Source organism: Vipera berus (genome assembly GCF_964194415.1).
Source record: "Vipera berus genome assembly, chromosome: 16".
Taxonomy (NCBI): domain Eukaryota; kingdom Metazoa; phylum Chordata; class Lepidosauria; order Squamata; family Viperidae; genus Vipera; species Vipera berus.
In genome coordinates, this window is record NC_138219.1 from 9,463,130 (window position 1) to 9,589,703 (window position 126,574).

The window sequence follows — 126,574 nt, forward strand, 5'->3', positions numbered from 1 at the left end:
CTTCTCCTTCAGCCTGGTCTCCACGTCTTGCCAGCTGTCAGCAAAATGGTAGTATTCCTTGAGTTGGGTCTCCAGCCCCAAGATCCTACGACGAAGGTCATCGTTCTCTTCCTGAGTTTCCTTCAAGGTGGACTCCACCAGTTTCTGCGTCTGCTCACTGGCCTCCTTCTCACCTTCCAAGGCTGTCTTAGCCTACAAGAGGAAGGGATGGCGAAGACAACCAGGTTCTCCCATCACGGTTCACCAACAAGCTGGACGCTGAACCAGTTTGGAAAAGCCAGATTGGCTTTCCAAGATCCTCCTTACCTTAAATGCTTCCTCGTAGTCTTTCTGGAGCTGCTGCATCTTCTCTTGGAACCTCAAGTTTAGTCCCTCAAGGACCTGGGTACGGGAAGCAACCTCATCTTTGAGCTTTTCCTTCAGGTCAACAATCTCACTCTCCCGCAGGCGTAGGACCTTGTGTTGGTCCTCCTTCTCCTCCACCATGTCCTGCAGCTCTTCCCGAGCCTCACGGAGCTCCTAGCACGAGGAGAAAATGAGTCAGAACCACCCCAGAAAGTTGAAGGACCTCAACCTCAGCAACTGTGAATTTCAACTCCCACGCAAACTGGGGAATTCTGGGAGTTGAAGCCCACACGTCTTGAAATGGTGGAGGCTGAGCAACGCTAGCCTAGTTCCTTGTCTTTGCAGCTGAGCACACCTTTCTTAGCTCATGGAGCCCCTCGGCATCTGTAGAACGGTTCCGGATCTGGTCCATCTCTTTCCGCACGGCTGCCAAGCGCTCGCGGCTCTCCTTCAGGTCCTCCTCAAACTCCTCGCGCTCCACCTTGACCTGCATCAGCCTGGAAGAGGTGAAGGCCATCAACACATCAACGACAAGGGAGGCAGAAACCCAACAGCGGCCAAATTAAAGGCAGCGATGGGGTGTCAAAGGCAACGCCACACCATAATTGAAACCGTCTCGTGAACAAGGGCTGAAGAACCAGCCAAGATGCATGAAGCCCCTGAAGATGATTAAAGATGGTTGAAAGGGAAAGCCGCCCAAGAGGGGTGGGGTCTACAGAGGGGCCAGAAAGGTGACTTAACTTACTCTTGTTTGACACTACGGAGGTCCTCCTTATTTCGTTGGGACATCTCCTTCCAGTGAGTGGCCTCCTCCTGGCTTTCTCGGAGCTCCGCCTGGAGGGTCCTCACCAGAGTGTTGACCTTCTGTCTCTCGGCCTCCAGGCTGGCTTGATCCTACCCAGAAGAAACCCAACACACAGATACAAAGAAGGGGTAGAACCCAAATCCAGATCTTCTTCAAACACCAGGTGGACCTCATGTTTGGAGAATAATCACAGGGTCCATCAACATTTCACTCCTAGACATCCTGGGAACTAGATGGGAGACTTTTGAGCTCCCATGCTCAGGGAGTGACGTCCCTTTCTTGGCCTAGATCTTGGTCTAGTGGTCACCACTCTTGAAGGCTAGAAGATACCGTGCTCTTCCCCGCCAGAAGATCTCTGCAGGAAAAGATCTAGCGTGTCAACCAGAGGTCGGCTGAGACTCCTTCATCGTGCGGTGTGGGGGTCTTCCACCTGCAGATGAGGCAGAGCAGGCCACTCACCTGCGACACGTCCTCCATGTTGCGTCGCAACTGCTCCATGTCCTGCTGGCACTCCTGCCGGACGCGATCCAGCTCCTGGTCGTGGCTGGCCACCTCCTCCTTCAGGGCCCCCTTCAGAGCGGTCAACTCGCGCTCCCTCTGGCGCAGCTGGTCTTCCTGCTTCTGCTTGGCCACCAAGATCTCCTCCAGGTCTTCACGGGTCTCCAGCAGCTCCTGAGGAGAGACGGAGAAAGGTCACTCTCTGGGCCTGGCCTGGCCGGAGGTTTTTGGCTGCATCCACTCGGGGCTCTCCGCTGACCTTCAGCAAGGCGTCCTGATCTGGGCTGCCCGCGCGGAGCTCTTGGAACCGGTCCAGGGCCTTCTGCATCTCCGTCAGCTGGTCCTCGAGGTCGGTCAGCTTGGCTTCCAGCTGTTCCTTGACCGTTCGGACGTCCCTCAACCTTCCGGAGAGGGAAGAAGAGCCGGCGTTGATCGAAAGCAAAAGAACCCTGGAGACATGTCGGTTCTCGCACGACGGAAGCCTGATTCCAGTTACAGGTGGTCCTCAACTTAACAACCACAGTCAAGCACGGCGGTCGTTAAGCTGAGCCCAATTTTATAGCCTTTTTGCCACGGACGTTAAGTGAATTGTGCGGCTGTTGAAACTAAACCGGCTTCTCTCCCCAATTCTGCTCATGGGAAGCCGGCTGGGAAAGCCGCAAATGGAGATCACGTGACCACACGGGGACCACGGGGACGCTGCGCTGGTCGTAAGGGCAAGGACCGTCCCGAGTCCTAGTTTTCGGTGGCGCTGTAACTTTGGTCACTAAACAAAGAGTTTTAAGGCAAGGACTAGCCGTATTGAGAGCGCTCCTGATTTTCCGGGCAGGGTGTTGAGACCAGGGGGAAGCCCGGAAGGGGGACAGGGACAGCATTGGACGCCCCCACCCCGCCAGCCCCCCACTCACTCCTTCGCCGTGCTCTGGAGCTCCCGGCTCTTCTTCTCAAAAGCTTCCCGGAGTCGCTGGCATTCTTCCTCCAGTTCCCGCAGCCGGATTTCGAGGTGCCGGGACGGAAGGCCGTGCCGAGGACTCTCCTGGGATGGCTCCACCCTCTGGGGTGCCTGCGTGGAACCCCCATGTATTTATCCTTCTTCCCGCCCTTTTTAATTTATTCGCTTAAATTAGGATTTAAATTATTTAAATGTATTCATTCAGATTATTTTATATATAAAGATATATAGATCGAGATAGAAATAGATGATATAGATAATATATAAATGACATAGATAGATGATAGAGACAGATAGAAATAGATGATATAGATAATAGATATATAAACGAGATACAGACGATACAGATAGAGATAGACGATATAGATAATATAGAGATAGACGAGATAGAGATGATAGATATAGATAGGATAGATAAATAGAGACACAGATAGCCAGAAATAAAGAATATTTTGTCCACCTTGGTCCGGCTGTCCGGTTCTTCCACACTCGGCTTCGCTTCGGTCACCTCCACCCTGGACCCGCTCAGCTCCGACGAAGGGATGGCCTTCCTCCCCAGCCAGGAAAACAAAAACGCTTGAAGTCAAATTTTCTTCCATACTGAAAAGAAGGCAAACTCCCATTTCTCGGGGTTGGCCGTTTTCTTAAGAGAAACCCTCGTGTCAAGTGGCTAGTCCTCATGGTTTCCAAAGAGGACGACCCTGTGCCGGCAGCAACACAGCGTGTATCTGGGGAGTGGGGGGAAGACTTACCGCAAGCGCCTGGATTTTCTCAAAGATGAGGTTGGTTTTTCGCTTCGCCGAGGCGTCACTTTCGCTGCTCCTGAAATTGACACACCGACAAATTCAGCAACATTGGCCAAAGCGCCCAAGGAAGGTTTGCGCAACCTTATCCTGAATAAAGCGGCTGGTTTGGGGGGGGGGATTAGTCCTGGGGTGGGGAAGAGTTTAAGATGGGAATTGGGAAGCCGGCTGGGCAGAAGCTCAACCAGGTTTAGTCTCAGCTCCAGCCTTCTCCGGGTTTACCTGTCCTTCAGGATGCTGTAGATGAGTTCCTTGGTGTATTCGCTGCTTCCTGGCTGGTCCCTCAGGAGGTCTGGGGTGGACTTCAGCTGGAAGAATTAAACCCAACCGGGGTGAGTCAAAGGGGGTCTGGGGGGGGCTATCAACGGCCGAAGAGAGCCATCAGAAGGTCGCAAAAGGGGATCAGGTGACCCCTGGGGACACGGCAACCATCGTAAGTCTGGGTCAGTTGCCAAGCGCCTGAAGTTTGATCACGAGACCGCGGGGAGGCTGCACCGGTTGTCCTAAGTTACTTTTCCCAGTGCCATGGCAACTTTGAACGGTCACTAAGTGAATTGTTGCAAGTGGAGGACTCCCTGTGTTTTAGAGACCGCCGTATGGGCAGGGAGGGAAGGCTTCTCCCCGTAGAAACCTTGCTGGCGTCCAGCAGTTCGTAACCCACCTCCCAGAATGAAGGGACGACAAAGATGCTACTGGACTACAAGTCCCATCATCGAAAGCACCGTGGTTTTCCCACCGTGGTTGGACAGCACGAGACTCGGGACTGATTGGGAAGCTGAGGCTCTAGCAAAGATGTCCACAAAATTACCTGCACATCAGACTGGACTGACTTTCTGGCCTGTTTCTCCGTCCCGGGCTCCTCCAGGCTCTTGCTGACCCAATCCTGGGTCTTCTTGGTCTTCTCCACTTCCTTCTCCTTCATCACTTGACCAGCGGCTCCCCGACTGCCCGGGGCATTCCCCGAAACGAGCGGCTTAGTGATAGAGGATCGTGCTATCTCTTTGAGCCCGTCGCTCTCTCGTTCTCGTCCGTCAGCCGTATCGTGGTAAGCGCCCCTTGCGTCGAGGCTCCGTGAGCGCTGATGGCTCTCGGGGGAGACCCGTGTCCTGCGGGAGGCTCGGCCCCTCGGTGGGGGCTTTCCATCAAATTTGTGGATCAAGGAGTCCACGGAGGACAGAGGCTTTGTGTCGATGTCACCGTTGTTGGTCCGGACCAGTTGGGTCGGCTCTGGTGACTCCGTGTCTGAGGACACGGGCTTGGGGACCGGCCTCAAACCAGAAAAGCTGGTGGCGGTGGATTCTCTAAGGTTGGAGATCCTGGAGGGAGAGGGATTCCGTGCAGCGCTACCCCTTTCTCGGATCCCTGAAGAGGAGGACCGGGAAACATAACCCGAGTTATTCGCTCGAGAGGGGCTCAGCTCCGGAGGATCACTCGGTTCAGGAACGAGCAAAGAGCTGTGGGACTGAGTCCGCCGCAGCTGCTGCCCCATGGATTTTTTGTGGGGCAGTGTCCGATAGCCGCTGTGGGGAGCCGAGGAAGGCTTGCTACGGGACGTGCGAATCCCATCCAAGCTATCTGCTTGGGGCACTCGTTGTAGGCCTAGCTCCTCATCCGAGGTGCTACACTGAGAACCATATCGAGACGGTTTTGCCCCGTACGGGTTTTCGGGAAGATCCGAGTCGGAGCTGATGGATCCCGAAAGATCCTTGGATGAAGAGGTAGCCCTGGGAGAGCCTGGAAGAGTCTCCTCAAAAGTCCGATTCTGAGCTGGCCTTTCATATTTGTTTCCCCCTTTGATCTGTACCCCGAAGGAATCGCCCCCTTTCTCGCCACTGTTGAGGACCACAAAAGGTTGACCGTCAATTCCCTGGACTCGCACCGCTACGCCGTAGGAACCCGGCTTGGCTGCTTTGGGGCGGACTTTTTGGGACTTCCTGGGTTCCTTCAGGTCATTGATGAACCGGATCTGGACTCCATAATCTATGGGGCTGTGCTTCTCAGCTAGCGTGCCATTCATAGAATGCTCCATTCTCCACCAGTCGGAGATCTCCAAGGATCCTGAACAAGGGAGAAGAAGGCAGAGAGAGAATGAAGCTGTTTCGATCTGCATCACACAGCGGCAAGGGAAGCTAGTAAAGACATTCGTGGGGTGGAAAGGCCGATGATTATTTAACACACACAACATTACACACACACACAAGTGCATTTAGCCACAAATCCTGGAGAGGAATTCTGCTCCTTCTCCAAACCTCACAAGGTGGAAGTGGAAAGTCTGAAATAGAAATCACGGCTTCTACATCTCAAACTCACAGTCTGACCAGGCAGATCAGAACGTGACAAACGTTGGTGCAATCGCCATGATTTTAATTTTCTTTAAGATACTTCTGGCCTGGGTGATCGGGCTTTCGTTGACATATGACCAGATAAGCTAATTCCACTTTATTATAAAGCTCCATTTAACAGAGTCCTGCAAGGTTTAAAGTACAATTCTCCCTCTCCTATACAGCCCGAGAGGGAGGCTCCCTTCTGAGTATCATTCTCTGCCCATTGTGTAGTTGTGGGCTCCGCTGTCTCTTATCTGACTGCTCCCTACGTGTCTCTCTGCTCCATCTCCCAAGGCCTTCCTCACGCACCCACCCACACAAACATTAGGAAGAGGAAGCGGAGTAACGGAAGGAGAGGCAACAACATTTCGCTCGGGTTGACAATCAGCTTTTCACAAGCTTGAAAAGCTGCAAGGCGGCTTGGAAGCCCCACGCCCAGCGTGGAAGGAAGGAGGCGTGCGGAGCGAAGGCACGGCAAACACAATTTCTTCTCTCGCTTGGGAGGCGCTGCCAATTTCTTTTATGGCCAAGAGACCAAGCCCCGTCTAGTGGGAAAACTGGCTCTCAAACCCCTGGCAGCGAGAGCAACGCTCTTTTTTGGCTTATTTCTCTCGCATCATTACCGCTCATTATATTTGCACCCCCCTTGCCAGTTTTATGGGACGTTTAGGCTCCCTAACGGCGATGATGCTGAAGAGGAGGGCGAGGAAGGGGCTGGAGACCTCAACGTGCCAGGAAGGAAGGAAGGAAGGAAGGAAGGAAGGAAGGAAGGAAGGAAGGAAGGAAGGAAGGAAGGAAGGAAGGAAGGAAGGCTGAGGATAGGGACTACACAAGCCTGCAGAAATCATCGGCACCTTGCAATCCGGAGGGAGAGAGGAAGGTTGCTTTAAAAGAAGGCTAGCTCAGCAAAAGACGAGGGATGCTGCAATGCTGTTGCAACTGTCACAGCGAGCCCCTCTCCCCACAGCCTCAGGACCCCCTGGCTTCCCGCAGGAAACCCACTCTGATCAGCACACACACACACAAACACACACACAGCCCAACGCCTGCCTCTAGCAAGGAAAGGCTTCTTACTCACTGCGGCTGGTGCAGCAAAGGGAAAGTGTCCAGGGAAGAGTTGTGCTTCGGGGTGGGAGGGGGAAAACCTCGTGAGGGACACCCCCTCCGTCAAAGGAGGGACGGGCTCAGCACTTGGGGGCTAGAAGTTTGCAGGGCCAACCCTACCCCCTACCCCCACTCCAAACTCCGCGTCTCGGTCCTGACTTTTTTGCAATAGGAAATCAACCGCCGGAGAACATGGGAGGGGGGACATCAAGGTGGCCGGCTGCCCTTGGCGTGGCTGAGTAGGCTTCTCCCTGCCCCTCCCGCCTCCCTCCCCCTCCGGTCTCCCCTTGACCACAGCCTGCCACCCCCACCCCTGAAACACAGAAGCTTTCGCTGAGAAAAAGCATAAAATGGGAATCTCCCCAGGAGGAGAGAGAGGTGAGAGTGAGGAAGGAGGGAGGGAGGAGGAGGAGGCAGAGATGCCACCTCCCCCACCACCACCCTGTGGCCAGACGGTCAGCTGAAGCAAAAGGGGAGGGGGGAATCACAGAGCATCTCTGGAGCTCAGGGTGGACCGCAGCTAGGTTCGGAGCGGAGGAAGGAAGGATTTCGGAGAGAAAGGACAGTGAGAGGCTTCAAATTTCTGGGTTGGGTTTTTTTTTCTGGATCAGTGAATGAGGGAGGGAGGAGATGTGAATGGGAAGGAAGGAAGGAAGGAAGGAAGGAAGGAAGGAAGGAAGGAAGGAAGGAAGGAAGGTGTGAATGAGAAGGGAGGGAGGGAGGGAAGGAGAAAGAGAGAAAAGGAAAGGTAGCAAGGAAGGGAGGGAGGCTACTCTAAGACGGCTTTTTCAACCACTGCCTTCCAGCTTGGTTGGACTACAACTCCCATCACCCAAGGGACGGGGAGCCTAATAGCCAGAGAGCAGCAGGTTAAGAGAGGCAGGATGGGGAGAGACAGAGCAGAGTGGAGAGCTGCACGGAGCCTCCGTGGGGAAGAGCAGCCTACGCCTCCACTCCCATCGCAGAGGGCCGGGCAACCAGATCTTGCGGGGATGCCATGTTTCCTTCTGGAAACATTCATCTGAATGCAACCGTGAGGAGAGTTGGACTCGAACTCGGCACTCCCCTTTGCTCTCCCAGCGTTCCTGGCTCAGGACGTGGCTGGTGGTCAGCCAAGCGCAGGGACGAGGCCAGCTGCCTATGGGGGGGGGTGGAAGGGGGGGATAAGTGGGGGAGGCGGGAGATGGGGGGGCAGAGGCCTCCAGAGTCCATTTTTCCCTGGCTGAAGGGAGGACAATCTGTCTTTCCTCCCATCGGCTGAGCCAGGACAGCTGGGAAAGCCAGATAAGGGAGAGAAAAAAGACTCCATTGCAGATTAGGCGCTGTGCCCAGGGGACCCTGCTGGCCTCTCTGGCCACCACCAACCCCATCATCCCCTGCCGGCCTGACTGGGGTCCCCGGGAAGGGGATGGATGGATGGATGGATGGATGGATGGATAGATAGATAGATATAGATAGATAGATAGATAGATAGATAGATAGATAGAAAGAAAGAAAGAAAGAAAGAAAGAAAGAAAGAAAGAAAGAAAGAAAGAAAGAAAGAAAGAAAAATGTATATCACTGCCCAGTCTGGTTTGTAGCCACCAACATACACATTGCATTTGGTGAGGCCCAACACAAAGCTTCCCTTTGTGGTTTAGAAACCTGGCCAACATTAAACCAGGATTCATTTTGGCTTACTTAGCCAGCCTCTCTCCAGCCATCAAGCAGGATTTCTAAATCGCAAAGAGGGGGGGTTGCTTTGCGTTTTGCAGAGAATGTGTGCTTGCAGTCGTGTGGGGCTGTGGAAGGTGCGATAAAATGCCGGTGCATGTCGGATGTAAGGTCAAAAGTTGCCTCCCAAATCTCTGGAGCACAAAAACCTAGGAAACCAATCCTCTCCTGGGGAGAGAAGAAAGCCCCAGGTGTCCAACCAAGCCCATAAGCCACAGCCTGTTATTATACTCCTCTACAGGGCAACACAAACCGCTCGCGCAAAGAAACAAATTGCCACAACAGAACATTTCAATTTTTTCAGGCAGAGATTTGGGTTCCGGCTTATGGGCCCCTGGCTGGGTGGGTCTTCTCACCCCCCACAGCCCCCAGCCTCAATTAATTGTACATATCTAAATTATGCAGAGATCAAACAAAACAAAACACCGGCATCTTAATAGCCAGAATAAAGCTTTTGGGGATCCCACAAGCAGACATTAACAGCAGTCCTTCAAGGAAATCACCTTCTAGCCAGAGATACCCTGCTGCTGTACATGGAGGATCCGTTCGTCCAATTAAAGTTAACAATTAACCTTAAAATAAAAAGGAACAAAGCCTCCACAAAAATTGCCTAAGGGGGCTTGTGGCAGATTATCTTGTGTATAAGGCTCACAAGTCCCCAATTCCTGAACATATCCGAGTACATATTCAGACAACAAAGTATGTGCCTGTGTGTGTGTGTGTGTGTGTGATGTTTTTGTGGGACCCTCTCAGCCTTTCGCCAGAGATTTGGCAAAATCGCCGCTGGAAGACAGCAGGCCAAAACCTGGCACTCCTTGTTTCCCGTTTTGAAACAAAACCTCATTTCACAATTGGCTTTTCAAGGCTGCTGGCTGGGCTGCCCTTCCCTAAAAAAGGAATTCTGCCCACCGGGCACGGCGAGAACTTTTGGGGAGACCCTCTGGCAAGCTGGCATTCTTGCAAAGGCCTGAAATGGTGGGCAGCGTGCCGGAAGGCCAAGCCACTTCGACGCGGTGGAGAAACTCGATACCAACACCACACCTGAGCTGAGCTGAGCTCACTGACCCAGCCGGTGCAGCAGGCAGAACGGAACTGGCGATGCGGGATGACCTTTCCTCTCTTGCGCAAGGCCCAGCGTCCCGGGTGAACAGCAGCCGCGCCCCCGCAGTTGGCACCTCCAAGGGCCAGGGACACCTGTGACTCTCCCTGCCCCCGGTGCGCGAAGAACGCCAAATTCCTGATTGTTAGAATCAGGACTTGGACCCTTTCCATGAGAGCTAGAAACTTCATTTGCAAAACCAAACCAGCAGGGCTAAAGAGTGTGGAGGTGTGGTCCTGGTTATCAAAGACGGCTTGTGGGAGGAGATTAGTGGCTGGTAATCAACAAGGGTGGAATAATACAAAAATACAACAACAACCAGGTCCTGGATTTGGGGAGGAAAGGAAAACGTATTGGAGTTGCAAGAAAAGGTTATGGCTGGCTGGCTGGCATGCCACTTTCCACTCTCAATTCAGGTCTCTCTCCCAAACTATCCACTGATTTGGATGCCCAATCTGAATAAAGCATCCTTATCCAGAGTTTGGGAGCCAGGCTGGATGCAGAGTTGGGGAACCTAAACCACAAATTGTTGCAACCTCATGCTAGGTTCACACATAAGCCCCAAAAAGTGGCTTGCAAATGGCTCTACAGCTGGGTTCACACGCTGGGGGAAGCAAACTCCCTTGGCGCTTAGCAGGACATGTCTCGAAACCAATCCACTTTTTGATCCAGGCCAGATCCAAAAAAAAAAAACAATTGCAGCACGAGTCACTGCTGGGGTGTGTGTTGGTGTGTGCAAGATTTTCCAACCTGGGCTCGTGCTAACCCCGATGGGTACAAGGTCTGAATCACCAACTCATTTCCACTTGGCTGTTCCCCAGACAAGGCTCTTGTTAATCATCAGCTCGGCTCCTGGAATGCAAACACCCAAAGTGCTCCAGGAAGACTTGGGCGGAAGAAGCCGCCGTCACTGCCTCGCAGCGCCCTGAAATAAATGAAATAATCCTAAAAAGATTTCCCAAGGCTCTGCCTGGAGACCAGGGCTTCACTCTCCGGCCTTCGAATTTCCATTTCGCCCCAAAACATCCCAGAAGCGCTTCTGGCCCCCCAAAATAAGGAAATCGGGATGAGAATCTGTTGGAAAACATGGGTTGGGCGGTAACCGGGCTGTAATCAAGTCACTTCAGCTTAATCAACTAAGTTGTACTAGTAGGAACTTGGCTTCGGAGTTGCACAAGACAACGTGACATCTGGAGACAGGTTTTCTCAAGAACTGGCCCTCCCCAAAATATCAAGAGGATCTGGCGGTTCTCGAGGTTTGAGGAGGCGAAAAAAGAAATAATCCTGCTGGTTTTTTTTCCCCCTTCAACATTTCTCTTGTGTGCGCATGGGGTTATTGTGAGGCCACAGCACAGCACTCCAATTAAAACATTTTTCTGTGCTTTATTGCGGTCACACGCTGTTCCAACCTGAAAACCAGGAATCAAAAGTCAACAGGAATTTTTCAGTGGTGGGCTGGATAGGTTTTAAATTTGTGTTTTCCAACAGAAACTTAAAACTTTCTTCGAAGGGAAAAACAAACCAGCCAAACAGGTCCGGGCGGGCGGGGGGGGGGGGAATAAGGAAAGGGGGAAAAAGAATCAATAGAAATCAGTCTGTATTCACAAGAACGGGCCATGCAAGCAAACACAGTTGGGTTTAGTTTCATCTCGCCATGATTATGCCGGCAAAACGGAATTAATTCTCGATTTTTTTTGTTTTTATAACAACAGATACCACGATGAAGCCTGCTCTAATCCTGTCCCGGCTTCATTACAGTGGGAATTATCCCAGAGATATCAAAAGTGGTTTTTTTATTTTTGGAAAAGGTAACTTGGCTGGTTTGTTGAGGAAAAAGATTGAAAAATCTGTCCGGTTGCAAAAAATAGGAACAAGCTACTCAAATAGGATCTCTACTGCTAGTAAAAACTCAGCCGAGGGATGTCTGAATCGGACCTTTAACCCAGAACTGGGGTTGAGCTAGATGACCTCTCTGGACCCCGAGAGTCCACAGCCCAGAGCACCAGGAATGTAGCACATACATACACACACAAACCCCAGCCCAAATGTTTCCAGAAAAGCCTGGGAAAGTCTTTTCCAGGTTATCTTGCATTCCAGTTCTGGCATCTCTCACCCCCCCCCCCGCCCCCTTGCTGGTTGGGATCAGAGGTCACCAGCCTCTGGAAAAGCCCATTCCCCCACCAGATTTAATCTCTAGAAATCCCACCTAGATAAATTGGGGGTCTGGGAGGGGGGAGAGAAGCCTAACTGGCACCAGGCAGGGAACGGCACCAACCGAGGCAAAGATCGGCTGAAGGCAAGGGACAGCAAATCATTTTTGGATTATTCGAAGAAAAAATAATAATCCCCAAACAAAATCCAGAGGGAGATTTGCAGCTGCTTGTCCCTTTCCTTAAACGGGGAGGTAAAAGTTTTAAAACTTTTCTTCAAATCTTTTTGGAGAGCTGGGCCGAGGAATAAACCAACGTTAAGAGAAAGGACGCCGGGTTGTTTAAGCAGAGGGTTGCAAATAAGAGCCTTCACACCATGTAGCAGGTGTCGCCCAGAACGAAGCGCAGCATCTGCACCCGTAACTGGCAGGGCCAGCCCGGTGACCAAAGCCCTCGCTGGGCCACAATCCATCCTTCCGACGACAGGCGGACAGGCGCTGGTACCCTGCCTTAGCAGGCAGACACTTGTTAAAGACGCAACAGGAAGTCAAAGGCGGCAACAGTGCAGGTAAAGCAAACAAGAGGATTCCAGAGCAAGCGCAGAGTGCAGCTCACTTCCCTCTCCATAAGGCCAGAAGCTCAGAAATGCAGGGCTGTGAGAGAGCAACGAACGTTTAGCTTCCAGGGGGCTCAAAAACTGGGACCTGGGGAACCCCCTCCCCCCCAAAGCCCCCCTCCCCACAGGATGGAGCCAAATCAATACAGGTGGTCCTCAACTTACGTCCATTTGATTAGTGATGTGGGGGGGGAGCTATGTATTTCTGAGAGTTGCAGCGTCGCGGGAAAACCCTTTGGGACTTCTCCAATAAGGAAAGTCAAACTCACTCAACAACTGCCTTGCTTAACAACAGAATTCCGGTCCTAAAACTTTGGCCATAAGTAGAGGACTTTCTCTATTGCTTGCCCTGCCTGAATTGTGGTAGTCGCCCAGATTCTTATCTGGCCACTCCAGCAAATGATTAAGTTCTGCTGTCTCCCTTGTCTGCAAACAGGATTTGACAACCACCAAGGGAGAGTCAATCAAGTCTCTATCGCAGTGAGAGACAAAGACACATACACAACCCGCAAAGGGGGAGGAAAATTGCTCTTCAGCCTGGAGTTTTCCCCTTTACTCCAGTTTCACTCCGGCTGACCTTGCAGGTGTAAAAAGAAACCAGAAGCTGAGTGTAAAGGTTGGGGGAGGGGGAGGGAAGCCCAGGAAGGTATTTAAAAACCTGCGAATTCCTACAATCAGCTATAAAAGAGCGCATCCGCCGCCGCCGGGTCAGGCTGGGGTGCGGAGGGGTGGGCTTAAGGGAGAGAGAGGAGAAGGGCCCCTCCCTGCAGATGGAACTTCGGAGGAAGGTTAGCTGGGGATGGTGGGGATTGCAGTCCACGTTATCTGCAAGGGTCGGGGGAACGTCTTTGAGACTACGGATCTTTCCTGCCCTGCATTTTCCTTCTTCCCTCCGCCCCCCCCAAAGCCCCCCCACTGCATTCAGAGGGCTTCCCTCCCCCTGAGCAAAGGGGGGGCCGTTTCCCGGGCAGAGGGGAGGAGGGTAAGTCACAGACCTGCAAGCCCCCACGTGCCTTTCCGGGACACACACACACACACACACAGACACACACCCCGGGGCTGGCTCGGACCCCCTGCCCAGCCAGTCCAAGGGCTGGGAGTTTGTGTGTGTGTGGGGGGGGGGGGGGAGAGAGATGCCAAGCTGGCTTTTTTGCCCTGCTTGCAGAGCGAAGGCGACCACGGGAGCTGCAGTCCAGCTCGGCAGGAGAGGACGGGGCTGAGGGGGACGATGGGCGGTGTAGTCCTGGAGGGAAGAAGATGCCAAAGGGGGGGCCAAAGGGAGGCGAGACCCTCTTTGCACAGACACACACACACACGCGCGCCCCGCAGGGCACTCGGGGGCGCCGCTGGCTATCCGGACGGCGGGGAAGCCCCGGAAGGCAGCGGAGCCCCGGGGAGGGGAACCCACCGCCCCACTCACCGCCTTCTCGCCTCTGCCTGCGCGCCGCTTCTGGCCGCCGCCCCGGGCGGGCGCAACCTGTTACCTGAGCCCGCGCCGCGGCCACGCCCCCTCCGCTCCTCATTGGCGCGGCCCGCGGCGCCGGGGCACGCCCCTCTCCCGCCCCGCAGCCTTCCCTTCCGGACGGGCGGGGCCGGGAGCCCTAGCGACCGGGAGCGGAGGCCGCCTCCTCCCTAGCAACGGGGATGCTGGGAAACCCTTAATTGCATTAATTGGAAGCAGAGAAGCCCCCACCCCCCCACCCCCAGGCTCCGCTGCCATCCTGGGTGGATCCTGTATGGGATCCCAAGTCCCATTCTCCCCGGTTGCCTTTAGTTGGGACTCTGGCTTCCATCCTACCAGGTCTCCAGAGATGGGAGCTGCCAACAGTATGAGGCACGGCAACTCTGGTGCCCAACTGGCCCATGGTCCCCATCTAATCCATGGTCCAGCATGGTCCATGGTGCCCAATTGATCCTTGGTCCAGCATGGACAATGATGCCTAACTGGTCCATGGTGCCCAACTGGCACTTCGCCCATTATGATCCATGTGCCCAAGTGGTGCGTGGTCCAGTATGGTCAATGGTTCCCATCTGGTCCATAATCCGGAGTAACCAACAGGGGGAAGAGTCTACCCAGCACTACCCAAAATTTAGAACAGCTTTCTTCATCTTGACAACTCCCCAAGCTTCCTCTGAAGCCCTCTGCTTTACAGCCTCTCTTTCCTCCCAGAATACAACACCCACAGCTTGACTTGTGTGTGGTGACAGCTGACACCTGGAGGCAGAACCAATCCCACCCATTTTGGCATCCCTCAAGGAGAGCCCTGTGTCCCACTTCTCACCATAAGCAGCTTTCTTTGCCAAAGACAAGAAATTAAGCACCTGTTAGCTTGCTGCTGCCAGCAGTCAAGACGGTGAGAATGGGTGACAAATAAATTTAATAAATATAAATAAATAAAAGGTTTTGGGTCATATATCCCTCTTAAAGACAGTTTCTCCCACTGTTTTAGTAGATTTGATTTATCTGCTGTATTTTATAAATATGATTTTTCTGCACCTCTTGTCCTAAACGTCTTTTTTCAAGTCAAGTAAGAATGATATCTGTATGTCACTACTGACAGTGACTTGATGGCATATAATGGATCAATATAGAGGCACCTCCAGTTGGATTCATTCAAGGTTGGAGAAAAAAAAAATCTTCCCACCTTCTGTTTGTTTTGGTAAGTGAAGTGAAACAAAGGCGGCATAGATCCTGAATCCATTGTGCTTTCAGCAGCTTTGCAGAACAATGCCAGGTCTAAGAGGAAACTCCAGTTTCTTTCTGATCACTCAGCCATCCATAACAAAGGCTCGTATTGAAGTCTTGAACTTCTGCAGAGGACAGAAGCAACTGGAGAAGATTAACTCTCCCCCGCCTGGCTGGCTTGATACATCCTGATTACAAATTGGGGGTATCTTGATTTAAGTTTCATGCACAGCATTTCTGTTGCAAACTCCTTGCAAATATGTTTATTTACTGCATGTTTGCAAATGCATGTTCTGCGTATTGCAAGATGTTTATTTACTGCATGCTTGCAAAATGTGATCTATTTTGTCATTTAATGTTTCCCTGCTGCCTCTAAATTTTTTTTTAAAATCTCCACTTTGTACGTGGAGCTTTTAAAGGTCAAAGCAGCTCTGTGGAATTGCTGCAAGGGGCACCCAAATTTTTTCCCCTCTAGTGGAACAGCACCCCATCGTCTCTCCAGCCATTTGTACCTTGAATCAAGCAGCCCAAATAAAATCCTGCTTCCCTTCTTCCACATCCACCAAGGAATTCAGGGTGGCACATCACTCTCCCAAATGGGTCACCTCAATTATGTTCTCTGCTGGGTGACCGGGAGCTTGTTAGATTGAATCAGATCAGCAAGCTGTCACTTTCTTTTCTGCTGGTGAAAAGCGGTGGAAAAAAACATGCATAAAGAATGGACTTTGGAGGGCTGAAGGGCTGCTTTTTCAATGAAAGATGAAGGAGCTCAACAGCCTGGAGAGGGAGCAGGAATGTGAACAAGCAACAAGCAAGCCAAGGTCATATTTTGGTTTCCGGCTGCTGCTCTGAAGTGGAAGCATCTGGAAAGAGATTGGCAGTGTTGCAAAAGGCTGCTTTTTTCCCAAGCAAAGCAGAAAAAACAACACAATTGGCTTAGTGGGTCAGTAAAAGTGATGCCACTTTCCTATCTCCTTCTGCCCACATCATCCATTGCTCACTCACCAATATTTCCATGCTGCTTATTCTCACCTTTCTCATGATCTTGAAAACAGGTGGAGGAAACCACAGCCTGCTTCATTCCCTATTGTCTACAGCCCTCCAAGAGGGTTAGGTGACCTCCCACAAAACAGCTGCCCACAAATGTTGAAGTTGTGGGTGCTCCAACAGTCGAAGTTTTAAGAAGAGATTGGACAACCATTTGTCTGAAATAGGATAGAGTTTCCTGCCTGAGCAGAGGGTTGGACTAGATGAGAAAAACCTCCAACATCCCTTCCATTCTGCTGCCAATAACACAAAATAGGTTTTAAAACTAGTTTGTTACTGAATTTATTCGTCTCTCCCTTGCCCACCCAATCTGACCAAGCAACTCAATGTTCCTGCCACTTTGGACGGTTTGCATCAAAGGGTAATTCAGTTCCCCTTTGGCACGAGAGCCTCATTTCTCAATGTTCTTTGCATTTTTGCAAATACAGTTAATAATAATGTATCAATCCTAGCTTGGGGCTGGCCTGAAGTCCCCCCACCCGGCTGAGCCTGGGCTTTCCCAGCAAGTAGATAACCGAGACAAACTTTATAGCTGCTTTGCACCGCATAAAGCGAATTGGGGGCGTTCACACGTGCTCCATGCCCCCATTATTGCTGCTGCTCACTTGCAACGCTATGCAGTTGCCCAGGCGAGGCTTCCTTCCTCCCGTTTGACGTTCCACAAACACATTTAATTGTTGCATTCATTCTCGGGCACAAACATTCGCAAAACAATTTGCAAAAACAATTCGCCTTCCTGGAAATGGGCAGCTGCCCTCTGCGGGAAGCCCCGCGCCCCCTGACCCGGAAGTGCTTTTTTCCCCAGAGGCAGAGCCACGCTCAAGATGGCGTCCTCTGACGGATAAGTTTCTCCTTCCCCCCCCCCGAACAAATTCGTAACGGGGCTTCTCGAAACCTGACTTGGCTTCCCCGTTTCTTACCCCCATCCGCGAAACTTCCCCGCAAGTAAAAAAAAAAAGTTGCTTTACCTCATATCCGCCACATCCAACATGGCGGCGTCGACTACGGAACGCCGCTGGGACAATTTAGAGGCGTCCCGCGCCGCGTCCTGGAGCTGCTGCGCATGCTCCGTCCGCCGCCTCTTCCTGCGCCGTGACTAAGCTGCCGCCGTTCAGGGAAGGAAGATGGAGGGTCCCGCGATGCCGCCGCTGCCTTCGCTGCTCTGGGCCGGGGGTCCCGCCCCGGGGAAGCTCTTCCCACTGGGCAGCCCGACCCAGCTCTCCGGGGCCCAAAGCCAGGACTCCAAGCGGACTCTGTGAGGCTGGGGGAGGGGAGGAGCGGCAGGGGAAGCCCCTTCCCACGGGGATACCGCCGGTGAATGACGTCACGAGGGGGAGGGGGGTAAATGAGGGTCTGCCTCTGCGCTGGACTACAGTTTCCTCCATAGATGGGATGGGAGTTGTAGTCCAACACCCCACCTCGTGGCTCAGGGGTGGGTGGGTGAGGTGGAAGGGGGGCTTTCCCTCGTTTTATCGGTAACGGCCCCCCCAGCTTTTAATTAAGCCCCCCCACACACACACACCCCATATCCTGGAGCGTGAGTCCAAAGGTAGACTGCCCCTACCTAGGGAAGCTCGACCGCAGGCATTGCAAAGGAGCAGCCCCGATGGGACTGGAGGAAGCTTTGGTGGGATTCAAAGGGGGTGTGAGGGTGGGGGGGTGGGGGGTTCCTATGTCTTCTGGATCAGCAATTGGGGGGGCATGATCCTCTCCCAGCATGCAGGGAAGGGTCATCCAGATCTCCAGCCCCCCCTTGTAGGAATTGACAAGACACCCACCTCTCCCTCCCTCCCTCCCTCCTCCCTGGAGGTTTTGAAGAAGAGATTGGACAAGCATTTGTCTGAATTGGGGCAGGGTCTTCTGTTCAAGCAGGGGGTTGGACTAGAAGACCTCTAAGATCCCTCCCAACTTTGTTATTCCTTCCTCACTCCCTTCCCTTCCTTCTTTCCATCTGTTTTCTATTTATCTATTCCTCTACCTATCATCTCCCTCCCTCCCTGTCCCCATCTTATCTACCCATCCTACCTACCGTCCCATCTTCCTTCTTACCTCTCTTCCTCCCCCCATCCAGGAGCCCGATGGTGACAGGCACCTCCGTCCTGGGCCTGAAGTTCGAGGGCGGGGTGATGATCGCGGCCGACACGCTGGGCTCCTACGGCTCCCTGGCCCGATTCCGCAACCTCTCCCGGATCATGAAGGTCAACGACAGCACCGTGCTGGGCGCCTCGGGGGACTACGCCGACTTCCAGTACCTCAAGCAGGTCCTGGAGCAGATGGTGTAAGTGGCTGGGCGACCCGTGGCCGGCATTCGGGGGTCCCAGACGGCTCCTTCGCCCCCTGGATTTGCCTTGTAAACGAGGAGAGGAGGAGCTGAAAAGCTCGCTCTTGACCCTCTTCGTGGGGCTGCCTTCTCCCCCTTGGGCGATGCCTTCGCCAGGGGCCTGGATGGTGAGAGGGGCCGATTTTCCAGCTGGTCAGTTGGTGGCCTTGGAGAGCCGCGTCTCAGCTGGACCGCCGTGTCTTGCAGGATTGACGAGGATCTTCTGGGCGACGGGCACAGTTACAGCCCGAAGGCCATTCACTCCTGGCTGACCCGGGTCATGTACAACCACCGATCCAAGTTGAACCCCCTCTGGAACACCGTGGTCATCGGCGGCTATTCCCATGGGGAAGGGTAAGGCCGGGAGCGGAGGGTTGGGGAGAAAGCCGGGGGACGGTGCCCCGGCTGGTTCATGGAGAATATTTCTCAAAAGTCCCATTTGCAGAATGCTGGCTAAGGCAGTCCTCCATTTAACAACGGCTTATTTAGTGACCGTTCAAGGTTACAACAGCACAGGGGGGAAAAAAGGCTTGTGACTGTCACACCCTTGTAGCATCCCCATGGTCACGGGATCAAAATTCGGACGCTTGGCAACTGATTTATGACGGTCGAAGCGTCCCGGGGTTACGTGATCCCTTGCGAGCTTCCAACAAGCAAAGCCAGTGCTACTGACTTAGCTGCAGTGATTTACCTAACAACTGTGGCAAGAAAGGTGGTAAAACTCACAAACGTCTTGGGCTGTTGCAGTCGTAACCCGAGGACCTCTTTTTGTGTCCCATGTTGCGTTCAGCGTCACCCGACAGTGAGACGAGCAGCACATAAATTGGATTTTCATCAGCCAACTGCTTTTAACTCAGGCCTTCCCTTCCCACCCTCCCCGCCGTGGCCTTCTCCCGGTGGCAGAGGGCCTTCAGCTACGGCGGGCCGTTGCAGCCCCCTCAATCTCCTCTCTCAGCTTCTTAGGCTACGTCGACATGCTGGGTGTGGCGTACGAGGCTCCTTCGTTGGCGACCGGATACGGGTCCTACGTGGCACAGGTGCGGCAGGAGGTGGTGGAGGCTCGCTGGCATTTTTGACCCAGGGAGGTTGGGGTCCCGGGTGCCAACTGGGCTCTCCCGACTGGGCTAAGCCATCATGGCTTCTCTTGGGATTAGTGCCCCGTCTTGCAGATTTTTCAAGCGTTGGGGTGCCGACTTGTGGCTTATTCAGCCGGCCAGAGATGGGTTCGAGTCACGGGGCTGAGTTTTTAATCTGGCTGGGTGTGGCTGTGCAGTTGAGCCCCCTCCGTTTCTTCTGCCCTGTCGCAGCCGTTAATGAGGGAGGCGCTGGAGAAGACCCCCAGCCTCTCCCACCAGGCGGCCCGAGCGCTCATCGAACGGTGCATGAAGATCCTCTACTACAGGGACGCCCGCTCGTTCAACCGGGTAAGGGGGGGGGTGGCCTTCCGCAGGCATATGGTTGACCCCCAGTGCAGCCCGGTCGGGGCTGGCATCTCCCTTTGAAGGTGGAAATCTTGAGACCGCCAAGGCGGACCCTTACCCTCTGTCCTCCCTCCTCAGTACGAGATCACCACCGTCACCGAGAAAGGCGTGGAGGTGGAAGGACCCCTGTCCTTGGAGACCAACTGGGAGATCGCTCACCTTGTCAGGTGAGGTTGGCCTTCTGGGGGTCTTCCTGCTCGCCCAGCCCTGTGAGGGCCTTCCCTTCCTCCCTCCCCTGGATTCTAGAAACAACCATTTGTCCAGACTTTTGTGCCCTTTGCCTGCTGCTAACCCGACTGGTCTTTTTTCTTCCTTGCAGTGGTTTCGAATGAAGCGGAAAAAAATCCAGTTTTTTCTACTTGTTGACGACAGAACCCCAATTCCTTTGTTATATACTGTTTTGACGCTCCTGGGGGAGCCGCTCTTTAATAAAGATGCTTGACTATTTACAACTCTTCTCTGTGAAAGATTTTCTACAGGCTTCAGTTTCAGGAGGGTTTTTTTTTTCCCCCAGGACTTTTGGGGGGGCTCCTCATCTGTAAAATCTTATCATCTTTCAACCTTCCAAAACAGCTAGCACAGCTAGAGTTCCAAACCAGCCTAGAGGTTAAAACAATTTTGGTAGGTCCTACCGGAACATGGGGGGAGGGGGGGGAAAAGCATTTTCTACTTTTTTGAGATGGAAAATTTTCTACGTAGGTAGTTTGAGATCGTAGTTTGAGATCCGTTTTCTACATGGAAGGATTCAGACATGCCCTCTGCGGACAAACTAGCAGCTGTGCTCCTTTTATCAAAAAGCAAAATCTATGGGAGCTGCAGTGACCATGCTATGCCACTAGAGGGCAACAGGTTGGAAGAGTATCCAGTGACCATGCTGAAACACTAGAGGGCGGTATTTTCAAATCTTATAAAATATGAGTCCCTTCCTCATCTGAAGAGGAAATGGGGGTGGGGGGGAAGGAGGGGGGGGGGGTTATAACGCCCAGAGTACTTACCAGCAGGTGATCAGGTGCTTTCCTGCTTACCATCTGCCTGGGTTTCACAGCTCCTGAGCGGGAGCAGAGTTCCAGGAGGGCAGCTCTCCTGGTTTCTCTGCAGCTTCAGGTGCTCTTCAAAATGTCCGCTGCGGATGGACGAATTCACAACCACAGTGGGAACTAAGCTTAGGAAACAAGCATGAGAAGCAACAAGAAACTAGCAGGCGTGCCTGGTCTTAAGCCAACCTTTGCTCAATAAATGGATTCTCAAAACCGCACCAAGTCCAATTTGGTGAACCTAGCTGCGTTTGAAACCCAGGTTTTTCCCCCTCTCTGGCTGCCAAACTAGATTCTCTGGAATGAAAACACGTGTTTATAAATCCATTTCCCTGGCTTTATTAAATGTTCCACATATGTACATTTTAAAGATGAACCATTTACAGGTCAGCCCACCCTATTTATTTCCTGCTTCCCTTGAGTTTGGCCTCGGGGAATTGGGGAAGGGAGGGGAAAGATTAGGGTTAGGGTGGTTTTGCTTTGTTTTCAACCTCAAAGGAAAAACAGAAAAGATGTACAGGATGAGAGGGTGGGGGGGGGGTGGCGGCTTGTTTTTGCTTTGTGTCAAAATGTTTTTTTCATTGTTTAGACCATAATACGTTACAATTTTTTTTAAAAAAAAAGCCTCTCAAACATGCAAACAGTAGAAAAAACATCCTCTTTTTGTGTCTGTTTTTTTTATGCTGGCAGTGTAAAATAAAACAGGTGGTTTCCCTTATTTTTGTGCATGTCAGAGTCGGGTCCAGTTGCAGCACTTGAGTCAGGGAACGTGTAGTGTCTTGACGTCTTGGGCGAAAGCAGGCTTCAGGAGCAGAATCTTTAAAAGGCAATGTCGGGGTGTGTGTGTGTGTGGTCTATTAAGAGAATCTGTTTACGATCGGCTGCCAGAGAAAGGGGGGGGGGTCACACTGGGGTATGACCTGCCGCTGCGGTCTCTTGGTAGCAACTCAGATAAAAGTGATGGGTTTTCGCCACTGGAAACAGAAAAGCTTTTGCATCGACTGCAATGAAATCTGGAGGGGTTTTTCTACAAGTGAATTTTTTGCTTTGCTTTTACAGAACACGTCCAAGTTTGTACAAAAAACGTAAGGGAGGTTTTGCCTCTCCTAAACAATAATGCCTGCATTAAATTGCTGTTCTCTTCTCCTTTCCATAAATCAATCTTCCAATTTTTGTGGGCAGCGCTAGAACGTTTCTCAAAAGTTGAAAGTAAATTATTCATAGCTAAAAAAAAACAACACCCAGAAATCTACGTTTCTGGGTCCAAAGGTTACAGGGGATAAAAAAAAAAGAGCGCGGCTGCGCGGCGAGATTGAGAAAACGTCCATCGGCTACATACATCTCTTCCTTGTCTTCCAAAAAAAAAAAAGTCACATTGACCATGTGGTAGAATCAAAAACTTGTTTTGCACAGTATAAAAACAAAAAAAACCCAGAAACTATAATACAGCGAGGTAAAGAAAATGCAAAACAAAAACCAAATAATAATAAGTCCACCCACAATATATCTTCAGGAAATGCCACAACAGTGATTTAAAGGGGGGGGGAGGAGGAAGAGAAAAAAAACACACTTTTTTTTAAAAAAAAGGACTCGAACGGCCGTTTGTTAAGTTTGTGTGTTCCCCTAGGCGTCTCCTATAGCCACAAATCCACAGGGAAGCAGAAAGAAATGGCCTCGTCCAAGAGTGAGTTTTTAAAAAGAGAGTGGAATTCATCTCGCTTCCCACCCCCCCACCCCACCCCGGCCGCTTCCCTCCCCCTCCGCCGGCCTTCAGACTTCCGTCAGCTCCAGATCGGCGTCCTCGAAGCCGTAGAACGACTCTGTCTCGCTTTCGCCCTCGAAGAGCTGGTGCAGGGTGTCGGGGCTGGTGCCCTCCTCCGCCGGCCCCCCCTCGTTCAGCTCGCCCTCCTCCTCCTCCTGCAGCTCGCCCTTGAGTTTCAGCTGCTCCTCCAGCGAAGCGATCAGCTCCTCCTGCATGTCGGCGTTGCGGGTGGGCGTGTTGGCCGTGCCGTCCGGGCCGGGCAGGACGCTGGCCACCAGGAACGACTGCTGCACCAGTTCGGGGCAGTCGCTGATGACCTCCAGGGCCTCGGCCAGCCAACACAGGACGAGCTGCAGGAGAATGTCCGAGTCGCAGGAGGAGTCCGCCATCTCCTTGGCCTGCTCTTTCCACTTTTTGTGCACAAAGTTCCTCACCGTTCTTTTGATGCAAACGTCCAAAGGCTGGATTTTGGAGCTGCAGGCGGCCGGCACCACCGCCGGCAAGGTGCTGGACGAGCTCAGCATGGCCAGGACCTCTTCGGAAAGGTGCGTCCGGTGGCAGTCCAGAACCAGCATGCCTTTGCTGCTTTGGCGCTCGATGTGCTTCTGCCACACTTTGGAGGCCCAGACCTCCATGACCTCGTCGTCGCTGTAGCCGTTCTCCTTGGCCTCCAGCAGGATCATCTCCGGCACGTTGGCGGCCTGCTCCAGGCGGCCTCGGTAGAAGACCACGGTGGGCAGGACGCTCCCGTCGGCCAAAATGGCCAGGACCACGTCGCACCAGGGCTCCCCGGTGCCCACCATCTGCAAGGCGTTCTCCTTCTGGTCGTCGCTGCAGAGGACCTCCGCGTCCAGGAAGAGCGAGAGCTCGTCGATGGCCGCGATCATGGAGAGGGGCAGGTCCTGGGTGTGGATCTGGCCCTGCACGAACTCGATGAAGCAGCCGGCGTTCCCCTCCACGTCTTTGGGCAGCGGGTGAGCCACCGCCCGGCGGTTGTGCGTGCTGAGGTTGTGCCGCAGCATGAACCGGACGGCCCACTCGTAGGAGATCTTGAAGCCGCCCTCCAGAGACCGGCCGATCTTGGTGGCCTTCTGGAAGAGGGTCTCCTCGTTGACCGGCAACTGCTGCTCACGCTGCGCCAGGACCCACTCCGCCAGCTTCTCCTCCGCCTCCAAGCTCAGGTACTTGCCCTCCGACAGAGAAGCCACGTTCTCCTCCTGGAAAGCCTGGAAGCGCCTCAGCCAACGACGGATCCGCCGGGGCGGGTTCTTGAAGTGTACCGCCGCCTGCTCGGTGTTGCAGCACAGAGCGAAGAGAACCACCCGGAGCTTCTTCACGGAGAGCTGCTCCTTCCTGGTCACGAGCTCAGGTGTCTCCTTGGGCTCGGCTCCCTCTTCGCGGCTCTCCACGTTCAAGACCGCCGAGCCCTCGTTCTCCTGGGCCGCCGCCACCGGCGCGGGAGACTGACTGGCCTCGAGCATCGGCTCGGCCCCCGCGCCCGGCGCTTCCTGGGGCTTCTCCTCGGGCAGAGGAGACGGCGTGTTCACAGTGACGGCCTTGCTGGGCGGGGAGGCGGCAGGTTTGGCGCCCCGTTCGAAAGGTTGGGCAGGCCTGAAGAGAGAGGGGGAGGTGAGGCATCGCCCAGAGGGAGGAGGGGAGGAGGACAAAACCTACCTGGACAGGTGACGGCTTACCTTGAATGGGAAGTCCAAGCAGGGCCTGTCGGAAGCAGAAAGGAGAGCTTCAGCTTACGACAAGAATCGTGTTCACCCTCCTAAACTGGCCGGATGGATCGACCCAAAGTTTTCCCCCCCCACCCCGTCTGCCCCTCTCTTCAGTTAGGGGGGCACCAAGGCGGGCAGCTTCCCCTTGCGGCTTGACCTCCCAAGTCTCATTATAGGTAGTCCTCAACTTACAACCGCAATCGTCACTAAGTGATGTGATTAAGCAAAGCGCTGTCTGACCAGGCCCAATTTTACCACTTTTTTTTTTTGGCCTTAGTTCTTAAACGAATCACACAGTCGTTAAGCAAAGCTGGCTTGCAGACTGATTTTGCTTCCTGAAAAGTCGCTGTTGGTTTTCAGCACCACTGTAACTTTGAACGGTCATTAAAGGAATGCCCGTAAGGTAAGGACTGCCTGTGCCACTGGGCTCCCTCCCTGCCGGTGACTGACTGAAGCCGGAAAAGGCCCACCCCATCCCACCCCCCCTCCCCGGGCAGAAGAAAGACGGCCAGGCCATTTCTTGCCTCGCAGAATGACGTTGCTGAATTCGTGAGAGGGGTTGAAGACCAGGTGCTTGGCCATGGCGTCGCCTTCTGACGTGGCGAAGAGGCAGGCGGAGCAGGCCAACTGAACCCCACTGGCAAGAGGAGTGAAAAGAAGCATCGCGCTGGCGTCGGGTTTGCTGCCTCGGAGGCCTCACCTTCCCCCCAAACACCGGGATGGGGTTGCCACCCTGGGGAAGGCAGCTGGCCCCCCCACGGCTGCCCGGCCCCCCTCCCTGCTCAGGGCTAGTGGGATCCAGTGGAGAAGACCAGGCTAGCGAAAGGACTGGAGACACACACCCACCCCCAGGTCTGGAGGGATGCAGCCTTACCAAGCTGTGTAGTTTTTGAACAAGGCCAAGTATTTCGGACTTTTGCGAGGGACGTGGTTGCTGGAAAAGAGAGCAAGCAAAGACAGCAGTTGTTACACAACGGACGACGCTTCCACCGCAATGAGTTACCTGGAGAGAAGACCCAAACCCAGGGCCTCGCCCGCTGCTACTCACTTGATCATGTGGTTGGCGTACGCGCGAGAGCAGCAGGTACTGTAACGGCAGAGCGAGCAGTGGACGTAGGTGGGGAAGTGGTTGGGGAAGTCCGGGATTTCGAAGCTGCATTCTAGGCAGGTCTGCCTGCCAAGGACGCTCCTGCCGAGAGGAAGGGAGGGAGAGACAAATGAGGGCCAGAGTTGGGAGGGGGGGGGAAGAGGCAGTCAAGTGTGGGGGGGGGGGAAATGAAATATTATCCAACGCAGAGAGGGGAAAAAAAATCTTCCGTTATGTTTCCAGAGCAAAACGTTAAACTGAAGAGACGGGGAAGAGTCACTGGGGACCCCCAAGAAGGAAGTGGCACGGCAGCCGGTATTCGGGAGCTTCCTCTCGGCCCCGCCCAAAGGTGCAGGGCGTGTACAATTAGTCCTCGGCTTACGGCCACAACGGAGCCGTAAAACTTACACGAGACATTTGTTACAAGTGAGTTTTGCCCCGTTTCACAACTTCCCTGGCCACGTTAGTTAACTGAGTCCCTGCAGTTGTGAAGTTGGTCGCCTGGTGACGCGAGTCAGGTGTCCCCACTGACTTTGCTGGTCACAAGAAAAGGGGGATCGCGTGACTCCAGGACGCTGCCACCATCACAAATGTTCAGTCAGTTGTCAAGCATCCGGGTATCGATCACCTGGCCCTGGGGATGCTGCAAGGGTCGTGTGAAAAAGGGTCAGGAGTCCCTTCCTTTGGTGCCGTTGTAACTTTGAACGGTCGCTAAATGAATTGCTGTTAAGCCGAGGACTAGCTGTGCTCCCCCCGCCCCATCCTCTGGCTGAATGTTCACCCCCCGCCCGCTGCGGACACACTCTGATCCCGACCCCCAGCCCGGAGGGAGCAGCAGCCAATGGCCAGCAACTTTCTAAAGGGTCTTAAGATGACTTGGAGACTCGGAGTAAGAAGATCTGACATTTTCCGGACCGCCTTCTTCTGGATGCTCCTCTGGAAGGGCGGGTACGGGAAGTTCGGCTGGGGATCCGAAGAGGCGGAGAGCAAGGCCGCATCCTGGAGGAGGCCCGGGGGCATGTCGTTCACGCAGAGGGGCAACGTCCGCGGCTGACCTCGGGAGGCCCTGATGGTCACCTGTGGCCCACGGGAAGAGAGGGAAAACCGTTCACATTCTGGGGGGGGGGAGGCAGGGGGGAGAGGGAGACAGTCCCGGAAGAAGATGGGCTCCTGCACCACTCCGAAAGCTCGGAAAACTAAGCCTCTAGTCCTGGTGACCCACGACCCGGATTGGATCCTGCGACGTTGTCCTGAGACACGCAGGTTCGCCTTCATTGCCGAGTAAAAATAATCCCCCCGCTTACCCCAGACCAGAACTCTGCTCTTGCTCCCAGGGAGGAAAAAGTGGGGGCGATGGCAGCCCGGCGTTTGCCCCACCTCGCTGGTTTTCCCCACGTGATCCACTCCCCAGCCTGGAAGGGCAGAACCCCAGGCGGGGGGGAGGGGCTCTCCCTCGGAGGGCAGAAAGCCTCCTGGCCCCACGCAAACCAGCCCAGCTGCAGGCTTCTCCACCAGACCACCCCCCCCCCACGGTGGCGGCTGTGTACCTTGGTGCCCGGCTTCAGCCCTTCCAGCTGCTTGGGTTTGCGGAAGGTTTTGTGGTGCTGTAGCTTATGCTCGATCTTGTCCTTGGCAAAGAGGAACTGCAGGCGGCACTTGTTGCAGTGGTAGACGCTCTTTTTCTGCACGGAGAGGAGGGGAGACCCAGCGGTGATCTTTCCGGAAGACGGGCCCTTCTCTTCCCCCCCCCCACCCACAACCTGCAATTAGTGCAGGTTAGCATCCCACCAGGCTCAAGGTTGACTCAGCCTTCCATCCTTCCCAGGTAGGTAAGATGAGGACCCAGATTGTTGGGGGCAATTAAGCTGACTTTGCAATAATGCTGCTTGGGGTGTGTGTGAAAGCCCCAATAAGCAGGCATATACATAGAATGAAGGCTATTGCTAAGCACATTGATTTGTGCTTCTTAGATTGTAAGCCGCCCTGAGTCTTCGGAGAAGGGCGGGATATAAATAGGAAAAAAAGAAAGAAAGAAAGAAAGAAAGAAAGAAAGAAAGAAAGAAAGAAAGAAAGAAAGAAAGAAAGAAAGAAAGAAAGAAAGAAAGAAAGAAAGAAAGATCCTGGCGGAGAAGGCCCACCTGGTGCCTCATGAAATGCTGCTGGAACGCCGTGCCGTTTTTGAAGACCTTGAGGCAATATGGACAGAGGAGGTGGCGGGTGTCCTCGTGCACCATCCGGAAATGGGTGTCCACTTCGGAGTAGAGCGACGAACGGTACTGGCAAACCTGGGGAGGGGCGAGGGGGGGGAAGAATCATTCTTGTTAAAAGGGTCCAGTGTGGGTCAGAGGCTGCGTTTCCGAGAAGGGAGCCACCTGTCCTTCTGGGGGTGGTCAGGCAAGGAGGTTTTTTGACACTCTCGGGCTTTTGAATATTATTTTCCTTTAGCCTCTTTTTTTTTGGGGGGGGGGGATAACTTCCTCCAGAAACGTAGAAGTGCCAGAACCGCCAGCCCTCCCGAAGCGTTTGCAAGTACCTGGCAGACGTAAGGCATCTCCCCGGGCTTATGGGTGTCCTTCATGTGCTGCAAGAACATGGGCTCGCTCTCAAAAGCCCATTCGCAGATCTTGCACTTGGCTGCAACGGAGGAAGCCGGTCAAAATCCACCCGTTCAGGCATGGCGGATGAAAAGCCTTGCGAGCCGTCGCAGGCCACCTGCCTCAGCGGAGCCCGACATTTTAATCTCTCCCACTTACCTTTCCTCTCTAAAGCGTGCAAAGTTAGAGGCAGCCCTTTCAGATAATACAGGAAAAGCGGCAAGGGGCAAAATCTCTCTCTCTCTCTCTGGTTTTTTTAAAGCCCCCCCCCCCCGCCTTTCCTTCCGCTAAGGCCGCACCGGGAATCCTGCTTTTCCAGGGCCCACTTACTGGTGGATTCGTACGGACTGTGGACGTTTTCCAAGTGACACTGGAGCTGGAACGGCGTGGTGAACTGTCGGTAGCAGTGCTGGCAGATGGTGTGGACGTCCACCTCTCCGTTCTGCTGGTCCAGCTCGACGTGGTGCTTCATGTGATTCATGAACCTGCAGACCAGGAGACGGTCGTGCCCGTGTGGCTGGGAAGCGGCCTCCTGGATCCCACCGGCCAGAGGGGGTTTCAAGAGCCTCCCCCCAAAAGACAGGCCCCTGTTCTGAGTCTTTGCCTAGGCCGTGGAAGCATGCCCCCCCAAAGGAAAAGCTGGGCGCCATCGCATTTGGATGTTTTTAGAGAGATAAGACAGGGTCTTTCCTCGCTTTAACGGTCCAGACCCTTGAATTTCCATCCCGTCCTCTGCAGAAGTGGCTTCCTTATTGATTTATTAAATTTATTAAACTGTGAAGAGGCTGTGGGCGGCTTACCTCGCGAAAGCAAAAGCGCCAGGCATTAAAAACGCTGAAAATGTTAAATATAAGGAAGCTTTTAAGCAGTAAACTGGAGCGGTTTCTTTTCCACTAGCCCCAAACGAGGGCGTAGAGCGCCCCTGATCCGAATTAACTCGCCACCTTTTGAGAACAGGTTCAGTCTTAATTCCAGAGGAGGGGTCAGGAGAGGGGGGGGCATCTTTCTCACCCCTACCCCCGTTATTCTTACCGTATGTTATTCTTGAGCCTCTTTGTACAGTGCGGGCACCGGAAGGAGGTTGGCACCTTGGGGAAGTTCAGCAGCTGGCTCACTTTGCCGCCATCCCTGCCGTAGTAGAAGTCGTCGACCAGCATGATCAGCTTGCTCTGCACCACCTCGCTGGCACCGTCACTTGGCTCGGAGAGTTTGGCTGGCGGCGACAGGGCAGGGATGGGGGTGGAGGAGGGGGGCGAAGCCATGGCGGCCGTTTTATCCGGGGAAGGGGGCTTGGGGGCTTGGATATTTGGTTCGGGCTCCAGGGGCTTCCCTTTCTTTAGGAATTCCACCATTTCAGGGCAGCAGTACTGCCGGGAGGGGAAAACAAGAGAGAGAGAGAGAGTCTTGCGTGAGCTTTAGCACTCTGGAAAGACAAGCTGTCTGAATGGGGGCTTCCCTTCCCTTCTCTGGGTCTGGTCTTCTGATTCCCCCACCCCACGGCAGCCTGGCCTCATCCTGGAGGGCCGGAGCGCCAGGCTGCTGTGCAAAGACGTCTTCAGGTGAAAAGGACTGCGGTCTCTGGGCGCAGGGATAAAAATCTCCAAATTCAGTAGGTATTCATCTCTGCATCTCGCTTGCCAACCTCCCTCTGAGAAATGTTGGCGTGCCTGTTGACCCTGTGGCGCACGATCAAAGAGACCGGAGGAAATGATGGGCTTTCTAAGACAGGAATTCTGGGAGTTGAAGTCCACGGGCCGTAAAGGGGCCACAGCTACCCACCCCTGATGTAAGATATAGGCCGGGTCAGCGTCACAGGTTTCGCTTAGCCATGAATTGGGGACTCTCTTTTTTCCAGCGCCGGGGCAAGCAAAACCCACGAAGCCGCTGTGCTCTAGTGAGGTTTCTCTCTGTCGCCCCTCCTCCCCCCTCCCACCAGAGCTCTTCCTGGTCCTCCCCTGGGGCAGGAGTGGCTACTTACACACATGTGGCCTCTTAAAGCTTCAGTGACTCTAAACTGGGCATTGCAGCGAGGACAGGATTTCCGCCCACCGTCCTGCAGGTCAAACGCTGGGATCGGTGAGGAGCTGACTGCTAACGGCAACGGGAAAGAGAATCAGGGGAGAGAAACAGAGGCCCAGCTGGAAGGGAGAAACTCTCCAGGGCTCTCATGGCTTGCCAAACAAGGCTCGTCCTCCTCCTTTTCCTGAGATCCCCCTGGGGAGGGTAAGGGGAGGCCAGCACACCCCTTTCCGCACGAAGACCCTCTCCAAGTTCCTTAATTAGCGAGGCGGTTAGGAGACGCACCTTTCTGTGAGGAGGGCTCAGAGATCCCCGTCCGGTGGGAACCGTGGGCCTGGCTGTTGTTGGGTACCATGAGGGGTCCCGAGCTCTGAGCGAGCGAAGGGACGGTGTTCAGGGTATTCACCAACTTGGCCACCTCGTTGCTGTTCTCCCCTCCCGCCATGCCGGGTTTCTTCACCGTGACAAAACTCGCAATGCTCACTGCCAGCAAGACGAGGAGAGAAGCCGGTCATTTTCGTTCGAAAGCAGAAGAGGAGGAGGAGAAGGAGGAGTCAAAGGATGGAAGTGGATTATGGATGAACTGTCCCAGTGGGAGGGATGGTGGTGGAGGAAGGGGGGGAGGAGGAGGAGGAGGCGCTGAAGGAAGGAGGACTTACTTTGCGGTTGCGCCTGGGACTGTGGGACCGTGTTCCGGATAGTCAGGGTGGCTGGAATGACCGTCGTGAAGGTGTTGGAGGCCGGTCGGACTGGCATGGTTGGAGCGGGTCTCACCTGGGCCATTTGGGAGAAAACCTGAGGGACGCCGACGGTGGGCTTCACAAACTGGGTGCCTGGGGCTGGAAGGAGGGAAGGGAGGGGAGAAGAGGCATGGGTGGGGGCTGACACCCTTTGCAAAAGGCAGACCCCAGCCGTGTTTCAAACCCAGCAAAGCTGGAATGCAGGTGAGGCTGTTTTTATTTTTTTAAAAAAATGCATACGTTGCCTCTCTCGCCAGCCAAAGCAGGTGGGCCATTTGCATATCCTGTTCATTTGCATAGCCACACCCCCAGGACCTAGGCTCTGTGCCCCAAGAGGGGATCGTTTTTTGCACATCACCCTGCCCTCCTGGCTCATCCCCCCCCAACTCTGGCCACCTTTGCTCCTCCGCCGCCTTACCTGGGACGAGCGTGATTGGCCGGACGGTCTGGCCCTGCTGCACGTTCAGGACGATCCCAACTTGGTTCATCGTGTTCTGCACAGGGCGGACGTTCCGCACTGGGAAACCCTTTCTCGGACAAGCAAAAGGAGCAGCTTTAGGGGCCTTTGCTGAGCCCGGCCGAGAACAAGGCCGGCCCGGCTGGCTGGCACGCTCCGGTCTCGCCAGAGGCAACCACTCAGCGCCACGAAAGGGATCAGGGTAGCATTTAACCGCAGCCCACCTTCTGGGCGCAGAGAGGCACCTGAATGACATGGGACAGGCTGCGTGCTTTAAGACCGCTCGCTGCCTGGGGCCAAGTTAAGCTCCAGAAAAGTCATCCTACTCGCTCTGTACTATCTACATTGTACCCCTTTCAAAGTTAAATATAAATAAAAAGTATCAGGCTGGGGTTTCAGATTTCTTAAAAAACAAAAAATAATAAACATTCATAACCGTCTATCAGTCGAAGGTTATCCAAGTGACTTAAGCTTTTGCAGCAGGAAACTGCATCGGGCAGCCAAACTTGCCCAAGAGGCAGAATCGGTTTAGTCCCAGCATCGACGCCTTGAGAGGCGTTTGGGTGGGTGGGCGACTACTGGAAAACCAAACCCACCCACCCCCCGCTGCCTCCAATCGATGGCTGGTCTGTGCAGCGTTAGCTGGCAGCGTCATGCTCAGTCTCTTTTAAATGAACGACAGGCTAGCTGGGGAATTCTGGGAGCTGAAGTCCACCTGTCTCTGCTGAGAAACAGCAGACTACAAAGGGAACCAGGAAACCCCACCGGTTGGGACCAACCCCCCCCCTCACCTGAGTCGTGATGAAGATGGGCTGGCTGGTGACTGGAGAGTTGGTCACGTGGTTTGCATTCTGCATGACCTGGACAGGCCGGAGAACGGGCTGGGTCACCACCGTGCTCAGCCCGGAGGTGGGGTTCTGAGCGAGGATGAGGGGCTGGCCCCCTTGCTGAACCAGAGGCGTGCCGGCTGGGAGGAGAAGAGAGGGTTGTTACGGGCAGGGGGCCAATGACGAGGCTGCCCTCCCACCGCTAAGGGGTCTCCAGTTCTGCCAGGCCCCTCTAGAAGGGCAGCGCGACTTCACTCAGTCCCGTCCTTTCCACACACGGAGGAGGCGACGCAGGGGGCGTTAGGCTGCTTACTGCGTTTGTAAGAGGCAGGGGCGGACCGTGGGGTTGATTTAAATGCAGGCAGTCCTCAATTTACAACAGGTCATCTAGCGACAGTTCAAAGTTACAAGAAAGGGACTTAGGACCGTTTTCCCCAGTTACCGCCTTTCCAGCATCTCAAAAATCAGAAACTTGGCAACTGATTCATTTTATGACGGTTGCAACGTCCCGGGGTCACACGATCCCCTTTTGCGACCTTCTGACAAGCAGAATCAACGGGGGAAGCCGGATTCACTTAACGGCCGGGTGACTAACTTAACAACTGCAACGATTCACTCAAGAACCGAGGCAAGAAAGTGGGGCAAAACCCACTTAACAAATGTCTCGCTTAACAACGGAAATTTTGGGCTTGGTTGTGGCCATAAGTCGAGGACCGTCTGCATTCCAAGCCCTGGCGTTCACACGGATTCAAACATGCCGGGTGAGTAAGCGCAGGAGAGCCCACCTTTCTCCTCTCTCAAGAAACTGCACCAAAGCCCTCTGGGCTGGTGCCCATCCCAAGTTAGTGACAGGGCACAGACAGAGCAGGAAAAAGAGGTGAAAGTAGGCAAATTTCCCACCACCCCCCTTAAATCGTTGGGGCGCTTCTAAGGTCGGGGCCCAGAAACCTGCCAGCTCCTCTCTCGGCTGCCCTGGGCATCCCCCAAAGACCCGTCAGGATCCTTACTGCTATTGTTTGCAAAGAGAGTCACCAGCGTCTTCTTCGTGCTGTCACTGCTGGAGGTGCCGCTGCTGCTAACGGGCGTGGCGGGCAGGCCACTGCCGAGGGACGCGTGGGCAACGATCGGCACTGGGCTGGCCACTGGCTGCACGCTGAGTGACACTGTCGAGGAGGAAACTCAAGAATGGTTAGCGGGACTCCTGCAAGCACAACCAGGTTTTCGCGGCCCCTCTGGAAAACTGCCAGGTCTAAAATATGGTGGCGGGGGGGGGGGGGGAATGTCTTTATGAAAAGGGGGCCGTCTTTTGGAGCCCACCAAGGAGGGGCATTATGGACTAGCAACTCTTGTTGACTCATTTTGCAAGGTTTCCTTAAGTCTTCTGCCGTGGGCTGGTCAGGCTGGCCCCGGACTGTGAGATCTCAAACCTAGTGGCTCCCAGGTGACCCCAGCCCAACGGCCGGCTCTCTGCTGGCTCTCCCGGTTAGCCCGGTTTCGGCAGCCCTGCTCTAGAAAGAACTCTTCTGCGTTAAACAGTAGCCGAGGCTGTTCCTGATCTCTGCCAGAAGGCAGGGAAGGAGCAAATGTGAACAGCCCGCCAAGAAGAGGAAGGCAAATTATTAAATATGTCAATCTGTTACACCCACAAGGATATGAATAGCTGGGGAAGGAATTATGTGGAGATTGTTTTACTTTTTTTCCCCCTTCTTTGCACGCGACGGAAGACTACTGAGATGATTCACAGCAGCGAAGACCAGCCCTCCGTGACCCGGGGGTCTCCTAAGGTGGGTGCCGCTTGGGGCCCGAGGCAGGTGCGGTGCCTCCCGTCAGGAGAAAGGAAAGAAAGACCGAAGAAGGCCGAGTCTGAGAAAGGAAGCGGAGTCTGTGCCCCGTCGAACGTGATGGGTCTTAAAGCAGAGCAGCTCTGGCTAGGAACAGACTGACCGCTTAACAGGTCTGCTTCCTGTCTCTTTGGGGGCTCTGTCTGTGCCCTCTGAAAAGGCCAAGGTGCAGCAAGGGAAGAAAGGCAGGGAAAAAGAAAAAAAAAACCCAAACCACGCAGCAGTCTCTCTCTCTCTCGCCCCTCGGGGGCTGGCCCCTACTAGCATCACCTGCCGAGACGCGTTCAGCAACGTAACGCGGAGATGGGGCTTGGGAAGAGGAGGAGCATCACCTGTAGCCGTTTTGTCAACCGAGTTGTAATCTTCCACCACGGAATCCTCAATCACATCGCTGATCTTCTGCCAGGGTTCCAGTTCCTCCTCTTCACATTCCATAAACAGGTCCGTGTCTGCCATCTTGGGGGGCGGGAGGGAAAGAAAAAAGAGGTGGTCAGCTTCTGGACAAGGGAGGAGAGGGAACTCAGCAGAGGGAGGGGGACGTCCACCTAATTTGGGGGAGGGGGCACTACAATGTGTGCAGCCATTCTGATCTCTTCAGTCCCTCCTGGTTTAGGCCTCTCGCTCCAAAAAGCTGCTCAACGAACCGGGTCACGGCATCCACGGTTGAGTTACGCTTTGATTTTAGTTTTGGGTTGTAGCGTGTCCGGAAAAGGTAAAAAGGACCCATCTCATTTGGACATAACGTTGAAAAACCCACACTGAAAATCCCTGTATCTTTAAGTCTTTCCTGCTCATCTTAAAACGGAATTTTTTTAAAAAAGGAAATATAGCCTTGCAAAATTTTCCACGTTACATTCATCTTAATTAAACAACACTAAAAAGCTTTACTGTGTGATTAGCTGTGTCCGTTTATGCATCAGGATAAATGAATTACAACTTGGTAAAAAGAAATGTTAAAGGGAACCAGCATTTTTTTTTAATCTTTTGCCATTTTAGTAATGCATCTTACTTTAAAACACATACAAATAGATGGTAAATTACTGCTGTCAGTGGTATAGAAACACAAAACTCTAACCAGTTCATTCAACTAAGAATTCTTCTATAATTCCCTCCCATTCTTTCTTCCAAAACTCCCACTGTGGATATTTGGGAGGCTACCAAGACTTTTCTGCTCAATAAAATGATTTAATCCTTGTGATAAATATGCTAACATTTACTTTTCCGCTACATAGATGACAGATGCTCTCTCACTCACAAAAGCAGACCGAGAGAATGCGCTAAATATATGAGAGCTTATTTAAAACACGTAAAGAAAATGGAACATGTCGGAGGGTAGTACTGTTAAAACAGACTTCTTTAAGGCTGTTTAATTAATTCACCATCTTACAAATGTGTTGGTTGTCATCAAAAGCCAGCATACCCCAAAATGTGAAATGTAAGCAAGGTTTTGCAGGGATCCAGGATACAATCTACAGCTACTAAAGAAAAGAGACAAGCCTCAGTAAGAGGGAAGGAGGGGGCATTTTAAGAAATGGTTAGCAAAACAAGGATCTTTGGAATACAAGGTGCTTTTTCAAAGTTCACTCTGCACAGATTAAACTGCGAGCCTCGGCTATGAAAAGTTTAGGAACTCTCGGAAAAGCTAATCAGTCTCCAATAATACACATTTTCATTTGTTAGGAAGCAACAGCTGTGTGCAGAAGGCCTACGGTAACTCAACAGATGCAGGCAACAAGTGAAGGCAGGCAGGCAAATAAATAGCATTTTGTGCTGGCCAAGCAAACGGATTTTCTAAACCAGCTACTTGCAAGAATCACGAATGCTAAAGACCCACAGCCTGAATCTTCAATTTCCCCCTGCCCTTCTCCTTCCATGGTCTGCTTTTCACACTGCAGACCTGCCTTGGCTTCCACTGCAATGAACATTCTGTGGGAACCTTTCAGTAACATTAGAATTTACCGACAGGGATTGCTCCAGAAAGTAACACCAGTGGGAAATGCAACAGATTATGCCCAGCAGTGGACTTGCGCCATTTTGCCCCGAGAACATTGCTGTGTTGTTTTTCTCCAAGGAGCTCAGAAAGATACCTGGAATATTCTGCACTTCCACAGAAAAAGACTCCTATTCCTCCACATCTCCCTTCTCCTAACTAACCATCAGGCTGAAAAAAAAATCACTCAGGGCTTGTTCAAATCCATCAGCAAAATAGGAGAGGCAATGCCTGTTTAATTCCCAGGATCTACCAAGAGAGTAGTGCTAGCCTTTGCTCAAGTTGCAGACTAATGTTGACATTTGGGATTTAGCTAGAATAAAGTTTATCTGGAAATGGTTTTCTTCATCCACGTCCAAGAGTTTGTCTGCTTAAAACTGCAATTACGGGATCAAAATTGTAACTGAAATCAACATATAGTATTTCCTTGTTTACTTTTGCTTTTATATTGTACTTCTAGGATTACAAAGGTGCAAAAATCTGAATTCTTGTCCAGAGGCATATCTTTTTGTCTCTATTTGTTTTCTTTCCTTAATTTTAAAGCCCATTACAGCTACCTCAATTTCTTTTATACATGGACTTTGTATAATAAATTGCACTGCAAACGAGTGGGGAATTGATGTTCCTATGATGTCAGCTCTCGAAAAGAAGGCACTTAATGAACTCCACTTGACTTAGGCAGTCACAGCAGTTAAATGAGGTTGGCAAAGAAGATCCATATCTCAACCACAGGAATTTAGGCAAAAAAGAAAGGCCTTTGCTTCAACAGCAGCTCAGAGCAACAGCCAATCTGTCTAGGAACAAGACTTCAATTTTCCTTCCAAAGACAGCCAACCATTCAAGTATTCAATCCTTAATCAAAAATGCAAAGAGCTTAACCCACCCTTAGCCACAGAAACAACTGCTTTTGATTATTTGTTTGTAAATCAATTCAGGAGAGAAATAAAAATATTTAACTTTGCACACCAACCAAATGTGGCCAGGAATCCATTACAAAATCGCAACATGCAGCCAATTTTTTTTTGTTTGTCTCTTTCCCCATGAAAGAGAGAAACAAAAATTAGACCATCTTTTCATCTTCTCTTAAGAAACACAAGATAAAATAAGAAATCTGTTGGTGATGCCCTACAATGTAGCGACCTAGTTGTGTAACTGATTACTCATCAGATAAAACTAAGTTACAATGTAGGCAACCTTACTGTAACAACTAGAACAGACAAAAAGGCTGTGAGATCTTAAATGTCCATATTAACAGAAAATGTATTTTGTGAAATAGAGATCGCTCTGCCTCATATGTGATGGAGGGAGGTGTTTTTTTAGATAGAGCTTCAAGGTAAGGAGGTCTCGTAACACCTGTCAGAAGACTTGCGAATGAGGGTAGAAGAAACTGGCACATAAAAAATAATTGAAATTACACACACCTAGAAATACTTGTAGCTACAAATTGATAAGAGGCTATGCTATGTAAACAAAATAATACAGTTATCACATTGTTGTGCATGGTTATTTACTAAACACTGGCTACATGGTTATTTACTACAAATTCCCACTAGATTCAGGATAGGTTGGGCTGGTTCAGGGCCTGGTGCTATTCTAAACCTATTCTACGTTTTTAAAAAAAATACTCAGCAGAACAAAAATCCAGAAGCATAGGAGAAAAGACAACCATTTTCTGAAGCAGTACTTCAAATTCAAAATGATCTGGGTCTAAGATGCTATTAAATGACCCAGGTAGAAACATCACATCAAAAAAACATGCACATTAACTATGACGCAGGGAATTACTGGTGAACAGTACTTCAAAATATACAGTTTAGGAGTTATCCAGGATAAACCCAAAAGGGAAACACAACAGGTTATGATAGAATCCAGTCCTGTTTGGACAGCTGATCAGATTCAGAACCCAGGAAGCAACACAATTGTTCCAATCCAATACTGTAAGCATCTCAGAAAAGGCAGGAATAGAATCATACATAATAAACATTTTAGATGTCTATTCAGGAAGAAAGTGAGGCTATTTAAAGCATGATCTAGAAGCGTGTGTGTTTTTAATTCACTAAAATCTTGAGGAAAAAAATCTGTGTCCGCCAGAGTGTTTCTCACTTTACTCTACAGTAGGCCAGCATTAAACATGCTTATACCAATGCAACCAAAGTAAATGCGAAGAGATTTGTAAAGGTGAACTACTCCATCCCTGCACGATATGGTTTTGCCTCCCTATCTGAGGCCACCCGCAGTCACATCAACTGTTGCATGTCAGGACAACCCTGGCTTGTTCCAAGAGTTTCGAGCGAAGTCCGGTTGCCAACCGTAATGACATGTGGGAGTTTTCCCTGGACGGCGCTTCCTAGACTTGGGAAAAGTAGGACAGGGGTTTACAGCATGGATGTGTTTTGCAAAGCGTGGCCAAGCGAACCAGGCCGACACTTCCCCTGTCAAAAGCACAGCTATGCCACAAAGATGGCAGCTCTCCTAACTCAGCTGCGCCCTCTCTCCCTTCTGCGGTCTGCGTACCGCCACCAGCTCCACAGGTGTGGGATGGGGATGATGGGAGTTGGGCAGAGCGTGGCCGCGGCTGCCTTTGGGCGGTCGCCTTGCAAAGTGACACAGGGCAAAGGATGAGGGGCTCCTGAAACGGGGAGCCGAGGGGCTTTTTCTTGCCTAGGGACGCTTCTGCCCCACGGATGCCTTCGAGAGGGGCTGGAGGGCAACGCTCAGCCTCAGCACAGGGAGGAGGAAGGTGGGCCGCAGGGCAACGGGTCTCTGGAGCGCCCTGCAGGGGTGGGCATCGGGGGCATCGCCGTGCAAAGCACCTGGAGCATGCCAGGATGATGGGAACTGTAGTCTGAGCTGCCACCGCTGAAGGGCTGTCCTGGGGGGGCCACCGTTGTGGGCCCCAGCAGAGACCCCTCCCCACTCCTCCTTCCTAGTATTCGTCTGAACCTGGCAGAAGGATGGAAGCCAGCAAGCAATCCCCCTCCTCGTAAGGGCCACCACCCCACAGCTCCCCCCACCCCAAAACAGCCCCTCCCCCCAACCACGAGGGTTACGAATCAGCACCGGGTCTCCCCCAAAGGGGGGGGGCGAGAGAAAGTAATCCCTTCCAGCCAACATGGCCGCCTGCCCAGAAGTGAGGACAATGTTGGTTGGGGGGGGGGTTAAGAAACACCACCCACCACCCACGCGAGGACGTCTTCCTATTTCCACGCGACTTTTTCTTCCTCCTCAACGCCCCCCAGGAGGGCCCAGAAAAAGGGGGAGGGGGAGGAAGCGGCCTGCGGAGGGATCCGACGCTTCACTCCCTTTTTCTCCTCCTCGCGCCCCGCTCGCCCCGCCCCTCACGGCCAGAAGGAGAGAAAAGAATCCCGGCAGATCGCTCCGCGCTCGCCTCCCCACGAAGCGCGGGGATGGCCGCCGCCTAGCGGAGGGCTAGGAAAAGGGGAAGGCCACGCCTCTTTTCTCCACCCCCAGCCAATCGCCGTCCTCCCTGAGCCGCTCCCTCCCTCCCTCCCTCCCCGGCTGAGGGAACCGTCTCGCGCTGGCTTTTGTGTACCGCGCGCGCCCCCCTCTCCTCCCGCGCGCGCCGTTCCCTCAGCCCGCCGCTTCGCCCTCACGGAGGGTGGGGGGGCAGGAAGGAAAAAAAAAAAGACCGCGAGAGAGGAGCCCCCCCCTCCGCCCACCGGGGCGGTTCGAACCGGTTTCCAACGGTTTCCCCCCCCCTCCGTAGGGCCCCGCGCACGCGCGCTGCTCCCCTGCCTGCCTGCCTGCCGCGCGCGGGGCTCTTCCCCGCACCTCCCTCCTCTCCCGCTTTGCCCCCCGTCCCGCCGCCGCCCCCCGCGCCACGGGAAGGCGCCGACTCACCTTCCCCAGAACGGCCGCCGGTGGCCGCCTCGCCTCCCTGGCTGGGCTCCGAGGCTGGGCTCGTCCCCACGCTGAGAGGGACCCGCGCCCCCCGCCGGCTCCGGGGAGAAGGGCGACGCGACGGCGGCGCGGCTCGCATGAGCCTCCCCGCCCCCTCCCACGCGACTCCTCTTTTTTTTTTTTAAAGGGGTTGCGGGTTGATACACAGAAGCAGCAACAACACACACACACACACACACACAAAAAAAGGGGTCCTGGCCGGCGGAGGGATACGGCGCCGTCGTCATTTCCTTCGGACCGCCGAGCGGCGCGCGGATTGGTCGGCGCGCCGTGACGTCACCGGCGGAGGGGCTCGCCCCCGAGCGAGGCTGCCTGGTGGAAGTTCTGGGATTTGGAGGGAAAAGCTTGCCTCGTCCACCTTCTCCTCCCTCTTCCAGATGTGGAGCATCTCTCAGTAACGAATGAGCATGATTAGCCACTGAGACGCAGCCATTAGTCTCTCGGTGTAGCCCAGGGGTAGGCAACCTTGGCTCCTGGACTTCAACTCCCAGAATTCCTGAGACAGCCATGGCTGGCTCAGGGATTCTGGGAGTTGAAGTCCACGAGTCATAAGAGAGCCGAGGTTGCCTACCCCTGGTGTAGCCAATGTGCACTTAACAGACAAACGGTACTGAGAAATGGGCGGCCTGTCGCCAAAAATGGCAAACGGCCTTATTTGTCCCTGGAGCTGAACCACTGGAGCCCCACGATGTTTTTATGAACCGCTGAAGCTGCAGGTTTTTGATCTACTGCAGTTGATCGGCTGGAGGAAGGAGAAGGCTGTCCACCATTTTTAGTAATACGCAGTCAGCTAATAAGTACCAGTTCCAACTTACATATAAATTAGAGTTAAAGATAAGAGTTAGGAAGAGAACTCATTCTTAAAGGCAGGAACTGTGTAACTCCTTATGAAAAGGACACAATATTGCAAACTGCTTTTGAGAAAATAAATAGTACTAAAAAGTTACATAATGTACTGTTAAAAGTACACGAGCTTACTTTAGTCTGTTTAAAATTTAGTTTCAAAAGATCTATCGCATTTTAGTCTGTGGTCATCAGATTCCAGGAACGAAATACAGAGTCAGGACTGTACAAAGTGAAATAATTTTCAGTTTTAATGGATGTCACTGTGCAAACTCCACCCCCACCCCCCATGCATTTGGATCAATTTTATTTTAAAGTATTTTAACTAGTAAACAGAGTAGCATATTCAAATTAAATGTACTGGGATTCCATAAACTGCCAACCATGCCCTGCTAAGGAGCATGTATCTCACACAGAATCATATGACTAATATTTTCTTTCTTCAAAACCTGCCCATTATGGAAAGTTAGCATACAGTGAATAACATATAGTAAAATGTGTTTTGTTTCAATTAAGTTATCAAGAATTGGAGAAATGAAGAGCTGCCTATCCATCCACCAACAAATTGAGCTAACTACTGCCATCTACTCATCAGCATAAATAAATCACTCAGACCCATTTAAATGCACCCCTGTAGTTCTTTAAATTCTTATGGCGTTGTGTAACTGGTCTTTCTCCTTTTCTCTTTAATCTTTTCCTCCAGTCCAATCTCCTCTTGTTTCTTTTCCTTTAACTTGTAGCTTGAAGGAAGGGCCTTCTTTTCAGCTGATGTCAATTTCTTTGTAGAACAGTCAATATCTGAAAAGCGGGACAAACATATAGTAAATACATTCTATCTGGCTGCCAAGCCAGTTTGAACTTTACCATTTCTGTTTGATTGTAGAGATTAGCATGAAAGGGTTCACAGATCCTGTTAAGTGGAGGAGAATCAATATAATATACTTTAAGGGTTGTTAGCATACGCAATGAAAATTACACAGATTTCATAATCTTCACATAACGGTGTGAAACAGGTTTGCTTCGGTTATACAATTTGTCCTTATTTTAGCAGAAAAGAGGAAGAAACTCAAGAGGATGCTGAAATCGGCTAATGGCATTTTAAAAAATGTAATCTGTAACCTCAGCGTTCACCATAAAAAGTACGTGGTCAGTGCAAGATTTTACAAATCAAACAGAAAAAGAATACACTCAGAACAGAGCAAACCTGACCGATTACTCACCAAATCTTATTAAACATTTGCTTATTTGGGCTTTAATTAACAGTAACAAGGGAAGAAAGGCATTCCTAAGGGTACTTTCAGCTAAAGAGAGACAAAAATCATCCCCGAAATGCACTGACAGTTGCTTGACAGGAAAGCAAATGAGTTGCCAGTTCTCCGCTGCCTGCCAGCTTCAAAGCTATACTTGTGTCAAGGCTGTGCTGGGCGCCGACATACTTTTTGAAACACCACCTCCAGCTAAGAGTTTTCTTTGCACCTTCGGCCCCAAACAGAGGAGGATTTTCTGCCTGACGAAGCTAAAAGATGAGGCAACCAACTATTGACAGGACAAAGAACCCAGATCTTTCAAGAAAGAGACAAGAACGAGCAGCTAACAGAATCAGGGGGAAAGCATGGGATTTTTGTACTGAAAATACAGCCCTCCCCATCTGGAATTGCTCAGCAGTTTGCAACAGTCCTCCTCCCAACACGCCTCTTCTCCACCCACTGAAATACACAGATATATGTTCCTCCGGAAAAAGCCCTGCCTCTGGTCTGGAGGATCCCCTTCGTTTGTCAGAACTCTTTGGAGGGAAGAGAGCAGGGATAACCCACGTCCACCACCATGGGTAAGCCAAAACAAGACAGAGGCCACTTTCTTTTACTCAGCTGCAGAAACGGCCATGCTTTGTCCAGGATTTTCTGCGTAGTTCAGACTTTCCCAATTTGGGAGCTCAGGAAGAGATGAGGATAATTACCGTATCACTTCTGCAAGTTGGGGAAAGCCAGGGATGCAGTGTTTAGTTGCAAACGGCTTGATAGGAGACCGCATATCGACTTTTTAAAGTACAAGTATTACACCTCAGGGAGTTCAGCTTTTGAGAGGCAAGGCGCCAGTGAGATTTCAGAACTTATGCTCTTTAACAGAATTTCTTTCTTAGAGGTTATGGTCTGAGGCAAAGTCCCTAAAAATCCCCATCGCTAAGAAAATCCGTCCTTAGTGCGATAGGATACCAATAACTCACACACGTTTACTTCCAAAGTTGTATACTTGGGAGTCTACTATTTGCAACAGCTTTTATACATAGAATCATGCTTTTTCACAGTCTGACCATCTGCACTTATGCTTGGAAGGAAGCCCCTTGTTTTCTTTGACAAGCACTTCGGCTTAGCACACGTAGTTCCAATTTCATCTGAAACTGGTTTATCTGCATTTTGGCATTTTTTTTTAAATTTCGAAACTTAATTCCTTAATTCCTTTACTTCTGATGTCTTGTGTCCTCTAGAATCTCCCGGCCACTATTGTACCAAAAAAAAAATTCCCCAAAAGGACAGCTTCTTCAGCAATGGCTAAGCAAGGATAGGAGGACCCTGTCATTAGCAGGAAAACGTGTACAACGTCTCTCCAAAAATTTCACATTTTATCTCTCTTAGTTGGGGGTCAAACAGCTCTGCAGGATATGAGAATGGGAGAAGCTGGTCTAAAGAACAGCTCTGAATACTATTATTGTATGCAATTCTGTCTTTCTCTCTTAAGAGACTGCTGTTTTGTATTAGGAAATGATCCAGAAGGGGTGGGGTGGGGTGGGAAGCAGGAAACCACTTTCAAAAATTGGAGAGAACATCAGGTGCTCTTCCCAGTTTCCCCCCCCCCACGAAAACTGTGAATAAGGAAAAGCAACTGCTCCGTAAAAGGTCTTACATGGAAACACCCAGTGAGATTGGTTTTTGAATAAATACGTATAAGATTATGCTGTTTATATAAGCCTTTAGTAAAGAGAAATGAGCATTCAAGCAGAGAGTTGTACAAAGGTGGAAAAAAATGACTTGTTTAAAGTACCAGTCTACAGAGGGAGCGAGCAAGCGCTGAACGCCGTGCCATCTCTACTCAACCATGCAATTAACTAGGTGATTTTAGGTCTGTCCATCGCTATCAGCCTGGGCAACCTCACAGGGTTGTTATGAGGAGAAAAGAAATGGTCAAAGGATTGGAAACCCTCCCTGGAGTTGATTCATAAATGTGCCCCCAGATGTTCCAGAACAATTCAAATTAAATGTGCTCCTTTGAGTCTGCTTTGACATCTGGCAATCACCTGGACAAGTCCCTGCAGTTCTCTTGGCGGTATTTTCCCAAACGGCTTGCCATTTTCTTCTTCCTATGGCTGAGAGGGAGCGACTGGCCCCCAGTCACCCAGCTGGCTTCATGCCTGAGTCAGGACTCGAACTCAGGGTCTCCCAGTTTCCAGCCAGGTTCCTTAAACCCCTTCACCCATCTGGCTCTTGACCCTGAGTTAATTTAAATTCGTGCTTCTAACTTTCTGAACCTTGGTTTCCTTCTAATTTTGTTAGCTGGCTTGAGAACTTGCTTAGTAGAAAATGGGCGTATGTAAATTCAATAAATAAAATCTGATAACCCTGACATGGGCTTATGCAACAAGAAAGCTTTGTTAATGAATTTAAACAGGAAGAAGTTGGAGAGAAATTCCCTCTATACTGCTGGTGTTCCTGATCTGCTCAAGATGGGTAGAACTTGAGTTTCTAAAAAATGAAATGTATTAGCCTATTACAGCAAAACCAACTGAACTATAAGAGGAGCTAATAATTCAATTTATGGACTGGAATCCTTTCGATCAAGGTATAAGTACTATACAGAGTTCTGGCAGTCAGCAGATTAACAAACTACATAATGGATATATATTCATATAACAGAAATATATCCTTTGAACCTTTTAAATTCCACCCCATGCTTACAACAAGCTCCATTCTCTACAGCTAAACCCGCACATACATTTATCTGACTCTCCTAGACAAGAGTCGTAGCTGAAGGTTTTAAGATGGCATTTTCCCTACTCCGGTATCCACTCAATCAAGTCAAATAAGCCAATTAATATGGCTACTTTCACTGCAAGATAGACTCAGGAGACCTGCTCTAACTCAGTTTCCAGAAAAATTGATCACCCACATCTACTTATCTTGCATAAGCTTCGATTAGGAAGTCCATCCAATTTAAAACCCATAATTTATTAGCAGCGCCAGATTAAATTACAAAAATAGAGAGACAGAATGCAAAGTCTGCAGCCAACTGTCTTCTGGTTACTTTAAAAGTACAGTGGCTGGGTTTATGCAATGCATTAAGCTATGGGTTGTTTAATTCGTAGTTTGTACAATGAACCTTTATCGACTAGTTTGCAGATGCTAAGCCAAAGCCCAATAAAATAAGGCAATCATAGCACAATGAACTGTAACTCCAGCTGTTGTTATGAGGAATTTTTTCTTTTGTCTGCGGTTTAATTTGTTACCTATTAAATCAAATAGGCCAGTATGGCAAATCACGGCTGTATTGCTCTGTTGCAACAGAATCAACAAAAAAAATTTGTGTAAAAGACCCAAGAGTTTACTTGAAGGCTGCGTGCTGGGTTTTGCAAGAAGGGAAGGCTTTACCCCTGACCTCCAGGTATGGAAAGATAAAGCAGACAATGCAACATGAAGAAACCAGTGAGGTAACTAGGTGAGGCAAAATCTGGGACTAAATCTCCAGCCTCAAGAGTGGGATATTGGGCAGTTTCTCCCTTGGGTCATAAAAATGACCAGCTTCCCAGGATCGTTGGGAGTAGAGACTTGTCGGGAATTTAGAGAGTTAAGTCCCAAACTTACCGAAGGCATCACAAACGGACATCCTCAATTGTTTTGCAATCACCCACCAAATGGTTTGTGGGCCTGCCCCACCACTTGCGTGACAGCAGCAGCAACTGGGCAGTTGCTCAAGTAGGCTTATGAAACATTCTTCCACTCTTCATGCCTGAAAATAAAATTTTATGACAAGGGAGTGTTCAGCAGCGCACAACTTTGCTGCAAAATTCTTGACTAAGCCCAGGGCCAGAATCTTTCTCTGAGGAGGCCAAGTGAGTCCCCTCAGAAGGTCCCGCTGGAATTGCTCCGCCGTGCCGTTTCCCCTCTCTCCCTCCGTGCACAACCAGCGTTAAACATGGGAAAGGCACGTTAAACATGGGAAAGGCACGCAGCTACAGCTCCTGAGCCAAACCGACCCACATTTCCCCATCCTAATTTGCCTTCCATCCAAAAAGTCAAACTGAGTCAGGAAGTCCTGAAGAAGACAAAGTTCATCCTGCTTCGAAGCCAGGAAACCAGGGCATGCGATCCTGTTCATTTTACTTAAATAATTTGTTTAAGATGCACCACGCAGTTTGTGCCAAAAAGGTCTCAGCAGCAACGGGGAAGTATATCCTTGAGGTCATGAGTGCTAGCAACCTGAAATCTTAAAAGACTCACAAGAAGCTGAATTCAGCCCTAGAATTCCCCTATCTGAAGCTACCGAGAAATTTATCAGAAAAGCCACAATCAAAGCGACACCTTATTTCCAAAGCATATCCTGAGTTGAATGTCCTCTGTGCGTGTTTAACTTTCTTCCTGTCCATTCTGAATTGCAGCAAAGTGCGGAGAGTGCGGGCCGGGATACAAAACCCCCCTGGATGCAATGAAAGGTAAGGGGATACTGCACGGATTCACTTAACAACTGTGGCAAGGAAGGTCGTAAAACGGGGCAAAATTCTCTTAACAACCTCTCGCTTATCAACAGAACTGTGAGGCTCAGTTGTGGTTGTAAGTCAAGGACTACTTGCAATCAAGTTAGAGAGCAAAGTTGGTCAAAGGTTTCGCTCATAAACAAATATGCTTTATTAAGAACTAAGTAGCTCATCGCTATCCCGTTTCTGGCTGTAGCACCTAGAGGCATTAATTAATAAATTGGCCAACATAACCTCCTTAGGGACGCGGTGGCTCAGTGGGTTAGGACGCTGAGCTTGTTGATCAGAAGGTTGGCAGTTTGGCGGGTCGAATCCCGAGTGCCGCGTAGCAGAGTGAGCGCCTGTTACTCGTCCCAGCTTCTGCCAACCTAGCAGTTCGAAAGCACGTAAAAATGCAAGTAGAAAAATAGGGACCACTCCGGTGGGAAGGTAACAGCGTTCCGTGCGCCTTTGGCGTCTAGTCATGCCGGCCACATGACCACGGAGACGTCCTCGGACAAGCGCTGGCTCTTCGGCTTTGAAACGGAGATGAGCACCGGCCCCTAGAATTGGAAACGACTAGCACGCACGTGCGGGGGAACCTTTACCTTTTTTTAACCTCCTTATTTAATTTCTCCTTCCTTTTCCTTTCTGTAACTTACTCACCTTTGTTCTTCCAAAAGGGCCACGAGAAGAGATCGTCTACCTGCCTTGCATCTACCGAAACACCGGAACAAGAAAACCAGATTATTTGGCCACTGTGGATGTGGACCCCAAATCCCGGACTTACTGCCAAGTGGGTTTAATTCAGTATCTGGGCTCAAATCTCAGCTTCAGAGCTGGTTTATCTTAACGATAGCTCAGTATCCTAATAACTGCAAACGGGACTGCTTTCCTTCGAGCAGAGTGATTCCCAGGAGAGGGAAGCTATTTTGGGATAACTTGATATCTCTAAACGCAGCACAGATAGGATTCCTCGTTTTTAAATGCTTAATGGTGGACCTTTTGATTCACAGGGAGGAGCTGCTGCTTTTCTCTCACCTTTTCAGCAAAACTATTTTAAATCTCAGAATCTGAGCCCACCTGGGCCTCCAGATGACTCTTTTCCCATCAAGCCTTAGGGCGGGGGGGGGGGGACAGGATTCCCAAGATGTAATGCCACATGATCAGGAAGAAATTGCTGCCCAATACAGATACTTCGTGGTTCCTTCGGAAGCTGAGAGTAAAACGGTTCTCTTCCCTGCGGTCTGTTGGGAAGTCTCAACCCTGCAGCTGCCTTTCCTTGCTGCCTAAAATTCCAGTTGCAGAACATCTCCTTTTGGAACAGATGCCATCTCTTCCTTCCTGCTTTCCTTGGTCTCTGGATCAGTCTGAGGTTGCAGCCCCTCAGGATTTATCCAGGCCCACCAGTTGATCTTGAGCAGCTGCTCAAACTCCACGGACTTTCCCTGTGGACCACACTTTCCACGGTTATTTCGGCAACACTGCCAATATCTGAAATCCTGTCTTTCCTGATCGACAAACCCATTTCCTAATCCACACCTTTGCCTTTACAAGGGGGGGGGAGAAGAAAACCCAAAGGTCTGCATTCCAAAAAATGTTGTCCAATAATTGTGGCCCAAACCCCCTTTCAAACAATTTGGAAATTGGAAACCGGCTAGGGTTCCTGCAGGCTTTGGGACTGAATAATGCAGGATTGTAAAAGAAAAATGTCCACAAGACACTCACCCATCCCCACCCCAGTCTCCATTGCCCAGCAGTGCGTCCTTCCAGTAAATCATGTGGTTAAATCGCTTGTTTGCTTCTCGGGGCGAGCTGATTCAGTTCAAGTCCAGTTTCTCAGTCTAAGGCAGTCTCTCTAACCTTGCCAACTTTAAGACTTGAGGACTTCAACTCCCAGAATTCTTCAGCCAGCATTTCAAGTCCACAAGTCTGAAAGTTGCCAAGGCTGGAGACCTAAGGGGTTGATTAAAAATAATTTGGGGGATGGGGAGAGAAGAGTAAAGGGGCAGAGCATTACAAGACCTTAAATTAAGAGCAGAAATAATAAATAATAAATTTTCGGCTAATCCCCGTTCAGAATGATAAGGGAGACCAAGATCCAGCTGGGGGCTCCATTCCCTTCTCCAGACAGGGGAAGGAAGGACCGTGAGTCCTTGGAGGACCTGTCCGTAAGGACCCAAACGGGCTCTGTCACCCCGCAGGTCATCCACCGCCTGCCGATGCCGAATGTTAACGATGAGCTGCACCATTCCGGATGGAACGCCTGCAGCAGCTGCTTCGGAGACACCACCAAGAAGCGAAACCGTCTCATTCTTCCCAGCCTGATCTCGTCCCGGATATACATAATCGACACCGGCACCAACCTGCGGGCCCCCAGGATCCATAAGGTACACACTGGGCCTGGCTAGTGCTGAGGGGACCTTCGGGGACCCCTCCATAGGGGGCTTCACAAAACCATCTTCCTTCTCTTCCCTTTGCAAGCTTCTTTCGCCCTCGGGACCGACACGTTTCTCACACCGCCCACCACTGGGCAAAGCTAGGATGGTGAAGGGCTGGGTGTGTCTGCCCGCGGTCCGTCTCTCCATCTCACCGGCATCACCTTGTATTGCAGGTTATTGAGCCCATTGACGTCTACTGGAAGTGCAACTTGGCAAATCCTCACACCACACATTGCCTGGGCAGTGGTGAAATCATGATTAGCACCATGGCTGACCCTTCTGGTAACGGAAAAGGTATGCCTTTTTTATGTTTGTTTTTTTTAAAAATTCTGCCTTTATTATTGCTATAAATCACTCAAGGTGGCCGACATATCTAATACTCATGTGTCCAATCACACTTGGCCAATAAAATATTCTATTCTGTTCTGTTCTGTTCTATTCTGTATTCTGTTCTGTTTTGTATTCTGTTCTGTTTTGTTCTGTATTCTGTTCTATTCTATTCTGTATTCTGTTCTGTTTTGTTCTGTATTCTGTTCTATTCTGCATTCTGTTCCATTCCAATTCCAATTCTACCTGAGAATATTTGAGTGGGAGAAATCAGATGGGAGATATTCTCTAAGCTTGTCTCGGCTTTGTGCAATCTCTGTGCAGTCTCTCAATGGCTCGGGGGGGGGGGGAACGGTGCCGTTTGCCCTCTGTTCCAAGAACACTGGGAGAATTTCTGTTCATTGAATGCGCTGTCGAATGCTGTCTTCCTTCTAAGCCGCTGGAAATCATCTCAAGCTAACACATTGACCTGATAAAGAGTCGCCTTGTGGTAAGGTGGGTGGCAAATAAATTTAATAAATAAATAAATGTTTTGTTTTCACTGGCAGGGGGTTTCGTGCTGCTGGATGGAGAGACCTTTGAGGTGAAGGGAAACTGGGAAAAAGGCACCAAAGTCCCACCGTTTGGCTACGACTTCTGGTACCAGCCCAGGCACAATGTCTTGATGAGCACCGAGTGGGGAGCGCCCAAGTGCTTCGCCTCTGGGTTTAACCCAGCAGATTTGGAGAAAGGTGAGAGAACGGCCGCCTGCTGTCCTTGCTTCCAAGAGGCAGTTCCACAGGCACTGCGTAGCCTCAGATCAAAGAAGCCAGCCAGGCCGTTGGGTCAAAGAGAAGCTGGTTGGAAGTATCTTCCATGGTCCAGAATATGGAGTTGAGTTTCAGAATAAGGACTGGAGAAGAAATAGGCGAAGCTCGGCAGGGATTGAGGTCTGAGGGCCAATGTCATGGAGGCTCCTTGCTGCTCTCTGAGCTTGGTCGTTTTTTGCAGACATTTCATTACCCAAACCAAGTAACATGATCAGTGCTTGTGAGGTTTGCTGCACCTGCTCCTTCTAGCACTGGTGATGTTACCTGTTGGGTCATGAAACATCTGCAAGGAAACAACACAGCTCAGAGAGCCCCAAGGAGCCCTCACAGCGAGCCTATTGCTAACCAAACCCTGCTTTCCTTCTTTTCTCAAAATAATCCTCTCTTCCTCTCTCACACCCACCTCCGAAGGCTGCTACGGCGGGAACATCAACGTGTGGGACTGGACCACTCACAAATTCATCCAGACGATCGACGTGGGCACGAACTCCATTCCGCTGGAGATCCGATTTCTCCACAACCCGGATGCAGCCGAGGGATACATTGGCTGTGCTCTCAGCAGCGCCGTCCACCGTTTCTACAAGACCCCGGTAAAAAAAACCAAACCAAACGAATAATTACAGCAGAACAGAGTGAAGAACAGTCTCTGGGAAAAGCCCACAGGCACACAGCCACCATTCCAGAGCCTTGGTGGGTGTGGTAGGCCCCACTCCCTAGAATTGTTAGGGTCCTGAGAAGTACTTGTTGCTAAGAGAGCAAGGCACTTTTTTCCCCATTTTTTTAATCCCATTTATATCCCGCCCTTCTCCGAAGACTCAGGGCGGCTTACAATCTAAGAGGCACAAATCAACGTGCTTAGCAATAGCCTTCATTCTATGTATATGCCTGCTTATTAGGGCTTTCGGGGGGCCCCAAGCGCCATTTTTTACAAAGTCAGCTTATTGCCCCCAACAATCTGGGTCCTCATTTTACCTACCTGGGAAGGATGGAAGGCTGAGTCAACCCTGAGCCTGGTGGGACGCGAACCTGCACTAATTGCAGGCAGCTGGTGTTACTTAGGGAGGCATTAGCCCACTGCTCCACCATGTTTTGGGCGAGCTTTCCTTTGCACTTTGGAATGCAGAAAAGCAACCCCAAAATGCTATCCAGCTAACATTTCCTTCGAGTTAAACTTGACTTCCAAAGATGTGCATGGAGCTTCTTAGCAGCATGGATTTTTTCTGGGATTTATTTATTTATTTATTTGGTCAATTCTCCATTTTAGTCTCTACCCCTTAGGAATTTTGGATGGTACCTCATCCAAAGCACACAACAGGTCTGAGCTTCCTGAAGTCAGCCAAGGTCACCTGGGTGTGCCACAGCTGGGCCACCCAAATTCCATCGTATCGCAAGTAGGAGTTCCTGACTCAAGGCTTGCCAAGGCGTGCCTCTCGGCCACCAATTCACCCCTTCCGGGCCTCCTGGCGTCACCAAACGCTGATTTGTAAGTGCAGGTAGTCCTCGGCTTACAATAGTTCATTTCGTGACCGTTCGAAGTTGCACTGAAAAAAGTGACTTCTGACCATTTTTCATACTTACGACCGCTTGCAGTGACCTGGGGTTACGTGATCCCCTTTTGTGACCTTCTAATCAGCAAATTCAACGGGGAAACAAGATCCACTTAATAACCGTGTTACTAACTTCACAACTGCAGTGATTCACAGAGCCAGGGTGGCCAGAAAGGTCATAAAATGGGACAAAACTCATTTTGGGCTCACTTGTGGTCGAGGACAATCTGTAATGAAAAAGAAATCCAATAAATATGCCTCTTACCCTGTTTTTTTTTACTCAGGCATGCACTGCCCGGAGTTGTAAGACAGTGGTAATTAATAAACATAATGAGCTAATAATTGCGTTATCTCTAACCTGCCTCTTTGCAGGTGGTTCTTAGGCACGAATTGCTAAGCTGACCTAAAGGCACAGGTGAAAGGTTGCCGCCTCTGTAGGTGGGGCTATGCCAAGGGTAACTCCTCCCCTTCCGGCTGTTTTTTTTTCCTTCAGGAAGGAACCTGGGCAGCAGAAAAGGTGATTCAAATTCCGAACAAGAAGGTCGAAGGATGGCTTCTGCCGGAAATGCCAGGCTAGTCCAGCAAACTTTATATTGATTGTTTTTGTGATTGATCCGAGTTGCCTTGCACCACCACCAAGAACTTGAAAACACCGCCATCTTGCTTTGGAACTAAATTCAAACTCAGTATAAACTTTCAGCATCTCATCTCCTGCTTTTTAATTTACTCCTTTAATCGTTTATTAGAGGATTCAGGGAAAGCCGTGATCTTCGCAAGATCCCGTATTCCGTTTCATGAACATGGATTTTGTAGTGGCAGCTGCAGAAGAAATATGGAGTCGTTGCGTAAAGAGTGCAAGGTCGTGGCTGAGATGTTGCTGTCAACATCTCAGCCGTGACTTTCAACACAACTTTACTCAACCAACCATGTAGCCTTTACGCAACAAGTCAATACTTCTGTGGGATACTTGCAAATCTGCTACTGGCCCAGCTGGGAATTTGGGGAGAAAGTTGGTGCCTCCTGTAACTTGCTGCCTCCTGTTAACGCAAAACTCTCCTGTAGGTCTCATCACCGATATCCTGATCTCCCTCGATGACCGCTTCCTGTATTTCAGTAACTGGCTTCACGGAGATATCCGCCAATACGACATTTCCAACCGTCGGAAGCCCAAGCTGGTGGGACAGGTAGACACAGGGGCAGGGAAGGGGTGTGTGTGCATCGCTGCTGGGGGTCACTGACTCTGCGGGTGACATGGGACATCCTCACCCAGCTGTGTCTTTGCCCATGCAGGTGTTTCTGGGAGGCAGCATTGTCAAAGGGGGTCCCGTCAAAGTGATTGAAGATCCAGAACTGGATTGCCAGCCGGATCCATTCGTCATCAAGGTGGGTCAAGACACTGGGGCCCTCCCCACTCCTGGATTATTTTTACTTTTTTCTTCTTCTTCTTCTAAACTGTCTTCCAAAGAACGTCTCTGTCTCTCCCTCCATTTCATTTTCACATTTGTGCAAGGGATGTTCAGCTCCACAGGAAATTTCACGGCCAAACCATCTTCGCAGAAGAGGGTTGGAAGGGACCCTGGAGGTCTTCAGGGGTGTCCAAACTTGGCAACTTTAAGACTTTAAGCCTTGTCCGCCTCTTGGGCAAGTCATCCCAAGTTCAGTCATGTCCGTTTTCTCATCCTTTGCAGGGCAAGAGAGTTCAAGGTGCCCCCCAGATGATCCAGCTGAGCCTGGATGGAAAACGGCTGTACGTCAGCACCTCTCTCTACAGCGGATGGGATAAGCAGTTCTACCCAGACATGGTCAAGTAAGACGGCCCCTCCTTCGCCTTCTTCCTTTGCTTATCAGAAGCAGCAACAAAGCTGGGTCTTGAGACAATTTCCTGGGAAGATCCGCAGGCAGAAATACATCTGGAAGTTATGTGGTGTGGTTTTTGAAGGGACGCGGTGGCTCAGTGGGTTAGGACGCTGAGCCTGTCGATCAGCAGTTTGGCAGGTCGAATCCCGAGTGCCGTGTAACAGTGAGCGCCTGTTACTCGTCCCAGCTTCTGCTAACCTAGCAGTTGGAAAGCACGTAAAAATGCAAGTAGAAAAATAGGGACCACTACGGTGGGAAGGTAACGGCGTTCCGTGCGCCTTTGGCGTCTAGTCATGCCGGCCACATGATCACAGAGACGTCCTCGGACAAGCGCTGGCTCTTCGGCTTGGAAACGGAGATGAGCACTGGCCCCTAGAGTCGGAAACGACTAGCACGCACGTGCGGGGGAACCTTTGCCTTTTTAGAATCGTTAGGCCTTCACTCACCATTAGCGTGGAATTTAAAGTGACGCCCTAAATAAATGTAAAAGGCATTCCTTCTTTCAGCCTAGGGAGTTAGTTACGTTTGTACGTCTGCAGCGTCAACTTCCAGAGTAGGGAGAATCTGTCCAGGTTTTGTAGCTGTAGTTGTTCTCAAAAACGCAGTGTGAAATTCTGTTTTATCTTTCTTTTTTTCCCCCAGGGAAGGCTCGGTCATGTTGCAAATCGATGTGGACAGCCAGAAAGGAGGCTTAAAAGTGAATGAAAAGTTCTTAGTAGATTTTGGGAAAGAGCCAGACGGGCCAGCGCTGGCCCATGAGATCCGCTATCCGGGTGGCGACACCACCTCCGATATCTGGGTCTAACGTCTGGCTAACCAGTTTTTCCTTCAGCTGCAGCTTCTTCCTCGCCTGCTTCTGCGTGCAGTTCCCTCCGGATGGGGTATGCCTTGGTTCTGCCACAAGGGGGCGCTCACACATTGCACCCACTTTGCTGTGACTCGATCTCAACCCCCGGGACTTTTGACATGGGATTTTTAAGTATCTCTGCCTTCCCGCTTTCGCCCCGCTTTCCCTACTGCATAGCCAGGGAATTGCACACTTTTACTAAGAAGGAAATATTTTAGGCAATAAATTGTGCCCACAATTTTCTCAGGGAAGGCCTGGGAGCATGAAACCCACGTTTTTCGGTCTTAATTCCTCCCGTAGTAGCAGAGGAATTAACAAAGCAAATGATCTTATCACTTGTGTGCAGGTAATCCTCGACTTACAGCCATAGCGGGGACCAGAATTGTCATTGCTAAGCAAGGCAACTGTAAAGTGAGTCGCACCTTTTTTGTCATGTTGCTAAGTGAATCACTGCAGTTCAATCCTTAATTGAGTTTGGCTTCCCCCACTGACTCTGCCTGTTGGAAGTTGGTTGGGAAGGTCGCAAATGTTGATCACGTGATCCCAGATGCTGCAACCGTCGTGAATTCATGCTGGTCGCCAAACACCCAAATTTTGATCACATGACCAAAACCACCAAGTGCAAGGATTAGTCATAAGTCTCTTTTCAATGCTGTTGTAACTTTGAATGGTTGTTAAACAAACGGTCGTAAGTCGAGGACTATCTATATTTGGAGCGATACAAACTCATCCCTTCTTTCTTTGGCATGTGTGAAATCCTTTGATTCAGAAGTTTGTGATTTAATAAGCAACATTCTTGGAACCTCCTAGCGTTACCTCTAGCAAAAGGCTTCAGAAATAAAATAATGTATTTCTTATCTTTGCTACTCACTGTTCCTTTTTAAAAAAAAATAAATTGATTTTCAAGAGCAGTGTTTTTCGCCTACCCAAATTTTCTTCTCTTCGTCTCCACCCAAGTAGACAATTGTGCAGTAACAATGAATAGCCACCAGCCATCACAAGCCATCAGCACTCACCCCTGTGGCCATAGCATTAAAGGCAGGTGGCAAAGGACGGGAATACTCCGTTTCTCACGAAAAGTGTGAAGCTGAAACCCGAATGTCTGTAGCCCAGGGCTCCCGGCCTCCCAGCGGTGTTCACACTTTCGTTTTCAACTTTGAAGTCTCTAGACCTTTAATCTACGGAGAAAAAAACAAAGCCAAATAAGTAGTAATTGCCCTCCGAACCCTTAATAGGAAGCCAGTTTGGTTCCACCTTCAGTAGCTTAACAAACCTTTATCTGATATGCTGACAGTCTTCTCCAGCACCAGAGTTCAAAGGCCTCCATTCTTTGGCGCTCAGCCTTTCTTATGGTCCAGCTTTCACTGCCATACATTGCAACTGGGAAGACCACGGCCTTGACTATACGCACTTTTGCTGACAGGGTGATGTCTCTGCTTTTTAGTGTGCTGTCTAGATTTGCCATGGCTTTCCTCCTTTGGACTACAGGTCCCATTAGCTGGCCTTGGGGGGGTGATGGGGATTACCTCTCTTGCAACAGATTGTCCTTCTGGTTGGTGGGTCCTCTCCTCCACCTAAAATTCAAAGCTCTTTTTCTGTTTTTTATTTGCATTTTCTCCACCTTCACAATTTTGCCAAGCAGCCCTTGGTTTTATTTTGAATTTGTTATTTTTTTTCCAGTCTTTTTTTTCCTCTAAGAAAAAAACAACAACAACCCAGGACTGATTTGCTTTGCTTTGCTTTTCTAGGGATTCTGCTAAAATGCTATAATAAGAGTTTCTGATACATAGTGTCTTGCCCAGTGAAAGAAATGGACTCAAATTTGAAACTATTTCTTCCTTTTTCTATTACTGGAAAAAGGTGTCCGATACATTTATATCCCCATCACAAGGATTTTAATAACTTTTAATGAGACCCCTTCTCAATATTTTCCGCCATGTTGCGTCTTCCAGATAGGGGCCTGCACCATTTCAGACAAACGTCTAGGGAGATTCTCAAGTCATCCTTGGTCACGGTTGTCCCAAAGGTGCTTTTTCAAGAGGCAACTGGACTTCATTTTTCTTTGAAAATAAGTTTCGCTTCTTCAGCTCTGACTGGATGATGGGCAATGGAGGCCTATATATTCCTTGCAGCCAGACGGTCATTTGCATTCTTTTAGAGCAGGGGGTCTTCAAACCTGGCACTTTTATGACTTGTGGACTTCAACTCCCAGAATTCTGGCTTTTGCTGTCTGTGCTCCAATTAACGGTGCTTATTCCGATCCAAGACGCCGGCCATCAAAACCAGGCACTGCTCATTTCGACACAGTTTCCTTCCCGTCAAAGCGTATTTTTAAGTTAGAAAGGGTCATCTCTTCACCTGGCTGAATGTCCACATCTGGGGATGGAAGAGCCCCCCCAAAAAGCTAATTGAGTCCCATGGTTAAGGTACTGGGTTACACTCTAAGTGGGTTTTAATGACGGTGAGTTCCTTTGCTAATGTGTGAACTGAATAAAAGATAATCCCAACACGCCGAAGAATGGCTGTCAAGCAAATGGTTGCATCCACTCTCCTGTTTAGATTTTGACATTGCAGGATAGTCTTCATTTTAGTTGTAGCAGAGATGCTTAATCAGGTAAAATCAATCGTTAATCATCCCGAGCAGCAGAGAGTGGAGGCAGGGGCAAAGCCTAGCCAGAATGGAGGTAATAATCTACAACTGGGGGGAATGAGGATACCGAATGAAGACGCTGAGCTCTTGAAAAGAAGCCGAGCCACAAGAGAGATCTCCAATTTTCTCAGTTTCATGCCCTCACGGTGCTTTTCTGACTTGACTTTCTGGAACAGCAAGTCTCTCGCTTGAGTTTCCTTTCCCCTCTTCTAATCAACGCAAAAAGTGCTATTATTTCAAAATGCAGCTATAAGATGGAAGGTAAGTAAATATCTGGGCTGAGGCTTGATCCACCAGGTTTGCTGGACCCAAATTCTGAGCTTTCCTGGGGACTTGGAGAAGAAACCGCCAATTCTAGCTCCTCAAAAACCTTTCCTTTACTCCAAGGGGCCGATAACGTGCAGGCAAGGCCTCCGTTCCTTTCGGGAAACCCTCCAAATCTCCCCATTCGATTGAACTTTTCAAACCTCGGTGGTCGTCACCTGAACCTCACATGAAAAACTCTAAACACACCTTCACACCTGCCTGGATAGTTGTTTCACAGAATAGTGGTCTCCGCTGTTGGGATGCTAGGCAAAGGGAAGATGGAGTGGGGAAATCAATTTTCTGTCTCTGATTGAGAGTGCATGGACGGCAGAGACCACATCCGCTTGCAGACTTAATACGTGTGTGAACATCTGGATTCAAGGGCGTGGTGGGATCTCAGAACTTGCATGCACAACCCAGCATGTTTCAGCAGGGGTCTCTTGTGTGGCGGTTTAACAGGTGGCCAATAGGCTATTCTCAATGTGCCCCGAATGGCATTCACCTTTAGAATCTGGACTTCCACAACGAAGTTGGAGAAGCCAGAAAACCAGAAGGGGTTATAGGGCTTCAGATAAGAATCAGATCAGGTGTAATTAAAAGGCTGCGAGAAGAAGTCGAAAGCAGATGTCGTGGGACCTCGTGCTCTGAAGAGCCCCACGGGGTGTGGAATCAGCTGGCAGAGATGGGAGATGGAGGGAGGGTGGCTTGGCCCGCTGGGTTTTCAGGGATCAGCTCTTTCGAAAGAGCTGATCCCTGAAAACCCAGCGGGCCACGCCACCCTCCCTCCATCTCTGCCAGCCGATTCCACACCCCGTGGGGCTCTGCACAAGCTCCTTCCGGAGACCACGCCTTCTGCCTACACCCTCTGTGCCAAGACTCACCGTGGCTTTCCCGGGTTATATAAACCGCCTGCAAACAACCCGGGGAACGTCAGGTGTGCGAGTCCAGGCAGAGCAGAAGAGAGAGAGAGGGGAAAATGTTCAAGCATCAGACGAAGGATGCTCAAGGGGATCTTCCACAGATGCCAAGCAAAGGTAAGAAGTCATCCCTTCTCTTGCCTCCTGAATTCTCCCCCAATGACGCCTGTCCCCAGCCTTCCTTAAAGGACCCATGTCGCCCTTGCAAAGGTGGGGTTACACCCCACAATCTTCAGAACAAACAGGAGTTGGAAGGGACCTTGGAGGTCTTCCAGTCCAGCCCCCTGCTTCAGCAGGAGACCCTCTACCGTTCCAGACGGATGGTTGTCCAATCTCTTCTTAAAAACCTCCCGTCATGGAGCCCCAAAATTTCTGGAGGCAAACTGTTCCTCTGATTAGTTGATCTGGGGATAATAAAATAACATAATACCAGAGTTAAAAGGGACCTCAGTGGTCTTCTAGTCCAACCCCCCCCCCCGCCCCTTGCTCAAATGGCTGTGCAATCTCTTCTTAAAAAAACTCCGGTGTTGGAGTACCCACAACTTCTGTATATATGCATTCTGCCTAAACTCAGGACAGCAACCTTTTCAACAGGGACGAAGCCCTAATTCTTCAATCTCCAATTATTGCCATTCCTCAATCACTTTGACTTTGGGAGACGATGCTCCCTCCTCCGATTTCCCATTCTTGCCACCCTCCGCTTCCTGCCTTCTTAACCTGCAATGCAACCAAACTTCTCTTTTCCTATTTCACATATTTTTATCGGGCTCCTTAGCCAAAGAAGCTTCCAGCAATCAATATTTGCGCAGGCCAAAGGCTTACAATCTACCAAAGGAGAGATGAGCTTAAGTCTAGCATGGCACGCAAGGAAAAGCCACCGGGAGGGAGAAGGAAAAACACAGGGTTTGTTATTTCTTAGTTACAGATCTGTTTAAAATGTTCTTTCTCGTAAGTAGGAGGGAAGCAAATTCCCAACAATGAATTTGTTTCAAGCTAACGAGGAGGGCCAGGCTGGTTTATGAGAGGAGAACAAGGGGAGCTTGCCATGGGTCCCCCTTTCTGAAACGTATTTTTGTCAATAGTCGTGAGGCAAATTATTTGGCTGCTTCCTGATTGGTGTGTCTTATATCCTGTCCTAGAAACGTCATTGATGAAGAGTAGTATGGAAATTGGTGGCTTATTTTCCTCCTATTAATTAGCACCTGAAAGGAAGGGGGTGTGGAAAGAAGGAAGACATGCATTATTGGAGCTGATGAATGGTACTGACAGCCCTGTCAAAAATATAGCCGCCTTACGTAAGACTTGACCGCCAACGCAGTCCGGCTTCTTCCTTTCAGCATTCGAGCAGAGTGTGTTTGCCACAACAGCAGCAGCAGCCGAGAAGGAGTATCATGCACGCAATCAGAGACATGAGTTTCCACAGCAGAACAATTAATTCACAGGCAGGGATGAGCAATGAATTAGATAATGGGCTTATCAAAATAAATGGGGGAAACGAAGCAGCCAAATCATGAGATAATGAGCTGCCGTTTTGTTTCTGCCAAGCCTTTAATTTAATGTTGTGATGAGTTGCTACCTTTGCCTTCCTTAAGGTGCTTGACTCACAGGAAGTCCTCCCCTGGCTGGGCCTGTGCAGCCTTACCAGGAAGATCCAATGGGAAATTCAGACAGATAAGGCGATTCCACCGTATGGTGAAGCTCCATTAACAGAATCTTGCAGGTCTGAAAGTACCAATCTTCATAGCCTGAGAATTTGGGGAGGGTCCCTTTTGAGACTCTTGCTTCATCCATTATGCAGCCGGAGGCTATGCCATCTCTTATCTGGCTGTTCCCCAGGCACCATCTCTTCCCCACATACCAGCGGACGGTCAACTGCAGGGAAGTTCAGCCACGCCAGGGGGCAGTAGGAAGATCCTTTGGCTCAAGAATATGTCCAGTTTCTTCTGATTGGTCCCCTCAGGGGTGTCCTTCTCTCTCCTGATGCTAAGTTGCTCAACTATTCTTCTTTCTTCCTAAAGAAGGCGGAGGAGGAGGAGGAGGTGAAGGATGTGGCTGTCAGGGTCCCGGATATCCAACACCCTTGGATGCCATGAACGGTAAGTATGAGGGAGCCTCTTTACTTCTGGATGCCCGGGAAGGGCAGTGCAGCTGAGGTTGGGACTAGACAGAGCCCCAGAGATGAAGGATGGGTTCACACTGCATATTAAACTGCTCATTTGGACCATGGAATGTGGAACAAGCTCAACATGGGCGATGAGCCATTTGGTGAGGGACAACGGATCTGGTATTGGGACTCTTGACCAACCATCCATGCGCTCCAATCCCACAGATCCAGGAAGTGACTCAGAGTACCACGGATTGGCCACTACCGCTCAATGCGCTCAGCCTGGCCTGATGCAAATAAAATGTGGGGTTTTCTTCCCCTTAGGCCCTCGGGAGAAGCTGATCTACGTGCCTTGCATCTTAACTGGGACTGGGGTCCAGAAGCCCGATTATCTCGCCACGGTGGACGTGGATCCTGAATCTTCCAATTACTGCCAAGTACGAGATTGCTTAGTTCTTTGGGATGATGTTGCGAACGCTTGTTCAGCGTCCTTTTCCTTGGGCTTCTCTTTAACACAACTCTTGATTGGTGGCTGGGCTAGAAGTGGAGTAAGGCTGCATCAAATTCATCAGGCTAAACTGTGGTTGGTTTTAACCAGTTTATTGAATAAGCCAATGGGTCCTGGGTTCCACGGCACACTAATCCAGAACAAACCAATTGTGGTGCAGCACAGCGTTCCTAGTGAACTTCGGCAGCTTCTTAAAGAGAAGCTAAGGGTGGCGAACATCCTTTAAAGCTGGCTCAGGAATTCTGGGAGTTGAAGTCCACAAGTTGTAAAAGGGCCATTATCCCCCACTTTAAAGGTGGAAGCAAGAAGGTTTATGCCCTCCTTGGTAGGCACAGATGTGAGGAGAACGGAAGGCTAGTCATTTCAGGCCGAGGCCTCGAATCCTCTTCCCTGAACTTCTCGACTTTGGTTGGAAGAGAAGCTGTTGCTTTAGAATGCGTAACCATCACTGCAACCATGATACGCAAGGTTGCAGAGCTACAACAGGCCTCTGTTTATGAAAGTGCAAAAAGACAGACTAACATTTACCCAACATGTTCAGACACATTGTCAGTTTCTAAAACACTTTTTGCTAATTACTAGAATCCTGACATCGAGACCTGGGAATAATTAAGTTAAATAAATTAAGGGAAGTCCTTCGTTCTAAGCCCAGCAGAGCTCAGCAGCTTTCGGCTTCTGGACTGGCTCACGACGTTCTGTTCGTCTGTCTCCTGATTCTCCCGAGGCAGATCTGCTTTTTTCAGAGTTTTGTGTCAGCAGAGTCATAGCCTAGATCCACGCAGCACTCTAACTGGATGCAGCTGAGGCTGGAACCCTCATGTCAGACCTTTAGAAAGCCTGAAGGCCAGAGAGGACCACTAGCTAGTATCGCAGACGCCCATGCTGCAATGCTGCAATAGAAGCAGCGATGCTCGGATGCTGGGTCTGGCCTCCAGACATGCAGGGAGGGCCCTTCCTTGTCCCAAAGGGTGTCAGCAGCTCCCGATGCCCAGGCTGGGAATGGTGGAGCGCTGCTGCGCAGAGGGTGCGTGAGAGATTGGGAAGGGAAGGACCAGGCTGCGTGTTTTAAGGGAAGGAGGGAGAAAGCTGCTTTCTGCCAGCTACAGCCCGCACCCAAAGCCAAAGGGATCTTCCACCCAGCAGAAACAGACCTTTCTGCTAACAAAATTCTATTCTGCAAGCAGCGTCCGGCGTCCAAAGACGCACACAAATCACGAACCCTTTGGAATCCGACAGAGACGCACAACTCCAGGCCAAGAGGTAAATAGTGTGTTTAATTTTTGCCACCAGGTTATTCACCGGCTGCAAATGCCGTATATTGACGATGAGCTTCACCACTTTGGCTGGAACGCTTGCAGCAGCTGCTTCGGAGACACCAGCAAGAAACGCAACCGGCTGATCTTTCCCTGCCTGAACACTTCGCGGATTTATATTGTGGATACCGGGACTGACCCCCAGGCTCCCTCCCTGTTTAAAGTAGGGCCCCCCAAACGCACACCCCAAGAGGGCGCAGTCCAGGGAAATGGGTTGCAAAGGGCTCTCAAAGGACCTAGGAGTGGGTTAAAGCCCAAGGGATTTTATCCTGGTCACTCATCCCTTGACCTGGCCTCTGTAAGAGATTTAACCCAAAATCCCTTCCCACAGTCCTTGACCAATCTCTCCTCTTCTCTTCCCCGACTCTGGCAGGTGATTGAGCCCAGAGAAGTCTTCTGTAAAACCAACCTGGCTACATTACACACCTCACACTGTCTGGGCAGCGGAGAAGTCATGATCAGCTCCATTGGGGATCCATACGGCAATGGAAAAGGTACCGCCGGGCAGATTTGTCTTCCAAAAAGGGGGTCCAGATTGAGGTGCTGTAAGAGCAGGTGTGACTCGGAAGATGTTGGGAGGGAAACCTTTCGCACGAACTCCTCCGAAATGCTGAAATTTGAGTCCTGGGCTCTCTTCCAGGCTGCTGCCATCTCTCGGGCCTCTCCGAGTGGGGCAAACGCCTTCCAGCCCACCCTTCCTGGGAGTCACCCTCACCTGCCCTTTGAATTAATTTGCATTCTGCCCACACACCCCAAATCGCAGGCGGATTTGTTCTTCTGGATGCGGAAACGTGGGAAGTGAAGGGCACTTGGAACCGCCCCGGGGACGAGGCTCCACAAGGATACGACTTCTGGTATCAACCCAGACATAATGTCTTAATCAGCACGGAATGGGGTGTCCCCAAATACTTTGTGAATGGGTTCAACCCTGAAGATCTGAAGAAAGGTGAGATGACAGAAGACTGCATCAGCTTAAAGTCCATCGGGACCCAAAATTTGGGGGGAGGGAGCTAGATTCCAACTTAAAGAAGGCTCCAAGATATCTTGAATGAAGTTGGTGCTGAGGGGGCATTGGTGGCCATCTAGCCCAACCCTCTCGTCCAGCTAGCCTTTCCCCAGAGGTGGCAGCTCAGTTTCTGCTTGGAGGCCTCCAGCATGAGAAAGCCCATCGTCTGTCCCCAAGACGACTTGTGGACTTCAACTCCCATGCTGGCTGAGGAATTCTGGGAGTTGAAGTCCACAAGTCAGAAAGTGGCCAAGGTTAGGGTCCCTTGGTCTAAGGAATTGCTTAGTGAAAGCCTCCATATCCCAGCGGGAAGCATTCCTACTGGCCAGGAGATGTTGAAGCCATTCTTCTCCTTCCCCCTGCAGAGCGCTATGGACGCCGCCTGAACGTGTGGGACTGGACCACCCACTGCCTTGTCCAGTCCATCGATGTGGGCGAAGATTCTGCCCCGCTGGAGATCCGCTTCCTGCACAACCCAGACGCCGCGCACGGCTTTGTGGGCTGCACCTTAGAGAGCTCCATACACCATTTTTTCAAGAAAGAGGTGAAAAAAAACCCAAACCAATTCCTTTCTCCTTTCCCCCCCTCTTTCCATCCGAAACAACTGGCGACCGAGGCTTCAGCTTAGAATAAAATACAGAACAATTGGTTAAAGTGCACCATTGCCAAGAAAACATTATGCTATAATTAGTCTACTATTATCACGATAAGGAAATCTTTACAAACGGGAACCTGAACGTAGAACTGCCTTATTACGCTTCACCTTGTTTCTATCTGTGGTAGAGAAACCACTATAGTTTTGGCCGAAGAACACAGCCAAAAGGTCCAGATGCCTGGCAAGAGATTGGAAAGAATTACAACAGAACTGGGATGAAATTCAGTAAACCATAGAAATATTTCAAATCTCACTGAGAGCAGGTCTTCAAATTAGAAGGCAGATATGGGTAGGAAGTGGAGGAGAGGCTGCAATTTAGTTTACATGGGAGACCTTCGCAGGACCCAACCACCAGCCTCGTGTGTCTATTGCAGGACGGATCGTGGACGGCGGAGAAGGTGATCCAGATTCCGAACAAGGAGGTCACCGGGTGGTACTTCCCTGAAATGCCATGTAAGTAAACAGAGTCCTCATGCTTACGTCTCAGCCCTATAGCTTTGGAGTTCGCACCTTCTGTTCCCAAATTAAGGCTGTTCCGTATCTTTGGAGAATGGGCCGACTACCCCAGGAACTGAGAGAGATCCACATATTTTGGAGAAGGACGATTCGTGAAAAACTGTCTGTGCCGGGATACTCAGCTAATCGAATTCTCTTCCTGACTTTATTCCTGGGCACCACCTCTTCCCTCCAGCATTCCTCACGGACTTCCTCATTTCACTGGATGACCACTTCATCTACCTGAGCAACTGGCTTCACGGCGACGTCCGACAGTACGACATCACCGACCCCCACTGCCCTCGGCTGACGGGCCAGGTGAGCCCCCTCCCACCCAAAGGCCCGGAAATCACGGTTCCTCACTTAGGATCTTTGCAGGCGCTGCTTCTTTCCACCCTTGGAACCAGGATGTTGGGTTAAGCAGAAAGCTCACCCAGGTCTCCTTTATTAGCACCTGGCAGAAAAACACCCACTTCCAAGTACCGCACTCTGGGCAGAGGAAGGTGGCAGCTTGGGGGAGGGCAGACTGTCCTTCGGTCTGAGCTGACCCTCCCTTTGGGCCCCGCAGGTGTTTGTCGGAGGCAACATCTACAAAGGCGGGGTGGTGACTGTGATTAGGGACGAAGAGCTCGAATGCCAACCAGATCCGTTCATGCTCCAGGTGAGCCTCCCTTTTCTCAGAAGGGTTCCGGGTTCGAGACGCGTACGGGAAACGTGATGGGCATAACTGTCAATGGACAGCGTGGATTCTTCCTCCCTTCTCGGTGGGACACCTTGAAATTCTTTCCTATGGCAAAGGAGAGTAAAGAGCCACACGTTCCCCTTTATGGACCACCTACATTTATGGACCACTCCTCGCTTTTTTTCACCTCAGGGGAAGAGGGTCTACGGGGGACCCCAAATGCTCCAGCTCAGCTTGGACGGAAAAAGGCTTTATGTCACCACCAGTTTCTACACACCGTGGGACAAGCAATTTTACCCACAACTGGTCAGGTGAGGCCATCTTGACAGCTTCTTGACAGATGAAGAAAATTCAGAGCAAAGTTGTCCCAAGGAGGGGGGGCCGTTGTTCTCCTTCTTCTTGTGTCACACCTCAGATCAACTCTGTGCCTATTTTTACGCCTCCCTTGCTCAGATACTCTTTTCTACCCCTGAATTCTTCTTCCTTTGCAGGGAGGGGTCAGTCATGCTCCAGATCGACGTGGACACCGAGAGTGGGGGCCTCTGTGTGAACCCGGACTTCCTGGTGGATTTCGGGAAGGAGCCGTGGGGTCCCGCTCGTGCGCACGAAATACGTTACCCGGGAGGAGACTGCACCTCGGACATCTGGGTCTGAGACCCAGCCCACCCTATGCTAAGCTGGCCTTCAGGGGTCAGGAAGTGTGGCAGGGAGCAACTCAAAACCACAGTGTTGTTTGTAGCTTAATCCCGTTGCACCCATTCCCACATTTTCACTTAATCGGTGTGCTAAGTCAAGAAATAAGCTTGCTTGCTCTTCCTTCAGTCGACGCTCGGTACAGAGCTAAGGGACCCACTGGTTTCTTCGTTGCTTTTCTCTCCTCGCAAGCGAGCTCAGCTCCATTCAGAAGTTCCTCTGGATTCCATCGCCCAGGTGCAAAACTGCAGCCGGGGTTTATGCCGTTCAAAGCACTACAGATTTTTGCAAGTCAGCCTTCTGATACAATGCTTGCAAATTGGTGGGGAGCCAATTAAAGCCCTTCTGGCAGTTCTAGAAGGAAGCGAACAGAGGAATTAAAATTGTCATTGTAATAAAAAGTTTTCCTGCTAGTACAGACTCTTGGGAATAACCTTTATTTCAAGCAGAGAGTGCTAACAGGTTGACCTCTGTGGCTGTCAGACAGGAACCGAGTTCAAATCTCCTACCTGCAAACTCGTAGCTAGTATTGTGTGTAAATTCACAGCCGTCGCCTAAAAAATTCGCTGCAGTGCTTCGAGAGGGATCTATAGTCGTCACAGCTTTGCAGAAGAGCGTCTGCACACTTCATCCACAACTGTGCAGAAAGCTGGATGGGAATCAAATCAAGGTCTCGAACATCAGCAAGTGAGGTTAGAACAATCCATCTGATCTGGATGTTATTAACCATGTGGATCTGTAGCAGGCCATCCCTGATTCCATTATGCAATCCAACCTCTGGATAGGTTGCAATTTAGGTAGGAGCCTCCCATTAGGACCTGTTTTTATGCTATTCGAAAAACACCTGTAAATATCTTCACTGTTGGAGTCTTTCTAATTTCCTTTGTCGCTGCTCCTAAGAAGGCATTTGACCCAGCAAATGCCTGGAAATCTCGTCCTTCAATATTTGTGGCTTATCTCCACCATATCATCCTCCAGGTATATGGAAAGTAGGGCTCCCATTATAACCCAGTCCTACCCATAAGCCATCTTCAGGAATTCCAGCCCCCATAACAGCCTTCCGTCAGGCAAAAATTGCCACCCTGAACCGTTCAGACCTGAATAGGGGATGCTTAAATACAGAGATAGAATGTTTAAAAAGGAGTGTTTGCATTACACCCAAGCATTTTTATTTTTCTTGACTGGTCACCGTCAATAGGTAATTATCTCCGTCTTCACCTCCCACGTTTCTTTCTAATCTCACAACTGACTTATCACATAATCCACAATTTAGCAGCCGGTGCCATAGATCTGGTGAGGTGAGATGAAGTTTTTAACTTACATTGTTGTGATCCTTCATGTCTATCCTGGCTCCTGAGGATTGTGGGAAAAAGTCTTTGTGTGTTTTTCTTGCAATGTATTTTGAATGCCTCTGAAGGACCAACGCCGACTTCTTCCTGGGGCTGAGAGAGAAGGACTGGCTCAAGTCACCCAGCCTGGATTTTGAGCCTAAAACAGGGTTAAAATTTACGGCTTCCTGTGGTCTAATCCAGCCCCTTTAACCATTATACCAAACTGGCTCTCCATCCGTGACTTAGGCCAGGGGTCTCCAAACTTGGCAACTTTAAGACTTGTGGACTTCAATTCCCAGAATTCCTCAGCAAAGCTGGCTGAGGAGTTCTGGGAGTTGAAGTCCACAAATCTTAAAGTTGCCACGTTTGGAGATCCCTGACAGGCTGTTAATTAATTTTAGCTGCAGGAGAGGCATTTTCACGGAGCTATCTGTGATCAGCCAATGGATCACAGATCATAGATCATAGCTGGTTCTCTGCTGGCTCTCCTGGTTACCCAGATTTTGACAAACCTCTTCTAGAAAGAACTCTTCTGTAGCCAAGGCTGTTCTTGATATGTTCCAGAAGGCAGAGAAGGAACAAATGCAAACAGCCCAATAAGAGGAAGACAAATGATGAAATACATCAATCTGTTCCACCCACCAGGATATTAATAGCCGGGGGAGGAATTACGTGGAGACTGTTTTCCCTCTTTGTGCACATTACATTTCTATCGTGTCTGTTCTGAAAATGAATGCGCTTGAGTAAGTCCAGCTCAGCTGCACTCAACTTAGGTTCACGGCTGTCAGAGTAGGTTGGTAAGAACACGCATCTCAACCGCAGAAACTGAGGCAAAACATGAAAGGTCTTTGTCAATCCGTCAGGGAACCAAGTTCGGCTTAAGTTTCTCATGGAAAAATCCTGAGCATCGGGGACCCCCAGAAGTGGACTTTAACTCTGGCCGTTTAACCTGATGCAGAGAACCTCACTGAGGTTTTGCTTCTGGGCGCCTGGTCTTCCACTCCTATCCTGAAGGCTTATAAATCAGCGAGAGTCCTAGTGTCTTTTTAACACTCACTCTTAGAAGGCTCATCAGGCAGACCACAGAGTCTGAAATTGCTTTTTCCTTGGGATACTACTACTACTTCTTGCTTACTCCTGCGCGTAGATGAGGGGTACCCTGTTCTGCCACAAGGGGGCACTCGCACACCGTGCCCAAGCAAAGCCATCACTGTTGTGGGACAGCCCTAATCCAGGATTTTAAGCATCCCTAACAAACAGCCACGGGCCGTCACCACCAGCCATCAGAAGTCACACCTTCAGTCACAACGTTAAGGGAAGGTGGCAAAGAAGGAGAAAGGGCCGTTTCTTGTGCAGTTTGTGAGTCGGTCCAGTTTGAAAGCAGAATGCCAAGGGCTACTAAGGCCTCCTCTCTCCGTGTTGACATTTTCATTTTAAGCAGCTTCGTTGATAAACGAGTCAAACAAAAGCAAAATAAGCAGTCATTTCCTTCTGAACCCTTAGTATGAAGCTGGTTTGCTTTCAGCTCCAGTAGCCTAACAAGCCTACATTTGATAAAGCGAGGGCACTTTGGAATGCACGAGGCCGCCTTTTGCGTGATCGTGCCCAACCATCGTTACCCAGTTGGGCTGCCTCCGCGGAACTTGAATCAAACTTCGAACGGTCCAGGTCCGTAGAACGTGAGGGTTGGAAAAGGGGCCTTGGAGATCGTCTAAACTGACCCTCTTGTCTGGTGTGGGAATGGAGATGGATCAGGGTGTGGGGGGGGTCCCATAAATGTGGGAGGCTACAGCTCCTTTTTCTATCAAACTCAACAAACGGAAGGGAGGGCAGGTGGGTAAGACCTCAACGAAAAGGAGGAACTTGTCAAACTCTATCTAAGAAGGCAGAGCTGAAAGAAAGAGTTTGAAAGAGGGAAGATGGGAGGTTAAGACCCATTGAATCACTTCTCTAATACCATCCTGCCAGAGTGATCAAGGGCTCTACCGAACGGCTGGCACTCAGCAACGGGAAGAGCTTAGCAGGCGTAATTCAGAGAAGGAAAGTCCGTCCTAACCAGAATAATGCTAGTAAACTACAACAAAGACACCAAATGAAAAGTGCTGAGCTGCTGAAAAGCAGATCCCCAATTTTCTCCTTTTTATGTCCTCGTGCTGCTTTTCCAGCTTCATTGCCAGAACAGCAGATCTCTTAATTCCTTCCCCTCTCCCCACAGTGCACAAACTGGGATCATTTCAAAAGGCCAGGGTAAGGTTCAAGTTCCCACTACTGGAAATAAAAGCTACCCAGGTTAGGACACAGCTGACAAGGCTTGCTGGACCCACGTTATAAGGCACGGAGCTTTCTTGCAATTTGAAAAAGACGCTGACGTCAGTTGCAATTCTAGCTTCTCGAGACTGCAAAAAAACCAAGAAGCAAGGATGCTTCTAGGATGAGAAGCGAAATGTCTTTAAAAAAAAAAAAGGAAGTAAGGTTGTCTTTTGAAAAAGCACCTTTGGTGTAAACCAACCCAAAAACCTTTGATTTACCCCGAGGGGCAGATGACGTGCAGGCAGGCCTCCATTCCTTTTCGCAAAGCCCTCAGATCATGAAACCCTCCCCAAATTTTGTAGCTTCTCTTTCTGACAGCATTCCCTCTCAAGCGAGCTATTCTCAATGCGTGCCAAACTACATTTACCCTGTGAATCTGGTTATTCATATCTGAGTCAGAAAACCTCCAAAAACGGAAGAGGTGATGGGGGTTCAGATAAGCTGCTCTGAGAATGCAGTCAAAAGCGTGAGGAGAATGTGATGAAACAAAAGAATTAGGGCCCCAAAGGACGCGGAGCGAGGCTCCGTCTGCTCCCACGGGATATATATATAAACCGGCTGCAAGGAAGCTGGAAAATCTCAGGTGTGCAAGCAGAGGCAGAGCGAGAGAGAGACAGAAATGATCAAACAACGAACAAAAGAAGAAGTTTCCGAAGAAGCCGAGTCAATCCGTCTCGTGCATTGGAGGCACCTGACTTTTTCCCCAAAGCCGCCAGTCCGCAACCTTTTTTTAAAACACCCACATCCCCTTCCCCACCTCCCGCTGTACAGAAGCTAAATCTCTCTCTTCTCTCTTTTTGAAGACGTAGAAGAATGTTGCTATCCAACACCCTTGGATGCCATGAAAGGTAAGAAGGGGGTGGTACCCTCCCATTCCGGAGAGCAGGGCAGGGCAGGGGATGTCGGGTCCAGCCACAGAGGTGAGGAATGGGCTCAAACTTCATTTTAAGCCACCTCGTTGTGGTGTGTGGAAGAAGCTCAACAAATAAGTTGAGCCATTTGGCGTGGGACGACTGATCTGGTATTGGAATCCCTTGACCGACGGATTAGCCCACAGCCACAATACCCTAAGAGCAGGGGTTGAACACCAGTTGTAGCTCAGACAGAACTCTTTGAAGGTTCAGGCCCAGGAGCCTAAAATGTGGATATCTTCCCTAGGGCCTCAGGAGAAGCTGATGTACGTGCTTTGCGTCTTAACCAGGACAGGAACCCAGAAGCCGGATTATCTTGCCACGGTGGATGTGGATCCCAAATCTCCCACTTATTGCCAAGTAGGAGGATACTTAGTTCTTTGGGCTGGTGCTGTGAATGCTTGTTCGGTTTCCTTCCCATTGGGCCTCTAATACCTTGCATTGCAGCTGCAAGTCGAGGAACATTTATACTAACACGTTAAGATACATTCTCAGTTTCCAAAATACTTGGAAACCTGGGAAAAATTAAGTTAAATCAAATTAAGGGAGTCCTTTGTTCTAAGCTCAGCAGCTCCCAGCATCTGGACTGTTTCCAGCCGTTCTGTTCCTCAGTGCCTAATGAGTGTCTTCAGGCGGATCTGCCATCTTCACATTTTTGTGTCAGCAGAGTCGTGGTCAGGTACGCCTAGCGCAGACACCTTAACTAGGTGCAGCTGAGGCAGGGACCGTCCTGGCAGAGCTGCGGGAAGCCTAAAGAATCATTAGCTGGCACTGTAGCCTCCTGCGCTACGATGCAACGGGCTTGCTCACAATGCACGAAATAAGCGGGCGATGCTCAGACGCCAGCTGTTGCGTTCACACACGGGAGAACTTGGGAAGGGAAGAAAAAGACTTGTTGCAGGGATGCCTGTTCTGTCGGTGAGATTCTGCTTGCCAGTTGGAAGTGGAAGGAACATGCATTCACCGGCTGCAAATGCCGTTCATTAATGATGAGCTTCACTTCATGGGCTGGAACACTTGCAGATGTGGGTTGAGATAACTTGTTCTGAGGATGCAATCAAAAGCGTGTGAGGAGAAAGAGATGAAACAGACCTGTTAATAGGGCCTCTCTTTCTGAGCAGCCCCAAAAGGTGTGGAATCAGCTGGCTGGGCTTCTCTGATATGGGATGAAGGGAGAGAGCCTCTGGGTTTTCAGGGATCAGCAATTTTCTTAATGAGTTCCTTCGGCGTGCACCCTCCGGGAATGCAACAAGGTTTGGTCAGGTCTCCTGGGTTATATAAACCGGATGCAGACAGGCTGGAGAATCTCAGGCATGCAAGCTGCGGCAGTGCTAAAGAGAGAGAAGGAAATGCACAAGCAACGAGCAAGAGATGGGGAGAAGGCACCTGCAAAGATGCCAAGCAAAGGTTGGGAATCGATCTGGCTTTGTTCCCCAATGGAACCTGTCTCCTTCAAACACCTGCGTCTTCTTTCTCCCTCATGCTGCCAAGAAGCTAAATCTCTCTGTCTCTCTCTCTCTCTTTCCTTTTTCAGAGGGAGAAGTATGTTGCTATCCGGGCCCTGGGTATCCAACGCCTTTGGATGCCATGAGAGGTAAGAAGGGGGGGATCCGATCCTCTTCCGGAGAGCAGAGCAGGGAAGTGGGTGTTGAGTCCAGGCAGAGCTGCGCAGGTGAGGCGTGGGCTCACACTTCGTATTAAGCCGCCTCGATTGAAGCATGAAGGGTGGAGCAAGCTTAACGAAGTCGTCGGGCGTAAGACTTCCGATCCGGTATCAAGATCCTGGAACAAAGATTCAATCCATAGCACAAGTTAACCCAGTAACCAACTTTAACAGGATGGGCAAATGTAAAAGTTGTAGCTCAAACAAAACCGTTTTAAGGTTCAAGTCCAAGATCCTAAAATGTGGATTTATCTTTTTTCCCCTCCAGGACCGCGAGAGAGGCTGATGTATGTGACTTGCGTCTTAACTGAGTCAGGGACCCAGATGCCAGATTATCTTGCCACAGTGGATGTTGATCCTAAATCTCCCACTTTTTGCCAAGTATGACAGCACTTACTTCTTTGGGAACATGGGAACGCTTGTCCGGCTTCCTCTTCCTCGTTTAATACCTGGCGTTCCAGTTCAGGGTCTGTGGATGGGGGCGGAAGATAAAAAGTTGCTTTGTAATGCTCCAAATGGACATAAAACCTGAGAGATGTTTCAGAAGTACACGGGGGGGGGGGGCTGAACTCAGAGGCAGCTCTCACTCCGTCTTAGCAAACGAAGGAGATCGCTTACAGACTGAAACCAGAGGTGTTGGAATTGAAGTAATTTAGGGAAATAGTCAGTTCGCTTAATGGCTGCTTCACTCACTGACCGGGTTCCCGGCTGCAATTGTTGCCCTAAGTGGAGGGCAATCTGCGCTATTTACCACACGCTCAGAGATATTTTCAATTTCTAAGACACTTTTTACTAAAGACTAGAATAATAAAATCAAGCTGGGAACAATTAAGTTAAATCAAATTAAGGGAGTCCTTGGTTCCAAGCTCAGCAGCTCCCGGCATCTGGACTGTTTCCAGCCGTTCTGTTCCTCGGTGCCTAATGAGTGTCTTCAGGCGGATCTGCCATGTTCACATTTTTGTGTCAGCAGAGTCGTGGTCAGGTACGCCTAGCGCAGACACCTTAACTAGGTGCAGCTGAGGCAGGAACCGTCCTGGCAGAGCTGCGGGAAGCCTAAAGAATCATTAGCTGGCACTGTAGCCTCCTGCGCTACGATGCAACGGGCTTGCTCACAATGCACGAAATAAGCGGGCGATGCTCAGACGCCAGCTGTTGCGTTCACACACGCGAGAACTTGGGAAGAAAAAGACTTGTTGCAGAGATGCCCGTTCTGTCGGTGAGATTCTGCTTGCCAGTTGGAAGTGGAAGGAACATGCGTTGTGTCAGCAACAATCCACCACCGACACGATCTTCCACCAAGCAGAAGACTTACTAGCAAAAATTCCACTCCGCGTTTGCATCCAAAAACATGTGCAGATCACAAACTCTTGGGAATCACACGGAGAAGCCCAACTCCAGGCAAGGAGATAAATAATGCTTGTTTAATCTCTGCCACCCCAATCTTCCCCCACCAGGTTATTCACCGGCTGCAAATGCCGTTCATTAATGATCAGCTTCACTGTTCGGGCTGGAACACTGGAAGTAGCTGCTTTGGAGACCCCACCAAGAAGCGCAACCGGCTGGTCCTTCCGTGTTTCAGCTCTTCGCGGATTTATGTTGTGGACACGGGGTCTGACCCCCAAGCTCCCTGCCTGTTTAAGGTAGGCCCCCCACTGACAGAGGGTGCAAGTCAGGGAATTGGGCTGGAAGGGGTTCCCCAAAGGCCCCTGTGATGTGGGGGGGGCTTTAAAGCTGTATACCACCATTACCGACCCCCTGACCTGGCCCCGACCTCTTAACGTCCATTTTCACAGGGGTCTTGGCGTTTTTAGACAAAAGCATTTTGCAGAAGTGAGAAGAAGGAAAACAGAATTGCAATGTAAGAGTTTTTATTTATTTATTTTCTCTCCCCCTCCCCAACCCCGACAGGTGATTGAACCTAGGGAGGTCTTCTGTAAAACCAACCTGGCTACATTGCGCACCGCACACTTTATGCCCCCCGGAGATGTCGTGATCGCCGCTCTAGGGGACCTCTATGGCAACGGAAAAGGTACCACTGGGCAGAGCCCTTTTCCTTTCGGCCAACCCTTCCCGGCAGTCACCTGCACCTGTCTGAGTTAATTTGCATTCCTCCCTCCCCCGCACACCCCAATCGCAGGAGCATTTGTTGTTGTGGATGCGGAAACCTGGGAAGTGAAGGGCACCTGGAACCACCCCGGGGATGCCACTGCCAAAGGCTGCGACTTCTGGTTCCAACCCAGGCAAAACGTCCTAGTCAGCACTGAAGCAGGAGACCCCAAATTTTTATTTAATGGCTTCAACCCTGAAGATCTGAAGAAAGGTGAGGTGCCAAAACTATGCCAACTTCTGGCACGTTGGAATTCAAAACCCAGCAGGTCTGCCCTCCAATGTAAGGAGGGAGCCGGGACTCTTTGAGGAAATGGGACGCTGAGGGGGCGCTGGTGGCCCCCTAGCCAACCCCCTTGCCCACCCTAACCCTAACCCTTCCCCAAGAGCTGGCAGCTCAGCTTCTGCTTGGAGGCCTCCGACAGGAGAAAGCCCCCAGCCTTCCAAGGCCCCCAACCTTTTGGGCACCAGGGACCGCTTCTGCGGGGAGAGGGTTTTCCGCGGACCGGAGGGGGCCTGGTTTCACGTACCGCCTGCATCCCCACGGATGGGGCTTTGCTTGTTTGGGTGGCCCGGTTTCTGGGCTGCTGCAGCCCGGTGCCAGTCCATGGGCCGGGGGTCGGGGGGACCCCTGTTCTGAGCAACTGCTTAGCGAAACCCTCTGCCTCCCCCTGGGCGCTTTCTAGCAGGAAGCATTCCTACTCACCAGAAGAAATGAAGCCGATTCTTCTCTTTTCCTCCGCAGACCGCTATGGGCGCTGCCTGAATGTGTGGGACCTGACCACCCACTGCCTTGTCCAGTCCATTGACCTGGGGGAGGATTCTGCCCCCCTGCATGTCCGTTTCTTGCACAACCCAGATTCCCCACATGGCTTTGTGGGCTGCGCCCTTGACGGCGCTTTGCATCACATTTTCAGAAAGCAGGTGAAAACGAGTAGGATTTCTTTCTCCTTTCCGTGAGAAAGAGCCGGCATCCGAGGCTTCAGCTTAGAATAAATTACAGAGTTAATGGATAAAATGCAGCGGTTAAAACAACCCAATATACTACAGGTAGTTCTCGACTTATGGCCAAAATTAGGACAGGAACTTCCATTGCTAAGTGAAAGGGAGTCACATCTGATGTTTAGCAGCTTTTTGCCATGGCTGTTAAGTGAATCACGTGGGTCATTAAGGAAATCCAGCTTCCCCCGTTGACTTAGCTTCTCAAAAGACCTCTGGGGAGGTCGCGAATGAGGACCACGTGACACCACAAGTATCCTAAATCCACGCCAAGTGCTGAATTTCGACCACCTGACCAGGGGAACAGAGGTCATAGTTCACTTTTTTCAGAACCATCGTAACTTCAAATGGCTGTAAGCTGAGGACTACCTGTAATTCGTCTTCTGTGATCATGACGATATGGAAGTCCTCAGCAACAGGAACCTGAATGTTGAATCGCAGAGTCAGAAGAAGATTTGGGGACAAAGGGGGTCACCCTGAGGGAGTGGGCCACCCAGCTCCATCGGTTCATCTTCTTTTTATGGCAGAGAAACCGTGTTAACTTCTCCTGAGGAGAAAGGGGGCTGAAAGAGAATGGAGAGAGCGCCAAGGACCCCCCAGGAGCTGAAAGAGTGGAACTCAGAAGCTACAGGAGTATTTCAAATCTCTTTGAAAGGCTTCAGATCAGGAGGCAGACACAACAGGAAGCGGAAGGGCTGGTGCGAATGTGTTGGAAGGGAGACCTTTCCACGTCCCAACCAGCCTTGTGTGTCCCTTGCAGGATGGGTCGTGGGCCACGGAGAAGGTAATCCAGATCCCAAAGAAGGTGGTCACTGGCTGGAACCAACCTGAAATGGCATGTGAGTAAATAAAGTTCAGGGGGGCTTTTGTCCTGGCGCTTAGGTCTCCATCCTCCACCTTTGTATTGTGCTGGAGTTCACACCCTCTGGGAAGGATTTTCAGCATCTTTGGAGAACGGGCCGAGTGCCTCGTGGCCGAGAGATCGGCACATTTTGGGGAAACACCAAGACGTCCAAAACTTTCCATGCCAGGGAATTAAACCTGGCCTTATTTCTCGGCACCTTCTGCTCTCCAGCGTTCCTCGCAGCCATTGTCATTTCGCTGGATGACCGTTTCCTGTACCTGAGCAACTGGTACCACGGCGACGTCCGACAGTACGACATCTCCGACCCCCACTGCCCTCGGCTGACGGGCCAGGTGAGCCCCCTCCCGCCCAAAGGCCCTGCAACCGTGAGGAAGGCCCGGGGTCGTCTTCTTCCACCGTCAGAACCAGGATGTTGGGTTAAGCAGACGTTGGGTTAACCCAGGCCCCATTTACCGGCAACTGCTGGGAGAACCTCCACATTCAGACGGGGTCCACCTTCAAATACCGCGGTCTGGGCAGAGAGAAAGGGCAGCTCGGGGAAGGGCAGACTGTCCTTCGGCCTGAGCTGACCCTCCCTTTGGGCCCCGCAGGTGTTTGTCGGAGGCAGCATCCAGAAAGGCGGGGTGGTGACTGTGATTAGGGACGAAGAGCTCGAATGCCAACCAGATCCGTTCATGCTCCAGGTGAGCCTCCCTTTTCTCAGAAGGGTTCCGGGTTCGAGACGCGTACGGGAAACGGGCTGGGCATAACTGTCAATGGACAGCGTGGATTCTCGGTGGGACACCTTGAAATGCCCCAAATGAGTCTCCTGAGGCAGACTGAAACTAAGCAGCCACATGTTCCCCTTTATGGACCACCTACGTTTCTTGACCACTCCTCGCTTTTTTTCACCTCAGGGGAGGAGAGTCCACGGGGGACCCCAAATGCTCCAGCTCAGCTTGGACGGAAAAAGGCTTTATGTCACCAACAGCCTCTGCACAGTGTGGGACAAGCAATTTTACCCACAACTGGTCAGGTACGGGGTCTTTGGTCTTAATATTCATACCAAGTTTGCAAATTTTGCTCTCCTCCTTCTCCTCTTCCTCATTGTATTACATGCCAAACCTATCCCTACTTTTTGTTACTTTGTCGTTAGTTCTCCATTCATACCGGAATTTCATTTGTTCTCCTTTCTAGAGTTCCCTAATGAGCTGTTCTAACTTTATGGAAACCCTCTTTTCTACCCCTGAATTCTTCTTCCTTTGCAGGGAGGGGTCAGTCATGCTCCAGATTGATGTGGACACCGAGAGAGGGGGCCTCTGTGTGAACCCGGACTTCCTGGTGGATTTCGGGAAGGAGCCGTATGGTCCCGCTCGTGCATATGAAATGCGTTACCCGGGAGGAGACTGCACCTCGGAGATCTGGACCTGAGACCCTCCTCCCAGCCCACCCTCCTGCTAAGCTAGCCTTTAGGGGGCAGGAAGTGGGCTGTGGAGCAAGTCAAAACCAGAATGTTGGTTTGTAGTTTAATCCCACTGCACAGATTTCCGTGTTCGAAGAGGATGCAAAGAAATTAAAATTGTCATTGTAATAAAAGATTTTCTTATTAATACAGAGTCTCGGAGCTAACTTTTATTTGAAGATGAGAATTCAGCAGAGGGAGGGAGAAAACCATTTATATTGGGAGGGGGCACAACTTTGGCAGGGGGCTTCTTTTGAAACACACGCTAGGCACTGACATTTCTATGGTGTCAGCTCTCAAAAAAATACATGGTTGTCTACCTACTACACGTTAGAGAGAGAGAGAGAGAGAGAGAGAGAGAGAGAGAGAGAGAGAGAGAGAGAGAGAGAGAGAGAGAGAGAGAGATTACCCTCAACAGCCGGGGGGGTGCACTCTCAACCCCTCCCATCCCAGACTAAAACAGAGCCACCTCTAACCCTTCCCCTCCCCAGCTGGTCGCGGAGGAGGGCGAATTGCCAGAGCATCCTAGCCCAGGTGGACACCAAGAATCACGGAGAGTTACTAAGTCCATGAAGGCAAACTTGACTGACACAGGCCAGAAGCTGCCCAACTTGTCTTAATGTTGTGACAAAACATGTCAACACGTCTAATTGTATTAAACTTATGGTTCTACGAAACTGCGCTTTGTCTGGGGTTTTCGTCTTCCATGATATTATTTGACTGAGGGATGCAGCAACACTTGATGTGGTAGGGCCTTTCCTGCCTTTATATTCACTGGGTGTCGGCTAAACGATCTACAATGCAATTATAATGTAGCGAAATAGGATAACACCTATGAAAAGCAGTGCCAGGAGAAAAACGATGGCAATTAAAGGAATTCCAAACACACTGTCAAGGAATGAACCCTTGGCAGTGTGTTCTTGGAATCCATCGATGTTCAAGTTTCATAACACTCACTATCACAGGGAAAAAACGTGGTAAAAACTAACTCTTTCACATCCTCTCTTCTCAGAGGAGGCTCTGCAATGTTATGAACCAAACGTCGACACCAAGAAAGGCAGCTTAAAAGGATGAAAATTTCCACACCCTCCTCCCAGCTGCAAGGTTACCTTTGATATTGGGATCTAAGAGATTCCCTACTTTGACTGCATCAGGGCATCCCAAACGTGACTTTAACTCAGTGCAAGAGAAGCCCTGAACCACACTGAACTTTTGATTCTTTCTGCATCTTGGCACCTACTCAAAGCTTACAAACTAACCAATAGTGAGAGTCGTAGGGTGTTTTTAAAAATCACTGCAGATAGTGTAGCATGCAAACAAGAAAAAGTTTAGAGTTGCTTTTTCCTTGAGATGCTACTTCTTTCTTGCCTGGTGTGTGTGTGGCGTGCCCTGTTTGGCCACAAAGGGACACGTGAAGCCTGCACATCAACACAGTGCTCATCTTTCGGCAGGGCAGCCCTAACCCAGGATTTTAAGAATTCCTGCATCCGGAACAAATATCCACCAGCACCAAAGCCATCAGCGATCGCACTAAGGGAAGGTGGGAAAGGGGCAGAAAGGACTGTTTCTCATACAACGTGTGACTCTGTCAAGTCTGAAACCTGAATGTTTTTAGCAGTGCTTTTTTTGTAAAATAAAAAGGTGCCGGAACTCACACATGTCATACAACCCACCTTGCCTACAAGGTTCTATCCAAAAAAAGGTGCCGGAACTCCGTTCTGAGCATTCTATGACAAAAAAAGCCCTGGTTTTTAGGCTTTCTAGCAATGTTCACACTTTCATTTTAAACCCTGAAATGCAGTCTAGCGCTTTAATCTACAAAGAAAACAAAATAAGCATTAATTTCCCCCTGAGCCCTTAATACGAAGCTCATTTGCTTTTACCTTCAGGAATTTAACAAGCCTTTATTTGATAAAGCGCTGGAGCTTGGGAATGCACGAGACTGCCTTTTGCGCCATTGCACCCAAGAAACCATTGCCCAGTTTGGCTTCCTGCACAGAACCCGAACCAAACTTTGAAGAGTCCAAGTCCGTAGAATGTGAGGGTTGGAAAAAGGGCCTTGGAGATCACCTAGACCAGGGGTAAGGAGCCTTGGCTCTTTGTTGACTTGAATTCCTGAGTCTGCATGGCTGGCTCAGGAATTCTGGGTACTGAAGTCCACAAGTCGTCAAAGAGCCACGGTTCCCTAACCCTGACCTAGACTATCTCCCTTGTCTGCTGTGGGAACGCAGATGGATGGGGGGGTCCCTGGTCCCTCGTTCAGGAAGATGCTACCTCGAGATCCCATGAATCTTGGTGGGGTAGAGCTCCATTTTCTAAAAACCCAACAAAGGCCACGGACGGGGGGGGGAAGGGGCGGCAGAAGGGTAAAACCTCTATGAAGATCAGGAGGAAGCAAGAAAGTTGAAAAAGTTGTAAAACTCTAGCTCGGACAGGAGAGTTGAAAGGGACTTTGTGAGGGAGGAGAGGAGAGCCGAGACTGGCAATTCCAGCCTTAGCCTCATCAAAGGGCATTAAGTGGCTAGCACTCAGCATCAGGAAGAGCTTAGCAGGTGTAATTGAGACGAATTCACACCACAGTGGTAAGTCTGATGTTACCACTTATGAAATTAAAAATTGCCTGGGCTAGGGCACACCCCCTAGTGCTTGCTGGACCCACTTTCTGAGCCACAGAGCTTCTCTGCAATTGGGAGAAGAAACATTTTCTGGGAATCTGGAGACTTCAGATTCTAACTTCTTGAGATTGCACACCAACTCAAAACTCTTTGCAAAGATGCAGACAGACCTCCGTTCCATTGGCAGAGCCCTCAAAACGTGAAAACATCTCCAAATTTTCTGGCTTCTGTTTCTTCCAGTGTTCCCTCTCCAATTGGCTATTCTCTTGCGCTGTGAGTCTGGTTATTCGGATCCGAGTCAGCAAAACTACAAAATCAGAAGATGTGGGTTGAGATAACTTGTTCTGAGGATGCAATCAAAAGCGTGTGAGGAGAAAGAGATGAAACAGACCTGTTAATAGGGCCTCTCTTTCTGAGCAGCCCCAAAGGGTGTGGAATCAGCTGGCTAGGCTTCTCTGATATGGGATGAAGGGAGAGAGCCTCTGGGTTTTCAGGGATCAGCAATTTTCTTAATGAGTTCCTTCGGCGTGCACCCTCCGGGAATGCAACAAGGTTTGGTCAGGTCTCCTGGGTTATATAAACCGGATGCAGGCAGGCTGGAGAATCTCAGGCTGGAGAATCTCAGGCATGCAAGCTGCGGCAGTGCTAAAGAGAGAGAAGGAAATGCACAAGCAACGAGCAAGAGATGGGGAGAAGGCACCTGCAAAGATGCCAAGCAAAGGTTGGGAATCGATCTGGCTTTGTTCCCCAATGGCACCTGTCTCCTTCAAACACCTGCGTCTTCTTTGTCCCTCATGCTGCCAAGAAGCTAAATCTCTCTGTCTCTCTCTCTCTCTTTCCTTTATCAAGAGGGAGAATTATGTTGCTATCCGGGCCCTGGGTATCCAACGCCTTTGGATGCCATGAGAGGTAAGAAGGGGGGATCCGATCCTCTTCCGGAGAGCAGAGCAGGGAAGTGGGTGTTGAGTCCAGGCAGAGCTGCGCAGGTGAGGCGTGGGCTCACACTTCGTATTAAGCCGCCTCGATTGAAGCATGAAGGGTGGAGCAAGCTTAACGAAGTCGTCGGGCGTAAGACTTCCGATCCGGTATCAAGATCCTGGAACAAAGATTCAATCCATAGCACAAGTTAACCCAGTAACCAACTTTAACAGGATGGGCAAATGTAAAAGTTGTAGCTCAAACAAAACCGTTTTAAGGTTCAAGTCCAAGATCCTAAAATGTGGATTTATCTTTTTTCCCCTCCAGGACCGCGAGAGAGGCTGATGTATGTGACTTGCGTCTTAACTGAGTCAGGGACCCAGATGCCAGATTATCTTGCCACAGTGGATGTTGATCCTAAATCTCCCACTTTTTGCCAAGTATGACAGCACTTACTTCTTTGGGAACATGGGAACGCTTGTCCGGCTTCCTCTTCCTCGTTTAATACCTGGCGTTCCAGTTCAGGGTCTGTGGATGGGGGCGGAAGATAAAAAGTTGCTTTGTAATGCTCCAAATGGACGTAAAACCTGAGAGATGTTTTAGAAGTACACGGGGGGGGGGCTGAACTCAGAGGCAGCTTTCACTCCGCCTTAGCAAACGAAGGAGATCGCTTACAGACTGAAACCAGAGGTGTTGGAATTGAAGTAATTTAGGAAAATAGTCAGTTCGCTTAATGGCTGCTTCACTCACTGACCGGGTTCCCGGCTGCAATTGTTGCCCTAAGTGGAGGGCAATCTGCGCTATTTACCACACGCTCAGAGATATTTTCAATTTCTAAGACACTTTTTACTAAAGACTAGAATAATAAAATCAAGCTGGGAACAATTAAGTTAAATCAAATTAAGGGAGTCCTTGGTTCCAAGCTCAGCAGCTCCCGGCATCTGGACTGTTTCCAGCCGTTCTGTTCCTCGGTGCCTAATGAGTGTCTTCAGGCGGATCTGCCATGTTCACATTTTTGTGTCAGCAGAGTTGTGGTCAGTTACGCCTAGCACAGACACCTTAACTAGGTGCAGCTGAGGCAGGGACCGTCCTGGCAGAGCTGCGGGAAGCCTAAAGCTTGCTCACAATGCACGAAATAAGCGGGCGATGCTCAGACGCCAGCTGTTGCGTTCACACACGCGAGAACCTGGGAAGGGAAGAAAAAGGCTTGTTGCAGGGATGCCCGTTCTGTCGGTGAGATTCTGCTTGCCAGTTGGAAGTGGAAGGAACATGCGTTCTGCCAGCAACAATCCACCACCCACACGATCTTCCACCAAGCAGAAGACTTACTAGCAAAAATTCCACTCCGCGTTTGCATCCAAAAACATATGCAGATCACAAACTCTTGGGAATCACACGGAGAAGCCCAACTCCAGGCAAGGAGATAAATAATGCTTGTTTAATCTCTGCCACCCCAATCTTCCCCCACCAGGTTATTCACCGGCTGCAAATGCCCTTCATTAATGATGAGCTTCACTGTTTGGGCTGGAACACTGGAAGTAGCTGTTTTGGAGACCCCACCAAGAAGCGCAACCGGCTGGTCCTTCCATGTTTCAGCTCTTCGCGGATTTATGTTGTGGACACGGGGACTGACCCCCAAGCTCCCTGCCTGTTTAAGGTAGGCCCCCCACTGACAGAGGGTGCAAGTCAGGGAATTGGGCTGGAAGGGGTTCCCCAAAGGCCCCTGTGATGTGGGGGGGGGGCTTTAAAGCTGTACACCACCATTACCCACCCCCTGACCTGGCCCCAACCTCTTAACGTCCATTTTCACAGGGGTCTTGGCGTTTTTAGACAAAAGCATTTTGCAGAAGTGAGAAGAAGGAAAACAGAATTGCAATGTAAGAGTTTTTATTACCCCGACAGGTGATTGAACCTAGGGAGGTCTTCTGTAAAACCAACCTGGCTACATTGCACACCGCACACTTTATGCCCCCCGGAGATGTCGTGATCGCCGCTCTAGGGGACCTCTATGGCAACGGAAAAGGTACCACTGGGCAGAGCCCTTTTCCTTTCGGCCAACCCTTCCCGGCAGTCACCTGCACCTGTCTGAGTTAATTTGCATTCCCCCCTCCCCCGCACACCCCAATCGCAGGAGCATTTGTTGTTGTGGATGCGGAAACTTGGGAAGTGAAGGGCACCTGGAACCACCCCGGGGATGCCGCTGCCAAAGGCTGCGACTTCTGGTTCCAACCCAGGCAAAACGTCCTAGTCAGCACTGAAGCAGGAGACCCCAAATTCTTCTCCAATGGCTTCAACCTTGAAGATCTGAAGAAAGGTGAGGTGCCAAAACTATGCCAACTTCTGGCACGTTGGAATTCAAAACCCAGCAGGTCTGCCCTCCAATGTAAGGAGGGAGCCGGGACTCTTTGGGGAAATGGGACGCTTGCCCACCCTAACCCTAACCCTTCCCCAAGAGCTGGCAGCTCAGCTTCTGCTTGGAGGCCTCTGACAGGAGAAAGCCCCCAGCCTTCCAAGGCCCCCAACCTTTTGGGCACCAGGGACCGCTTCTGCGGGGAGAGGGTTTTCCGCGGACCGGAGGGGGCCTGGTTTCACGTCCCGCCTGCATCCCCACGGATGGGGCTTTGCTTGTTTGGGTGGCCCGGTTTCTGGGCTGCTGCAGCCCGGTGCCAGTCCATGGGCCGGGGGTCGGGGGGGACCCCTGTTCTGAGCAACTGCTTAGCGAAACCCTCTGCCTCCCCCTGGGCGCTTTCTAGCAGGAAGCATTCCTACTCACCAGAAGAAATGAAGCCGATTCTTCTCTTTTCCTCCGCAGACCGCTATGGGCGCTGCCTGAATGTGTGGGACCTGACCACCCACTGCCTTGTCCAGTCCATTGACCTGGGGGAGGATTCTGTCCCCCTGCATGTCCGTTTCTTGCACAACCCAGATTCCCCACATGGCTTTGTGGGCTGCGCCCTTGACGGCGCTTTGCATCACATTTTCAGAAAGCAGGTGAAAACGAGTAGGATTTCTTTCTCCTTTCCGTGAGAAAGAGCCGGCATCCGAGGCTTCAGCTTAGAATAAATTACAGAGTTAATGGATAAAATGCAGCGGTTAAAACAACCCAATATACTACAGGTAGTTCTCGACTTATGGCCAAAATTAGGACAGGAACTTCCATTGCTAAGTGAAAGGGAGTCACATCTGATGTTTAGCAGCTTTTTGCCATGGCTGTTAAGTGAATCACGTGGGTCATTAAGGAAATCCAGCTTCCCCCGTTGACTTAGCTTCTCAAAAGACCTCTGGGGAGGTCGCGAATGAGGACCACGTGACACCACAAGTATCCTAAATCCACGCCAAGTGCTGAATTTCGACCACCTGACCAGGGGAACAGAGGTCATAGTTCACTTTTTTCAGAACCATCGTAACTTCAAATGGCTGTAAGCTGAGGACTACCTGTAATTCGTCTTCTGTGATCATGACGATATGGAAGTCCTCAGCAACAGGAACCTGAATGTTGAATCGCAGAGTCAGAAGAAGATTTGGGGACAAAGGGGGTCATCCTGAGGGAGTGGGCCACCCAGCTCCATCGGTTCATCTTCTTTTTATGGCAGAGAAACCGTGTTAACTTCTCCTGAGGAGAAAGGGGGCTGAAAGAGAATGGAGAGAGCGCCAAGGACCCCCCAGGAGCTGAAAGAGTGGAACTCAGAAGCTACAGGAGTATTTCAAATCTCTTTGAAAGGCTTCAGATCAGGAGGCAGACACAACAGGAAGCGGAAGGGCTGGTGCGAACGTGTTGGAAGGGAGACCTTTCCACGTCCCAACCAGCCTTGTGTGTCCCTTGCAGGATGGGTCGTGGGCCACGGAGAAGGTAATCCAGATCCCAAAGAAGGTGGTCACTGGCTGGTACCAACCTGAAATGGCATGTGAGTAAATAAAGTTCAGGGGGGCTTTTGTCCTGGCACTTAGGTCTCCATCCTCTACCTTTGTATTGTGCTGGAGTTCACACCCTCTGGGAAGGATTTTCAGCATCTTTGGAGAACGGGCTGAGTGCCTCGTGGCCGAGAGATCGGCACATTTTGGGGAAACACCGAGACGTCCAAAACTTTCCATGCCAGGGAATTAAACCTGACCTTATTTCTCGGCACCTTCTGCTCTCCAGCGTTCCTCACAGCCATTGTCATTTCGCTGGATGACCGTTTCCTGTACCTGAGCAACTGGTACCACGGCGATGTCCGACAGTACGACATCTCCGACCCCCACTGCCCTCGGCTGACGGGCCAGGTGAGACCCCTCCCGCCCAAAGGCCCTGCAACCGTGAGGAAGGCCCGGGGTCGTCTTCTTCCACCCTCAGAACCAGGATGTTGGGTTAAGCAGACGTTGGGTTAACCCAGGCCCCATTTACCGGCAACTGCTGGGAGAACCTCCACATTCAGACGGGGTCCACCTTCAAATACCACGGTCTGGGCAGAGAGAAAGGGCAGCTCGGGGAAGGGCAGACTGTCCTTCGGTCTGAGCTGACCCTCCCTTTGGGCCCCGCAGGTGTTTGTCGGAGGCAGCATCCAGAAAGGCGGGGTGGTGACTGTGATTGAGGACGAAGAGCTCGAATGCCAACCAGATCCGTTCATGCTCCAGGTGAGCCTCCCTTTTCTCAGAAGGGTTCCGGGTTCGAGACATGTACGGGAAACGTGCTGGGCATAACTGTCAATGGACAGCGTGGATTCTCGGTGGGACACCTTGAAATGCCCCAAATGAGTCTCCTGAGGCAGACTGAAACTAAGCAGCCACATGTTACCCTTTATGGACCACCTACGTTTCTTGACCACTCCTCGCTTTTTTTCACCTCAGGGGAGGAGAGTCCACGGGGGACCCCAAATGCTCCAGCTCAGCTTGGACGGAAAAAGGCTTTATGTCACCAACAGCCTCTACACACCGTGGGACAAGCAATTTTACCCACAAATGGTCAGGTATGAAGTCTCTCAATAGACGAAGAACCTTCAGACCAAATTGGTGGGGTGGGTTAGGGTTTCTCCTCATTCTGTTCCTTCTTGCATTACATACCAAATCAATCCTATACCTACCTTCTATTGCTTTGTCATTGCCTCTCCATTTATGCTGGAACTGCAGAGTTCCCTAATCAGCGTCTCCAGCATTATGAAGGCCCAAATAAGCAAGCAAAAGACCATCTTTTCTACCCCTGAATTCTTCTTCCTTTGCAGGGAGGGGTCAGTCATGCTCCAGATTGATGTGGACACCGAGAGAGGGGGCCTCTGTGTGAACCCGGACTTCCTGGTGGATTTCGGGAAGGAGCCGTATGGTCCCGCTCGTGCACGCGAAATGCGTTACCCGGGAGGAGACTGCACCTCAGAGATCTGGACCTGAGACCCTCCTCCCAGCCCACCCTCCTGCTAAGCTGGCCTTTAGGGGTCAGGAAGTGGGCTGTGGAGCAAGTCAAAACCAGAATGTTGGCTTGTAGAGTAGCACAGATATCCGCATTTGAAGACGATGCAAACAAAGAAATTAAAAATATTATAATAAAGAATCTTCTTGGCATTGCAGATTACCAGTTGACCAAGTCTCTGTGTCTCTCATGCAATTTATTCTGACCAACTCCTTTTTCCCAGGGCTGATGGAAGGGCTGGCTCAAAGTTACTCACCGTGGCTTTCATGCCTAAAACAGGATTAAAATCCATGGTCGCCCAGTGTCTAATCCAGCATCAAACTGGCTCTCCATCCATAAGTTAGGCCATACACTAATTAATGTTGGCCTCAGATTCACCACCACCCTGATTAAGGCAGAATAGTTGATTAAATCAAATCAAAGAGATCGGCCAAAATACCTTTTCTCCCTGTTTTCCCCAAAATGAGTGATTGTTTGGGCAGTGAAAATTTTGCTCCTTCTGGTTCCTTGGCTGCCAAAACAACTCTCTGGATGGAGAACGAGTGCAAATCTTCTAACCCTGGGAAGCAATTCAAAGCCTATGGAATCCTTCATTCTTTGATTGCGACTAGCCACAATACACAACAGCCCTGGATGATGGGAGGTGTAGTACCAACCCATGCAGAGAAGAAAACAGCTCCTTGGCTTCGAACCTTGGAGATGCATATACACACACACACGCACGCACGCACTCCTTCTGCAAAAGCAGATGATCAACCCCGGAGCAAGACCCGCAACCGGCTGTAATTCTCCGCGGCTCAGCCCAGTCTATCTGAAGCCAATCTCTCTTTCTCCCCGCCCCCTTCTTCCTAGTTCGCTTCTTAAACTGACAGAGTCCCGACCAATCGCCGACACGTTGCCAGGCAGACTTCCCAGCCCCTTCAACCAATCGCCGGCCGCGCCCGGCTTGTATCCGGGTGGAAAAAGCAGAGGCAGCCATTTGCATTACAGCAAGCGCCAGTATCCGGGCAGAACTGAAGCGGGCTGGCCAATCAGGGAAAAAGAAAAGCCGAGGCTGCCTCCCGCCCGAGCGCCACTTTCTTTTTTCCCCTTGTCTTTTTGAGACCGAAAGTGGCCGAGATGATGCGCGGCGGGGCAGAGACGCGGCCGGGGTTTTGCTCTCCGGATCCCGCCCGAGCAGACGGGGGGATCCCTTAACCCTCCGCAGGGTCCCAGGCCTTTCCAGAGGCTTCTCCTCTCTTTTCCATGCCTTTTTTTCCGGCATGCAAAATCTCCCTTTTCTGTTTGCAATTGGATCAAGACGCCTAAGAAGCCCGGACCGTTGCAGGCCGAAGAATTGCAGCCCGGGGAGGAAAGAGGCAAGTGAATTCCAGCCAGAAATTGCTGATGGTTGTTGTTGTTGTTTTGTAAAGCTTTGCAGGGACCACAACTAGGAAAAAACAGCAGCTTTGTTGCCGGGAGAGAGAGAGAGAGAGAGAGAGAGAGGAGAAGGAAACGAAACTTTTAAAAAAAGCCATAAAATGCCTGGAAATGCCCATCCTGGGGCGGGCTGGGTTTGAAAGCAGCAGGCGGAGAAAGGGATTGCAAAACTCCTTTGCGGAAAGAGAAAGGGCAATTGGCAGCTTCGAAAGACGATGCTGCTGCTGCAGCTTCTCTCTCGCTGGGAGAATTCAGAAATTTCATTCGAATTTCCCTCTTCCAGGAAGCTAATTGCCACCTAAGCTGCGGCAGCCCATATGTTTATTAAGGTGGTTTTTTTTTCCCCTTCCCCATCGTGGGAGAAAAAGTGTGTGTGTGTGTGTGTGTGTGTGTGTGTAGGTGGGGGACAAAGAAAGTTGTGAAGGTGAGGCAGGAGGGCTAAAGGCGCGACCCAGAGGTGCCCTCCTGTGCCCTGGGAAAAGCAGCCTTGGAAAGAAGAACGGGTGGGAAGGATCAAGGAGAAAAGAACCTTTAAAATAGACCCCTTTTCTGAAGTTTTAAGGTATTTCTGCCACACCCCCCCCCCCCCAAAGTCTTCCATTGATTAAAAGCAGTTATTCGGTGCCACGAGATTTACGATGCTGGCGAGTCAACTAAGAATAAGAATAAGTCAAAACAAAGTACAAAGAACAAAGTAAAAAACAACAAAATGCAGTGGTTGAAACTGGAAGTTTCGTACGAAATTAAATCAAAATAAAACGCCTTGCCGGGGAGATACTAAAGGGGGCCGGGGTCTCCCTCTCCTTCTGGTTCAGGGGCACCGGTGCCATGGCGGATGACGGCGGCCTGTTGGCAAAGATTGTGGAAAACGGGAGCGAAATTTTGGAGGCCGAGGCGCAAGGAGACTGCAGCACAGAGCCGAACACCTTGCTGCAGAAGCTGAAGAGTGCCATCTCGTAAGGGAGACAGACGCCTTGGATTCCCCTTCTGCCCCGTGATTCTGATTTTTCAAGAGCGCCGGGTCCAGTTCAGGAAGACGAGGAGAGCGCAGACAGAACCTAAATTTCTAGCCTCGTACAGGGGCAGTTAAGTTTGGGGCTTCTCCACAAAAATGTTCCGCTTCATCTGTGGAACTGCCTGCCACGAGAAACGGCCATAGGTTTAGAAGGCTTTCGAAGGAAAGGTGGAGCGGCTGGCAAAGATTAAAGGCCTCATTGCAAGGGGTATTTTGAGAGACCAGGGGCATCTTTGTAGAATTAAGCACAGGGTGGGTCATTCTGGTTGCTGTTGGAAAGAGGAAAGTAAATTACCAGTCCAAGTGTGTTCTTAGCTAAGGACAGCCAGGCCTGGTCAGTTAGGATGAGAGGCCACCAGGAATAGACGGGGACCTCCATCCCATCCCAACCCCTTCCCTACCGCTGGCCAGAAGGCAAAGCCCATCCTCCAGGCGCTGAGCTCCCTTCCAAGCAGATTTTTGCCCTGACGCAACGCGTTTTTCTCGTTTTTCCGACAGAAAGTCTATCCAGAGCAAAGTGGACTTGATCTTGGTAAGTTTTCTGATCTCCCCACCGGACTCCCATCGGTCAGGCTCCTTGCAACGAGATGGGCAAACAGCAGGTGAAACAGGCGGGGTGCCACGACGGTCTGCTCGCCATGCGCAGCTCCCAAGTTGGGGTTTCCCTTCCTACCGATCCTCACTTTTCCCCCTCTCTCTTTCTCCCTGCCTTTGCCGTGAACAGCAAGATGTCCAGAAGTTTTCAGATTACGCCAAACTTTATCTGTATCTTCAGCTGCCTTCTGGGCCAGCTTCGGGAGAAAAAAGGTAGCTAAGCATAAGCGACTGTGGTCCCTGAATGTGGCTGTACAGGGGGAGCGCCCTTTGGAAGGCACCAGAGCCATCCCGTGGGAGCCGTCAGGCAGCCTCCGAAGCAGGGGTCTTCCAACTCGGCCCTTTGATGACTGGTAGACTTCAACTCCCAGAATTCCTCGTGCCTGGCTGAGGGATTCTGGGAGTTGAAGTCCACCAGTCATCAGAGGGCCGAGTTGGAAGACCCCTGCTCTAAGGGGAGGGAGGGAGGGACAGATGACAGACACGTAGATAAATAGAGATCAGGCTGAGAGGAGCCAATGGAAGGAGAGAGCCTGATTCTCTTCCTGATCCAATTCATTTTATTTCCCCAGCTTGGACCTCACTTCCCTCAACTCGGCAGAACAGATGCACGCCTGCACCTGGATACGGAACCACCTGGAGGAGTATCTGGACACCTGCTTGCCAAAGCAAGACGTGTACGATGCTTACAAGTGAGTAATCTGGGGCCGTCTATGGCCTTTCTCCCGGGGGGGGGCCCTCGCGCTTTTGCAGGAGCACCCCTTGGGCATCCCAAGAGATAAGCGAGAGGAGTAACAGTACTGGGCTGGCAGGCCGTGCCGGGGGAGGGGTGGGTGCCCCGGAAGAAAACGTGGCTGCCGTTGGTCTCTCTCGGCAGGCGCTACTGCGACAACCTTTGCAGCCGCTCGGTGAGCGCCGCCAATTTTGGCAAGATCATCAGGGAGATCTTTCCGAACATGAAAGCGAGAAGATTGGGTGGACGTGGGCAATCCAAATATCCTTTTTCCTACGATGGAGGGACTGGAGGGTGGGTGGAGGCACTTTCCTCCACCTTGGAGGGGGTCCCCAAGAATTTTCAGCCCCCTCCCTTGTTTTCACCTGGCCCTTTGGGCTGCAGTGTTCAGGGCCGTCCCCTGTCGTCGTTCCTTAATTCTCCTCCAACATATTGCTATAGTGGGATCCGTCGCAAAACGGTGGTCAACATGCCTCCACTGCCCAGCCTGGACCTTAAAGAAACAGAGACTGTAAGCTGTGTGGACTCGCTCGTGAATCACCTGCTGAGATCAAACAGAGACAGACAAGGCAGCTGGGCCTCGTAGCTTTGTCCCTGAAGAGATAGACTATCCCTGCAGCTGGAAGTTCCACGTAGCTCCCAGGAGGCATTTCCAACTGGCTTTTTCTCTAATCTTTTTAAAGCTTTCCTGCTGCAATACAGCTTGGGTAGAGTGGTCTTTGGCCACGGCCTGAGGGTTCAGGGCCTCCTCTGTTACACCCCTTTCCTGATAAAGGAGGACACGCTTGCATTTTTAGTTCGATTAGAGGCATCAGTGGGTGGAACAGGAGTTGCCTCCAGAAGTGGCCCATCACTAGAGGTTGCCGAGAAGACAGTGGACAGCCATTTGTCCAGAGTGGCACAGGGTCTCCTGCTTGAGGAAGGGGTTAGACTGGAGGACCTCCAGGCTCCCTCCCGGCTCTGTTATTCTGCATTTGACTTCTTCCAGCTGTGTTTGGGGGGGGGCTCCAGGGGGTTGGGGAAGGCAGCTAGGGAAGACTCGGGAGGAGGGGGCAGCCGATCCACGCCTGAGGCCAGTTCCGTGTCCCTGCAGCTGGAGCGAGCGGAGAGCAGCCACGCCTACAACGCCGAGGTGGTGGAAGCGGCCTGCGCCCTGACCTGCAACTGGGCCGAGAAGATCCTGAAGCGTTCCTTTGACAGCATCGTGGAGGTGGCCCAGTTCCTCCTCCAGCAGCACCTCATCAGCTCCCGCTCGGCCCACGCCGACCTAGTCATGGCCACGGTAGTCACAGGTGGGCCCTGGAGTCTGGGCCGGCCTGGGGCGTGGCGGGAGGGGGTGGCCTGCCCTTGGCTGGTGTCTCGCTCCTGACTTGTCCCATCTTCTCTGGGGGGGGGGCGGGAGGGTGGAAGATGCCGAACTCGAGAGACCCACAGCTTCGCTCTGGGATCCTCTTTGGGGCCGAGGCTGTCCCCTTCCCCACGTCTCTGCCTGCAACCCCTCCCCTAAACACCCTGATTGGCTGATCTTCCTTTGCTTCCATGCCCCCTGCCTGCAGAGCACCCCGAGAGCTCGTGGGGCAAGCGTCCCCCCCCAAAGAAAAGCGAGCCGGAAGCCACAGAAAGTGCAGCCAAAACACAACCTCAGGTACGAGACTCTGGCGCGTGTGTGTTTGGGGGGGGGAATTAGCCACCCCAGGGGAAACGGGAGGCTGGGAGACGGGCCAAGTGGACCGGGCAGAGGAATCCCAAAATGCGCTTTGTATAAATCAGATCCGAGAAAGAGTGGGCGATGTAGACCCCAGACCCAGCTCACGATTAAAGGACCACACCAGGAACCTCTAGAGAAACCCGCACATCTTGCACGAAGGAAGCGGCAGGCAGGCAAAGGCCGCCGTTTCCCAGCTTTGTGGGGTCCAAGTAGCCACTGTGACCCTCGGACTAGCCACACGGAGGAGCTGAAGGGGCTGGGGGCTTCTCCCATCTTTCCTCTGATCTTTGCATTTCAGGCTAAACCAGACAATGCGCTCAAGCCCTCGGCCCCCTCCCCACGGAGCGAAGCCAAGAAGCTGCCAGACGTGCCCCCCAAGAAGGCCAGCAGCCCGCAGGTCAACGCCTTGGTGGCCCGTCTCCCTCTGCTGCTTCCCCGTGTGCAAGTCCAGCCCGGGGACCACTTGGTGGTGTCTCCTGGGACGGCGGCTGTCCACTCTCCCCACCCCATCCTGGCTCCTAAGCTCACCCCCACCCCGGTGGGGGGAACGGTCAAAATGGCGCTGTCAGTGGGGACACCCCCCTCCACTCTGCTAGCCTCAGCCGTGAATGGGCCCCCCAGCCTGGTCAGCCAGCCGGCTGCTGTGCCGGTCATCAACATGGTGCCGGTCATCAACGTGGCAGTCCCACCCGCAGCCGAGAACCGGCCAAAGCCCCAAAGCACCTCCGGAGGGGCCAGTGCAGCGTCCGGCACCGAAGCCGGGCGCAGCCCTTGTGATCCGCAGAAAGTCAAGAGCCCCACCAAGCGGCCGGCAGACCGGCCCGGGGAGGTGACCGTGAAGAGGAAGCGTGGCCGGCCACGGAAGAAGCCAGACGAGCCTCCTGTGCTGGAGAACAGCATCCTCCGGAAAGAGCTCTCCAAAGGCAAGGAGGAGTCAGAGCCCGTGGTGGGGCCTGCACGTGGCCAAGAGCCCCCCGTGGCCTCGGATTCTTCCGCCCAGAACTTGAAAAAAGAGAGTTCCCAGGCAGAGCCCCCCCTGGGGTTGGCGCTCAAGAGACCGGCCCCTGAGGAGCCGAGGGAGGAAGGCCCGGCCGGGGCCAGGAACCTCATTGTGGCTCCCCCCAGGAAGATCTTGCCCTACCACCTCAGCGTCATCCGAACCCGGATGTCAGGTCCCCCGATCCTGCCGCCACCGCCGCCCTTAGGACGGGGTCTACAGGACTCCCCGCCACTGGACCAGCCGGACAGGCACGACTCCTTGGAAGACGATCTGCAGCCCACGGATCTTTCCCTGAAGTCTCGTCCGCCACTATCCAAGGACTGTTCGACAGGCTGGGCCTCGTGGGCGCCTGCGGGACGTTTGCAGTGGATCGGCGCAGACCGCGAGAAGTCGGCGGAGGCGGACGGCAGCTCAGGGGCGACAAGACAAGGCCCCAGCTGATGGCTCTGCCCGTTCCCGTTCCTTGGGTCTGCGTCCCTACGCGTTTCTCCCCAGCACACGCGTGTAGAAAGGGAATCCGGCAAAGCATGGGCCTGCAAGGCGCTTCACCCGACCTCATTTGATCATCGATGCTTCGCTTCCCCAAAGGCTCCAGGTGGGAAAGGCAAAGGGGGGGGCCCTTCAGACGGGCCCCCTTCTGCGAAACAGCAGTCGCCAAGTCGAGGCACGGGGAAGAGCCGAGCTGTCTCCAGGAAAACCGTGGGCCGCGTCTCGAAATCCTTTCCTAGAGGCAGAAGGTGGAGGAGAAGTTTCATTCTCAGATTTTGACACTGGGGGGGAAGGGGGTTATATTTCACCTGGGGGGGTTATTGTGGCATTTCATGTGGAAATCCTGTGGGCACCAGCAGCCTTTTGTGTTTAGAGACAATCATTTCACAGCCAAAGTTATGCTCCCCCCTTTCTGCTTTGGGGAGCTTCCAAGCTGAAGTTTAAAAACCGGCGACTGTTTCACTTCACGCCCGATTCCGTTGGAAGTCTTGGCTTTGCTCATTTCTCTCTTCCTAGCCCTCCCTCTTCCGTTTGTTGCTTTGTCTGTCAGTCCTGAATAAAGTTATGCAGAGTTTTTCTTTTCTTAAAAAAGGACTCTTGTCATTTCTTTGGTCAAGTTAGGACAAAGGCCGGAGAACGCCAAACGAGACAAACGTGGCTTTGGGGAATTTTTTCACCTCTGAAAGCACTGGGAGTGCAGGATAGGAACGTACGTTTTTATTCTTTTAATAGCCCAGTCGGGGATGGGGGGGGTGACTTTGAACTTGCAAGATCCGGTTAGTACAAGGATGGGAGACCACAAGGAAAGCCAGGGAGTCAAAAAGAAAGACCTTCTGTGTGCCCTTGCCAAGAAAGCCACCTAGACTAGTCCACAAGACTTTAGTTGTGTTGTTGCGTCGGTCGCAAAGGCTCTTTTTGACCACTAGGAGTTGCTGCGACACCAACGGGTGAGTTCTGGGCCTTTGCTTTGTGTGTGTGTGTGTGTGTGTGTGTGTGTGTGTGTGTGTGTGTGTGTGACCAGCAGACCGTCCATCCAGCCATTCCTAATTTGGGCTGAGCCACGGGACAAAAACAGGAGGAAGCAACAAAAGGGAAACGTGGTCCAGTTGGGTTTTGAGGCAACTCAGGCAGGCGACAGAAGCGAAGTAGGATTTCCAAAGAGGAGTGATTCGGGATTGGAAGTGGGGAGAGAACCAAACTCTCAGCAAAACCGAATTCTCTTGACTGAGGAGGTGGGTGGAAGCTCACTCCTTTGGGTCTGTCCCACACCTGGTGTGTTTTGGGGGGGACACAGCCCCACCCCCAAGCAACTCTGCACACGCCCAGGGAACAAGACTCCTCGATCCTCAATAGCTATCGGGATTCTCAAATGCTTCCGGTCGTGATTGTCCCAAAGGTGCTTTTCAAAAAGCAACTGGACTTTCTTGGGGTTGTGTTTTTTTTTCCCCTTGAAGACGTTTCGCTTCTCATCCAAGAAGCTTCTTCAGTTCTGATCCTCAATGGATTGTAAAAGAAAACTTCAGCTGGGCAAGGATCGAGGCAAACCTCCAGCGAGGACAAAGGACTTTAGTCAGGCCTGGGGAATAACAAATCGCCTGGGACTGTTTCATTCCAGCTGCCGGGAATAACGGAAGAAGAACGGCTGGAGTCATCCAGATCCAGCCAGGCCGGTGTGGCTTCCAAGCCTGCTTGGGACATTATGTGCCGGACAGGCGCATTCCAGACTCCTGAGTCAGGGCTGGTTATCCTGCCAGGGATGGAAGGTAAACAGGCCTCTGGGATTGCATTCCAGCTTGGCTGATATCTGAACCCGGAGCCGGAGTCGCATCGGGGCAAGTTCCAACATGTAGAAAAGACACTTGGGCATGCTCAAAAGGATGCTGGCCCTTTTTCCTAGCTCAGCCTTCAGAGGTTTTGTAAGGAAAGGGGGATTCGAACGACGCACGCACCGATCCACACCCTTTTCCGTGGAAGAGTTAATGAGTTGGAAAGGCTTCCTGCAGCCTGTACAAAACGGCTTCGGGGACAGATGGCGACTCCTGAAGGAGCAGAACTGGGATTGTGTGTAGAGCAATTGCGGAAGGGGCTGGGAGAGAGAGAGAGAGAGAGAGAGAGAGAGAGAGAAAGAGAGAGAGAGAGAGAGATCGTACAGTAACTAACAGAGCTTCTGTCTTCTCCAGCAGTCTACCTTGCCAAAGGGATAAGTCAGGGCTGGCGTTCTCTGTGAGCTGCAGCTCAGCTCGTCCCCCACTTGTCCTTTCCAACTACAAAGTGCAAGCATATTGATCGAAAGTCCTTTCCCTGTCGTTATCTGCTTCCCCGGAACCAGCGATCTGCCTTCCCTTTCATTATAAAACGTAATAAAATAAATAAATAAATCCCCTTTCGTTGCCTTAGCTGCCCTCAAGCCAAGGCCGGCTGTATCTCAGTACATTGTGCAAAGGCTCCACCTTGGAAACAAACTGAAACACAACAATTTCAAACAATTTCACTTTGCCTTGGACCCAATGGGAAGGGAGAAAGAACAACCGTCAATACTGGATTTCCCGCCCCCCCTGCCCCCCCCCCGCTCCTTATCCTAAGCCAGGCAACCGGCATTCCCACATGGGGGTGAGTGGGGACAAACAGACTTAAGTTTACAAAACTCAGCTTGGGAACTTTTTTCCAAACAAATCAGAAAAGAGCCGGAAGGGACCTTGGAGGTCTTCTAGTCCAACCCCCTGCTTAAGCAGGAGACCCTATCTCATTTCAGACAAGCGGCTGTCCAGTCTCTTCTTTAAAACCTCCAGTGACGGAGCACCCACGACGTCTGGTGGCCAGCGGTTCCACTGGTGGATTGTCCTCCCTGTCAGGAAGTTTCTCCACAATTCCAGGTTGCTTCTCTCCTGGATTGGTTCCCATCCATTCTTTCTTGCCTTGCCTTCTGGTGCTTTGGAGAAGAGCTTGACCCCCTCCTCTTCTTTGGGGCAGCCCCTCAAATACCGGAAGGCTGCTATCATGTCCCCCTCCTCGTCCTTCTTGTCTCTAGACCGCCCATTCCCAAATCCTGCAACCGTTTCTTCATAGCTTTTAGTCTCCAGGCCTTTAATTATCTTAGTTGTCCTTCTAACCGTTCTTGCTAGACAGCAAAAAAGCAAGAATTTCTGCTTGGGGCCCGGAGCAATTTGCTAAAGGTAAATATTACAGCAATATCTCTTGCAATGGAGGCCTTCCAGTAGCTAAGGTTCAGGGTTGCTATGCCAGGAATGTTTGAGTTATTCCCCCCCACAAAGCTCAAAGGAAAAGAAAAAGGGGGGTGGGGGTGGCGACAAGGTTTTGTTTGCTGAAACTGCTGGTGAAAACTGGTTTTTTAGGTGGTCTGGAGGTACAAGGATTAAGAAATGCAGAGCAATCTTCTCCCCCCCCCACCCTTAACATCCAGCCCACGAGCTCCCTCAGCAAGATGATTGAGGCCTGACTAAGCCCAGGTTTGCAAGAACAATGAGGCTTTTTTTAGTCTTGCTAACAACCAAAGGGGGGGGGAATGCCAGGAATGTGCTCCACCAGGCATATTGGTGGGGCAGTCTGCACCGAGGCACTAACCAGGATCAAGGTGTCAAAACCTGATTTAGCTAAGCCCTAAACAGATTGATTTAGTGCATCTCCAAGGCGCCAGAGAGGGAACCAGGTTGCCTTTTGCAAATCTGCAACGCTTCTCCATCCATACAGGACCCGAACTCTTTATCGATGAACATTTTTCTTTTCCAGTTCAGAGCCAGGCACTTCCCCAGGAGGAGATCCTAAGGGGGGAAAGGTGCCAGGCTTCAGGCTGGCCTGACCAGTTGGCTTCTCTCCGGCTGAAACCTCTCGCTTCTCCGAAGGAAGGACGGAGCCCATTTCCTTGTTTTACACCAAAAAGGGGGAAGGCGTGCAGCCAACTGTGGGAGAAGCAAACCTTGCCAAAAGGAAGTGGATTTTGAACAAATGCTCACTCTTGAACGAGGATGGCCGGTTGCAAAAAAGCCAAACTAAGCAGAACTCAAGTGAGATTCACCAGGAGTGAGCGAGCAGTTGTGAAAGGGCTGGCGCAGAACACAACCTGCCACAAGGAAGGAAGGAAGGAAGGAAGGAAGGAAGGAAGGAAGGAAGGAAGGAAGGGGAAGGGGAGGGAGGGAGGGAAGAAATCTGCCTTCACCACGGGACCAGAGATCCTTGGGCTTCCTCTTACCATCCCAAAAGCTTAATTGTTGCAGATTTAAAAGTCTGCTAGAAATACAGGAATGGTGTCAGTGGCATCATGGTAAGGCAAGGCCAGAACACAAGGGAAACGGGTCAGGATTTCTGCAAGGCCAGCTGAGTTTCCTAGTCCTCATGCTCATGAGTCACAGCAAGCCCAAAAAACTCCTGAGGAAAAATCCGAAGGGGAAGGAGCGCCTTGGCCGAGAGGGCTGGGCTGCCTCGCTTTTCCTGCCCAGCAGCAAAAGCATTTCGCGGAAAACCCACATCTCGCCCACAGCGACTTCCTCAGCCTCGCACGGAGCATCTGAAGTTGTATTGCCACGGCTCGGTGTGGGGGAGACTGGAATCCAACACTGGATCAGGGGCAGCCTTGGAAAGCATCTCCTCCGGGATGGATCCTGCACAGAAATGCACCTTGAAACCAGGAATCGGGCAGGAGAGACTGCTCCAAAATAGGAATCACCCAAGACGGGTGATTTGATTCTGTAAGAGGCAGATTTAGGCAACCGATGTTCATTCTGGAGGCAAACCCTTCCTGCACATGCAAGCAGAAATCTGGTTTGTGGGTTTAAGCACCCAATCCTGGCTTAACTAGGGTTTGTAGAATGAGCCACCATTGGCTGGGTTCCTTGCACATGAGAGAGAGAGAGAGAGAACACACAGCTCTGGGTACAATGAGCAACTGAATAGTTGCGGCAAGGAAAGACCCGTGGTAGTTTAAAAAATTGGTTTGGGTTGCAGCCTCCAATTTATTGCCCCAATTTGTTCTGGACCTTCAAGAACAAACCACAGACTAAACCCCTCCGTCCTCTTTCTCGGCTCCCTTGGACCTTGGCTTAGCGCGCTGGGGGTGAGAGTAGCAGAAGACACACACACACAGGGAGAGGATGAGGATGGCAGGTGTAGCCAGGTGCGACTGAGCCACTACTCCACACCTGGCTGAATCGACTGCTTTGCAAGCCTCTGGGGTGGCGAATTGCTAGGTAAAGCTATGGTTGGTTCAGTGCCCAGGCAAGGACTATCCGGGCAGGGCCTCCCCGGTCTAAATCCAGCCTGGTTTTGTCTTTTATTCAGCAACCACATTTCGGTGATCGCCACAAACGGCAATCCTGAGATCCTCTCTTTTGAAAAGGAAGGAAGGAAGGAAGGAGTTTCCCTCCCATTGCCAACAGCAACTCCAAATATTTGTGCACGGAGGAAACAGTTTGTTCTCAGGGCAATGAATCATTCCTCATTTGCCCAAAGAGCAGGTGATGTTTGCACCAGCTTAAGCATGAGACCTTAACTCCCCCACAAGCCTTGTGAATTAGGGAGGGCAGGGGAAGCCAGGCGAGTTTTAAGGAACCAACCGAAAATTGCAAAAAAAAAAGTTGCAGAAAAGAGAGAGAGAGAGGGTAGGATTGAGGAGGTTGGGCTGAGAATGGCTATTGCAATTTCCACCTGACTTTTCTGACTACAGAAACTCCCCCATCAAAACGGAGCACGTCAGAGAGTCTAAAACACCCGTCTAAAATGAAGTTATTTTGGGGTAGTACCTGCAAATACAAGCCACCCAATGAGAATCCCGCAGCATCGGCCACCCAACCGAAGACGCGAGTGACACAGAATAAGTCTATTTCAAAATAAGCCAATCTGCACTGCGGGTCTCAAATCACCCAGGCTTGACCTTTTCTGGGGAAACAGGAAGTAAAGTACACAGAGAACTAGCGCCATTACTGCTGGGTAAACTTTGAAGAGGAAACCAGGCGGAGAGCAAACAAATTTTAAGAGGAGGGTCCGCCCCCCCCTTCCCCAGGGGAAAGGAGGGTCCTGGGCTGGGGGGAGGGAAAAGCAACGCTCACAGAAGCCCGACTGACGCCCACCCCAATTAATCTCCCCGCTCACGTAGGCAGGCAGTAGGGGGAGGCCCAAAGGCTGCATTCCAGCCCTCGTGTGGTCATAAGGGGGGGGCGTCCCTCTGTCAACGTGCAGAGGAGGGGGACGTCCTTTACACGGTGGGTCGAGCTGGGTGGGCAGATGTTACACTTCCACAGGCAGGCAACCAGCCTGTGCCAAGAACCCAGGTCAACCTCGCCGGTTGCAAGCAGTCTAGCCGGGCACGGCTTTTGTGGCAGGCCAAATGCTGGATTCGCACACAACACTTTGCTCAATTTGTGTGGCTGAGCGAAGCATTCCTTAAGTGAGTTTTGCCCCGTTTTATTTATTTATTTATTTTATTGGATTTATATACCGCCCTTTCCCGAAGGACTCAGGGTGGTTTACAGGGTATTTAAAACAAAGATCGATACAAAAGTTAAAAACAATTTTAAAAAGATTAAATCAAATCCCTAAAAAATAAAAACCCCAATTAAAATTCTCAGCCTGGGCTGGAAAGCTCAAAGAAGAGCTTTATGACTTTTCTTGCCGCTTAAGGGAGTCACTGCAGTGGTTAAGTTAGCAACATGCTGGTTAAGTGAATCCGGATTCCCCCTTGGCTTGTCAGAAGGTCGCAAAAGGGGGATCACGTGAGACTGCGGCCGTCATAAATATGAGTCAGTTGCCAGGCAGCCGAATTTTGATCACCTGACCCTGGGGATGCTACAACGGTGTGGTTGTAACTTCAAACGGTCACGAAAAGAAACGGTTGTAAGTCAAGAACTGCCAGTATTTATATTCTAGGCACCAAGGGATTCTGCCAAGCAGCATTACTGGCCAATTAGTAACACCCACACATGCAAACACAAACACACTTGCTCTCTGCATGGACAAGTCCAAGCCAACCCGGATTTTTCAGAGATGTTTTGTGGTTTTTTTTTCTGTCGAGGAGGAAGCACCCAACGGACGGAGGCTGCCCGGGTGCCAAAACCGAAGGACCAGCTGCCCGAGACGCAGCCAGCTGTTGGGGAACAGGTGGCAGGGAAGCACAAAAGCACGCTTGGCTTCCTCGGACCCACAACTGAAACCCCTGTGGGTTTCAGCATCTCGCCTTTCCGAGAAACAAACTCGGCTCTCGAAAAGTCACCTGTTTGCCCCCCTCGCCGACACATCACCTCTGCGACTAAGGAGCGAAAGTGGAGAAGAAACCCACGCGAAACCGAGAAGGCCCTCCCAGCTCTCGTGGCAGGAAGCGCTGCCAAGGTGGGAACTTTTGAAGCTCGCCATTTCCTGAGTCACAGGAAATTGAAGGCGCATCATTTCGGTCTAGAACAAAACAGCGTGAAAGCTCTGTTTCTCCCACTGGGCGATGGAGGCAAGAGACTTTGCACCCCTTCTGACTCAGGCCCCATCCCGGTGAGGTCGGCCACCGCGCCCTCCTTGACGTTCTGGGTTAACAAGGATGTGCTCTGGAACGTCCTGATCCTTCTGGCCTCAGCCCACGTGGGCAAGGAGGGATGGCAACGATGCCGATGCCCATAAATCTTTTGAGCACGCCAGACTGTTGCCATCTGCAGCCACTTGGCAGCTTCCTGCCTCGTCACGCTGGCCCCAATCTGGCCCGGTCCTCTTTCCTCTCCTCTCTTGCTAGTACTGGTCTCCTGGGCCTGCCTGATAAGCCTCCTGGAGACAGTTCCCCGAAATGAAATGTTGTCGTCTTCCCAGACACCTAAACGCTTCTAAGAAAAAGATGTTCTAACTCATATAAATTCAAGGAAATGCCGAGACTTGGACACTCGTTCTCCGAAACAAACAGTCCAGTTTCGGAAGGAGCCACGTTCTATTAAGCTACTGGAGTACAAATGGCAACCTCTTTTTTTGTATCTCTCAATTCCACCCCACGAGCTGGATCCCGACGAGCAGTGTGTAGAAAGGCTGCTTCTCTGTCAGGTTGATGTATTCTGTGCAATCCCCAGCATGCTTGTGGGGTTTTGTAAATTGCTATGTGCCTTCCGCATCGCCATCGTAATTATTATTTTGCAAACTCCCACTGGGTGGGCGACGTGAAAAGGACGGGCAGAGATGAGAAAAGGGGGCCCCTTTGTTAAGGAATTTTTCCAGTGGTTAGATATTAACTTGATGATTAAAACATTACAATTACCAGACATTGATCCTGGTATTTAACTGGTCATGCCCAGCTGAATTCTCAACTTTCTCAGGCTTTCTCTACAGGGGTCTAAACCAGAACTCTGCCTGACACAAACAACCTTCAGTGAATTAAAAGGGATTTAACGCACAAATGTGGAATGATGTGGTTTTTTTAAAACTATCAACACACACCAGTCCCAACCTGATCCTTCAATGTTTCATTCCCCAGAGATGTTTGTCTCAAAATCCAGGTGTGTTGGGACTACATTTCTAAGAATTCAGATCAACATCCCCTCCAAACAGGCTCAATGGCAGAAATGTGGTCCAAACTTGCCATTTTTTTTCTTCTGAATGCAACGTTTTCATCTTTGCGGAGAAGATCCTATCTCCTGCAAGAGTTTCGTGGGCTTTTTTTTCAGATTTTTTTCCACTGAAGGGAGATACACAACAAGGAAATTGCAGGGCCTGTCATTTTGCTTGAGCGATTCAAGGACGTGTTAGATAACCCTATCAGGAGACTTCAGGGCCTGAACTGCATTTTCCAGTCTCAAATTTCAAAGGAAAAAAAAGACGTTAAAGCAAAATAGAACACACACACACACACACACACACACACACACAAGACTGCCTGTTCAGCAAGGAACTTTAACCCCAAATAATTGCAAGTTGTTAATTGCAAATTCTACAGTCCGGTTTCAGATTAGGAAGAATCAGTTTGCTGAAGAAAGAAAAACTTTTGTGCGTGGGAAGAAATGCTAAAGTAACAAACATAAAGTTTTATTTGTTTCACAGAGGAGGACCAACCCAAACCTTGGCATTTTTTCAAGCTATTTGGGGGGAGGGGCGGCACCAAGAGAAGACAGAGTTTCAGTTCCCAGCAAAGTTCAGATATGGTCAGATATTGCTGTCTTATGAGAAAGGCAATGGACTGGCTCACCCTGTGGCACTTTGCACCTGGGCTGATGCACAACTGTAAAAGTTTAATGGGTTTATTACATTATATCGGGAGTCTGTGGAAGGAGCCACAGGGCAAGGTCACAGAATTCCCCACTGTGGCTGATAAAAGCTGTTTTTTATGGCTTAATGTGGGATGTACACTCAGCCAATTATGGCTTAGATATGGTTTAAGCAGAGAATAGACTCTGCTCTGCCATTTCCTTAATTGGATCCATCATTTTCCTCTGAATACTTATCTCCTTCGTCATCCTGCACTCTTTTGCAAGCCTTGTGTGATCTCTTGGCTGAAGAATCTGGCGATGAGAAAGGAGATCCCAGGTCTGTCCAAGGGGGAGGGGGGAGAAAAAAAAAGTGGATTACTTTATAAGGAACTTCTTAAAACAGATGTGCAAATTTCCAAGGAGGAAGAGACTTTTCAAAGCAAAGGAGGCTGTCGGAATATTGAAGCAAGGGGCTAATGGAAGGCCCTGTAAAAGGCAGTGACACAAATCCGCAAACAGCCAAGATTAATTATAGGCAGAAAGGCAGACTTTGGACCCCCATCCTGAAAACTGGCTCCTCTGTTGAGACCTAGACAGGGTTCAAGAATGAGTCCACGGCCACAGAGACCCCTTTGGAAACCTTCAAAGGTTGTCATTCTGGGGGGTCTTTTTCCTTTTAAAGATGCGATGGTTACTCCATTAATAATTCCTATTTCTGAGGACGCAAGGACAGTTGGCGGTCCCACCTCTCCGCCACTTGGAAGAAGGCTTAAAAGTCGCTGGGGGAGTTTGCTAATCACTTCCTGGAAGGGAATCAGCCACCCCCACCCCCAAAAGAGCATTTGCCCTATAAAACACCTGGATGCTGGCAACATTCAGCCAGGAGTCAAACAGACGTAGAAAAATCTCACTATTTTCTCTACCCCGCAAGATGAAGGGTAGCACCAGCCCAAAATTCAGCCCAGAAGAGACACTAGAAGATCAGAAAAACTATAAAACCACGGAGGGGGGGGGACCTTTTTGGGGCCTGGCCCTCTGAAACTTTGGGGTGCTTCAGCCTACGTGCCATTTGTGGCGTTAGGGGAAGGCGCCAGCCAGCCTTTGTGGCTGGTCAGTGAGGATGTGTGTGTGTTGCGTGATTAGCCTTTGTGAAGCCGAGGAAGCAGGTTGTAGGAGGCAAAAAGGCTTGCAAAACAGGAGCCCCTTCTCACGGAAGTGGCAAAGAAACTCCCCTGCATTCAAGCGTCTCCTTCTGAATGGCTTCCATTATTTTACAATGGAGTCTGCTAGATCTCAAAGGTCGCTTCCCCTAACAGCTGGTTTCCCCCCCCCCACCGTCCCATTTCTGCTTTCAACTTCTGCTATCACAAAGGCAGCAGACCGACCAGCAGGGAGAAGTTTTAAAATGAAAGCACACCTTATCAGCAATCCGTGAGACAAAGTAAATGCTGAATTAAAAGTTTCAGGGTAGGGGGGAAGCAAGGAATAACGAACCCCACGGGGAAATACTAACCCAGCGTCGAGCTAAAGGGGGAACTGATTCCAGCAGGAAAGTTCCCCCCACCTCTCAAGGCAGCTGTCCTGGAGGACTAGCTGAGCCCCCCCCTTTTTTCCCCTTCCCTGGGATAAAAGCTTCCCTTTCATTTATTTACTTGCAAGGCCTCTTATTACAGGAAAAGCCACCAGCGGATGACTTCACCAGACAGGAATGGCCTTAAAACATTTGCCCAGCTTTTTTCTTACAATCCCCTTTTAGGAATGGAAAGTGAAAAGCAGCTGGGCTAAGTCGCCATGAAAAAAAGATTGGGATCTTTCATGAATTGTCCTGAACCCCGGATCATGGAGGCGAAGAACAGGAAACGGTGGGAAAGAACAGCCTGGAGAGAGAGGGAGCGCACTGGGTCAGCCGTCTGCTCAGTTTTAGATCCAAAGAATCACAGGAGCCTTTAAAAGCCACAGGGGGGGGGGGCAAAGGAAGTTGAGTTTCAGTGTTTCATTAAACAAAAAAAAAACAACCAACGTTTTCTAAGTTTATTATCATTATCGCCTCTTTCTAGAACAATTCCAACAAGGATGTTGCTGGGAGTTTTGGGACACGAGCCAGTGAAATGGAAGAGGCCACCCACACTGTTCCCATAGGATGTTCTCGCCAGCCTCCCCGTCATGAGTTTTCCCCAATATAATCAGGGAAAACAACACTCAGCTCCACCCTGTTCCTATTTTTGATTTGTGCTAGAAAATCCAGAGAACTGTGAAATAATAAACAATGCTTAATTACACTTCGCTTCCATTCAAAATCCCAGGGACCTGTTTATGAAATGGAAAATATTGTTGGGGGCCTAACAGAATCCTTTCGACCATCGCTTTTTCCAAGAAACGGGGACTACTTCTCCAGTGACTCCTTGGCATTGTGTGACCCAATTATTTAAGCTTGAGCCTCATTAGAACTTTCAAGAAAGCAGTTCGGCTTTACTGCACTTCGGCTCGTCTTGAATGGTTTGTTCTTTCCGAAGTTCAACATTTTTTCCCCCCAGCCCTAAAATCAGACATCAGTTCTTCCGTTTGGTTTGGCTGACTGCCACCAGTGTTCCTCCCCCCTTTTCATTTACACCTTGAGAGCTGACTCTTCCTACAGTGAATTGGGTGTGTGAGGAATGAATACCAAGCAGAAAGGGGAAATGACTATCTTGCAATTGTTGCTGCAAGTTCCTTAATATGGTTTCCTTCTATTCATGAGGGTGGACACCGCCCATTATCGCTCCAGTCAAATCTTTGAGCTGTAGCAAAAGTAACCTTTATTTTGCCTAAAAGCTGAACCAAGGATGAAGCCCGCTCTCAAGTGACTGGCATCCAGTAAACGTGTTTTCCTCCTTTAAAAAAGTATGACCGTTGCTAGAAAAAAGTCACAGCATCACACCCAACAGTGATTTCCAACACACCCATCTACTTATTGCAAAACTGAGAAATTTATAAATATCAGATCAGAGGAAAAGGCACAAGTCTGTCAGTTACACCAAGGAGCGATAAAAGCTCCAGAGGAAAAAAAATAGTTCAAAGAACCTCATTGGATTCCTAAAAGAACGTTTGCCATATTCAGACAGAGACATTCCTCCGCGTAACATTCTAAGAAGACTGGGGAGTTTGCCCGATGTGTAACATTACCGACAACTTGAACAGTTAAGGGTTAAATTAATTTAATTAGGAAGAACATTCAAGCACATATATTAAACACTTCATTGCTAGATTGCAAAAGAGTGATTCCGCCTGGGAGGAATGTGGACAGGGTAGGGATCAGTAAGGCCTCCATGTTGCTTTTATCAAAGTCAGGGTCTTCAGAATAACTCTCTCTCTGGCCTCCTTCGCTACGTGCAACTGTTCCCTTCTTTCCTACCACAAAGAGAGGTTAGTCTAGCAGCAAAGGGGATCTAGGGTGTAAACAGACCTCACATGGTTTGTGACTGGTCCTTCAGATCTGCCAGGAAGTCAGAAGGGATCCAGGCTCAGGGCCCTACTAAAAGATAAAATGCCAATGTTTCTTCTGGATGCTCAGGAAGGAAATTCGCAGCCACTGGAGTTTGTGTCAAGTTTTGTTCAAAGGGGGCAGAGGAAAAAGGACAGGTCTCACTGTGAGTCTGTTTGCTGCTCGTGTGAAAATGGGGAACCACAGCTGACACGCACGCAGTACATTGGTATTTATAAACAGAACTTTGGAGAAGTGCCATTTTGCATATTTCTAAGGAAAGGTTTTGCATACTGTGCCAGTAAACCTCACACAAGGCAACACAATAGGCTGGTTCTATTAGCCCCTATGAAAATACTTGCCTAGCCTTCTCTCAGGGCAGCTGAACCTGTGTGAAATATTTAATTTCCTTGCACATCGCTGTAATCTTCTTTTAACCACTTCAGTGCCCACAGGACAGCAATTCGGAAACAATGAGGTAGGTGTGCAAGTCCTAGATCAGACAGCCCCAGGACCCAACCCAGTTATTCAGACCACCCTGAATGAACAAACAAGGCTTAGTCCCCATTCCTGAAGCTGGCTAGTTCTACCCTGAAGAGGGAAGGTTGTGGTCTCTGGCCTTGCCTCTACATTTCCCCATTTATAAAAAAAAAATAGCAAAAGCAAAAGCAAGGCCAGGCTTTTAAGCCTCATCTACCAACGAATCGCCTGGCAACGTTAAAGGAGAGAAAAAGAACGAACAAGGAACATTCAGTCACAAGATGAAAACAAACATTTCAGGTTTCTGTATTAACAGAAGGACCTCACATTGCAAGAATCAGTGAATGGGTTTTATTATTAGACAGTTTATGTAAACAAGCAGGTCTGCCAGCACCATGCCAAGTTTTTTTTCTACCCCTGCCCTTATTTGGTCTAGAACAGGGCTGTCCAACCTTGGCCACTGTTAAGACTTGCGGATTTCAACTCCCAGAATTCCCCAAATTCTGGGAGTTGAAGTCCATGGTTCTTAAAGGGGCCAGGGCTGGATACCCTGGTCTAAACTGCTGCACAGTGAAAGCTAAAAGCAATCTAGATTGCAAATTAAAACTCCCGCTCCTATTAACTGAAGCCATTCTCCTGAATAAAAAGAAAAAAAAATCAAGGAAATTCAGCTTATGAACTGTTTCATCCTCAAGGGTTTAGAAAAGGACATCAGGCACCCTCCAGAGACATCCAGGCTGAAAACATCTGGAGGGCACCCAGGAGGCTGCGTGTGCATGTGTGTACGTGTACCACATTATATTCCACTGTTAATTCACGCAAGTTATTTTGCTTTCTTACAGGATAAATGACATTCATGTGCAAGTTTAGCTTTTTTTTTTAAAGCATCCTTTAACTCAATTCGAGAATCAAAAATAAAAGCAGGGCGATTGAGGATCCCCGAGGTCTCCTTCCTTGCCAAAAGAGGGGTTTTCAAAACACTGCTATTTTAGGTGGTCACTACAGTCACATGGATAACCTTGTTAACTTGGATAGAAAGGTTTTCTGAAATGCCCTGTAATCGAAGAGGGGGGAAATAAATCAAGAGTCACCAAATCCAAGCTGAATCATGTTTAAAAGAACAACAAAAACCAAAAACTCTTTGCAACTTTTCTCAAAGATCTCTTCAAGAGTGCACACATCCTGCTGGCTTCAAAACAGGGACTGACATCGGTTCCAAATGATGGTTTATCGTGGTTGCAGACTGAGCTCCGCTGCACGGAGCAGCTTGGTGCGATCCAGGGGGGCTCGTTGGCAGTGTAACGCTTTCAAAGGGAGGGCAACGGAAGCAAAGATGGCAAAAAATATCAATAATACAGGCGGTCCTTTTGAATACGATGGGTTGGTGAGAGTCTGAAGGACGCCAGGCCTTTCCTCTTAGTGATGGGGCAAAAAAAAAAACACCAAACATTTGCCTGCTTCCACCGACAGAGATCACCTGGAAGTCTTGAAGGCGACACTGGACCCAAACCTCTGCAGTTCAGACCAGCGCTAGTCTCCCATTGCCGCCCTGTGCAATCCGATCACTGCCCAGTGCATCCCACGGTCTTTCTCCCGAGCCCGCCAGTCCAAGCACACATCCTGCACAGGTTTCCAGTCCTCTTTGCTTCGTGTGAGTGAACCAGAGTGCACGTTTCTTCCCTTGCAAAACCGACTTCTGTTTCTAAGATAGCCTTTGCTGGCTTACCTTCTATCCTGGACAGTTCACAGCAGTCCTCCTTCCTGGGGCATTCCAGCTGTTCCTGCTTCCCGCTCGCCAGAGGAGAACAGCTCAGTTTTCTATTCACAGCAGGAACAGAGGAGTCTGTGCTAAGCTCCGTTCGGAGAGCCCCCCTCGTCTGGCTCACCGGATCAAGTAAGCCAGGCTGGCCCCTAGGCCAGCCACGCTCGCAAAAGCCACCAGAATGCTTCTGATGCTGCTTTCCAGGTCCTCTACGTGGAAGAATTTAACAAAGCCCTCCTAAAAGAAAGAACGGCACCGTTAATGGCTTTGACACCGGTGGCCAGAGTAGCAGCTGGCAGCTTTAGAGAATTCACAGAAAGCAAGCAAAGCACACGTTTCGCGGGAAGAGAGAAGCGCATTCCAGAAACTGGGCCTACGGGATATGACCTGTATCTCAAACACCTGCAGAGGAGAACTTAGTCTGTCATAAAACCAGAGAAGCCCACCCCTCTAGAGCCATGCAAACTCTGCCCACGTGCCAAGGAATACCATCTCACATTTTGATCTTGATTTATTTAACGTGAGGCAGACACCATAATCCAGGGGTTTAAGCAGTATTCGCTTGTCTGGACAACCAGCCACAAGAACAGCTGAAGCTTCCACTGCCCCCGAGGTCCTCAATGAGGAGGAACAAGCAAGAAATCAGCCCCAAGGCCAGGAATCTCACTTACCCAGGCGTTATGATGCAGCAGCCACTCTCTCTTCTCTGTCACCAGAACCTCTGTGATAATCTCCGCCAAAGTGTTGATGCCGCTTTCCTGATTTATACTCTTCAAGTGTTTGGCAACAAAGGCACCAAAAGAAATGAGAGTCACAATTCGCCCCCAGTTTGTTATGCCATCGTCAAAAACTTGCGTTGCAACTTCTGACAAAAGCTTCAAGTCATCTGCTTTGTTGATTTGCACTTTCCTTAGCATTCCTGAATTAAGAAGGGAAGGAAGGACTTTAAGCAAAGCACCACAGAATGTTAAAGAGGAATAAAAATATTGAAAACAATCTCTGGATTAGTCTGGCCATTTCCCTGTCCCAGGGGGAAAAAACCCCCTCAGAAACACAGGCAGTGCTGCCATAGTTCATCCAAATAGCAACTAGCGCTGCTTTTCCAGAAAGGAAACAGCACATTTTATGTACAATATATAACACTCAGCCCAGTGATTTCCCAAGTAAAGAAGGATGCAACTCTCAGTTCAGATTGCTAAATGATACCACGTAAGATGCAAAGGCAGAACTGGATTCACCAGTTGATTTCAAAGCTTCAGGAAGTTAGAATTCAGGTTAATGTCCCTACAGTATAGTGGATTATTCGGAAGGCTTTAAGCCTCCCAGTAAACAGGTGCTGATGAATTCAATGAATCCACCACACCAGACTTTTCTCCTTTAGGAATCAGAGATGAAGGAACGCCTTTGGCCATCACGCTTTGAAGTGAGGACTATGACACAGAACAGGCAGAGGGTGTCCTTCCACTAGTACATCAGCCTAGAAACTCATCAGCAACCATCCCATTTATCAAGAAAACTTAAAAGCTGGCAAACTTCAAACGCTTTGCTAAAATCACTCCAAAGCGAAGCACAACCGACTTGTTCTACAGCAAAGGAAGTTAAAAACCCTGGCTAGAGAAGCTTCTGTGTTGTTTTTTTAACACCACCCTGTTTACAATGAGCTATTTTTCACTTGCTGGGCCCAGCAGGATACGAGCCACTGATAAAGCTAATCTATAATGAGATTTTTTTTCTGCCTGCCTGCAAGGTTGCCCCCCCCTCTCTCTCAGTACGAAGTGCAGTTTCCTTTCTGCTGCAGCCTGACACTTTCACAATGACTGCTTGCAGCAAAAACAGAGGAGAGGGGGGAGCAGAGAAGGAAAGAGAAGCCAGGCTGGCCTACGGCAGACCTGGCCACACGCAGCCTCCCAGCCACCAGGGTGGGCTCCCGAGTTGCAGCTGCTGTACAGCCAACCCGGGCCAAGAGCCTCTTCCTCCCCAACTCACATCCCCAGCAGAAGGCAAATGGGGAGGGGGGTAAGCCCTGAATAGAACGAGGTCTATTTTAGATCCCTTCCTGCGAATCTTGCACCCCCCCCAAGCCTCCTTGCTTGCTGCCCTTTTCGGAGGGGGGGCTAACTAGACTGGCCCTCTGCTTGCATCGCAGTTTGAACAGTTGCACCCTCGCAATCCCAGGCTTTTCCGGGGGGAGGCTAATTAGCGTAACCTTCCGTCTGCATCGTAGCTTCTCCGTATCTGCGCCACCCCCCCAGCCCCCCGCAACCCTCTCGGGACTCCGAGCCCCATCAGGAGCAGCAGCGCAGCAGCACCCGAAGGGCGGGGCGGGATTCGCCGCCCACCTTGGAAGGCCAGCTGGTGCTTCTCCATGATGTCGTCGCAGACCCTCCGCAGCGTCTCCAGCGCCCGCGCCGCCGTCTCCGCCTGGCCGGGCGGGCAGGGCCCGAAGCGGCCCAGCAGGCCCTGCAGGAACTTCCCGCCGCCGCCGCCCTGCTTGGGGGGCTCCTGGTCGGCCGCCTCCCGCAGGTACGAGGCCACCAGCTCCAGCGTCACCCGGCGCAGCGGGTCGGCCACGGGTAGCGGGGCGGCGGCGGCGGCGGCTTCGCTCTCGGGCTCCGGCTCGCAGCCGTCCAGCTCCTCTTCGGGGGTCGCCGCCTGGCCAATCAGCGCGCGCGCAGCCGCGTCCGGGGGCCCAATCAGCGACGGGGGCCCGGCGCGCGGCCCTCCGCCAATCAGCGCTCGAGGCCTCTCAGCGCAGCCGGCCGGAGGCCAGCACAGCCCGCCGGCCGGACCGCCGGCGGGCAGGAGAGCCGGGCCGCCTTCGCCGCCGACGCCTCCGCCGCCCCCGACCGGAGACTGCGGGGCGGCGGGCGCCAAGCCCGGGGAGCCCCCGCAGTAGAGCACCAACGTCTTCTTGTTGAACATGGCGGCCGGCGTTGCGCAGGCTTCGTCCGAGGAGGGGAGTGGCGCGCGCCCGGCGCGGCCGTTATAAATGCCGCTCGCTCGTGACGTCACAGTGACGACGAGGAGGGAGGGGGAAGGGGCGGGGCGCGCGAGAGGCGATTGGCGCGGCACAGCGGAGGAGGGGCCGGGGACTCTCCCTCCGGGAGGAGGAGCTTCTGTGCGCAGCCAATCAGAGCCGGGCTCCGGCTGGAGTTATTTCCCCCTTTTACCTTCCCAGCCAGGCTGGACGGGCGCATTTCTGCTTGGGGGGGGGAGGGAGGGGAGTGGGACTCCCGCGTGGGGCTCCCGGGCGGCTGATCCGCGGAAAGAGCGCCGCCCCAGCGGGGAATTGCCGGGAGGGGAGGCACCCAAAGTTCTGGAGTTGCAAAGCGGAGCCCACGGGCGCCGGCGGAATCCTGGCTTGACCCCGACTCCCCTCCTAGGCCACGCATGGGGAATTCTGGGAGTCGAAGTCCACACGCCTTAAAGTGGCCGAGCTTGGACTAGATGTTCTTGGGGGTTTTCTCCTCCTGCAAGGCAGAGGTCTGGGGTCCCCCCCCAATCGGTTCCCACCCACCCCCAGGCCAGGTTTGGATCCCTGGCAGTGAAGCTGAGGCTAATGCTGGCTGGCAACACCCCCTGCCTGGATTATGCCCCCCCCAAGTGCCCCGATGGGAGCAACCGTCAAGCCAAAGCTCCAATCAGCCAACAGACTCAAGCGATGGGTGTTGTAGTCCCACTTGAGGCATGAAAGCCCACTGGGTGACTTTGAGCCAATCCTCCCCCCACCCTCGGCCTGGCCAACCTCCCAGGGCTGTTGTGGTAAGGCAAATAGGAGGAGGAAGGGGGGTTGGCTATGTTTGCTGTTATTTACAAAAACAATCAAGCCAGGATAGAAACAAATGAAAATCTGGGCTGCTTTCTAAGGCAAGGCACCCAGCCTCTCTTTGAGCAGAATTCAGCAACAAAAAAAAATCAAAACCACGGGGTGGGTGGTGGGTGGGTGGGAATCCTGCTGGCTTTGAAACGAAAAGCTCAGCGTCTTTCTTGAGCATAACAGGATGTCACACGCAGCCTTGGGGTAAATGACAGATTTCAAAACTGTGCAATCCCCACACAGCATATTTTCATTTTCCTCCTGCAAAAAACCCAGCAGCCCAGACTGAGCCCGCAGAGAAGACCACGTCTCCCGTGACGTCAGCGGGGCAAAGCCCTGAGTGTTCTCAGGTTAAGCAGTTTGGGGTTGTCTAGACCAACCCGCGGAGATGTTTTTCTGCAGCCGAGGGGCTGGCCTAGGTTTGGCCTGCTGACTGAGGGCCCGGAGCCAAGGATAGCTGAATGAAATCACTCCTTCCAAACAGCTTTGCCTTAGGAACCAGGGATGAGGTATGCACATTTCAAACCTCAGGAACAAGACAGTTTTTTTTAATAAAAAAAAAACCAAAACCAGAGGGTGTTTTAAAAAAAGCTTCTTAAGGTTTTTTTCCCCTCCCTATTCTTAGCATGACGTTATGGAAAAGCATCTTTTCAAATGTTTGCATCAAATCTGGGAAGAGAGTGCCAGCAGGAAAACGAAAAAGGCCTGACCCAAACAATTCTCCCCACTGAGCAAAAGCAGACTAATTCTTGCCCCGAAAGGCAGGACCTCACGGGGTGGCCTCATCTGTGTGAGGTGGTCCCCTCCCTGTCTATTTTCCTGGAGACCCCCACCCTTTAATGAAAGAAGGGGCTGGATTTGCAGAGGTGGGATTATTTCTCACAGATGTATTTGGGTTTCTCTTGTAAATCAGCCAGTGTCTGAAAGTGGCGGCATATAAGTGACCAAGAATACCCTCCCCACATTAAAGCCACTTTCACTGGTGGAAAAAAATGAGAAAACGGAATTCAAAAGTGAAATGCTGAGCACACAGGCCCGTCTCTGTTCAAAGTCCACCCGCCCACCCACCCTCAACTCCAATGGCAGCCAAAACAGGGTGCAAACCTGCTCACCGGACCTACATCCCCATTACGTAATCACGTACTAACCCACTGCTGGAGATTATGTAACACATCTATTGTGAAGGAGGAAGAAAGCACAGCTGACGTAGGCGGCTTCTGAAAAGTACATCTTGTCTTCAGATGTCAGCATTACGAAGCCCTGGCATGAACTGTTGACATGGTGCCTACATGCTGTCAATCACACAGACACACCAAGGAAAACTCACAACCGACCCAAACACAACCACCATACAACATTTTTAAAGACATAACCCCGAAGGTCAAACCGCACGAATTATCTTTTAAGCAGGAAACTTGATGGGAATCTTAAAATTTCATCAGAAAGGGGTGGCCCAAGTCTCTAGTCCTCTTGAGGGCAAGGAGATCAAGGGTACAGGATGGGATCCAGCCACCAGCTAAAGGCAAGGTCCTTCCTTGTGGATAGCGCACCTTAAGTTTTGAGAAGGAGAAACCAGTTTTGAGGCTTGCGGCCTATTTCTCTGGAAAATTAGCTGCCCCTCAAGTGGGATGGAAAATATGATTTTCAGAAAGAGCTCTTTATTTATTTATTTATGTATTTTAATCCCATTTATATCCCGCCCTTCTCCGAAGACTCAGGGCGGCTTACAAGCTTAGCAGTAGCCTTCATTCTATGTATATGCCTGCTTATTAGGGCTTTCACACACACACCAAGCGGCATTATTACAAAGTCAGCTTAATTGCCCCCAACAATCTCATAACTCACAGAATCTCATATCTCATATCTCACAGAAAGAGCACTGAAGGGAACTTCCCCCATCGGCTCTCGTGATAAAAGCCGATGGAGGACGATCGATTGAGGGACGGAGACCCTGCAACCCTCTAACACATGGGTCTGCCACCTTGACCACTTTAAGACTTGTGGACTTCAGCTCCCAGAATTCCTCAGCCAGCTATGCTGGGAGCTGAAGTCCACAAGTCTTAAAGTAGTCAAGGTAGCAGACCGCTGCTCTAACAGTCTTCCCGAACGAGCTGCTACACAGATAAAAAATTTTTCCTTGCGGCCTCGATTCAGGCTGAGATCAAACCCACAACAGAGGCAGGACTCGCAACGCTTCGATCTCTTGCTCCAGCGAACCCATTGGGGGAATATTTCCCAAATGTTCTCTGTATTTGGAAACTGAGGCAGTCCCCCGGACCAAGACAGTGGGGAAACCTAAAAACAGTCCACCAACTCTCCCTCTTGCCCGGATCTCTCTGGGCCACAAACCAGCACCCCAAAACATGCCAATACATTGCTGCCTCTCACACTGAGAGGGGAGAAGCGGGCAAGGTCAGCCATGCAGAAGGGGAATCGGCTGCTCCAGGTGGAAGGAAGGAAGGAAGGGTTACGCTATGCTGGCCTCGACTTGTGTGGGCCTCCCCCAGGAGGGACGAGGAAGGCAGGCAGGTCGGCCTAAAGCCGGCAGCCGCCTTCTCCCCTTTGAAAGGATCTGGGGCCCTGTGGGTGTCAAACTCTTCCGGCCACACTGTCTGTCCCCCCCCTTTCCTGCAAATGTCCTCTCTGACCTCTGACCCTCCATAAGTAAAGTCACCGCCAACGTGCCCCAGCCCAGGTAAACAGCCCAGCCCAAGAAGGCAGCTGAAGGAAGGAAAACAGCAATTAAAGCTTCCAAAGCAAACAGGCCAGTTTGTGTTGAAAACACCGGTGGCCCCGGCTGAGAAAAAACAATCCTGGGAGCTCAGGCGAGACTTTCGGGGGAAGCCTAGAAGCCCTTCAGCAACTGGGGGGACCTGGCCAGAACAGCAAGCTCTGAATGTGCCCGTCTGCTTTCCAACGGAGGGCTGGGTGGGGTCTGTTGGGAATCGGGCCTTGGCTCCGTCCCCAGCCTGACTGCAAACAAACCAGGCCCTTCCCATAATGCTCTGCGCTCCTTCCCCACTCGGCATTCCCACGCTTTGCAATGATCTCAACGTTTGGAAATGCAGAAGGAACATCCAGTTCATGCGGTTTCTGTCTCTCTCCCCCCCCCTCCCGATTTGGGACTGACCGAATTGGAAGGCCTCTTTCAACCCCCCCTGGCCACGGAGGGAATGACACGGCCAGCAAGCCGCCTTCACACAACCAGCGGCCAGCATAACACCCACGGGGGGGGGGGGGTCGGCCTCCTTCGTAAATGGGTGGAAACAGCTGGCTTGTGAGTTTGGTTTTCCCAACGGGCCACTCGGAATATTTCGACGAGACGAAAGACGAGTGGACCTCAAGTCCCAGAATTCCTCAGCCTGGGGAATTCTGGGAGTTCACCTTCAAGTTGCCAAAGTTGAGAAACGCTGCACCTGCAGGCAGGGGTTAACAATGAGGTAGAAGCAGGTATTAAATGACAGAAATCAGCAAAATGCAACCGCTTGGTTCATACCCCATGAGACGCCACAACCTAACTTGGATCTGTCAAGTTAGCTAGAGTAAACCGGGTTTGCACAACTCACTAAGCCTCCAAGCCACGTTTAGTTGGCTAACTAGAGTGCTTCGCACAAGGCCCTAACTGAAAAAACCAACCCAATAAGCCATCTTAGCACCAGCAGGTGGTGGGAACCGGGATCGGTGCCCCCAAGAGGCCACACAACAGACATCAGAGTTCTGGGTTGAAACAAGGGTTTGTTTATTGTCAAAGGTTTATCAGTCCAGTGTTCACCCCCCGCCCCCCCGGCTCTTTTCCCTTTCTTTGTCATAGCACACCACCCGGAATTGCTGCCCCCCACAAGCCAGAGGACACTAATTCCTCCCCCCAACTAAGCAGCAGCTTTTAAGCACCAAGCTGGTTTGCGGGAAGGACAAACAGAAGAGCAGAATTGTAAACAGCAGGTCTGAAGTTTGGAAAGAAAAAAAGAGAGAGAGAATTATGTGTGCATGTTCATACTTGGGGGGTAGGGTTGCCATTTTTTTTAGAAAAAACCAAGCACCAGAAGATGACGAAGACAATGTAAAAAATTATATATATGTGTATACAGTGTATGTATACATACACACACACACTGCTCCAAAAAATAAAGAGAACACTTAAACAACACAATGTACTGTATTTAATAGGATGTCTTATCTTGTGTTCCCTTTATTTTTTTGAGCAGTATATATATATTATATATATATATACACATACATACACATATATTTATATATATATTTATATGTATATGTATATGTATATGTATATGTATGTATGTATATAAATGACGGGTCTATTTACAGTAGGGCTGGGAGAGACGGCTCCGTGGGCAAGGCGCTACGGCTTCAGGGGTCTCAAAGCACCGCAGGGATTCGGAAGAAGCAGCTGCACCTTTGGGGGGGGTGAAAGGGGGAGAAACAGAAAACCTTTTCCTGGCCAACACTAAGCCATCTAGTAAAGCTGGAGAGTGGATGGGATTATCCAGGAAGTTCCACCTGGAAAAGAGGGAGTGGCCAACGCACCCACGGACACACCTCTTGGGGTTACAAACACCCAGCAGGACGGGGTGTGTGTGTTTGTGTGGAGGGTGCGAGGGGCACCCTCCCGCGTAAGATTTTGCAACCCGACCGCTGCTGCAGAGAGGGGATGCACCCAATTCCGAAATGCAGGTTTCTGCTCTCTTGTGGAGACGAGGCGAGGAATACAGATGGGGGACAGAGGGTGGGTAGGGCGCCCGACAGACCACCGAGGACCCTACTCTGTTCCTCGCCCAGACCTCTTGCAGCCTCCCTGGAGACCCCCACATGGCCAAGCCCACCAAAGCGGGCTCTCCGTGGCCTCGAGAAGCTCCCAGAATTCCAAGCATGCCCCAAAGAGTGTGTGTGTATGGGGTGACTCTGGGCGAGGAGACCTGCTTTACTTGGGCTGCCCAGAGGATTCTGCTTATCATTTTATTGATCAATTCATCCCTTCGATTTCTGCAGCCGCTCGTCTCAATTCAGAATTGTAAGTTTCGCTACTTGTTCTATTGATAGAGGGAATCATCCTAGACGCTTTAAATTGGGGGTGTCCAACCTTGCCCACTTTAAGACCGGTGGGAATTCTGGGAGCTGAAGTCCACCGGTCTTAAAGTGGCTAAGTGGGACAGCCCTGCTTTAAATACTCTTCGTTTCAAGAGAGGCAGAGCAGGTCTCACTCTCTCGCGCCAAATTCCTCGCCGTGAATCAAGACGGGACGCTTCAAAGGCCAATGGTCTGGTCATCTCCAGCGCCTTCAATTCAGAGTTCAGGGCCGTCCAGCCTCCTTTGCTCCCCACGGCATCAGCCTTTCTGGCCCCAGCCCAGCATCTGCTTCCCAGACTCTCAAGGGCTGGGTTTTCAAGAAGGGGCGTGGGCCAGGGGTCCACCCCGCATTGGCCAACCTTCTTGTGTCCCTCTGTTCCCAAGACGATCCAGGAAGACCTTTTCCCTGCCTAAGGAGATTTTACATGCCGGATCTCTCTTCAAAAGGGTTCCACCCAGGCACGCTTAGGCTGGGTGGAATATCCACGCCAATCTGGGGGCCGTGGCAAACAGCCAAGGGGAGGAGGGGGAGGGCTTCAGTCCAGCCGCGTGCCTCGGCTTGGGACATGGGCTGGCTTGCCTGAACGCACTGCCTGGATTCTATCGATCCCATTCCGGAGCTTCTGCAGATCCAGGGAAGGCTGGTCCTGGCTGCTGGCGTCGGACAAGATGGCCGAGAAAAGCTTTTGAGTTTGGAAGACTTTTGCCTGTAAACTCCCAGCCCTGCAAAAGGGCTTCTCCGGGACCTCCAAAGAACCCTACTCTTCCTCAACCAGTCAAAACACAACACAAAGTTGTCGCGGTTCTACCCGCAAAGCCCTCGAGGTGAGGAGGCTTATGGGTGTTTCAGATTGCTCGAGGCCACGCAGCCCGTGGTTGTAGCTGATGGGTCTTGTTGTCCTAAATGTACGGAGGGCTAGCGGTTTCCCGGAAGTGTAACCCACCACTGTGTCTCCTGTTTAACTTTGCCTCTGCCTCCTTCGGCTTCCTCTGCAGCCTCCTGCCCCCTCCGAGGTGGCGATGAAGGATTAATCGGCAGGACAGCGCGTTGGCAATTTAAAGCAAAGCGAGCTTCAGCCCCAGAGAATCCATGCTGCACAGCCTGCCCGCCCACAGTGGCGAGAAAACACACACCAGAACGGCACACAAGTCCAGGTCTCAGCTTCTGGCTTTGATTACTACAAAGAGATCCGCCACAGTGGAAGTTCTGTGGATCCCAGATGCAGGGTACAGCAGAGTTCAGCTCAGTCTGACAACGGGAAAAACAACAACCCAATTCCCCAAACCAACTGGAAAAAAAGAAAGAAAGAAAGAAAGAGAGAGAGAGAGAGAGAGAGAGAGAGAGAGAGAAAGAAAGAGAGAGAAATAAATCCCATCAGGAAAGCAGGTTACCCTGCCAGCTTGCTGGTGACGAGGGAAGATTTTCTCTGGGGCAGATCCTGAGGCGTGGGGATGTGGTCGCCGGTCACCAGGTTCTTGTCAGTACCTGCAGTTGGCAGCTGCTTGTTCTTGATTTTGGCTTTGGCCATGTTGTAATCTCCAGAGTCAAAGTACTTTTGCTGGAGAAGAAAAGAAGGAATTAGGTTCCGGTCCCAAAGGGCGGAGAAGCGGCAGAAGCCGTTTGGAAGACAGGATCTGGGGCTGTCGCTGCGCACCAGGCCAACCCCTCGTCCCCTCCTGCCGCCCCTTCCAGCCAAGAGCAGCTGCGGCCGCCGGTTCCTCCCCAGGGGCCTGCCGTTTCCCTTAGCCCGGGGTTCTCCAATGTGGGGCGCTTTAAGGCTCGTGGACTTCAACTCCCAGAATTCCTTCCGTCTACAAGTCTTAAAGCGCCCCACGTTGGAGACCCATCTAGTCTCCCCTCTGCTGCTCCCACGGAGGAAACTGATCTGGTGACATTCAGGGCAAAATATGGGAAGGACTTGGCCAGAAAAGAGCGGAAACTCCAGACCATTCCTTTCACTGGGTGGGAATCCTGCAAGCGGACCCCAGGAGTCTTAGCAAGACCCTCCCCCAGATGCCCCACAAGCCAGCCGCCCACCTTCAGCCCCCCAGCCAGGCTTCCATCTATTGCAGCCCTCAGTTCTCCCTTCCTGCCAAGCTGGCTCCCCCGGAGGCCCCCGGAGGCCCACCTACCCCTTTCTGCAGCCTCTTCATTAAGAAGTCAGAGCCGCCGGGCTTCTGAAGTCCTAGGTTGGGGTATTTGGCTTTCAACTTGGCCTCCTCCTCTCTCTCGGGAATGCCCGCCTCCTTCTCCTGCGTGTCCTGAAAGAAAGCAGGCGGGAGGGGGAGGAAAAAAAAATCAACAGCAGCCATCAAGCCCTGATGCATCAAATGAGGACCCAGATTGTTGGGGGCAATTAAGCTGACTTTGTAATAATGCCGCTTGGGGGTGTGTGTGAAAGCCCTAATAAGCAGGCATATACATAGAATGAAGGCTATTGCTAAGCTTGTAAGCCGCCCTGAGTCTTCGGAGAAGGGCGGGATATAAACGGAATTAAAATAAATTAAAATAAACAAAATAAAAGAGGCAGGCCGAGCTCTTTGAAGGGAGCTCAAAAGACAAGCCTAAAGAATAAAACTTGCCAAATTACTAATATCTGCCTCAGTGCTTTGAACATTATGAGACACCCCCGTTTCTTCTTCTGCGTCCTGGGTGCACCAGACCTTCTTCTCCCTTGGGCTAGCTAAATATCTCTAGAATGCTGATGAACAGGAACCAAAGAAGAAGAAGAAGGGTAAATATCTGGATGGGGGGGAAAAGACTGTCAGACTTTTCAAACTTTTATCTGAAAGCCAATCCTACATTCCTGAACTTTCCTCCACCCCTAGAAGAATTTATCTTTTCTTTAAGCCACGCCAGCTCCTGCCTCTCTGAAGATAACACCGTGGAGAAGATTGTGCTGATTTCAATCAGTCCATCTTTATTACCGCCACAAATCAGGAAATAAAAGCATTAAAACACTAGCTAAAAAATAAAAGCAAAGGTCAGAGTAATATATTGCAATTGGATTGTGCTGATTTCAAAGGAGCTTCCCTATTGGAGGGCAGCATAAGGACACTCCTACTAAATGGATGGGACTTTCTTCCTTTAAAAAAATCTCAGATTCTTCTCATTACAATAGCCGGATCTCATCCTGGTATTATTTTCTGATGCTCACTCCTTAAATTGTCCCCTCTGCTGCCAAGCTGGATGCCCTGTAGGTTATTCTTGCTTGAAACCAAACCCTGCCGGTCCCTGCCAGGTTGAGCTTTGCAGGGATGCCAGCCCTTCGCGGTTTATTTGGAGCAACCAGTAACCTAAGCTTGATGGGCCTCATCAGGTGCAACATCTCTTTGCTTGAACTGGAGGTCTTTGGGGCAGGAAGTTCAGTCAATCACATATGGAAGCAGACAAGGGTGATTTGCTAGGGGGGTCTCATCCCTCCCCCAGGCAGCAGGACCAGGTGCCAGCATGTTATCTACAACTGGCACCTTCCTGTCCCCGAAGCTTAGAAGAATTAATCAGTGGAACGGCTTCTCTCCAGAAGTTCTAGATGCTCCATTACTGGAGGTTTTCAAGAAGAAATTGGACAACCGTTTCTCTGAAATGGTCTTGGGTCTACTGCTTGAGCAGGGGGTTGGACTAGATGACCTCCAAGGTCCTCCCAACTCTGTTATTCTGTATGGTGAGCAAGGGGTTGGACTAGATGACCTCCGAGGACCCTTCCAACACTATGAGTCTGTTAAGATGCTCTACTCAGCCAGGGGAAAATGGTCCAGCGAGGTCTACAGCAGCGTTTCTCCACTTCAACTGCTTGAAGAGGTGCAGACTTCAACTCCCAGAATCCCCCAGCCAATTCAGGGAAGTGAAATCCACCCAAGGCCATTTGGGGAATTCTGGGAATTGAAGGCTGCCTGTCTGGGGAAAGGCTTCTTTAGGGCTGCAAAGAGGCTTCCTCTCTTCGGGGCTCTCCGAAGGGTGGGCAGCCGTGGCCCCTTTGCCACCCGCGGACTTCAGCTCCCAGAATTCCCCAGCCATCCAGGCTCCAAGGGCGGAATTCCCCTTCCAAAGAGCATCTGGGGCTACCACAGAACCCATGATGCTCTCCAGGAAGAGATCGAATCGCCCAGGACGGATGCATGGCCGGGGCCCGTCATCCCGTGCCTGGGGAGGTGATGGGAGTTGTAGTCCGATGCCTTTCCACAAGACGAGAGGCAGAAGCGCTGCGCTTTCAAAAGGCTCGCTCGACACGCAACGAGCCCCATTCAAACGCTCAACGCCGGCTTCCCACGCGTGATTTTCCCTACCAAACGCATCCATCATAAAGAAGCGCGGGCAAGAGGGGAGCAGTTTCAAACCGGAAGTTCAGGCTGCGGGTAGCCGCGCTCGCTCCTCTCTATGGTTCCCCACGGGGCCGAACGCCGGAGAGCTCGCCGACCAATGAGCCCCCGGGCATTCCTCGGGTTCAACCAATCAGGAGGCACTTCCACGCTGAGTGGCGGAGGGGCAGACCAATCAGCGCTCCCCGTTCTGCACGCTTTCCCCCCCCCACCCACCTGAGCCGCTCGGCCCCTCCCCGCCCTCACCTGTTTCTCGACGCCGGTCTCGTCGGAACGGCTGTCACTGCCGCCACGCGTGTCCGACATGGCGAGGCGCGAGGAGCCGAGCCGGGCGGCCCGAGGAAAGCGAGGGTGGAAACGCTGGGGCCAGGCACGGCCGGCGCCCTCTTTCCCGCTCGCCTGCCCCTGTCAGCGGAGAGCCAAAATGGCCGCCGCCTCCTCCGCCCCCTCGCTTGACTATTCCGCGCCCACGGGGCGGAGCCACGAGGCGCACGGCGAATCACCGGGCCAGCGCCGGGAGGCGGGAGATGTCGCGGCCGACCAATCGGGCGCTCGGTTTCTGTGCGGCGATTGACAGGCGGCGAAAGGCGGGAAAAAGATTCGAATTAGACCGGCACCGGCCCTAGCCAATAGGAATTGCAGAAGGCGGGGCGAACAGCCTCCTCGGGCCAGAGGCCGTCAGGACATCGCCCGTTGCCTCCGGCGTGAGGGCCCCTGAGCGTAGGCAGAGCGCGCGGCCCCTCCGCTGAGCACGGACAGATGGCCTCGGCAAGCCCCAAAGCGCGCGCCCAGGCTTCCCTCCTCCTTCCCCAGCAGATCCAGCCCGGGCTAAGGAAGCCGCCCTCCTCCTCCTCCTGGCCCCGCCTCCACGAAGACCCTCCCAGCGGCTGCAGTCCCGGGATGGGCCGCCAGAGGGCGCCCGCGCGCTTCCGCACCGGTCCAGCAGAGGGCGGAGAGGCCGCCGGGCGAGCGCAGCGGGGCTCCCCCCCCCGTCCCGGCTCCGCCAAGGGGGCCCGGCCCGGCCGCCGATCCCGGAGGGTGGCCCTGAGCCCTGATCCGGGCTTGCAAAGGGCAGCGCCAGGCGCCGATGCGGGCAAGCGGAGGATCCCGGCGTCCCAGCCCAAAGGCGCCAGGGGGCGATGGGAAAGTGCCTGGGGGTCTCGCGTGCCCCAGAGCATGGGCAAAGGGCGCGCCTCCGCAAGCATCCAGCAGGCAAAACGTCTCCTTTCTTTGCCCTCGGCAATTCTCTGCAGATTCACACCCCGTGGACCCCGCCGGGCTGTGGCTGATGGGACATGGGCTGACTTTGCTTGGCCCATCCACGAGACAGAGGGAGTGGTACCCGACTGCGCGGCCCCGCCCCTCCATCTGCATGGCCGCCCTGCCTCCTGCTCTCCCACCTGGCAAAGGTGCCGCGGCTGGCCGCCTCCCTCCCTCCCTCCTCCAAAAGCTGGGATGGGCCAGGCTTAGGATGGCGGTGAGGAGCGGGGAAAGGCTCGGGGTCCGCGGGGGGGGGGTTGTGTGTGAATCCATGGCTGCTGCTTTAAGAGAAGACCCCCTCTGCCTTCTCCCCCCTCCCCATTTCCCCCACACCCGGCGGGGATCAGCCCGTGCCTGGCAGCCCTGCAGACGGAGTGGGCCAGCGCTGGAAAATGGCAGGGCGCATTGATCGGTGTCTGTCAGCTTCTCCGGCACAATGGCTGGGCCTCGTGTCCAGACACCGCACCGCCGCACAGATCAATGGGGAACATCAATACCGCCGGAATTGGGTGGCCGCTATGGCAACCGGGAAGAGGAGAATGAGAGTGGTGGGCTGGGGGCTCCCGAGTTCTCGGCGCAGGGGCTGCGCACCATCCGTGCAAGATTCCCCCCTTTATTTACTGCGGGTCGAGTGTCTTTCCTTGCTCGGCCCTCCCTGTCCTTGCTGGCGGGTCTGGGGGCTGCTCTTGCACTGGGGGCTCCGCTGGCTTCAGGGACCAAGAAGGGAGAAACTTCTCCTGGTGGGTTTTGCACCTACAGAGAGAGGTCAGCGGCAAATCTCACCCCCACCCCCACCCAATGCCCAAAGTTTGGGGTTTTGTCTGGAAATAAATATCAGCAAACGAAAAGCACAAAAATTGCATTGTCTCCACACTTCAGCAAAACCTCCCTGGATTCTGGCAAGGCTGAAACAGGAAAATTGCTTTCCCCCCCCCCCCCTTGTAGGAAAGAGGCAGAAGTTTCAGACAGAAAGGAGATAAAAGAGCTCCGTTTGGTAGCTGGGTGTGCATCTTCCTCCCCCTCCCAAGAAATGACTTTTGAAATATCTCCGAGACGGAAATCTCCCATCTGTGTCCATCCAGAGCCCTTCGGCGGGTCTCTGCCCGTCGTTTGTTTCCCCCCCCCCCCACAGAAGGCCAGCCGGGCGCAGAGACCGACATGTTTTAAAATAGATTGAGGGGCCGAATAAAAACTGTCAAGCCTTTTAAGCTCCTTGGGGCCGAGTCGGTGGGTAGATTTACTCGAAATGGCTTTGAAAAATCAATAGGACTGCAAGGAAGGAAGGAAGGAAGCTGCCTCTTTCCTGTGACACCCCCCCAATCTTTGCCAAGATGCTCCCCAAAACCACGAGGCTCAGGGACCGACGGATTCTGTTTTGGGATCCCCCACCTCAATTGCCTGATGATCTCGGTGAGGAAACACTGGGGAATCTCTTGGAACGGGCAGGGCAGCCGTGGCTCTTATTAAGCCATTTTCCTTCTCTCTTTTCCACCTTCTCATCTTTCCAGACGGCATCCATCTTTTCCTGACAACAAGCCAGGAATTGGGGTTTGAAAGGGAGAGAAAATAAAGACGAGGGCAAGAAGGGTTGATTGCTGTGGGGTTGATTGACCCTGCCCCCGTCATATTAAATAAGCCGGTGTTAAATTCTGATTAAACTAAGGAGATGCGAAGAAAAGGCCTGAGCGATCAGTTATTTTCTCTCCCTCCCCCAACCTACCCAGCCGGGCTGTTGTGAGGGCATTAGAGGTCCCTTCTTGAGGGGAAGCCCCTTGGCTTCCCACCTGCCCACAACTCCCATCTTAGGGGATTTTGCAGCATTTGTTGGGCTAACACAAAAGTTTAAAACCCAAATACCGACCGACGGCTTTGTGCACACGGGCCCTGCAGCTTTCTCCGTGCAAATGTGTCTTTCCGTGTGCAAGAGAGAGAGGCGTCCATGTTGGGAGTGTGTGCCACATGGGCGAATCTCCCGCCCGGCTTATTGATTGGGGCCGCATTGATCTGCTGGAAGGGGCCAGAGGGTGGAGTGGGGGGAGGAAAATCAATAGCCACGCGGCAATATGTTTCTCGCTCTCTGGGATGCGCTTGCTAGCACGGCCGTGCCACGTTGTAGGAGCCGTTTTTTAATTTGCCAGGACAAAGTGAGTGTGTAACGCACACATAGGAGCCTGTGCCACATTCGACTGTGGGTTTTAGGGCTTTTTGACACCCGTGGCATCCAAGGGACAGGCCGGCCTCGTATTGGCACTAGGGAAGACCACTCAGCCCAGCGGTGTCACACTGAAGCTGGAGACTCTCCGCCACCGAGGTGCCCCCTCCAGGACTGGCATCGCAGAGGCTTCTTCAGAGGTGAGTCAGGGGACCCATGCTCCTTTCCCCTGGTGGCAGCCGGGCCACCATGCACAGGCCCTGTAGTCCAGGCCATTCCGGGCACAGGCAGGAGTTGCGCCCTTCCTGGTACAAGGCAGAAGGGTGGCTAAGCCGAGGGTCCCACCTGGTAGGTTTACAGATGCAGCTGGCTGCCCGGCTCCAAAAGCAGGCAAGACGGGCAGCACGCAAATCTCATCAAACAATAAAATAAAACACATTTTAGAAATAAATATAAATCAGTATGTTAAAACTAAAAAGGGTCCCCGCCTGGCAGGAATCCGAGGGCCGATGGCTTCCTAGGCAGAGGACGAGAGATGGCCTCTGCAAAATTGTAATTGACTTAGCCTCGTGGGCACAGTTTCGAGGTGGTGTGTTTGTTGTTCCAAGTTGTGGCCTCTTTGGGCAGTGGGGCCAGACGCTGCTGGTTTTGCAGATAAATGAGAAAAAGCTAGCTGTGTTTAATCCATAGCCAAAAAGGAGATTTCCTGGTTTTTGCGTGGTGCCCGAGGATGATTTTTCTAAGCTCCCTTGGAGCATCTTGGGGGGCAACCCCTGTTGCGCCTGGCCACTCGGGAACCCTCTCCCACTACCCACCAGGTTGCAAGAGAGGATGCTGGGAGCTGTAGTCCCTAATCTCTAGACCAGCCCCGGCTCAGCCCATCTCCCTTTGACTCTCAAAGCCCGGCGCGGTTCCAGAGCCGCCAATCGGCTGATTGGTCATCTTCTCCAGTACCAACCGGCTCAAAGTGTGCAAGCCTCCCAGGTGCACAGAACGCCTGTGCCGTGAAGCGTGCTGTGAAACCGGGAAAGGTGCACCTCGGCCACCTAAGGTCCCAATGGAAAACTGGCTTGCTCTCTGTCTTCTGCTTGCAATCGGGGGGGGGGGGGGGAACGCCAGAGTTTTATTTATTTTTAAGCAGCGGGGGGGTCTGCAACGCCCCCCCCCCGGCCCGGTGCCGTTAGAGGAGGGGTTCTCCCCAGATCAGAGGCCTCCTGGTCTCCAGCCCTCCGCCTTCCCCCTCGCGCACTCACCTCCGCGGCCCACACCTCATCCTCTGCAACCCGGGGTTTCCATGGTTACGCCTGATGTATTGGGCTATTGATCAGCGCAGCCGAAGCCGGCTGTCCACGCAGCGCCCGGCTGCAATTCCTCCTCCCTAACCATAGGCCGAAATCAATATCTGGCCCTCTTTATTCCGGACGAGTCTTCCTTTCGCCTTCTTCTCTCTTCCGTCCCCCCCCCAGTCCTCCTGGCGGCTTGTGTTACGGGGGGGGGGTGTTAACCAAAAAGGCAGGGAAGCCAGGACTTTTTTTTTCCCCCACCTGCTCCCTTTTGCAAAGTCAGCAGCAGAAGTTGAGTGCCCGGAGAGGTTTTCAAGTTCCTAGTCCCTCAGAAGGTAGACGTGCCAAGGAAAAGACAGCAGGATGGCCGGCCGTGGAGGGGAGGGCATGACAGTGAGTCCGTTTAGTGACTGTTCACGGTTATGACGGCACAGAAAAAAAGGGACTTAGGCCCGTCTTTCACACTTAGCGACTGTCACAACCTCCCCACGCTCACGTGATCCAAATTCAGGCGGCTTGGCACCTGACTCGTATTTACGACGGTCACGGGGTCCCTGGGGGGGTCACATGATCCCCTTTTGCAACCTTCCGACAAGCAAAGTCGACGGGGGAGCGTGATTCGCTTAACGACCGTGTTGC

General features: G+C 51.2%; 10 protein-coding genes and 1 long non-coding RNA gene across 15 annotated transcripts in view; 6 read left to right on the top strand and 5 right to left on the bottom strand.

Annotated features, from left to right (window-relative positions):
- CGN (cingulin) overlaps positions 1–5,456 on the bottom strand; it is a 16,153-nt gene extending 10,697 nt beyond the window's left edge. For both annotated transcript variants that reach the window (XM_081340585.1, XM_081340584.1), the window contains exons 1-11: positions 4,212–5,456; positions 3,626–3,711; positions 3,353–3,422; positions 3,061–3,147; positions 2,557–2,711; positions 1,908–2,049; positions 1,610–1,822; positions 1,091–1,239; positions 701–842; positions 307–519; positions 1–192 (exon numbers count right to left, since the gene is read on the bottom strand). The exon at positions 1–192 is cut by the window's left edge and continues 15 nt beyond it. In XM_081340585.1, coding sequence (XP_081196711.1) covers positions 1–192; positions 307–519; positions 701–842; positions 1,091–1,239; positions 1,610–1,822; positions 1,908–2,049; positions 2,557–2,711; positions 3,061–3,147; positions 3,353–3,422; positions 3,626–3,711; positions 4,212–5,432 — 2,670 coding nt within the window. In that variant the 5' untranslated portion in view covers positions 5,433–5,456. The remainder of the gene's footprint in view (positions 193–306; positions 520–700; positions 843–1,090; positions 1,240–1,609; positions 1,823–1,907; positions 2,050–2,556; positions 2,712–3,060; positions 3,148–3,352; positions 3,423–3,625; positions 3,712–4,211) is intronic.
- An 11,753-nt stretch (positions 5,457–17,209) lies between these two features.
- On the top strand, positions 17,210–20,396 carry PSMB4 (proteasome 20S subunit beta 4). The gene is made up of 7 exons (XM_081340749.1): positions 17,210–17,397; positions 18,214–18,420; positions 18,670–18,816; positions 19,418–19,499; positions 19,770–19,886; positions 20,022–20,110; positions 20,263–20,396. The coding sequence occupies exons 1-7, from the start codon at positions 17,267–17,269 to the stop codon at positions 20,273–20,275; spliced, it is 786 nt and encodes a 261-aa protein (XP_081196875.1). The 5' UTR covers positions 17,210–17,266; the 3' UTR covers positions 20,276–20,396.
- A 2,313-nt stretch (positions 20,397–22,709) lies between these two features.
- POGZ (pogo transposable element derived with ZNF domain) lies at positions 22,710–35,449 on the bottom strand. The gene is given in 19 exon segments (XM_081340579.1): positions 22,710–24,350; positions 24,434–24,458; positions 24,988–25,100; positions 25,338–25,397; positions 25,512–25,652; positions 26,455–26,627; positions 27,098–27,232; positions 27,689–27,835; positions 28,084–28,184; positions 28,475–28,629; positions 29,177–29,511; positions 30,123–30,232; positions 30,449–30,670; positions 30,673–31,002; positions 31,322–31,430; positions 32,152–32,327; positions 33,195–33,350; positions 34,361–34,484; positions 35,408–35,449. Coding segments are annotated over 19 exon segments (4,254 nt in total). The 5' UTR covers positions 35,447–35,449; the 3' UTR covers positions 22,710–22,747.
- A 5,570-nt stretch (positions 35,450–41,019) lies between these two features.
- On the bottom strand, positions 41,020–67,403 carry LOC308675438. 3 transcript variants are annotated; one of them, XR_014028117.1, is made up of 4 exons: positions 66,983–67,403; positions 58,465–58,609; positions 50,485–50,658; positions 41,020–41,580 (listed from the first exon to the last, which is right to left on the bottom strand). It is a non-coding gene; the product is annotated as an uncharacterized lncRNA (long non-coding RNA). The 3 variants fall into 3 exon arrangements; XR_014028118.1 differs by lacking the exons at positions 58,465–58,609; positions 66,983–67,403 and adding exons at positions 55,349–55,510; positions 55,606–57,261; XR_014028116.1 differs by lacking the exon at positions 58,465–58,609.
- LOC308675381 (methanethiol oxidase-like) lies at positions 42,483–55,096 on the top strand. Its single transcript, XM_081340674.1, has 12 exons — positions 42,483–42,610; positions 46,430–46,483; positions 47,188–47,300; positions 48,709–48,894; positions 49,119–49,239; positions 49,821–50,003; positions 50,493–50,671; positions 52,122–52,200; positions 52,691–52,812; positions 52,919–53,011; positions 53,317–53,435; positions 54,128–55,096. The coding sequence occupies exons 1-12, from the start codon at positions 42,607–42,609 to the stop codon at positions 54,288–54,290; spliced, it is 1,416 nt and encodes a 471-aa protein (XP_081196800.1). The 5' UTR covers positions 42,483–42,606; the 3' UTR covers positions 54,291–55,096.
- On the top strand, positions 59,458–65,911 carry LOC308675583 (methanethiol oxidase-like; the record flags this gene model as incomplete). Its single annotated transcript, XM_081341025.1, has 11 exons — positions 59,458–59,500; positions 60,224–60,301; positions 60,634–60,746; positions 62,108–62,624; positions 62,894–63,076; positions 63,502–63,680; positions 64,166–64,244; positions 64,483–64,604; positions 64,855–64,947; positions 65,161–65,279; positions 65,460–65,911. 11 exons carry the CDS (start codon positions 59,458–59,460, stop codon positions 65,620–65,622), a joined length of 1,689 nt encoding a protein of 562 aa, XP_081197151.1. The 3' UTR covers positions 65,623–65,911.
- A 4,562-nt stretch (positions 67,404–71,965) lies between the features above and the next one.
- On the top strand, positions 71,966–77,383 carry LOC308675387 (methanethiol oxidase-like). The gene is made up of 10 exons (XM_081340685.1): positions 71,966–72,257; positions 73,331–73,516; positions 73,785–73,905; positions 74,014–74,196; positions 74,728–74,906; positions 75,742–75,820; positions 76,057–76,178; positions 76,437–76,529; positions 76,743–76,861; positions 77,094–77,383. The coding sequence occupies exons 1-10, from the start codon at positions 72,117–72,119 to the stop codon at positions 77,254–77,256; spliced, it is 1,386 nt and encodes a 461-aa protein (XP_081196811.1). The 5' UTR covers positions 71,966–72,116; the 3' UTR covers positions 77,257–77,383.
- Positions 77,384–80,780: 3,397 nt separating this feature from the next.
- On the top strand, positions 80,781–86,181 carry LOC308675122 (methanethiol oxidase-like; the record flags this gene model as incomplete). Its single annotated transcript, XM_081340123.1, has 11 exons — positions 80,781–80,811; positions 81,148–81,260; positions 82,292–82,477; positions 82,723–82,843; positions 82,952–83,134; positions 83,633–83,811; positions 84,647–84,725; positions 84,962–85,083; positions 85,342–85,434; positions 85,648–85,766; positions 86,019–86,181. Exons 1-11 carry the CDS (start codon positions 80,805–80,807, stop codon positions 86,179–86,181), a joined length of 1,365 nt encoding a protein of 454 aa, XP_081196249.1. The 5' UTR covers positions 80,781–80,804.
- Positions 86,182–87,243: 1,062 nt separating this feature from the next.
- Positions 87,244–94,141, top strand: RFX5 (regulatory factor X5). The gene is made up of 10 exons (XM_081340614.1): positions 87,244–87,558; positions 88,435–88,575; positions 89,133–89,166; positions 89,359–89,441; positions 89,801–89,920; positions 90,106–90,222; positions 90,391–90,472; positions 91,055–91,253; positions 91,518–91,606; positions 91,968–94,141. The coding sequence occupies exons 2-10, from the start codon at positions 88,448–88,450 to the stop codon at positions 93,108–93,110; spliced, it is 1,995 nt and encodes a 664-aa protein (XP_081196740.1). The 5' UTR covers positions 87,244–87,558; positions 88,435–88,447; the 3' UTR covers positions 93,111–94,141.
- A 12,283-nt stretch (positions 94,142–106,424) lies between these two features.
- On the bottom strand, positions 106,425–110,988 carry MCL1 (MCL1 apoptosis regulator, BCL2 family member). Its single transcript, XM_081340743.1, has 3 exons — positions 110,358–110,988; positions 108,690–108,937; positions 106,425–108,255 (listed from the first exon to the last, which is right to left on the bottom strand). The coding sequence occupies exons 1-3, from the start codon at positions 110,938–110,940 to the stop codon at positions 108,139–108,141; spliced, it is 948 nt and encodes a 315-aa protein (XP_081196869.1). The 5' UTR covers positions 110,941–110,988; the 3' UTR covers positions 106,425–108,138.
- A 4,457-nt stretch (positions 110,989–115,445) lies between these two features.
- Positions 115,446–121,673, bottom strand: ENSA (endosulfine alpha). 2 transcript variants are annotated; one of them, XM_081340772.1, is made up of 4 exons: positions 121,487–121,673; positions 119,054–119,182; positions 118,407–118,479; positions 115,446–118,209 (listed from the first exon to the last, which is right to left on the bottom strand). In XM_081340772.1, exons 1-4 carry the CDS (start codon positions 121,544–121,546, stop codon positions 118,160–118,162), a joined length of 312 nt encoding a protein of 103 aa, XP_081196898.1. In that variant the 5' UTR covers positions 121,547–121,673; the 3' UTR covers positions 115,446–118,159. The 2 variants fall into 2 exon arrangements, with proteins under 2 accessions (XP_081196898.1, XP_081196897.1); XM_081340771.1 differs by having other exon boundaries at positions 115,446–118,479.
- Between the last annotated feature and the right edge of the window lie 4,901 nt (positions 121,674–126,574).

What these genes read in the sequence shown, in the direction of transcription:
- PSMB4 (XM_081340749.1), top strand. Translation starts at nt 17,267, where the DNA reads ATGGAGGGTCCCGCGATGCCGCCGCTGCCTTCGCTGCTCTGGGCCGGG. An exon ending in CAGGACTCCAAGCGGACTCT is followed by an intron (nt 17,398 to 18,213) that starts GTGAGGCTGGGG and finishes CCCCCCATCCAG; the next exon opens with GAGCCCGATGGTGACAGGCA. An exon ending in GGCTATTCCCATGGGGAAGG is followed by an intron (nt 18,817 to 19,417) that starts GTAAGGCCGGGA and finishes CTCCTCTCTCAG; the next exon opens with CTTCTTAGGCTACGTCGACA.
- LOC308675381 (XM_081340674.1), top strand. An exon ending in GCTTCTGCCGGAAATGCCAG is followed by an intron (nt 52,201 to 52,690) that starts GCTAGTCCAGCA and finishes ACTCTCCTGTAG; the next exon opens with GTCTCATCACCGATATCCTG. An exon ending in CGGATCCATTCGTCATCAAG is followed by an intron (nt 53,012 to 53,316) that starts GTGGGTCAAGAC and finishes CATCCTTTGCAG; the next exon opens with GGCAAGAGAGTTCAAGGTGC.
- LOC308675387 (XM_081340685.1), top strand. Translation starts at nt 72,117, where the DNA reads ATGTGGATTTATCTTTTTTCCCCTCCAGGACCGCGAGAGAGGCTGATG. An exon ending in CCTCTATGGCAACGGAAAAG is followed by an intron (nt 73,906 to 74,013) that starts GTACCACTGGGC and finishes CCCCAATCGCAG; the next exon opens with GAGCATTTGTTGTTGTGGAT. An exon ending in GCCCTCGGCTGACGGGCCAG is followed by an intron (nt 76,179 to 76,436) that starts GTGAGCCCCCTC and finishes TGGGCCCCGCAG; the next exon opens with GTGTTTGTCGGAGGCAGCAT.
- RFX5 (XM_081340614.1), top strand. Translation starts at nt 88,448, where the DNA reads ATGGCGGATGACGGCGGCCTGTTGGCAAAGATTGTGGAAAACGGGAGC. An exon ending in AAGCTGAAGAGTGCCATCTC is followed by an intron (nt 88,576 to 89,132) that starts GTAAGGGAGACA and finishes TTTTTCCGACAG; the next exon opens with AAAGTCTATCCAGAGCAAAG. An exon ending in CATGGCCACGGTAGTCACAG is followed by an intron (nt 91,254 to 91,517) that starts GTGGGCCCTGGA and finishes CCCTGCCTGCAG; the next exon opens with AGCACCCCGAGAGCTCGTGG.
- MCL1 (XM_081340743.1), bottom strand. Translation starts at nt 110,940, where the DNA reads ATGTTCAACAAGAAGACGTTGGTGCTCTACTGCGGGGGCTCCCCGGGC. An exon ending in GCACCAGCTGGCCTTCCAAG is followed by an intron (nt 108,938 to 110,357) that starts GTGGGCGGCGAA and finishes TTCTTAATTCAG; the next exon opens with GAATGCTAAGGAAAGTGCAA. An exon ending in TGCTGCATCATAACGCCTGG is followed by an intron (nt 108,256 to 108,689) that starts GTAAGTGAGATT and finishes TCTTTCTTTTAG; the next exon opens with GAGGGCTTTGTTAAATTCTT.
- ENSA (XM_081340771.1), bottom strand. Translation starts at nt 121,546, where the DNA reads ATGTCGGACACGCGTGGCGGCAGTGACAGCCGTTCCGACGAGACCGGC. An exon ending in AGACCGGCGTCGAGAAACAG is followed by an intron (nt 119,183 to 121,486) that starts GTGAGGGCGGGG and finishes GCTTTCTTTCAG; the next exon opens with GACACGCAGGAGAAGGAGGC. An exon ending in TGAAGAGGCTGCAGAAAGGG is followed by an intron (nt 118,480 to 119,053) that starts GTAGGTGGGCCT and finishes TTTCTTCTCCAG; the next exon opens with CAAAAGTACTTTGACTCTGG.